At 41.9% G+C, this 118,849-nt stretch overlaps 4 protein-coding genes across 5 annotated transcripts; 3 read left to right on the top strand and 1 right to left on the bottom strand.

Moving 5' to 3' along the window:
• The first annotated feature begins 2,189 nt into the window (after positions 1–2,189).
• LOC115207974 (carboxy-terminal domain RNA polymerase II polypeptide A small phosphatase 2) lies at positions 2,190–46,113 on the top strand. Its single transcript, XM_029775635.1, has 7 exons — positions 2,190–2,809; positions 29,203–29,354; positions 32,701–32,802; positions 39,039–39,095; positions 40,078–40,170; positions 41,527–41,712; positions 41,958–46,113. Exons 1-7 carry the CDS (start codon positions 2,749–2,751, stop codon positions 42,081–42,083), a joined length of 777 nt encoding a protein of 258 aa, XP_029631495.1. The 5' UTR covers positions 2,190–2,748; the 3' UTR covers positions 42,084–46,113.
• A 1,338-nt stretch (positions 46,114–47,451) lies between these two features.
• Positions 47,452–79,091, top strand: LOC115207973 (advillin-like). The gene is made up of 20 exons (XM_029775633.1): positions 47,452–47,793; positions 48,226–48,361; positions 48,464–48,538; positions 48,809–49,005; positions 49,324–49,432; positions 49,546–49,656; positions 55,304–55,509; positions 57,353–57,431; positions 57,548–57,646; positions 57,779–57,932; positions 65,275–65,375; positions 65,494–65,631; positions 65,761–65,919; positions 66,579–66,758; positions 66,947–67,098; positions 67,327–67,471; positions 67,609–67,797; positions 67,944–68,012; positions 78,198–78,308; positions 78,569–79,091. The coding sequence occupies exons 2-20, from the start codon at positions 48,302–48,304 to the stop codon at positions 78,680–78,682; spliced, it is 2,448 nt and encodes an 815-aa protein (XP_029631493.1). The 5' UTR covers positions 47,452–47,793; positions 48,226–48,301; the 3' UTR covers positions 78,683–79,091.
• A 1,223-nt stretch (positions 79,092–80,314) lies between these two features.
• LOC115207971 (probable Bax inhibitor 1) lies at positions 80,315–108,683 on the top strand. Of its 2 annotated transcripts, none has more exons than XM_029775631.1 (10): positions 80,315–80,459; positions 86,478–86,576; positions 87,035–87,143; positions 95,283–95,403; positions 101,579–101,627; positions 101,730–101,827; positions 104,831–104,910; positions 105,107–105,207; positions 106,566–106,641; positions 106,886–108,683. In XM_029775631.1, the coding sequence occupies exons 2-10, from the start codon at positions 86,521–86,523 to the stop codon at positions 106,910–106,912; spliced, it is 717 nt and encodes a 238-aa protein (XP_029631491.1). In that variant the 5' UTR covers positions 80,315–80,459; positions 86,478–86,520; the 3' UTR covers positions 106,913–108,683. The 2 variants fall into 2 exon arrangements, with proteins under 2 accessions (XP_029631491.1, XP_029631490.1); XM_029775630.1 differs by having other exon boundaries at positions 106,883–108,683.
• Positions 108,388–111,655, bottom strand: LOC115207972 (ly6/PLAUR domain-containing protein 1-like). The gene is made up of 3 exons (XM_029775632.1): positions 111,382–111,655; positions 109,987–110,124; positions 108,388–109,840 (listed from the first exon to the last, which is right to left on the bottom strand). The coding sequence occupies exons 1-3, from the start codon at positions 111,431–111,433 to the stop codon at positions 109,608–109,610; spliced, it is 423 nt and encodes a 140-aa protein (XP_029631492.1). The 5' UTR covers positions 111,434–111,655; the 3' UTR covers positions 108,388–109,607.
• Between the last annotated feature and the right edge of the window lie 7,194 nt (positions 111,656–118,849).

Below are 118,849 nucleotides of genomic sequence, written 5' to 3'. Positions count from 1 at the left end.
CTCCAATTGACTCAAATTATGTCAATTAGCCTATCAGAAGCTTCTAAAGCCATGACATCATTTTCTGGAATTTTCCAAGCTGTTTAAAGGCACAGTCAATTTAGTGTATGTAAACTTCTGACCCACTGGAATTGTGATACAGTGAATTATACGTGAAATAATCTGTCTGTAAACAATTGTTGGAAAAATTACTTGTGTCATGCACAAACTAGATGTCCTAACCGACTTGCCAAAACTAGTTTGTTAACAAGAAATTTGTGGAGTGGTTGAAAAATGAGTTTTAATGACTCCAACCTAAGTGTATGTAAACTTCTGACTTCAACTGTACATGTGAAGGTTAACTCAATGACATTAGTCCTCAGAGGCCATGATAAAACATTAGAAGCAACATATAGAAAACAGATATCATTGTGATGTCTACCATAAGCCTATTCATCATTGGCCGCAGTGCATTTTTTTAAATGTATATCACAATGACATTAATGTAATTCATTTATCCAATCTGCAGCCTAGTCACACTGCTGTTTTTAATGAGCTTTGTCTCTTATAAAAACACTTCCTGTGTTCTTTGCTTGGTGTTTGTTAGAACTTATTCCTGACATTTTTGTTATGCATGTTCACCTGTTGTATTCTGTTTTTAGTTAATTCATTTATTTTCCAGCTGTGTTGAAAACTTTCGATTTCTATATGTTGTCATCTCTTAAAAACGAATTCAACAAACCCTTATACAAACATACCATCATTGTAGATTAATTACATTTCTGCCTGGTATTGCATTGTTATGCAGACGGTGTTGCAGATATTCTATATTTCCAAACAACAATCAAACTCTCTCTGTCTCTCTCTGCATAATGGAGAGAAAAATCTTATAATTGACTTTGAGGTGTTATTACATGCATGATTAAGAGGATATGTAGGTTAATCAGACAAGTATGTACCTAATAATGTTTATAAGCAGTTTATAAGCAGTTTACAATCATACTCTGTATGACAATATAGAACAGGGGTCCCAATTTCATTCAGCCATTGGCCAATTTTTTTCTTGAGCGGATGGTCGGGTGTCCAGAACCATGTAAATTAACCACAAAAAACCTCACAGACAAAAACTGAATTTCAAAACTTGATTACATTGGGATACGATCACTCTCTGTTTATACGTGGGAATACTTGAACAGATTTCCTGAATTAAATTTACCTTGAGCTGATTTCCTGGTATTTTATTGGTCTTTTATGTCCAAAAAAACGATTGAAAACGTTTTTTGGGGAAACCCTGATATAGAATATCAATCAAAAGCCAAATAACTAGGTGATGAAAAGGGAAAAATGAAAATGGTCCTATAAATGCCATTCTAAACGGGTTGAGCTAGGCTAATTTTAGCCTATGATGAAATTATAAAATGTGGATTGTAATCAAACGATTAGTGCTGCCACAAGGTCAAAACAAAAAAGTCTGCAGACTTTACAGTCTTCAGTTCAAATATTTCACATGGCAGTAATTTATTTTGTCCTCCATTGCCGCAGATAGATGATCATTTTGGCAATAGGCCTTTGCATAGGCTTCAACCACATAGGTCTACTACTTAATGTATATATAAATAGTATTCGGCATTGAAATATGCAATTTATTAAATGTATATTAAATGTCAAACTAGTCTAAATAAGCATAGTCTACGGATATTAAACAAACAAATTGATCGTGAGCCATATGCTATATCGATAATGGGCGCATGCCTCTGCCCAGGCGTTGCTGACGCCAGCCAGATTTTACAACGTCTGGATAGGTAGGCCTACTTCATGTATCAGCTAACCAAATTATATGTTATAGTAATCTGTCAATCGATGACACCGTCGCTGACGTAGCACGCAACCATTGGTTGATGCATGCAACATCTGAGCAGGGGAACGCTACCAAACATGGTCATTGCTAGGAGGGAAATTAACTTCAAAAGTCCCCCCCCCCTTTTCCTAACCTTAACCTAATTATCCTAAACTACTGCGTAACATTCTACGAATAGTCAAATCTGATGTTAATTTGACATAAGATGGATCCCTTCTAGCCATGACTATCAAATCCGGCCATATACCCTGCGACTACTGGCGAACACAGGAATGTGCTCAGAACGAACTCCGAAGCGAGTTGAGAAGAATGCCTGTGGTACTCCCACTTCTACGTGATCCAATCCGCGACGATGAGTGGTTTCAAGGCGCCCCCAAAATCCCCAGAAGAGCAAAAACAAAGCGTCATCCGATAAACTAAAACAATAATTTATTAATCAGACATATACACATTGTTCATTTGGACCAAGATAAGGAATTATTTTACCAACATATTTTCAGTTTTGGTATAGTGGATTATGATCACTCAAGGTTGTTTATCAGTATTAAGGGGAACTTGAAACCGCACCCTGCCCCATTTCCTCGGTTGTTTTGCTTTTTTCGCCTGGATTCTCCATGTTGGAGTATTAGCGAGGTCTTTCCTAGTGTTAGCTAGCTATCAGAGGGGACCGCAGCGTTACACTAATACACTTCGTGTTGAACGCATGAAACACATTGGCTAGCTTGAACTAGGAACGATAGCGGAAGCTATAATTGATACGAGAAAAACCAAGAAGCTGTTTTTATTGGAATATTTTCGGATACCAAACGCAACGGGTTGGTAAACGTGATTGCTAACCAGCTAGCTGAATGTTGAAAGTACCTGCAAATTGGGGTAACGGATTGGACTTTGAGGGGCTGTGCATTTGTTAGATGGAAAGTTCTATTATCACTCAAGTGCAGAAAGAAGATAGTCAACTGCCGTCCAAAACAGGTAAGTCCTCGTGTTTATCCGCTCAGTGAGATCACTTTCGCAATGTATAATATTGTTTGTTGAAGCGGAAGAAGCCAGCCAACTGTCGTGGGAGCTAACTGGTAGGAGCTGCTAGCATGCTAATAGCTACACGCAATCATTGGCTTGCGCCCATCTAATTAATGAATGTCAGGTTTGAGTGAGTTTTGTCATGTGAACAAGTTATTGGTAAATGTGTCTGACATTACATGTATGGCATGAAGATATTCCAAATGCTGGTTGTACTGAATCAGGCTTGCCACTGTGTGGGTGTCCATTTTACATTCAGAATGCGAGTCAAATGTAACTCGTTAGTTCGTTACGGGTAGCCAAACGACCATCTCGCAGACGATAGCGTCAGTCAGGGATAGGGAACCTCTGGATAAAGTTATTTTAACAGCAAACTAACTAGCGAACTACGTTGTTGGAAACCCATCGATTGTAGCCTATATTGTGAGCCACGTAGTAAAGAACTATATACATTTAATTATTTGTACTTTCAATTACGTTTGACATTGTTTCACAGCTTTTCAATTGAGACAGACAAGTGTTGAAAGTTTAGAAGTAGCTAGTTGTCTGGAGTATGCCTGGTCAGTTTATTTTTCCAGACAGTAACAGAATACTTTTGTTTGCAATTTGTCATATCAGTTTGTATATATTCATTTGTTTGGCTTGGATGTAGCTACTTTACTCCTATATTTGGATTACAGTTCATATCTGTCAAAGTAGATGCTCTTTTAATAAAGCAGAAAAACATTGGTAAACTTTTGATCTACTTAATTATACATGGACATTAATACCTAAGCAATACAGACAGTCAACATAAGATGTGGTTAATGCCACAGGCGACACAGATAGTTACGATGTATGTATGTTGAACATGTTTGCGAGTTTGATGTCACCCCTACCCAGTACTCTACCCACATGTAAAAATGTGACCAACAGGCTTGATTCGGTCTTATGTAGCAACATTTGAAATTGTTTTTTTACATTGCGTAAAAGTAGACTCAGAGCTAGAAAATGGTATATCATACACTACAGTTGAGGAACAATAGAGAATTAATTCTGCTTTGAAAGTTGATTTAACTTGTAACCTCACTTATGAGAAAATGGCCTTTGAATGTTTTGATACACCTACTGGAGAGCTCTTCTTGGTCCCATTCAGCATGGTTCACACCCTCTAAAGCCTTATCCCACCCATCTCTTTAAGGATTCGCATGTGAGGCCATGTACTAAACAACCAAAGATTTCAAGACTAAAGGCTGGTTTATACTACGGGTGTGTTAGTAAATTTAATCTGGAGTGCCAGAGTGCGCTCTGGTCATTCGTAAACTCAGCATTGTCAGATTGTCTGTTTGTAAAATCAGAGTGTTTCGCTCTCGGAGCGTTCAGAGCGCATACTGGACGCTCTGGCCGAGGAGTAGGGTTGATCTGAGCATTCTGACCTAACAGCTGTCAAGCACCCAAGCTAACATTGGCTAGCTTGCTAGCTACTTCCAGACACAAATGAGAGAACAGCTCACTGACCATTTTACTCGCCCTAGCAGAGCTGGTTAGGATGTTTTTATCTTATCCAGAGTGTTGGTTACTGCAACTGTGCTGCTGACAACAATTTTAAATTTTTTTTGCCAACCTTTCCTGACACCGGCCATATTCTACGGGTGTTGCCCATTTGAAAAGTTATTCTGCGCTCTGGCACACCCAGACGAGAGTGCTCTGAAATCGGAGTGGATAGCCAGAGCGTATTTACCAGCTACGCCTATCGACAGTTGTTGCAGTGACATCATGAAATTCTATTGATATGGTTACTTGCATAGTAGTTGAGTCTTTTGTTTAGACATGTAGCTAGCTAGCTAAACAATTAACCATAATCGCAATTTATAACATTACTACCCTCCAGGTAGCTAACCAACCAGGTTCAATGTTAGCTAGCTAACATTAGGCTATAACTAACAATGGAAGTGGGTCTGAGATACGAGTAATATAACTACACACAGATCATACACGTAACAATAGCTTGCGAGCCAACCAGCTAACGTTAGCTAGCTAACAGTGCACTTTAACTTGAAATTAAAAAAACTTTGACAAAATTAGAAATGTGTAATGTGAAAATGTAGCTAGCTAGACTATTTTACCCAAATACATGGGTTGACGCTTCTCCCTCTCTGTCATGAATGACATGGTTGCCCTTAGTTTGAAGATGTAATACGAAGACTGGTGTTTTATATAACAGCCTTTGGTGTGTTCTCTTTTCTACTGTGTCTGCATATTTGCTCAAATTTTTTCCATCTCCTTAGCTATCATATTCTAGTTTCACTAATTTCAAAACTCAGTCCTCCTGAAAGTGGAGAGCAACACTTATCTAGTTCTATGTTATATCTTTCATAAAAGCCGCGTTGGAAAGGATGACCTACACATACTGACCAGCTCATGTTATAGACAGAAGCGTGCTACATGGCAGACCAATCCGAACTCATCTCTCAGCATGTCCAGCCCAATCATTATCTCAGCCAATCATGGCTAGCGGGAGGTTGCAGACTTTTTCTTTGGCTAAACCAACTAGGCTTGTAGTTTAACAATTTTACTCATATTTACAGATGGCATGCAAGTTTGTTATTAAGGCACACGAACGTTCACATGTTCTAGAAGCCATTTCTGCCAAAAAATGCATTTTGGTAAATAAAAAAAAAGGTTTGCGTTCAAATGGCTGTCCTGTGAAGTAGTGACGCGCGACATATGCCCAGTTTCCTGAAACATGTCGCTTATGGTAATAGGATGTTGCAGCTCATATGAAGGCACTATGTGGTGTTTATGCTCCTTCTCTGATCAGGATTAAAGGCCCTGCTGGGACCAGATTTTTATTTAACTAGGCAAGTCAGTTAAGAACATTCTTATTTACAATGATGGCCTACCCCAGCCAAACTAGAACCCGGACGACGCTTGGCCAACTGTGCGCTGCCCTATGGGACTCCCAATCACTGCCGGTTGTGATATAGCCTGGAATCGAACCAGGGTCTGTAGTGACGCCTCTAGCACTGAAATGCAGTGCCTAAGACCGCTGCGCCACTCGGGAGCCCAGATGGGAGACTCCATAGTTGTTTTTCAGATTGACTTGAACTCCGGTGAGTGGGTGGATGTTATTTATTGCACGTCAACTGTCCTTTGTTGTCCTGCACAGGTAGTCCTACATCATGTCTGACAGGCAAACAGAAAGCAGTTTGTTTTTCAGTAATGTAGGCTAGAGGTCTACCGATTTTATGATTTTTCAACGCCATTACCGATTATTGGAGGACCAAAAAAGCCGATGCCGATTTTTTTTGAAATTATGTTTTTTGTAATAATGACAATTACAACAATACTCAATGAACACTTATTTTAACTTAATATAATACATCAATAAAATCAATTTAGCCTCAAATAAATAATGAAACATGTTCAATTTGGTTTAAATCATGCGAAAACAAAGTGTTGGCGAAGAAAGTAAAAGTGCAATATGTAAAAAAAGCTACTGTTTAAGTTCCTTGCTCAGAACATGAGAACATATGAAAGCTGGTGGTTCCTTTGAACATGAGTCTTCAATATTCCCAGGTAAGAAGTTTTAGGTTATAGTTATTATAGGACTATTTCTCTCTATACCATTTGTATTTCATATACCTTTGACTATTGGATGTTCTTATAGGCACTTTAGTATTGCCAGTGTAACAGTATAGGTTCCGTCCCTCTCCTCGCTCGAACCAGGAACACATCGACAACAGCCACCCTCGAGGCAGCGTTACCCATGTAGAGCAAGGGGAACAACCACTCCCAATTCTCAGAGCGAGTGATGTTTGAAACGCTATTAGCACGCACCCCGCTAACTAGCTAGCCATTTCACATCGGTTACACCAGCCTAATCTCGGGGGTTGAAGGCATAAACAGCGCAATGCTTGAAGAATTGCAAAGAGCAGCTGGCAAACGCACAACGTTGCTGTTTGAATGAATGCTTACGAGCCTGCTGCTGCCTACCATCGCTCAGTCAGACTGCTTTATCAAATATCCAATCATATACTTAATTATAACATAATAACACACAGAAATACGAGCCTTAGGTCATTAATATGGTCGAATCCGGAAACGATCATTTCGAAAACGAAACATTTATTATTTCAGTGAAATACGGAACCGTTCCGTATTTTATCTAACGGGTGGCATCCCCAAGTCTAAATATTCCTGTTACATTGCACAACCTTCAATGTTATGTCATAATTATGTACAATTCTGGCAAATTAATTACAGCCTTTGTTAGGACTAAATGGACTTCACACAGTCCGCAATGAGCCAGGCGGCCCAAACTGCTGTATATACCCTGACTGCTTGCACGGAACGCAAGAGAAGTGACACGTCACTTCCCTAGTTATAAGAAATTCATGTTAGCAGGCAATATTAACTAAATATGCAGGTTTAAAAATATATACTTATGTATCGATTTTTTTAAAAAAAAGGCATTGATGTTTATGGTTAGGTACATTGGTGCAACGACTGTGCTTTTTTTGCAAATGCGCTTGTTAAATCATCACCCGTTTGTCGAAGTAGGCTGTGATTCGATGAGAAATTAACAGGCACCGCATCAATTATATGCAACGCAGGACACGTTAGATAACTACACATGGTTGATGATATTACTAGTTTAACTAGTGATTATGTTAGTTTTTTATAAGATAAGTTTAATGCTAGCTAGCAACTTACCTTGGCTTCTTGCTGCCCTCGCATAACAGGTAGTCAGCCTGCCATGCAGGTTCCTCGTGGAGTGCAATGTAAGGCAGGTGGTTAGAGCGTTGGACTAGTAACCGGAAGGTTGCAAAAACGAATCCCCGAATCCCCCCTGAACAAGGCAGTTAACCCCCGTTCCTAGGCCGTCATTGAAAATAAGAATGTGGTCTTAATCTGACTTGCCTAGTTAAATAAAGGTGTAAAAAAAAAAAAACGATGGCCAAAAATACCGATTTGTTATGAAAACTTGAAATCGGCCCTAATTAATCGGCCATTCGGATTAATCGGTCGACCTCTAATGTAGGCCTACCACTTTAGTTGGGAGTACAATGCTACGTTGGAGGATGGCATGTTGTGCAGGGGGATAAGAAATGACAAAGTTAATTCCATGACTAATTTTATTGGGGTAGGGATAGTTATACTTCAAGATAGGCTGTGTGCATTCATTCCTCTGGTTCAGACAGACTTAAAGGAGAACGTGCCAGACCGATTGTCGGTCTGTGTTATAGGGACCACCCGCCGGACTGACTGCTCTCATGGTTTGCAAATTACGGCAGGCACTCTGTTCAGAGGTGCTAAGTAGGGGTGTGCCGACATGGCCATTCTCGTATTCGTGGTTGTATCTGTAAATTGACAGTTGATAGTCAGATCGGATGATACTTGTGATTGGGGGAAAAAACAGGCATATTAAAACATTTCAATCTCTCTGCATGCTTATAAACCAAACAAGCTGCAGGTTAGGAGTTGCGGAGGGGGGTGTGTGTGTGTCTGTCCTCAATTTGCAGTTGGCAGACAACTGATCAGTGACTTATGAAGGGAGTGGACAATCAGAGCTGCAGGATCAATGTACAGCCTGTCCTTCTCTTTACACACAGGCAAACTAGCCAACTGAGTTATTTAGACCAGTAGCACCTCACTTGACTGACATGAGAAAGTTGTTTGCTGGCACCCGGAAATGTTTTTCCGATCACAAATCATTTATTTAAAAAAATACTCTGATCACAATGGTATCCAGAAAATTGAGGATTTCGTACTGAGGAAAGCCATATTGCATGCTCAAGAATGTGCTGGTTCTCATACCGCTGCTGCCATTTCAATTGCATTTGAGAACATGTTTGATACATGAACACATTCCAAGCTCCATTCGAACAACTGACAAGAGAAATAAGCTCATAAACTGTCTGCAGCAGACATGATACCCTCTGTCATGGCATTGAAACGCCTGCTCAACAAAACTGCCGACACAGACCGTCGGCTTAAAAATTGCAAAAGTACTCCTCTAGAGGCTGTGATCAAGCGATTACGTGGCATTCTCTCTGAGCCTCATTACTGTATCGCCTCGATGCTAGGTACAAGGACCGGTACTTCGATGCAGACAAGAAACGGGGTTTACATGAAAAGTTAGACACAGCTGGACAAGATGGAAACGGACATAGTGACAGTGCGCACCGAGGAAGAGGACCCACGGCAGAAGAGACCACGGACAGACAGAGCTGAAACTTCACTGCTTGACATGTATGATGAAATCCTGGTTGAGAATGAAACGACTGAACAAATGAACAACGAAACAGCACAGCAAGTAAGTGAAAGAAATAGGTTTTGGTTGTTTTACTGGTAATGGGGACATACGTAAATGACAGCAAAATAACTTTTTGGTCAGTGTGTGTGTGTTTCAGCTGTTTAACTGTACTAAAATGTGTAAGGCCGCAAAAATGTTAATTGGTTATCGGTTTAGTTTTTTTTGGCAAGGAATATATTGGATATCGGTATCGGCAAAAAAGGTAATCGGTGCATCCTTAGTGCTAAGTACTCAACCAGTAGACGCTCGAGAATCCTACCATTCTGTCCGTGCCGTAGGTTAGCTAAGAACTTGCCTTTGTTTTCAGTTTGCACGTTTCTGTGATACTCAAACTTCTCATATTTGGTATGAGGTAATCATGATCATTACATTCTTCAACTGTTTTTGTTGGTATTGCATTTACTGGCCGAGGCTGAGAAGAAGAATCCTGGTTAGGCTATTTGAATTACGTTTAACAACCTTCAGACCTCATAGGTAAGGTTGACAGCTTGGTCACTCATGGCTGTAAAAGTATCAATTCAACATTCTCATACTCTAGACCGACTGTTATGAAAAGACAAGATTTGTGACACAACATGCTTATGACAGCATTGCGTAAGGTTGCCTGTCAGGTGTTATGTGCACTGTGCAATGGTAGCCGCCTTACAGATTCCTGACCAATTCGGCTGTTTTGTGTGTGTGATTTTTACGCTGAGCTTAACTTTTTTTGTACATAATGTCTCCGCCATTTCCTATGACCGAAAACAGCTCCTGGACACCAGAGCAGTGATCACTAACCTCGATTTGGATGAAAATGTGTATTTCAACGAGTATGCAGATCTGGCATTCTGCTTACTCTGGACCAGGCCCTAATCCCCGGGACTCGAAAGAGGTAGGCTAGGCAGCATCCTGACAAGACTACATCAGCAAGCAAATAGACCGCCATTGCCTTCTGTTCTATTGGCTAATGTGCAGTCACTGGCGAACATACCGGATGAGTTCTGTTCAAGACTATCCTATCAATGGTACCTGAAACTGTAATATTCAATGTTTCTCAGTGGTGTCTGAACGAGGACATGGATAATATACATCTCACTAGTTTTTCTATGCAACATCAAGACCGGATCGCAGACTCGGGTAAGACTAAGGTAGGAGGGGTGTGTCTTTGTTAACAGCAGCTGGTGCACGATCTCCAATATTAAGGAAGTCTCACGTTTTTGCTCGGCTGAGTTAGTATGGTCTGTAGCTTATCATGAAGTATTCTATTTACCAAGAGTTTTCATCTATATTTTTAGTAGCCATCTACTTACGAACACAAACCCATGATGGCACGACTACCGCACTCAACAGGCTCTATAGATCCATAAGCAAACAAAAAAATGCACACCCGGGGGTGGTGTTTCCAGTTATTTTAATACAGGGAAATTTGAAATCTGTTTTACCTCATTTTTACCAGCATGTCACCTGTCTAACTAGAGGCGACAGAACTCTAGATCACTTCAACTCCTCACACAGAAACGCATACAAGGCCCTCCCTCACCTGACATTTGGCAAATCGGACCATAACTCTATTCTCCTGCTTCCAGCAAAAGCTAAATCAGGAATTACCAGTGACGCACTCAATACGGAAGTTGTCCTGCAGTTTAGCATCTGCTTCACTGGACCGACTGGAATATGTTCTGGGATTCATCTGATAACATTAATTTACCACGTCAGTCACCAGCTTCATTAAGTGCATCGACAATGAGGTCACCGCCGTGAGCGTATGTACATACCCCAACCAGAAGCCATGGATTGCAGGCAACATCCACACTGCGCTAAAGGTTAAAGCTGCCACTTTCAAGGAGTGGAACACTAATCAGAATGCTTATAAGAAATCCTGCTACGAGCCATCAAACGGGCATAGTGTCCATACAGGACTAAGATTGAATCCTACTAAGCCACATCTGACACTCGACAGATGTGGCAGGACTTGTAAACTATCACAGATTACAAAGGGAAACCCAGCTGTGAGCTGCCCAGCGACGTAGGCCTTCCAGATGAGCTAAATGCCTTCCGTGCTCGCTTCGAGGCGAGCGACACTGAAGCATGCATGAGAACACCAGCTCTTACGGAAGACTGTGATCTCGCTCTTCGTAGCCGAGGTGAGTAAGACCTTTTGAACAAGTTAACATTCGCAAGGAAGCGGGGCCAGACGGAATACCAGAACGCATACTCGGAGCATGGCCTGACCAGCTGGCAAGTGTCTTCACTGACATTTTCAACCTATCCCTGACCCGGTCGATAATACCAACTTGTTTCAAGCAGACCATCATAGTCCCTCTGCCCAAGTAGGCCAAGGTAACCTGCCTTAATGACTGGCCCTGAATCACTAGCATCTATAACCATGAAATGCTTTGAAAGGCTGGTTATGGCTCACATCGACAGCATCATCCCAGACACTCTGGATCCACTCCAATACGCATAGGGGCCGATTCAGACATTTCCTATGCACGCCTTTCCAATGCACTTCTCAGTATTTTGGTATTCACACTTACCTTATTCAGTCGCATAACGTGCTCTGCAGGTGTGGTTAACTTGCACGCTCTGAAATTTAATTCAACCCCTGAACCCTCCCACTTGCTGACCAACAGATTTTCTCGTGGCGTTTTCATTCTGCAGGTTTTTCAGTACAAATATCTTAAGCCATCCCTTTAAATACGATTTCCCTTTTTTAGTTTAAATTTGTCGACAGATTCACTAGGGTTCAGAATATTAGGGATCAACGAAAGAAATCCATCGAAATATCTGCATATTCGTCTGTTTCAGCACCAATTGGTAGATCAAAAAAATACTCTGATCTTGTAGATTATTTAGTTTTCGGAAGTATTTATGACTCATGAACAGGTTGGAGAGCCTTTATGCACAAAATAGTGGTTTCATTCAGAAATTTGCCACATTCAGTTCTTCAACCCATGGTAATGTAAGATTGGTGTAAATATAATTATAATAGAGAAGTGTACAATAATAGGCTATAACCTCATCTATTGCCTGCATTAATCATGGAATTGTGTGATAACACGATAATTGGCCGTGTCATGCGTCACTTTCAAACGGTTACGTCTTGGTCTGTGCTCCGCTCCATATCCGTATAATTAGCATACATGTCTTATATTATCAACTGTTACTACTGACCCTAAGCAGCAACCACACGGCCGTGACTGCGTTTACAAAGGAAGCAAATGAAGGTAAATGGAATGATAATGTAGGTTATACCACCTGAAGGGAACTATCCGTAAATTGGCATTTGAATATGAGTTTATTAGGTCCACTGACGGTAGACAATGATAGTGGCTAATATTTAACATGATTGAAATAGGAAACCGAAAAAGTCAGCGTAGCGTATAATTAAGACATTCGAGAGTGCCCATCCCTGCAAGTACACATTTAAATTCTGCATAATGACACAGCATTTCATAAACTTTACTGTGGAAAAGTTGATATGCTACAGTTTGCTGCCATTATGACTGGTTTCACATTTGTCTCCAGCAATTATAAGAGAAAATGGATCTAAAACAAGTGATTTATATTTACAATTCTGTTATTCAAACAGTAGACCTTCGCTAGACCTTATTCATTGTTTCCTCACGTGTAAAAGGGGTGTAATTATTAGATAACTAAGTCGAGGTCAGAATATGGAATATCTGTAGACGCACCTCCGCAACACCTTCATTTGTTCAAACTCCACCCCAAATAAATAGCGGGAAAATAGCATGTTATTGTCATGTCAAGTTCAAGGTCAGAATATGCATAGAGAGAAAAAAGGGGAATTGCATTCCATTTACTCAAGTTTCTCTGGTCGGAATTCCCCACATACTGCCCTAATAGACCCACAGATGACGCGTTCTCTATTGCACTCCACACTGTCCTCACCCACCTGGACAAAAGGAATACATATGTAAGAATGCTGTTCATTGACTACAGCTCAGCATTCAAAACCATAGTCCGCTCAGGACCCTGGGACTGAACACCTCCCTTAACTGGATCCTGTACATACTGACTGGCCATCCCCCAGGCGGTGAGGCAATAACACATCTGCCATGCTGATCATCAATACGGGCCCTTTAGTGGTGTGTGCTTAGTCCCCTCTTGTACTCCCTGTTCAACCATGAATGTGTGGCCTCACACGACTCCAACACCACCATCAAGCTTGCTGACAACACAACGGTTGTAGGACTGATGGACGTTGAGGTCGTCAGAGACCTAGCAGTGTGGTGCCTGGACAACAACTTCTTCGCAGTCAGCGTTGAAAATAAGCTGATCGTGGACTACAGGTAACAGAGGGGCGAGCACATCCAATCCACATCTTTTGGACTGTAATGGAGAGGGGTCGGGAGCTTCAAGTTCCCCAGTGTCCACATCACTTACTGATTTTAAAGGTCCTGAGCAAGTTGGATGATATTTGGATGAAACCAGTTCAAAGTAGGGTGACCCAAGTATGGAAAATGACTGTAGCTGATACATTGATAAAGTTTGATCATAAAGTTACTGGTCCCCTCCGCCCGTGTCAAACTCTTGGATTCAGGAGGCAGGCACTACCAAGGATTTACTTCATGCTTTATGTAACATCGCATAAAGCTGGGAATGTTATACACCAATGGTAGCGTCTTGAATATGTACTGCCTTAACCGTCATTACATGTGCGCGCCTATGCCATGCTTTGGCCTTGTTTACAAACTACTAGTAGCTAGCTCAAGCAGAATGTGTAGACAATCACAGACTACAAAAAAACAACAGCTATGTCACGGACAAGCTTCTGGACAAGCTAAACACGTTTTTTTTGCCTGCTTTGAAGATAACACAGTGCCACTGACGCGGCCAGCTACCAAGGACTGCGGGCTGTCCTCCTCCGTGGCGGACGTGAGTGAGACATTTCAACGTGTTAACCCTCGCAAGGCTGTCGGCACAGACGGCATCCATAGCCACGTTCTCAGAGCATGCGCAGACCAGCTGGCTGGTGTGTTTACGGACATATTCAATCTCTCCCTATCCCAGTCTGATGTCCCCACATGCTTCAAGATGCCACCATTGTACCCAATAATGCAAAGGTAACTGAACTAAATGACTATTGCCCCGTAGCACTGTCATCATGAAGTTCTTTGAGAGACTAGTCAAGGATCATATCACCTCCACCCTACCTGATACCCTAGACCCACTCCAATTTGCTAACTGCCCCCAATAGGTCCACTGATGATGCAATCACCATCACACTGCACACTGCCCTATCCCATCTGGACAAGAGGAATACCTATGTAAGAATGCTGTTCGTTGACTATAGCTCAGCATTCAACACCATAGTACCCTCCAAGCTCATCATTATGCTCGAGGCACTGGGTCTGAACCCTGCCCTGTGCAATTGGGTCCTGGACTTCCTTAAAAGCCGCCCCCCAGGTAGGAAGATGGGAAACAACACCTCCACTTCGCTGATCCTCAACACTGGGACCCCACAAGGGTGTGTGCTCAGCCCCCTCCTGTACTCCCTGTTCACCCATGACTGTGTGGTTATGCACACCTCCAACTCAATCATAATGTTTGCAGATTCCACAACAGTAGTAGGCTTGATTACCAACAATGACGAGACAGCCTACAGGGAAGAGGTGAGTGCTCTGGGAATGTGGTGTCAGGAAAATAACCTTTCACGCAACGTCAACAAAACAAAGGAGATGAGCACCCCCCCATCGACGGGACAGCAGTGGAGAAGGTGGAAAGTTAAGTTCCTCGGCATACACATCACGGACAAACTGAAATGGTACACCCACTCAGTGTGGTGAAGATGGTGCAACAGCGCCTCTTCAAGCTCAGGAGGCTGAAGGAATGTGGCTTGTTACCAAAAACCCTCACACTTTTACAGATGCACAATTGAGAGCATCCTGTCAGGCTGTATCACCTCCTGGTACAGCAACTGCACCACCCTCACCAGAGGGTGGTGCGGTCTGCACAACGCATCACCGAGGGCAAACTACCTGCCCTCCAGGACACCAACAGCACCCGATGTCACAGGAAGGCTAAAAAGATCAAGTACAACAACCACCTGAGCCACGGCCTGTTCACCCCTCAATCATCCGGAAGGCGAGGTCAGTACAGGTGCATCAAAGCAGGGACCGAGGCCATCAGACTGTTAAACAGCCATCACTAACATAGAGGCTGCTGCCTACCTACAGACTTGAAATCATTGGCCACTTTAATGTTTACATAGCTTGGATTACTCATCTCCATATGTGTATATACTGTATTCTATCTACTGTATTGTAGTCTTTGCCACTCTGACATTCCTCGTCCATATATTTATAGATTTCTTAATTCCTTTTCAAAAACGTTACAGGCTACATAGACCGGCTGCTGAATCTCCTCTTCGAGGTCATCCTTGATTCAGCACAACATGTGGGGAAGCTGTGTGAGCTGTCCATCCCAGGACCCCTGTCTGCTCAGTGTGAGAGGCCTGATGAGGCGGCCATAGCTGCATTTGCCTTCCGCTACAGTCTTGGGTGACTGAAGTCAAGTGGATGATGGAAGCAGGGTACATGAGTCGTCCTCTCCTGCTCCCCTCCCCATCAATCTCTGTAGTTGGTTGTAATTCACTTTTACATGATATCACATTTTGTTACTTAGTCTTTTTTTTCATTGGATGGGAGATGAGTGCTACAAATTGTACAAATCAATGTGTCCTGCACACTGTAGGGCAGCCAGGTGCCTATATTAGGCTTATGGCTCTAAGATTTTAAAAATGTTTTTGTGAAATGTCTCACCATTATTTCTCAACTTCATTTCTAATGAGTGTTCATGTTGATTGTTTCAGCTATGCTGGCCAGTTGTAAATTATCAAATAAATGTCTGATTAATGTGTACAATTCTGAACATATTGTCATAATGCTAATGCAGATGCACCGATAATTTGTCTAGTACACTTATTGTATGCTGTTTTCATGTACATTCCCTTATGTCTAAGCTTCTAAGGGGACTCGGGCTTTCCTAATTCTTGTGAAGTGCATCAGTGAACTATTCTGTAATTGGTTACAAAGCAATAGAAATGCAATTGTGTATTCCTGTTTGTCTGATATCCAACAGTCCATGATCAACTCTGTCAACCATGAGAGCATTTTGCTGAGAGAATGGTTTGAGGCGTACTATTTAGGCGTGGAATGACAAGTGCCCCATTGTTTACCTTGTTACCTGGCAATGACCTCAAGGGCAAGCATGAATATAAGCTCCTCACCAAGAGAGCATCTTGACTGGCTGCATCACCGCTTGGTACAGCAACCCAACCTCAAAGGTCTACAGAGAGTGGTGAGTACGGCCCAGTACATCACTGGGGCCCGAGATCCCTGCCATCCAGGACCTCTATACCAGGCAGTGTCAGAGGAAGACCCCAAAAATTGTCAGACTCCAGCCACCCAAGTCATACACTGTTCTCTCGGCTACCGCACAGCAAGCGCTACCAGTGCACCAAGTTTGGAACCAACAGGACCCTGGACAGCTTCTACCTACAAGCCACAAGAATGCTAAATAGCTAATGAAATGGCTTCCCGGACTACCTGCATTGACCCTTTTTTGCACTCACTCTGTGCACACATACTGGGGGCACACTCACCACATATGCTGCTGCTACTGTCTTCTTTTGCCTAATCGCTTTTACTCCTACGATATGTACATAGCTACTTCAATTACCTCATACCCCTGCACATCGACTCAGTACTGGTACACCCTGTATATGGCCATGTTATTTTTAATTGTTATAAGCTATTTACTGTTCAGTTATTCCTCATGTCACTATATTAAAATATATCTTTAACCAATGCATTGTTGGAAAAGGATCCATAAGTAAGCATTCCAATGTTAGTCTACACCAGTTGTTTATGAAATGTGACAAATAAAATGTTATTGATTTGAGGATGCGTTTTGGTTGTGAAGTTGAACCCAGTCCCAGTTTAGAACAGGGAATGTACTTTGTTGCAGCTTCATACCTGTAGTTGAGAATATGACCTATAAAACTTGGTTGGTCATCAACTTGGTTTTAGTTAGAAAATCCAAATCCCCTGACACAGCAGACCTAGAGTCAAAAAGTTTTATTTAAGTTACAGCGAGGGGAACCTGAGTCTGAAGTAGATTTAGGCCTTAACCTGAACAGGGCAGAGGGAACAGGAAATAAAGGGAACACTAAAATAACACATCCTAGATCTGAATGAATGAAATAATCTTATTAAATACTTTTTTCTTTACATAGTTGAATGTGCTGACAACAAAATCACACAAAATAATCAATGGAAATCCAATTTATCAACCCATGGAGGTCTGGATTTGGAGTCACACTCAAAATTAAAGTGGAAAACCACACTACAGGCTGATCCAACTTTGATGTAATGTCCTTAAAACAAGTCAAAATGAGGCTCAGTAGTGTGTGTGGCCTCCACATGCCTGTATGACCTCCCTACAATGCCTGGGCATGCTCCTGATGAGGTGGCAGATGGTCTCCTGAGGGATCTCCTTCCAGACCTGGACTAAAGCATCCGCCAACTCCTGGACAGTCTGTTGTGCAACGTGGCGTTGGTGGATGGAGCGAGACATGATGTCCCAGATGTGCTCCATTGGATTCAGGTCTGGGGAACGGGCGGGCCAGTCCATAGCATCAATGCCTTCCTCTTGCTGGAACTGCTGACACACTCCAGCCACATGAGGTCTAGCATTGTCTTGCATTAGGAGGAACCCAGGGCCAACCACACCAGCATATGGTCTCACAAGGGGTCTGAGGATCTCATCTCGGTACCTAATGGCAGTCAGGCTACCTCTGGCGAGCACATGGAGGGCTGTGCGGCCCCCCAAAGAAATGCCACCCCAAACCATGACTGACCCACCGCCAAACCGGTCATGCTGGAGGATGTTGCAGGCAGCAGAACGTTCTCCACGGCGTCTCCAGACTCTGTCACGTCTGTCACATGTGCTCAGTGTGAACCTGCTTCATCTGTGAAGAGCACAGAGCGCCAGTGGCGAATTTTCCAATCTTGGTGTTCTCTGGCTAATGCCAAACGTCCTGCACGGTGTTGGGCTGTAAGCACAACCCCCACCTGTGGACGTCGGGCCCTCATACCACCCTCATGGAGTCTGTTTCTGACCGTTTGAGCAGACACATGCACATTTGTGGCCTGCTGGAGGTCATTTTGCAGGGTTCTGGCAGTGCTCCTCCTGCTCCTCCTTGCACAAAGGCGGAGGTAGCGGTCCTGCTGCTGGGTTGTTGCCCTCCTACGGCCTCCTCCACATCTCCTGATGTACTGGCCTGTCTCCTGGTAGCGCCTCCATGCTCTGGACACTACGCTGACAGACACAGCAAACCTTCTTGCCACAGCTCGCATTGATGTGCCATCCTGGATGAGCTGCACTCCCTGAGCCACTTGTGTGGGTTGTAGACTCATGCTACCACTAGAGTGAAAGTACCGCCAGCATTCAAAAGGGACCAAAACATCAGCCAGGAAGCATAAGAACTGAGAAGTGGTCTGTGGTCACCACCTGCCGAACCACTCCTTTATTGGGGGTGTCTTGCTAATTGCCTATAATTTCCACCTGTTGTCTATTCCATTTGCACAACAGCATGTGACATTTATTGTCAATCAGTGTTGCTTCCTAAGTGGACAGTTTGATTTCACAGAAGTGTGATTGACTTGGAGTTACATTGTGTTGTTTAAGTGTTCCCTTTATTTTTTTGAGCAGTGTACTTACAATAAAGGATGGTAGAAAAGTATTGACAAATGTACTGTGTCATGTTAAGGCTATGTTTCCATGCTTTGTGTTTACTATGTATAAGTGGATACATTTTTCAAGGAGCAAGTTTTTTTGTAGTAGTAATGGTGCAAGATGACTGTCAAGAATCTGTGGTCAGTGTATTCTCCATGGCATTCAGGGGCTGCAGTACAGTGAAGTAATCATTGCAACAATTATCAGTTTTGTTTTTGTACTTGAAAAATATATATATTACAGGTCGCACGGCTACATATTTTGTCGCTAATGCGAGTAAAATGGTCGCGTTGAAGAGCCCTGTAAGCATTTAGTTCTGATAAGTGAGAGGCCCACTCTTGCACCCCTTCGCATTCACATCAAAGTGTGTGTGTTCACCTTATCCAGGAGGGAGCATGTTGAGTAAGGTCATTTCCATTTAAAAGGACTCATGAGCACCAATGTTAAGAGTATATTTTTGAGCAATTGAAGGCATACATTTTTCAACCATTTTGCATCATAAACATTTTTGAAAAATCAAAAGCTTTGATTTCTGGTCAAAAAGATGGAAAGGGGATCTTAGAAAACGTCTACCAGAATAAGTCTTAAAATGTTGTTAGAAATGCATCAAAACACAGTAAAGGCCCCTGCCAACTAATATCAAAACTTGTATGTAAGTTTAAGAAACATTGTCTTGAGCCTTGAAATTCCATTACCAAAGACCCATATCTTTAAGATCTTTTCAAATTTTTCTCCTTCATGAGGAACGATAGTTCACAGAATTAACAAGTAAAGGCAGACCTATTAATTACTTGTCGTGTGTTTACGGTTATCAATTTTGTTCATGAATCATTAAGTAATTAAAACTCATCTGTTACCTAATCGGTTATGTAAATTCAGAACAATTGTACATGGAATTTATGCAATTGAATTGGCTACATTGGGAAATCATAGTACCGTAATTTCCGGACTATTGAGCGCACCTGAATATATGCCGCACCCACTGAATTTAAAAAAGATATATATTATTTTGAACATAAATAAGCCGCACATGTCTATAAGCCGCAGGTGCCTACCGGTACATTGAAACAAATGAACTTTACACAGGCTTTAACAAAACACGGCTTGTAACAAAAATAAATAGGCTTTAACGAAGCACGGCTTGTAACAAAAAGAAATAGGCTTTAACGAAACACGGCTTGTAACAAAAAAAAATAAAAAATAGCAGTAAACAGTAGCCTACCAAGAAAGTCATTGGTCACTATCTTCCTCCTCCTGTGCACTGAAACCACTGAAGTCATCTCCTTCGGTGTCGGAGTTGAATAGCCTCAGAATTGCTTCATCCGATATTGGATCGTTTTCATTGTCGCTCTCGTCACTGTTTGACCTTAACCCGTTCGGCAATTTCATTGGTCTAATGAAAGCTTCATGCCGCCAAAAAACTGAGCACGTCACAGAATGTGTTTTTTGGGAGAGAGAAAAAATTGAAAGTGGGAAAAATAAATTAGCCGCGTCATTGTTTAAGCCGCGAGTTTCAAAGTGTGGGAAAAAAGTTGCGGCTTATAGTCCGGAATTTACGGTAGTCACAAACCACAGTTGTATTCATAAGTTTGGACAGTAAAGAAAACTAGAGTAAATCAAATTTAATTTGTCACATGCTTCATAAACAACAGCTGTAGACTAACAGTGAAATGCATCAATGCCGAGAGAAAAAGGGGAAATAATATAAAAAAATAACATGAAGAATAAATACACAATTACTAATGTTAACTTGGCTATATACACAGGGTACGAGGTCATTTATATTATTTACCACATTTCTTTAAACTAATCTAACGAATTGAGGTAGATATGCACATGTATGAAGGAAATAAGGGACATAGTACAGTGGAGTTCAGTTTGGGGGCAGAGTTCATTAAAATAATAGCCATTGTGTAGAATAATATCCAAATATGCAAAGGAGATATTGCATATTTATACCTTTTTGTGTACCTATTTAGGATACATCACCATGAAGAGAATGACATTCATATCCATAATTATGCATTTCCGTGTAGTTCAGATCAGGGACCCATGATGAAATTCCGTTACTGCAATTCCATTACCTGGTGTAAATCCGCTTCACTTACTGCAGTTCAATAACCAAAATATTTTTTCAAAGTAAATATGTCATGCATAGCTGATACCCCATTCTTTCTGTAGACATCATTGAATCTTAATTCAGAGCAGATATTTAACAAAGTTTTTGGAAAATGTGGTCACGTTTACTGAAATTCTGTTACCAAACTTTGCATCTGCACAGTTCTACCAGTAAATGTGTTTTTGTAAAATATTCAGTGTAAATTCTTAAAAGTAGGCCTTTTTCATAGTTGTATGGTTGGTTAAACTTTGAAATCAGTGGCTTTTGTTTGGAATACATTTAAAGTGAAAAATCAGTGTCTCGCCACTAGTTCCGTGACTGTGGAAATTACCCGTAATTCAATTGGATTTTTCTCTCCTTTTCTAATCCTAACCAGAGTACCTGAGTACCAGAGAGCTGGCGTACTCCAACAGACTCTTCAACTCTAGCCTGTTATTTTTGTTGCTAAAATGTTTTTGGTGCCGAGTCACTATTAATAGCAATGCTGGCATTTGTCTAATAATAGACATTTACTGTCATTAAATGTTTGTCAGCGCTTGTTGGTTGTAGCCTTCTCTTGAGTCGGCGAATGTGTCCCAAACGGCCCCCTATTCCCTATGTAGTGCAGTACTTTTGACTAGGGCTAAGACGACACCAGTATCTCAATATTTTTTTCCATGGTAAAACTGAAAACACGAAGCAGACCAAACTCTGGTCCTTTAAAAACCTGCTGTATCTACATTTGTATGTGCTATAGCTTGGGAAATAAATACAACATAATAGGGTTGAATAGAGGGAACCGAGTTACTGAGATTTTCCTGGGGCGGCAGGTAGCCTAGTGGTTAGAGCGTTGGTTGCTAGACCGAAAGGTTGCTAGATCAAATCCCCGAGCTGACAAGGTAAAAATCTGTCGCTCTGCCCCTGAACAAGTACCCCACTGTTCCTAGGCCGTCATTGTAAATAACAATTTGTTCTTAACTGACTTGCCTAGTTTAACAAACCCACTCCCTTTTTCCGGGATAACAGCGCAAACTGTCAAATATAATACATAATTTCTATGAACACCATGGCGTGAAATGGAACTTAAATTATATGAAATGTCTAAATATGTCTTCTCTACAGCCTCTGCTATCCGCATCAATCATCTAGCTGCATGATCAATCATCAAGTTCCGAATGCATGTATCATCACATCATGTTACTTATTTTCTTGTGACAGGTAGGCCTATATTTGCTGCAACATAGCCTATGCTACAGTAATATAAGGACTGAATGCATGTCTAATTTACACATATGTCTGGCTGGAACCATGAAAAACAGCCCCAGATCATTATTCCTCCTCCACCAGACTTTACAGTTGGCACAATGCATTGGGGCAGGTAGCGTTCTCCTGGCATCCACCAAAACCAGATTCCTCCGTCGGACTGCCATTCATCACTCCAGAGAGTGTTTCCACTGCTCTAGAGTACAATGGCGGCGAGCTTTACACCACTCCCGCGGACGCTTGGCATTGCGCATGGTGATCTTATGCATGTGTGCTGCTGCTCGTCCATGGAAACCCATTTCATGAAGCTCTCGAGGAACAGTTATTGTGCTGACGTTGCTTCTAGAGGCAGTTAGTGAGTGCTATGTGCTTCAGCACTCAGCACTCTGTGGTCCCATTCGGTGGGCTTGTGTGGCCAACAACTTTGCGGCTGAGGTGTTGTTGCTCCTAGATGTTTCCACTTCACAATAACAGCAATTACAGTTGACCGGGGCAGCTCTAGCAGGCAGAAATTTCACGAACTAGCTTGTTGGAAAGGTGGCATCCTATGAGGGTGCCACGTTGAAAGTCACTGAGCTCTTCAGTAAGGCCATTCTACTGCCAATGTTTGTCTATGGAGATTGCATGGTTGTGTGCTCGATTTTATACACCTGTCAGCAACGGGTGTGTCTGAAATAGCCGAATCCACTCATTTGAAGGGGTGCCCATATACTTTTGTGTGTGTCTGTATATATATCCTACCTCTTTCATGTAATAAATGATATACAAATTAGCCTTATTTAGCTATGAAGGATGGGTTATGCATAAGCTAACTTATAACTTTTGTCTCTAGTGCAATATCCCCCTGTACTCCGCTGTCCTCTCATTAAAACATTTTTTTAACTCTTTGATTCCCAGGAAAAGCTAGGCTAGAATAGCTTGCTGGCCATTTTTTGTTGCATTTCTTATACTAATAGACTTCGTTGAGGGATGCGAGTTCTTGTTTGCTGAATGTTAAATACAGCTGCCAAGAGGAGTTTGAAAGAGGAGAGAACGGGCGATGGCAGTAGGCTATAGCAGTTATTTATTCAGACCCATAACCATTCAATCTTTGTGAAGAGAAGTGAAGGCCGTCTGCAACTTCTATTCTATATTATTCAAGGATATCATTACAATGATGAAGATACGGACAACAAAACTAATTTCATGTACAGTGCATTCGGAAAGTATTCAGACCCCTTGACTTTTTCCACGTTACGTTACAGCCTTATTTTAAATGTATTGAATTGTTTACACACAATACACCATATGACAAAGCAAAAACAGGTTTTTAGAAACATTTCCAAATTCAAAAAAAAACTAAAAAACAACTGTATTTTTCAGACCCTTTACTCAGTACTTTGTTGAAGCACCTTTGGCAGAGATTACAGCCTCGAGTCTTCCTGGGTATGATGCTACAAGCTTGGCACACCTGTATTTGGGGAGTTTCTCCCATTCTTCTCTGCAGATCCTCTCAAGCTCTGTCAGGTTGGATGGGGAGTGTTACTGCACAGCTATTTTCAGGTCTCTCCAGAGATGTTCGATAGGGTTAAATCCGGGCTCTGGCTGGGCCACTCATGGATATTCAGAGACTTGTTCCGAAGCCACTCCTGCGTGGTCTTGGCTGTGTGCTTATGGTCGTTGTCCTGCTGAAAGGTGAACCTTCGCTCCAGTCTGAGGTCCTGAGCGCTCTGGAGCAGGTTTTCATCAAGGATATCTTTGTACTTTGCTCTGTTCATCTTTCTCTCGATCCTGACTAGTCTTCCAGATCCTGCCGCTAAAAAACATCCCCACAGCATGATGCTGCCACCACCATGCTTAACCGTAGGGATGGTACCAGGTTTCCTCCAGACGTGATGCTTGGCATTCAGGCCAAAGAGTTCAATCCTGGTTTCATCAGACCAAAGCATCCTTTTTATCATGGTCTGAGAGTCCTTTAGGTGCCTTTTGGCAAACTCCGAGCGGGCTGTCATGTGCCTTTTACTGAGGAGTGGCTTCTGTCTGGCCACTCTACCATAAAGGCTTGATTGGTGGTGCTGCAGAGAGGGTTGTCCTTCTAGAAGGTTCTCCCATCTCCACAGAGGAACTCTGGAGCTCTGTCAGAGTGAGCATTGGGTTCTTGGTCACTTCCCTGACCAAGGCCCTTCTCCCCCAATTGCTCAGTTTGGCCGGGCGGCCAGCTCTAGGAAGAGTCTTGGTGGTTCCAAGCTTCTTCCATTTAAGAATGATGGAGGCCACTGTGTTCTTGGGGACCTTCAATACTGCATTATTTTTTAGGTACCCTTCCCCAGATCTGTACCTCAACACAATCTTGTCTTGGACCTCTACAGACAATTCCTTCAACCTCATGGCTTGGTTTTTTCTCTTTAAAAAGAAAATGAGAGGCGCACACTCTAGGAGGTCAGATGCAATAATTGAATAACCTAATATCCAACGTTTTGACAGACAAGCGGTCTATAATGACAGACAAGCGGGTATAATGACACACTGCGAGTCACTAGTTTATGTAGTGTCAAAGAACACACACAGGTGTCTGTAATCATTGCTGGGTGTGGCCTGATATTGGTTAATTCTCAAATATAAAAAGAACATATAAAAAAACATGAATGATAGCATACGATCATAGATACAATTTGGCTACATAGGCCTACAAACATTTACAATGAAATCACAAGAATGTTCAAATCAAAGTCTACGTTGAGACCGAAGGGAGCGAGGGTCTTTAAATTAAAGATCCAGGCAGCCTCTCGTTTTAATAGTAAATTGTTCAGGTCACCCCCTCTCCTAGGGAGGGTGACTTGTTTGATGACGGTATAACGTAGGGACAAAATTGATAGGTTCGCTTCCAAAAAGTCGGCCGCAACTGGGTAAGTGGAGTTTTTGCACCTAATGGTGCTACGATGCTCCGAGATTCGTACTTTTATTTAGCGTTTTCTTCTACCCACAATTTTTACCACAAGGACAAGTTATAAGATAAATAACTGCCTTAGTGGAGCACGTGATAATACCTTTAATTGGGATCTGTTTACCTGTTTAGGGTTATTTTGAAGGATCTACATTTGTAAGTGCCATCGCATTGAGCGCAGCCATTACACTTATCGTTTCCATCCGGTAGAGGCACAAATAGATGTTGTGCAGGGATATTTTGGGGTGATAAATCAGAGTTTACCAATTGCTCTCTGAGAATTCTGCCCCCGCGAGAATACGATCAAGGGAGGGTCCAAAAACACATTACCAATACTGTCATAGGATCTTAGAATGTGCCAATGTTTGAACAATTCCCTTAATTTGTTCAGGGCACTGGTTTTTGCTCTAACATGCACTGTCAAGTGTGGGACCTTTATATAGACAGGTGTGTGTGCCTTTCCAAATCATGTCCAATCAATTGAATTTACCACAGGTGATTTTATTTTATTTTATTAGGATATCTTTAAATACAGTGACGTTTTCACATATAACACACTGTTACAGACAAAATGCACTGACATATTGACCAGATAAATACTCTGTCTAAAAGATGGATTGATTCTTCATCTTCCATAGTCCAGCACAACTTTCCTATGTGTTATATTTAAATGGTTTTAAAGTATTGTTTGAATTTATATATTGAAAGGTTTCTGGTTTGCTCAGATAAGTTATTACATTTCTTTATTGCTCTAAATCGAAATGTTATTTTGCCTATTTCTCTTCTCTGTCTGGATAACACATAGATGGTGGACAAGCTATTCCTAGTATTTACCGAATATATGTCTTATTACGAACTGAATACTGTTGTGAATAGAGTTTGGCCGTTTTAAATGGTCTATATTTTTTCAATTATCTTGTTGATTTATGACCAACCAAGAACATTGTGCATGACTACAACAGAAGAACCATATCTCCACCTTAAAACAATCCTTGCTGCTTTGTTCTGTGCAATCTGCAGCCTCCTAATTTCACTTGCTGATGCATTTCCCCAGACCACAGAACAGTAGTTCACCTGACTCTTAATTAATGCTTGGGTTATTTGCTTAAGAATCTTTCCCTGTAAATATTTAGCTATCCTTCTGATCATGCATTTTTTTTAACAGTAGTTTGGTTTCTGCCACTTCCTGAATTTGTACTCCCCCATACTTAATTTAATCCCATGCTGTGTTGGCCTTTTCCTGGGGGAACAGGCCAACATAACCTTGGTTTTCTTGGTGTTCAAAAGAAGTTGTAACAGCAAACCCACTCCCTGATATTTCTCAGATCTACTTGTAGAGCTTGCTGTACCTGTTGAACCGATTTTGTCTTACTGTATAAATTGTAGTATCATCTGAAAATATAGTAGCTTGAGTTTCAGATAAGACATAAGGAAGGTCATTGGTATATATTAAGTAAAGAAGTGGTCCAAGGCAGCTGCCTTGCGGTATTCCACAGTTTAAAGCATGAGGGGAAGAAAAATAATCATTGATATAGGTGGGCTGTTTCTTGTCAGTTAGATATGACTGTACCCAATCCAATGCTACCTTCTTAAAACCATAATGCAATCATTTTGTAAATTGTTTAATGATCCACTAAATCAAATGCTACTCTAAAATCTAAAAATAGTACAGCCACAAACCTGCCATTATCCATAGCATTGAGCCACTGGTCAGTCATGTCAACCAATGTAGTAGTAGTGGAATGGTTTTTGCGATAAGCTTGCTGATTGGCTGTAATCAGATCATACTTTTCCATGTACTCCCATATTTGTCTACTCACAATACCCTCCAATATCTTACTTAATGAAGGGAGTAGACTAATTGGTAGACTATTGGCAGGAGTAATGGGTTCTTTGCTGTCTTTCGGGTTAGGACACAGTTTAGCATGATTCCATACATTTGCAAATGTCCCCTTTTCCAGTGACCAATTAAATGTGTGTTTCAGTGGAGCTGCAATCTGGGGAGCAGCAAAGTTGTAGAAACATCAAAAGGATGATCAATGGAAACAGGATGTACCTGAGCTCAATTTCGAGTCTCATAGTAAAGGGTATGAATACTTATCTAGATAAGATATTTCCGTTTTTGAATATATTTGCAATCATTTCTGAACTTGTTTTCGCTTTGTTATTATGAGGTATTGTGTGTAGATAGATTTTTTTTTTTTTAAATCAATTTTAGAATAAGGCTGAAATGTAACAAAGTGTGGATAAAGTCAACGGGTCCGAATACATTCCGAATGCACTGTAACTGTTGAAAGTGAGGAAGGATGAAGCAACAATAGAGAGAGAGTAATACGCACATTGCACAACATTAGGGGAAATATTATAAAATATATATGTGTCAGCCTACTAAATATAAAAATGTACATTTCTAAATTGAAATCAAATTTACTAGCTTATAATTGTAACGTTGTAGGACGCATGTCCTGCACCAGTATTGTATGTTCTCTTCCATCCTCATGGTTTGATCGAGATGCGTAATTCTACTTTAATACAGTACTGTAGGCATAATACAGTCCACACTCAAAAAGATTAGCCTACTGGAGCTTTTTCCATTTATCTATGGGCTTTTATGTTTTTCTGTAGTGTGTAATGTGCTATCCATGTGCTGAATAACAGCATAATCCTTTTGGGCTCGGGCTCATGAAATGTCTTAAGCTCGTAAAATATCTTTACTGTATGGTTCAGTGTGCATCAGGCTTGAATTTTCATTCTTACAAAATTTGGAATCAAATCCAGACATATTTATATGCTTTAGAATGACACTTCCGGTTTTGGTTGGAAATACTGGGTTACCCAGGAGAAAAGTGATCTTTCTCGGGATGGAACATTTTGTAAAATAACTGGAAAATATTCAACCCTACAGCATGTTTCTTTCCAACATTAGTGCTGTTTTCCTAAAGTTAAATGCGCTTGGTGTTTTGTTTTCTTGCCACGATACTAACGAGTGTTGAGATACTGGTAGCGTCCTGACCCTACTTTTGACCAAGGCTCATAGTCCACTACATAGGGTATAGGGTGCTTTTTGTGACTCTGACCAGTCAGTCAGTCAGTGGCTTTTTATACTTCCTCCTCTCGTGCCTCCCAGATGCCTGAGTGTGTAAATGGAGCCGACTCCCTCTGACCCTGTGAACTGAGCTTATGCAGAAATAGACCCACACAGAGAGCAGGATCGGTTTCCTGCCTGCTCTGATCTGTCAGCCCTGGTAAAGACTAGGGAGGGAGGCCTGAAGAATATATTCTAGTGACAACAGGATTCTCCTCTAGAGAGGGATATGGAAGGCATATAATGGCCGTCGGAGATTAAGCCTAGTCCTGGAATAAAAAACAAGCCCAATGGAGAATCTCCGTTACTCCAGGACCAGGATTAATTGGTGTCTGGAAAACCGGCCTTAAGGGTGTACATAAGCAATAAGGCCCGAGGGAGTGTGGTATATGGCCAATATACCATGGCTAAGGGCTGTTTTTTAAGCACGACACAACACGGAGTGCCTGTATACAGCCCTTAGCTGTGGTATATTGGCTATATACCACAAACAGCAGAGGGGCCATATTGCTATTATAAACCTCTTACCAGTGTAATTAGAGTAGTAAAAATACATGTTTTGTCATACCCATGGTATACGGTATGATATACCATGGCTTTCAGCCAATCAGCATTCAGGGCTCGAACCACCCAGTTTATAATGGTTATCAGAGAGGGTGACATCATAAATGTTTGGTGCCAATTAGGGTGTCAGTTATTGTAGGTCTACTTGTTGTGGGTGTTAGTTAGTGATTGAGATTGACTGGAAGACTCATGATTGCAAATGAAAGTAGTCCCAGAGAAGTCTGTTTAGGGGTAATTTTTCTGTCTTCTCTTTATCCCATATTAAAACACTCAGTAACTTATATTCTAGGTGTGGGTATACCCATATGGGTTTCACCTGCTGTGAGTTTATTTACACATTTGTTGATATTGTTTTTGTTCCTTCTCTCCCTAGGCCAGGTGAACAAATCTTCCCCAAAGAAGCCTCGGAGCCGAAATATCTTCAAAGCGCTCTTCTGTTGCCTCCGAGCACAGGATGCCCCTCAGCCTCCACCCCCTGCCCAGGATATCTTACTTCCTCCTGAGGACAATGGGACGATCGCCAAGGTAACACAAACAGCTGCCCGCCCCCCCGACAAACTGAAAGTTGGGCTGGTTGAGTACACTGATGAGTAGCTTATAGGAAAACCTAGCATTAGTGTAGTAGACCAACTTCTGTCCAAGAGGCTATGGCAAGTAGTGATGCAATTTACATCAGAATTGGTCTTAAAAAGTGGCAAATTTGATGAAATGTCATGTTAGATAAATCAGAGTAAATGGAGAATAAAGGCTAGATGGAGATTTTATAACTTCTCCCTGACAGATAAATTGGTCTTCATGCTCTACATTCTTATTTCCTCAGATTCAGTATTATTCTGTCTGTTTTCACACTGTTCAGTACTCTAGATAAACCATGTAATTACTATATTAAATGGCTAATGTGGCCTAATATGAATCACTATGGCTCTATTAATGTAATTTACCAACTAAAGTAGAGCTGGGCTGATCCATACAGTACAACACTTGTATTTGGGTCAGTGGGTAAGCATAACTTCGTTCCAAATGGCACTCTGTTTTCTGTGTAGTGCACTACTTTGGCTCTGGTCAAAATTAAGGCACTTTTTAGGGTGTAGCTAAATATAATGAAATTATTCAAATGCCACAGTTGAAACTACCACGCTTCCCAGATCTTCCCCCTGTATTTATTTATTTATTAGAACTACTATATATTGTAGGGTATCCAAACAAAACGCATATTTTGACCATGGGTAAAATGTTAATTATATAGATAATCCTCTAAGAAAACCAATGGTCCAAACCTCATATTTCTATCATAATCGGTTCAAAAGTTAGTTTTTGCCCTTGTAAGATGGACAAATAAATGGAGGCCAGAGAAAGAGTGGTCAGAAGTAAAGAAAAATGCACAGCACCATGTCAGCTAGGCTGGATGCTGTGCGAGAGCGATTGAACTCATCATCTTTCATCTCCAATCTGCAGGATATGAAACAATTTAGAGGTAACAGAGATCGATTTTGAGACATGTAGTATTTTCAACCGAGCACTGAGTTTACCGCAAGCTTTTTATTTTCAAAACCTTTTACATTTAATTCATCCCGTGCCATACTTATTTAGATTTTTGCAACCCACGGAAACAACTTGAAGACTACCATCACAACATGTAAAATCCACAAATGGAGCTTCGGTGCTTATTATCGGATGTAATAGGTTACGAAATCCGACTTTTTGGATATTGTTAATGAAATGTTCGATAAATACTCCACTGAACGATTCAGAAACATGAATAATCATATTTGTCATGTTAAATGTATTTTATAACATAAGGAAGTGAAATTTCCTCTCACGTGTGTTTTCACCCACTCTGGGCATAGTTGGTGGACACCCTATATATTGATGACACTGGTTTAATTAACATGTTGGTCAATGGGCTTTTTAAATGTGAGCTGTTTAGACTAAGGCTAACACCTTAAACTCTCCCCCCTGTGCTAACTAAGGCTAACACCTTAAACTCTCCCTTGTGCTAACTAAGGCTAACACCTTAAACTTTCCCTTGTGCTAACTAAGGCTAACACCTTAAACTCTCCCCTGTGCTAAGGCTAACACCTTAAACTCTCCCCTGTGCTAAGGCTAACACCTTAAACTCTCCCTTGTGCTAACTAAGGCTAACACCTTAAACTCTCCGCTGCGCTAACTAAGCACCCTCTTCGACTGATGACGCTTCAACTGTTTACCAAACACATTAGTCAGTAAAAAAAAAAAAAACACCTATCTGTTATGTTTGACTTTATAACATAGATTGCGGAAATTAAGCTACTTTTCTCCCAACGCTAGGCTGTATTAGCCCTGTCCTCAAGCCAATAAAATACTTTGTTGCTGATATGTAGCCTAATGCTTGTTTGTCTTCTACTAGGCACAGTTCAGAACTGTCATGGATATAGGCCTAGAATAGATGTTTGTGTTGAGCCCTGTTGGTGGGTTTGGGATAGATGAGTGGGAGTTGACTCTAGAACATAGTTAATGGTCTTTCATCTCTCTATTCATCTTGATCTACTTCAAAACCTTCGCTACCAGTTTCAAGTACGTAAAGGATAATATCACTGTGGTTTTTGTGGAAGTTAGAACTATACTCAATGGGGTTAAATTAAACTGTCACATTGGGGATGATGCTCAGGCAAATGTTTTGACAGTTTTTTTGTTATTTTGATCCATTATCTTCAGTCATGTTATACACAGCTGTTAAATGCTATTGTATTTGGGATGGAAAAGGAAATTAATTCAGTTTTGCAGGACAGTGCATTGTGCAATAGGATACGTGTCTTCAATTTCTATTGTAGATGGGCCATAGGTTATTTTTCTGAAACTCACATTGAACGTGATTCCTGTATGGAATTGTACCAGAGTCCCAGGTTATTAGATGATGGATTCCCTCTGGAACCTGTCATCAAGTGTGGGGTGTCATGGGTATTCAGGTATTGCAAGGGGTCTGAGAAAATGTTTGTTTTTTAAAATTATTGTTATTTCAATGTTTTTATGAATATTGCTAACAGAATAAACAAATGTTTAAATACATACCTACAGTAGAATAGAGTATAGTAGAATAGAATATATCTTCTTTCTAATAACGCCCACTTTATTTCTTAACTCCTAATATTGAGCATGTTACACTCATTGAAACCAATTACACTCACAGGAGTATCTGCCCTAGGCTTTGAAAAAGCACCCGTGAATAGGCTACCACACAGCTGGTAAGCTTTCTTGACTTGGACATACATTTTTGCCAACACATTGCTTACCTTTGTTTTACCAGCTAAACAGCTTATTTTAGCAAAAATGTTTCTACTTCCTCTTCCAATTATAATGTGGGGAGATCAAAATAATAAAAAAACTATTCACAATCTATTAATTTTAAAATGTTAATTACTTCTCCTTGCCATTCACCTGATAAGACAAGAAAAACTGTTTTGCAAATGTTTGATGGTGTCCCTGACATGCCGGTTTGCCTGGGAGAGGGTCCCTGGGCAAGAAAAGGTTCAACACCTGGTTTGACACAGGGAAAAGTGTAACCTGGTGGACAAACATGTTACTACAGTGCACTCTGAATATAAGAATCCTAGATATAAGAATTAACCTCTTACAGTGGTTTTAACGGTGGGACGGAAGTATTTCTAAACTGTAATCAACAATGTCCACTTTCTTACTGGGTCTTATGTGATTTTTATAGCCAATGTGATTCTTACAAGGCTGGTGCACTGTAATGTGAAAAAGAGAGGAGGATGAGTGCAACATGTAGTGGTGCAGGGTGGGTAATGTGGTTCCTTTTTGACCTTCACAACTTTACCCTGCCTCTACCCGCCTACTCTTCTCCTTACCCTTCTCCCTGTCCCGCCCCTTTCAGGTCCCAGAGACCAGTCTACTGCCAGAGGTAACCCCTGAGGATGAGGGCAAGATATGTGTGGTCATTGACCTGGACGAAACGCTGGTGCACAGCTCCTTCAAGGTAACACACACACACTTAATAAGAAACGGTGCTATTGGAAAACTTTGACCTATTATCTCACCACATATGAAGAATTCCGAGAGATGTTGTTTTGATCCTGTGCAGGCCAGGGCAGATGATCATGCAGTATATACAGTTGAAGCCGGAAGTTTACATACACTTAGGTTGGAGTCATTAAAACTAATTTTTCAACCACTCCACAAATTTCTTGAAAGTAAACTATAGTTTTGGCAAGTCGGTTAGGACATCTACTTTGTGCATGACAGAAGTAATTTTCCAACGATTGTTTACAGACAGATTATTTCATTTATAATTCACTGTATCATAATTCCAGTGGGTCAGAAATGAACATACACTAAATTGACTGTGCCTTTAATTTTAAACAGCTTGGAAAATTCCCAAAAATGATCTCTTGGCTTTAGAAGCTTCTGATAGGCTAATTGACATAATTTGAGTCAATTGGTGGTGTACCTGTGGATGTATTTTAAGGCCTACCTTCAAACTCAGTGCCTCTGTTTGACATCATGGGAAAATCAAAAGAAATCAGCCAAGACCGCAGAAAAACAATTGTAGACCTCCACAAGTCTGGTTCATCCTTGGGAGCAATTTCCAAATGCCTGAAGGTCCCACGTTCATCTGTACAACAATAGTACGCAAGTATAAACACCATGGGACCACGCAGCCGTCATACCGCTCAGGAAGGAGATGTGTTCTGTCTCCTAGAGATGAACAGACTTTGGTGCGAAAAATGCAAATCAATCCCAAAACAACAGCAAAGGACCTTGTGAAGATTCTGGAGGAAACCGATACAAAAGTATCTATATCCACAGTAAAACGAGTCCTACATTGACATAACCTGAAAAGCCACTCAGTAAGAAGAAGCCACTGCTCCAAAACCGCCATAAAAAAGCCAGACTACGGTTTGCAACTGCACATGGGGACAAAGATCGTACTTTTTGGAGAAATGTCCTCTGGTCTGATGAAACAAAAATAGAACTGTTTAGCCATAATGACCATTGTTATGTTTGGAGGAAAAAGGGAGGCTTGCAAGCCGAAGAACACCATCCCAACCGTGAAGCACGGGGGGTGGCAGCATCATGTTGTGTGGGTGCTTTGCTGCAGGAGGGACTGGTGCACTTCACAAAATAGATGGCATCATGAGGTAGGAAAATGATGTGGCTATATTGAAGCAACATCTCAAGACATCAGTCAGGAAGTTAAAGCTTGGTTGCAAATGGGTCTTCTAAATGGACAATGACCCCAAGCATACTTCCAAAGTTGTGGCAAAATGGCCACAAAGTCAAGGTATTGGAGTGGCCATCACTGAGCCCTGACCTCAATCCTATAGAACATTTGTGGGCAGAACTGAAAAAATGTGTGCGAGCAAGGAGGCCTACAAACCTGACTCAGTTATACCAGCTCTGTCAGGAGGAATGGGCCAAATTTCACCCAACTTATTGTGGGAAGCTTGTGGAAGGCTACCCGAAACGTTTGACCCAAGTTAAACAATTTAAAGGTAATGCTACCAAACACTAATTGAGTGTATGTAAACTTCTGACCCACTGGGAATGTGATGAACGGAATGAAAGCTGAAATAAATTATTCTCTCTACTATTATTCTGACATTTCACATTCTTAAAATAAAGTGGTGATCCTAACTGACGTAAGATAGGGAATTTTTTCTAGGATAAAATTTCAGGAGTTGTGAAAAACTGAGTTTAAATGTATTTGGCTAAGGTGTATGTAAACTTCCAACTTCAACTGTAACTCATACTTCTTGTTTGCAACAACAGGTTGTATTCTCGTGGCTCAGTTGGTAGAGCATTGCGCTTGTAACGCCAACGTTGTGAGTTCGATTCCCACGGCGGGCCTGTACGAAAATGTGTGCTCTCACTACTAGTGATGCACCGATATGACATTTTTGGCCAATACCGATATCCAATATTTTCCTTGCCAAAAAAACGATGCTGATAACCGATATTTAACATTTTAGCAGCCTTTCAGGCATTCTAGTGCAGTTAAATATACTGCTCAAGAAAATAAAGGTAACACTTAAACAACACATCCTAGATCTGAATGAAAGAAATAATCTTATTAAATACATTTTTCTTTACATAGTTGAATGTGCTGACAACAAAATCACACAAAAATAATCAATGGAAATCCAATTTATCCAACCCATGGAGGCCTGGATTTGGAGTCACACTCAAAATTAAAGTGGAAAACCACACTACAGGCTGATCCAACTTTGATGTAATGTCCTTAAAACAAGTCAAAATGAGGCTCAGTAGTGTGTGTGGCCTCCACGTGCCTGTATGACCCCCCTACAACGCCTGGGCATGCTCCTGATGAGGTGGCGGATGGTCTCCTGAGGGATCTCCTCCCAGACCTGGACTAAAGCATCCGCCAACTCCTGGACAGTCTGTGGTGCAACGTGGCGTAGGTGGATGGAGCGAGACATGATGTCCCAGATGTGCTCAATTGGATTCAGGTCTGGGGAACGGACGGGCCAGTCCATAGCATCAATGCCTTCCTCTTGCAGGAACTGCTGAACACTCCAGCCACATGAGGTCTAGCATTGTCTTTCATTAGGAGGAACCCAGGGCCAACCGCACCAGCATATGGTCTCACAAGGGGTCTGAGGATCTCATCTCGGTACCTAATGGCAGTCAGGCTACCTCTGGCGAGCACATGGGGGGCTGTGCGGCCCCCCAAAGAAATGCCAACCCACACCATGACTGACCCACCGCCAAACCGGTCATGCTGGAGGATGTTGCAGGCAGCAGAACGTTCTCCACGGCGTCTCCAGACTCTGTCACGTCTGTCACATGTGCTCAGTGTGAACCTGCTTTCATCTGTGAAGAGCACAGGGCGCCAGTGGCGAATTTGCCAATCTTGGTGTTCTCTGGCAAATGCCAAACGTCCTGCACGGTGTTAGGCTGTAAGCCCAACCCCCACATGTGGACGTCGGGCCCTCATACCACCCTCATGGAGTCTGTTTCTGACCGTTTGAGCAGACACATGCACATTTGTGGCCTGCTGGAGGTCATTTTGCAGGGCTCTGGCAGTGCTCCTCCTTGCACAAAGGCGGAGGTAGCGGTCCTGCTGCTGGGTTGTTGCCCTCCTACGGCCTCCTCCACATCTTCTGATGTACTGGCCTGTCTCCTGGTAGCGCCTCCATGCTCTGGACACTACGCTGACAGACACAGCAAACCTTCTTGCCACAGCTCGCATTGATGTGCCATCCTGGATGAGCTGCACTACCTGAGCCACTTGTGTGGGTTGTAGACTTCGTCTCATGGTACCACTAGAGTAAAAGCACCGCCAGCATTCAAAAGGGACCAAAACATCAGCCAGGAAGCATAGGAACTGAGAAGTGGTCTGTGGTCCCCACCTGCAGAACCACTCCTTTATTGGGGGTGTCTTGCTAATTGCCTATAATTTCCACCTGTTGTCTATTCCATTTGCACAACAGCATGTGAAATTTATTGTCAGTGTTGCTTCCTAAGTGGACAGTTTGATTTCACAGAAGTGTGATTGACTTGGAGTTACATTGTGTTGTTTAAGTGTTCCCTTTATTTTTTTGAGCAGTGTAGTTAACAGACATGGACGCAGAGGTCTAAGGCACTGCATCTCAGTGCCAGAGGCGTCACTCCAGTCCCTGGTTCGAATCCAGGCTGTATCACATTGTAAGTCCTTGCATCCATAACTGTTTATGAATTTGAGTGGTTACATTTCTCCAGCCTCATCCCTCATTTTTTTACCTAAACGGGTGTGTGGAAAGCGCTTTGTTATTGTTTTTTGCTGCTGACAGGTGGCCTAGTGGTTAGAGCGTTGGGCCAGTATCCGAAAGGTTGCTAGCTCGAATCCCCGAGTGGACAAGGTAAAAATCTGTCGTTCTGCCCCTGAACAAAGCAATTAACCAACTGTTCCTAGGCCGTCATTGTAAATAAGAATTTGTTCTTAACTGACTTGCCTAGTTAAGTTAAATAAAATGTTAAAATCCGCCCGTGATTGGGAGTCGGCTCACAATTGGCGGCTCACAATTGGCGGCTCACAATTGGCCCAGCGTCGTCCGGGCCGTCATTGTGAAAAATAATTTGTTCTTAACTGACTTGCCTAGTTAAATAAAGGTTACGCACACCATACTGACCAATAATGTATTTTGTTGGCATTTACGTATGTTCCCATTACCAGAAAAACATAATCAAAACCTATTTCTTTCACTTACTTGATGTGCTGTTTCGTTGTTCATTTGTTCAGTCGTTTCATTCTCAACCAGGATTTCTATGGAATGCCGTTTGGGTCTTTGCGTGTCTTATTTGATTCTTATTTGATTAATGGTGGTCGGACCATCTATGTGAAGCTAGCCACAATAAGGATTAGCCACATCAGTGGACTTTGAGGTTAGCCTTCAAAATAAAAGTATGGCATAATTCTACTATTTGTATTCATTTGCATCACTGTCAATGACATACTTTTATTTTGAAGGCAAACCGCAAATTCCACTATTGTGCCTAATCCTTACTGTGGCTAGCTTCACAACACAGAACCCGGTCCAGTTGAGCCTCACTAGCCAGATGAAGCTAGCTGACTGCTTATAACGTTAGCTTTGGGCAACAGGGTTAAGTAGCTGGCTAGCTATTTATTTTCATGAACTGAAGTTCAATTTCAATAGGCAAACAACAAGTGGCAACCTTGCTAATACTTATAAGGTTTCCTAAATCATTGCTAAGAATAATGAAAATGACTGCAGTTTCTACTGGTCATTGTTTTCAGGCTGGTTGTATTGGTGCTAGCTAGGTACCAAGCTAAAGCTAGCTACCCTAGAAGTTTCAGTCGAACAAATTATGCTTTATTACCAACGCGGTATTGTAAACACATCGTTTGTGTCCGCTGTTTGCTTGTTTGTAGACTTTTTTGTACAGCTTAGACAGTGCTACTGTATCTTTTTTGACACGCAAAGACTCAAACGGCGTTCCATAGTATGTATGTTGTGAAGCTAATAGCAGTGACGCTATTACTGTGTAACTCCGGTAGGGCAACATCTGAAAAATAGCACACTTAGTAGTGTGTACAAATGCTCGACCAGTCAGCAAAAGCCAACATCACCCACGACAGAGAACGGTTGATTATCAAGGGCAATGAATTCCATTATCTTAGCTTTAATGGATTTCACCTTTGAGTTGTCTTGCTGAAATGTTCTTACTCTTTCAAATGACTGCTCGTCTTGTTGACTGCTCGATCCACACAGCAGACATTCTGTGGGCTAGGTTAGGAATGCTGTTTTGCACGTGGAGCGCAAAATTTTACGTTGCATTATTACATCATGTACCTATATAGGTATGCACGGTAGCTTTGACATCGGTTTTTGACATCGGGCCGATACCGATTTTTGGCATTTTTGGCTAATATCGGCCGATTCCGATATGTTCACCGATATATTGTGCATCCCTACTCACTACTGTAAGTTGCTCTGTATAAGAGTGTCTACTAAATGACTAAAATGTAATCATTTGATTTAGACCTCTTGTTTGTGGTCATCTCACTTGTAGATCCCCCTATAAGTCTGTGTGTCATATGTAGTAATGGACAGCTGTTAGCTGGATCAGGTAGCTCATTACACTGGCTGGGAGAGTGAAAGAGGAGATGGTGATGCTGTAAACACATTCATCAACAAAACATTGGTCACTGGCAAAGAGACCACTGTTGCACATATCCCCCCTAGTTTACATGTTTCTCTTGATTGGGCATGATTTCAACTGCTTTTGGTGGGGGGGAGTGCTTTGTTTTTTTCCTCATTTAAAACTTGACTATGATTTTAGATGCGTTTTTATCAGACTATATCATCTCTGTTAGCCCGGAATTAAAACCTTGTGTTAGTTGGTCAGCTGTGTGATTTAACTTTTGTGTTTTACTTGTTAGAAATTAAGAGTTCTGACAAAAACAAAGTCTCCACCCTCACAAAAGGAAACTCTCAGTCAAAGCCCCTCCTCTTCTGGTCCGTGTGGGCACACACACAAAGCACTCAAGGCGAAGCTGCTCAGATCTCACGCATCCCATTCAGTCCTGGCAGATTCTCTCGGTCTACACGCAGAATCTGCTCACTGGAGATTACAGAATATCTAACTTTTGTAGTTAATGTATACTTTTGTCTTTTTGCATTTCACTGCAACTGGTTTTATTGGATTTGAAAACTGATTATGGTAAATGGTTGTCCTTTTCTGATCCTGTAGCCCATCAGTAATGCTGACTTCATTGTACCTGTGGAGATTGAAGGAACAACACACCAGGTAACTTACAATGACTATGACATTCAGATCAACACACATGTATTGTGTGTATATACTCCATCGGACAAATTCAAATAATCAGCCTCCCAGTGTTTATGTTTAGCTATTGCAGCCCATTAGAGAAGTACAACTGCTTCGGAAATTGAACACATTTAACGTTAGTACATGAAATCAAATTTGAAATCAAAAGTGTTGTATAAATGTGTTCTTTTCCATGATCAAGATGGATTTACTTTGTAGTTATTGTAGAAGTCATAGCTACATATGTATCAATTGTAAAACTGTTAAAGCTGTATAGTACAGTTAAGCCAGGGGTCAGCGAGGGCTCCCTCACCCCACAATGGCCTCCTCGCCGTGGGACACTAGCCAAAGCTCTCTGGCTTCGGCCTGATTCAAGTAATCCAGGATAGGCTGGTTCCCGCCAGCACGGCCTATTCTCGATTACTTGTTTCAGGAGGCGGCTGCCAACTTCCAACACACCCTCTGGAACGACCACACCGACAGACGCTTGGACGCATTCCCTGACCCACAGACGGAATGAGTAGGAAAAAGCAGGCAGACCAAACAGGGAGGCAGGCCTCCATTGTATTCAGTAAATGTTTAACCCTTTTTTAACCTTCCTGTTCAGTTTTTTTTATATGTTGGCTTTCTTTTCTTTTCTAAAATGTTGAACCAGGTTGTTGAATGGATGAAAGATGGATCCACTTGTGCTCACTAGCCTCTGTTTTCTTTTCACTGTTGCCTTTTCAGTTAGCCAACACATTAAGCTTGTTAAGCCAGGTGAGTCAACTCTGTAGCCAGTGAATAACTTTGATCAGATTGCAGATCAATAGATACTGTGGTCCTTACGGACTGGAGTTGTGTGAAGTTGCTCCAGTCAGTTAGTTAGTCCATAGACTAGTGTTCATAGATGGTCGCTGCTAGATAGCTGTATTTGATTCTCCTAGCCAGATGCTTATAACCGTGCTGTGATGTGTCCCAGGTTTTTGTCCTGAAGAGGCCACATGTAGACGAGTTCCTCCAAAGGATGGGAGAGCTGTTTGAGTGTGTTCTCTTCACTGCAAGTCTTGCAAAGGTAACATTGCTTTTACTGTTTTGGAAAATTAACTGGTGCTTATACCATTTGCTCCACCTGGTGGCGATGAGATATAGCTCTTGAAAACGTAGCAATTCCAGCATTGTTAAAGGGATACTTCTGTTTTTTGGCAATGAGGCCCTTTATCTACTTCCCCAGAGTTGGATGAACTTGTGGATACCAATTTTAAGTCTCTGTCCAGTATGAAGGAAGTTAGAGGTAATGTTGCGAGCCAATGCTAACTAGCGTTAGTTAGTTAGCAATTGCGCTTGTGCTAGTTAGCAATTAACTTCAAACTGCCGCAGAGACATAAAAATGGTATCCTCGAGTTCATCCAACTCTGTGGAAGTAGATAAATGGCCTCATTGCCAAAATCCCAAAGTATCCCTTCAACTCGTCTGTACCACCCAACATACCACTCTCCCCATACATCCTACTCTCTGTCCTACTCTCATACCACTCTCCCCATACATCCTACTCTCTGTCCTACTCTCATACCACTCTCCCCATACATCCTACTCTCTGTCCTACTCTCATACCACTCTCCCCATACATCCTACTCTCTGTCCTACTCTCATACCACTCTCCCCATACATCCTACTCTCTGTCCTACTCTCATACCACTCTCCCCATACATCCTACTCTCTGTCCTACTCTCATACCACTCTCCCCATACATCCTACTCTCTGTCCTACTCTCATACCACTCTCCCCATACATCCTACTCTCTGTCCTACTCTCATACCACTCTCCCCATACATCCTACTCTCTGTCCTACTCTCATACCACTCTCCCCATACATCCTACTCTCTGTCCTACTCTCATACCACTCTCCCCATACATCCTACTCTCTGTCCTACTCTCATACCACTCTCCCCATACATCCTACTCTCTGTCCTACTCTCATACCACTCTCCCCATACATCCTACTCTCTGTCCTACTCTCATACCACTCTCCCCATACATCCTACTCTCTGTCCTACTCTCATACCACTCTCCCCATACATCCTACTCTCTGTCCTACTCTCATACCACTCTCCCCATACATCCTACTCTCTGTCCTACTCTCATACCACTCTCCCCATACATCCTACTCTCTGTCCTACTCTCATACCACTCTCCCCATACATCCTACTCTCTGTCCTACTCTCATACCACTCTCCCCATACATCCTACTCTCTGTCCTACTCTCATACCACTCTCCCCATACATCCTACTCTCTGTCCTACTCTCATACCACTCTCCCCATACATCCTACTCTCTGTCCTACTCTCATACCACTCTCCCCATACATCCTACTCTCTGCCCTCTCTACCTTTCTTTTTCTCTCCATCTCCTTCCCCCGTCTCCCCTGCAGTATGCAGACCCAGTGACCGACCTTCTAGATCAGTGTGGTGTGTTCCGGACGCGTCTCTTTCGGGAGTCCTGTGTGTTCCATCAGGGCTGCTATGTCAAGGACCTGAGCCGCCTGGGCCGCCAGCTCAACAAGACCCTCATCCTGGACAACTCCCCCGCCTCCTACATCTTCCACCCTGAGAATGCTGTGAGTGCTGCTGTCCAGCCTGAGCTTTACTGTCTCACCAAAGGCCTTACAGGCCTGTCCCAATGTAGAATCACTGAGGTGATCTTCTAGTTTAAGCAAGGAGCTATTTGATGCCATCATGCCCGTTTTTTTATTTTCTGAATGTGTGTTTTAAACTGTGGAAATCACTGAAAAGTTTATTTCCTTAATTAATAGCCTAATTTCTCTAAAATGTCAAATGTTTTAATCTATGTGTGTGTCCTCAGGTGCCTGTGGTGTCCTGGTTTGACGACCTGGAGGACACAGAGCTGCTGAGCCTCCTGCCCGTCTTTGAAGAGCTGAGTGAGGCGGAAGACGTCTATGCCAAACTGCAGCAGCTACGGGCCCCCTGACACGACACACCCCCTCTTACAAGCCAGAATCTCCCCCTCCCAGCCAGACCACACCCATCAACCGATGGAAAAAGACCAAACCTTACTTACATACACACACTGTGTGCGGTGTTAGTATCCTAGACACACACTCGGCAGTGTGTTTGTTTGGCCCCTGAACTGTGTGTCTGGACGGCTGTCCACTGTTCCTACTATCCTCCTCCTCAGTATGTTAGCTGGTGCTGCAAAACTGCTGTTCTGGAAAAAATCCAACAAACACAATGCAAAGTGGCTCACTCTTTTCTAATTTTAAATGTACTCAAACACAAAGTAGTACTCCAATCATTTAAACGGACTGGCCAGATCTTTGTTTCTCCAAAAACGAGACTTAGATTTTATAGTACTAATTGCGACACAAAACAATTGACTGTACACACAACCTCTCTGCTTCGACAATAATCTCTGTACAAACACTTTGAAGGGGGACTCTAAAGCATTGCAAGGAAACTACAAAAACCACATAGTGATTTTAATTTCCATTTCTTAGTACAACAGCCTGTATAAAGGCGGTTTTTAAGGAAGTTTCTCCTGAATGGATTGAGTCCTTCAGGAAATTAATTTTAAAAGCTAAACCCAGTGGTCTTTCTGATCCAAGGCCAGCATGACATGACATGACATGACATTACAGTGCATGACATGACATGACATATGTCATGACCTCATTTGAGCAGACCTTACATGGGGAGCAAGGGATCTCCATCTTTGTGCCTTCTGAAAAGAAACATTTATTAAATCTGTTTTGGTTTTGTTTTTAAAGAAAGAAAAAATTGCGTTCCTTCCAGAACATTGTTCTTTTTCAATTGTTAGGTTTTCTATACATTTTTAAGATGTCTTTTAAATGTTTGATATGGTAAGAAGTGTAGATGACTTTTGTAATGTCTTGGATGTTGAGGAAGAACAGCCATACGTTAACAGCCTCTGTGTATGTTGTATTTACATGAAATCCTCCATTCTCATTAGCTGAAGATAACCTAATCCTCGGCCAATAGGGACCATTACAAACCAAGGGTCACACCATCGTGTAAAGGCAGGGCTGTAACATAAACCCTGCCTCTTTATGCAGATTCACCCTGAGATGCTTCAGGTACAGGACACTTGAGCTGGTTTCCCAACATTTTTGGAACCCTCTTTTAAAAAAAATGCCCTTTGAACAGACTAATTTAGACTTTAAAGTTCGGTAGCAAATTTGGAGTGATTCTCTGCTGGTGTTTAGTCTGCTAAGGATGCCATATTGGTTAAACCGAGGCCTTTTTGTTACATTTTGTGTCAAACCTTCTGGGTGCCATATTTGGGTCACGTGAGGGACTTGTGATAAGTAGGCTGCTAAGAGTGAACACAATGCACACTAGTTTACCCCCTACCGGTTGCCCTTTATCCATAATTTGCCAAGTCATTTCCACTCAACTTTTACTATTTTAAAATGTATCCTATTTAAGGTCAGATATTTCGGTTTGTAAAAAAACGACATTACTGAGAAGTAAAAGTATGTGTTTTACAAATTCTCTTTGCGTTATTGCCTGTTCTAGAAGTTCTACAGTACTATCACTGACATCTTAGGTGTTGTACACATTGTGGGGTGGCAGTGGTTTTGTGGTGGCAAAAGCTGGATTGATTTAGCAAGATATGTTCTATTGCTCAAATTGTAACTGTAAGCACACACAGACATGCCCAATCCTGACTAGCCACTGTATCCCAAAGAGATTTGTTTTGTGGTTGTTTTATTCACAAGATAAAGCACCGCCATATACTATTACACTCTATGAAGTGCCTAAGGTTTCTTTCTGCGTTGAAAGCTTTGGAATAAAGCATCAAGGGTCTCCATCATCCCCCTTTTTCATTTTACAATTTTACAACTGATGACCTGTCTCTAGTGTTGGTCTGAAATTGAGTAATCAACAAATCGCTCTTTGCCAAGTGATCCTACTCCGCTGTTTCATTGGGATTCAAAGAAAGGGCAGTGTGTTTTAATGTTGTGGACCCCACATCCATACTGTCAGAGTAATGTATTTACTCCATGTTTGTCATGTGTTCTGTAGATATTTATAAGCGTGTTAATCCCTGGCTGCATTGCAAATGGCACTCTATTCTATATATAGTGCACTACCTTTGACCAGAACTATGGGCTTTGGTCAAAAGTAAAAAAGGTTTTATTGTCACATACACCGGATAGGTACAGTGAAATGTGTTGTTTTACAAGGTCAGCCATAGTTGTACGGTGCTCCTGGAGCAAATTAGGGTTAAGTGCCTTACTCAAAGGCACATCGACAAATTTCTCGCATTGCCGGTTCGGGTATTCGAACCAACAACCTTTCAGTGACTGGCCTAACGCTCTAACCGCTTGGCAGTGCACTATATAGGGAATAGATTGCCTTTTGGGACGCACAAGAATCCTCTTCTTTTGTCAGTTGATTAGGATGTTAAGTTTTGTCTTCTGGTGGTGGGATGTGGTGGAGGGTGCACAAGGTGTGACCTGACTGTGTTATTGTTATGTCTGAAACACGAAAGGTAAAGTGGGGTCATAGACATCAGTATTTACCAAAGCTCAACACTTTTATTTTGTGGAGGTGGGTTGTAGGAGGGGAGGGGTGGGGGCACCAAATATTCACACTACAATTTTAATTAAAGCATTCTTGCGTCAGTTTCCCTTCTTCTAGTCAAAAGAACCAGTCTTGTTGCATTAAACATGCAGCACTTCACTCTCAGTAATGGTGAATAGGTAAAAGAGGCCTACATGATACCTGCTATATTCAGTCAAAATGTCTGCTGACATGAAATTACTAAATGTAGTGAAAGATATTGACATTCAAATCAGAGGTGACATGTCAAACCCTAATTACAGTCATGTTATGGATCATGGTTTCAGGAGAAAGTTTATCGTCTATGATTGTGAGGTAATATGTAACGTCTATGAAATGCATGCTATGGCCCTCAACAAATGCGACTTCAGAAATGTCCTGTGTTTGATTCAAATATAGTTTACTCTTAAGTGAGAAATAAATACAAGATTTCATGATCCCATTGTTCCTATGCATCGGAATGATGCAATTATAATTGAAATCGTACTATTGATTTTATCTTCCACATATACATTTTATTTTCTCAAAGTCCTGGAGAGAAAGAATGTAAAGAACTGGAGTGTTATGTCCATGAAATTAGTTTGTCCTAAACAGTCCAATTGTAAAAAGAATAAAAGTAAATCATTCTTGGTACTTGGTAATTCTTTTCTTTTTTATATGAAATATTACAAACAAATAATGGATTGAAATATAGCTCTAAAAAGCTTTGTGTTCTCTTGTTTTGGACATGAATTATTCCTATTCTGATTATTTTGTCATTTCCAACATATATGGAGATCTTTCTGCAATCTCTTTATTTTAAGTGTTCAGTTGGTTTACTTACTGTGCGGCTTCTTAGATGCCAACCAACGGTCAGAACAAAATGAGGTATGATTCAGAGGGTACAATCTATTGATGCCTGTATGTCTATTGATCAATCTATTGAATAGATTGTCATGGTGACCAATGTAGTATTTTCTGATAAGTGATGAAAACAATTTCAGCAAGTAAGTTCTGTTTGGATCAAATTATTTTCCCATTTTAGATTTTTTTGTTAACTGGACTCTTTAATGGGTTGATTGTGTGGTTGGGTCAGGATTTGTGTACCATGAACAAACTGCTGATTTTACACAGAAACTATGCAGAAGGAGTTACAGAAATACATACAGTATAATGCAAAAATGATCAACCCACTGGGCACAGACGTCAATTCCACATTGGTTCAATGTAATTTTGTTGAAATTACATGGAAACAACGTTGATTCAACCAGTATGTGCCCAGTGGGAACTTTACTCCTGAAAATATGTTTTTTACAGCTATTTTCTGAAAACTTTAACGTAAGATTCCTGCATTATATTTTTTGGGGCTTTTTTGTTAAACTAGCAATTCTGAAAATTGTTTTTCAAAGATGGAATAAAAACATTGATTATAGTGAGTTTGTCTACTGTAGTGTATATATGTCCGCATTTCCAGAGAGCAGTAACACATTCATTCACCTTGCTACACACACACCAAACAAACATACCCAAACCTCAATGCCCAATCACAAAGAGATTTGCATTCCACAAACAATATAGTAGAATCAGAAAGTCAAATTCAGAGTAAGCACCCCAAATGGCACCCTTTTCCCTATATAGTACACTACTTTTGACTAGGGACCATAGTGGTTTGGTCCAAAGTAGTGCACTGTTGGGAATAGGATGGCGTTTGGGATGCAATCAGAGGCTTTAAGGGAGAGTAATTATGTTATGACATAATATGTGATGTTATGTATCGGCTGTCCACTGTGTTCGGACAAAGCCCTGTCCATCAATGGCCACGTAAAAAAAAAATGGAGCCTTAACTAGATTTGGGAAATAGCCAGGGCAGAGGTGGGGCGTACTGAGATTGGATCATTCTGATCACATCCTATCAATCACAGAGGTCAGCATGGGTAGATGTGGCTCCTTCCCTGGGTGTTAACTAATCCTTTCATATTTCACTAATCTTGCCTGGGTGTGTGGTTTGTGCATTATTTCCATTCTGTAGGGTTTTCCCTGAGAACACAACAGACCACTGCTGTAGTTTTTCATGTTCCTCTGAAATTGTTTGCATTAACGGTGAGGTAGCAAACTGTGACTGACACCGTGTCCAAAATATATGGGTGTGTGATGTCCTTAGCATTTTGTACACTTCTTCAACACAAGTCATTTGCCTGTCAAACTTCGCAGGCTGGTAAGGGCCCCCAGTATTTGTGTGATGCGTCCAACAAGGTTGAGAAAGACACTTTTGAGTTCTTGATTAAACCTTTCAGACTCCCTCCGTATGTCTGGCATGAATCATCAGATTTCATGGAAAGGTACTTTTAGAGTGCAGCTAGATTTGTCAGTAAGGACATCCAGTGAGAGCATCCTGATGTTGAAAATCAATAACACCATTCGAAACATAATCAATGTAGAGTGAATGTCACATAGCAATGTGGCATCATGTGAGATTCTCTCCTACAGTATAGGCCTCTACAGGGGGTGGCCGTTAAGACCTTCTAATGCATGATTATTATAGGCAGCAACTGCATTAAAGCATCAGTGGTCCACCCTATGTGCAGTACATAATTTAACTAAAAATCCATAGCTCTGTGGCTTCCTTCCAATACAGCCAGATCCATTTCCTGGCAAAGGGAGGGTTTTAACTACTCCCCCTCCCTCCCTTTCTTTCTCTCCCCCTCCACTCCCCCCTCCCTCACACAGTCCCACCACCACTACCACTAAAGTGTCTTTTCAGCCTGTGGTCTTTTGAATAGGAGTCGTGTCTGCTTTATCTTCATTTGCCTGCTGGTTTGTGTATCTTTCCCTTTCTCTAATCAGCGATTGGACGGAGCGATAGGAGGTCCTGGAACATGCAAACTCAGGCAAATCTCTCAGGGGACGAGGGCCAGGGGGAGGAAGAGGAGAAGGATGCTTTGATGCCCCAGTGACATCCCTAAGTCGTCTGGTTCTCTCCTGAGGGTTGTACTGCTGTGTCCAACCTTGAGTCAACGGAAGAACCATCTAGACACACACAGAGACACTTACTCCTACAAGCAAGCAACTCTCTAGCTGGACACACTTGTCTTCTGTCTCCGCAGCATCAACTCAAGGTACTATTTGACTTGATCATAGCTGCCCTCGTGATTTCAGACAGTGGCTCACTGAGTTTCATGATGGGATTTGAAAGGAGAGATTAAGGATGTTTTGTGGCTGGATCGATGGAGTTAATGGTCAGAGGGCTGAGGCATACACATCTCTGACTATCAGAACAGTAAAATACAGTATGCCGTGAACTTTGTGAGATTGACTGAATCAAACGCATAGTAGTGGGTGTCAACAGCAATGCAGTGCTTTTGAATGCTTCTTTCTCTTCTTCCGACAACACGCAGTCCAACCGGTTTATGATGTAAATACATTAGTTCTGCAGTAAGCCTCCAGTAATCCTGAAATGGATATTGAAGTCCTTTTAATATCCATCTCAATAACCTCCGGTTTTAGATAATTGCAATTTGTTTCAGTGGTTAACGATTTACTCCTTCCAGGGTCCAAAACCAGGAGGTGGGCCAAGGAACTCTTTTCTTTCCAACATCAGATTGAGATTGCCTGAATCTGAGAAACATGGAGTACACATTCAGAGCAGTAACCCACAATCCTGGGATTATAATCTGGCGAATCGAGGTAAAGCGGCTGTCAGTCAGTATATTATTTAAAATTGATCAGGGTGTGTATTCACAGTCGCTGGTGAAAACGACAGACGTCTGCATTTCTTTGTCCTCCTAGAAAATGGAGCTTGTGCAAGTCCCTGAAAAATCCCTTGGCAATTTCTACGAGGGTGACTGCTACATCCTACTCTCTGTGAGTCCTGGGGCCATGATACTTATCAGAGGTGTCATGTCAGCACATTCATTTGTTGAATTAGGGAGTTATGACTTAGCTAAATGCCCTGGAGTGAATCAGTGCGTTTGCTGTATAGATTATGTTTGCTTTGGAGTCTGTGTTACATGATTATCAATGCTCTATGTGATGTTTCCTCTTTCCATCTCTGTCTTTTTGTCTGTCTGCCTCTCCCTCCATGCTTTTTGTCTCCCCCCCATCTCTCTCTCTATCTCCCCCTGTCTGTCTCAGACCCAGAAAGTGGGCAGCTCTCTGATCTATGACATCCACTACTGGATCGGCTCCCAGTCCAGTCAGGATGAACAGGGTGCGGCCGCCGTCTACACCATCCAGCTGGATGAGTTCCTGGGATCAGGGCCTGTCCAGCACCGTGAGGTCCAGAACTATGAGTCTGATGCCTTCCGAGGATACTTCAAACAAGGGGTCATGTAGGTCTATCTGCAGAGCAGCTAGGGAGCCACATTAACCTAATAGGCTTACAGAGAGAGAGAGCAATCTCATCATTACATTCTCTTCAGTATTCTCATTCTGATCTTATTCTGAAGCACTGAGGGTAATTCTTCTGTGGGTGTAGTTTGGGCAAATGAGCATAGTTATCAATGGAGGCCTGCACCTGTTGTATTTAGTGCATGTGCATATTTAGTGCATGTGACAAATAAAATTTGATTTGATATATATATAACCTTGCACTGTAATAAAAGCAAGAGATTGATTGTATAGCCTACTTACCTCTTTGCCCCTTACAGCTATAAGAAGGGCGGGGTGGCGTCAGGAATGAGACACACAGAGACTAACAGTTATGACATCCAGAGACTGCTGCATGTGAAAGGGAAGAAAAGGATAAGCGCCATGGAGGTGAGAAACACATACAGGGGGAAGTCATTCTGTGTAACACAACAGGAAGTGCCTCTGAAAATGCCTGAAATTTTACTTGTAATTTATCTGGCCCAATTTCCTGCATACTGTAGGTAGAGATGAGCTGGGAAAGCTTCAATCTTGGGGATGTCTTTCTGTTGGACTCTGGTAAGACCATCATTCAGTGGAATGGACCAGAGAGCAACAGACAGGAGAGGCTCAAGGTACGGTAATGATCTGTGCAAATGCTGTTCTCAAGGAGTGCACCAACAGTAAAGTCAACCCACACTAGTTGAATCAGTGTTGTTTCAACGTCATTTGTCAACCTATTGTGATGTGGAATCTACGTGGAAAACACATTTGTATTTTGAAAAAGTCATCAATCAGTGAAAAGTCATCCATTTTCATCTCATTTCAACCAGCACTGTAAACATTGAAATTAGAATAAAACCTTTACATAAATACAATGACTTAACCTGGCTAACAGGTTGTTATATCGATTTAGTTTCAACATAATCAACAGAACTATGTATATGTTGAAATTGCATAGAAAAATTAAACAGTACATCATATAACATCATTACACCACTACATACAGTATAATACCACCATGCAACAATATTACAATGTACTGTACAGGTGCGTAGAGTGCGAGTGTTAGCGTGTGTGTTTATGCGTGTTTGCCTGTGTGTGTGTCTCTCTTCACAGTCCGTGTTGTTCCATAAGGTGTAGTTTTACCCGTTTTTTTTATCAGATTTTACTGCTTGCATGAGTTACTTGATGTAGAATAGAATTCCATGTAGTCCTGGCTCTGTGTAGCACTGTGAGTTTCCTGGAGTCTGTTCTGGACTTGGGGACTGTGAAGAGACCCCTGGTGGCATGTCTTGTGGGGTATGCATGGGTGTCTGAGCTGTGTGCTAGTCGTTTGAACAGACAAGTAGTGATGCAGTCAATCTCTCATCTACTTTGAGCCATGAGAGATTGTCGTTGTTGTATGGGGCGGCAGTGTAGCCTAGTGGTTAGAGCGTTGGACTAGTAACCGAAAGGCTGCAGGTTCGAATCCCTGAGCTGGCAAGGTACAAATCTGTCGTTCTGCCCCTGAACAAGGCAGTTAACCCACTGTTCCTAGGCCGTCATTGAAAATAAGAATTTGTTCTTAACTGACTTGCCTAGTTAAATAAAGGTAAAAAAAACAAAACATGTCAGCTCTGTGTGTATATTTAAGGGCCAACTGTAATTTGCCTACGTCCCTCTTTGTGGCACTTGACCATATGACTCGGCAGTAGTCCAGGTGCGACAAAACTAGGGCCTGTAGGACTTGTTTTGTTTATAGCAGAGCAGTGCTTTATTATGGACAGACCGCTCCCCATCATAGCTACCATTGCATCAATATGCTTTGACCATGACAGTTTAGACAATTTAGTCTCCTCAACTTGCTCAATTTCCACATTATTCATTACAAGATTTAGTTGAGGTTTAGGGTTTAGTGAATGGTTTGTCCCAAATACAATGCTTTTAGTTTTTTAAATGTTTAGTGCTAGCTTATTACTTGCTACCCATTCTAAAACTGACTGCAGTTCTTTGTTAAGTGTGGCAGTGATTTCACGAGCTGTGGTAGTTAACGCGTATAATGTTTAGTATTCAGCATACATAGACACACAGGCTTTACTCAGTGCCAGTGGCAGGTCATTAGTAAGGGGCATAGACAACTGCCCTGGGGAATGCCCGACTCTACCTGGATTATGTTGGAGAGGCTTCCACTAAAGAACACCCTCTGTGTTCTGTTAGACAGGTAACTCTCTATCCACGATATAGCAGGGGATATAAAGCCATAATGCATATATTTTCCAGCAGAAGATTATGATCGATAATGTCAAAAGCTGAACTGAAGTCTAGCAAAACAGCTCCCACAGCTTCTTATTGTCAATTTATTTTGTAAGTGTCAGACATGTATTTGTTATTTAACCTTTATTTTATCAGGGAGTCATACTGAGACCAAGGTCTCTTTTACAGATGAGCCCTGAATTACAGAAATTACAAAAAATATACATCAAAATATAAATACAAATTTATATTGAAGATTGTTCCACAAATAAGGTGCAAGAAAATTAGAAGCTGATATACCTAACTCAATAGAGACCAAAGGAATTTCCAGAGTTAGCCATCCCTGAAACCGGGTATGGTAAATCACATGTCTAAAGTTTAGTAAAGATGTTAGGTTTAGTGGGACTTTATGTGAAAGGGAATTATAAATGAAATAGCAATATACAGTGCATTCGGAAAGTATTGAAACCCCTTGACTTTTTCCACATTTTCTTACATTACAGCCTTATTCTTAGATGGATTAAATCAATGTTTTCCTCATCAATCTACACACAATACCCCATAATGACAAAGCGAAACCAGGTTTTTAGAATCTTTTGCAAATGTATATTCAAAAACGAAACTGAAATTCTTTATTTACATAAGTATTCAGACCCTTTGCTATGAGACTCGAAATTGAGCTCAGGTGCATCCTGTGGTAAATTCAATTGATTTGACATGATTTGGAAAGGCACACACGTCTACAGTATAAAAGGTCCCACAGTTGACAGTGCATGTCAGAGCAAAAACCAAGCCATGAGGTAGAAGTAATTGTCCGTAGAGCTCCGAGACAGGATTGTGTCAAGGCACAGATCTGGGGAATGGTACCAAAAAATGTCTGCAGCCTTGAAGGTCCCCAAGAACACAGTGGCCTCCATCATTCTTAAATGGAAGAAGTTTGAAACCACCAAGACTGTTCCTAGAGCTGGCCACCGGACCAAACTGAGCAATCGGGGGAGAAGGGCCTTGGACAGGGAGGAGACTAAGAACCCGATGGTCACTCTGACAGAGCTCCAGACTTCCTCTGTGGAGATGGGAGAACCTTCCAGAAGGTCAACTATCTCTCTAAAGCAATCCAGCAATCAGGCATTTATGGTAGAGTGGCCAGACGGAAGCAACTTCTCGGTAAAAGGCATGACAGCCTGCTTGGAGTTTGCCAAAAGGCAACTAAAGGACTCAGAACATGAGAAACAAGATTCACCGGTCTGATGAAACCAAGATTGAACTCTTTGGCCTGAATGCCAAGCGTCACATCTGGAGGAAACCTGGCACCATCCCTACGGTTAAGCATGGTGGTGGCAGCATCATGCTGTGGGGATGTTTTTCAGCGGCAGGGACTGGGAGTTTAGTCAGGATCGAGAGAAAGATGAGCAAAGTACAGAGAGATCCTTGATGCAAACCTGCTCCAGAGTGCTCAGGACCTCAGACTGGGGCGAAGATTCACCTTCCAACAGGACAATGACCTGAAGCACACAGCCAAGACAACATAGTGTCTTCGAGACAAGTCTTGGAATATCCTTGAGTGGCCCAGGCAGAGCCCGGACTTGAACCTGATCGAACATCTCTGGAAAGACCTGAAAATAGCTGTGCAGCAACGTTCCCCATCCAACCTGACAGAGCTTGAGAGGATCTGCAGAGAAGAATGGGAGAAACTCCCCAAATACAGGGGTGCCAAGCTTGTAGCGTCATACCCAAGAAGACTTGAGGCCTTAAATGCTGCCAAACGTGCTTCAACAAAGTACTGAGTAAAGGGTCTAAATACCTATGTCAATGTTATATATAATTATATACACTGCTCAAAAAAATAAAGGGAACACTTAAACAACACATCCTAGATCTGAATGAAAGAAATAATCTTATTAAATACTTTTTTCTTTACATAGTTGAATGTGCTGACAACAAAATCACACAAAAATAATCAATGGAAATCCAATTTATCAACCCATGGAGGTCTGGATTTGGAGTCACACTCAAAATTAAAGTGGAAAACCACACTACAGGCTGATCCAACTTTGATGTAATGTCCTTAAAACAAGTCAAAATTAGGCTCAGTAGTGTGTGTGGCCTCCACGTGCCTGTATGACCTCCCTACAACGCCTGGGCATGCTCCTGATGAGGTGGCGGATGGTCTCCTGAGGGATCTCCTCCCAGACCTGGACTAAAGCATCCGCCAACTCATGGACAGTCTGTGGTGCAATGTGGCGTTGGTGGATGGAGCGAGACATGATGTCCCAGATGTGCTCAATTGGATTCAGGTCTGGGGAACGGGCGGGCCAGTCCATAGCATCAATGCCTTCCTCTTGCAGGAACTGCTGACACACTCCAGCCACATGAGGTCTAGCATTGTCTTGCATTAGGAGGAACCCAGGGCCAACCGCACCAGCATATGGTCTCACAAGGGGTCTGAGGATCTCATCTCGGTACCAAATGGCAGTCAGGCTACCTCTGGCGAGCACATGGAGGGCTGTGCGGCCCCCCAAAAGAAATGCCACCCCACACCATGACTGACCCACAGCCAAACCGGTCATGCTGGAGGATGTTGCAGGCAGCAGAACGTTCTCCACGGCGTCTCCAGACTCTGTCACGTCTGTCACGTGCTCAGTGTGAACCTGCTTTCATCTGTGAAGAGCACAGGGCGCCAGTGGCGAATTTGCCAATCTTGGTGTTCTCTGGCAAATGCCAAACGTCCTGCACGGTGTTGGGCTGTAAGCACAACCCCCACCTGTGGACGTCGGGCCCTCATACCACCCTCATGGAGTCTGTTTCTGACCGTTTGAGCAGACACATGCACATTTGTGGCCTGCTGGAGGTCATTTTGCAGGGCTCTGGCAGTGCTTCTCCTGCTCCTCCTTGCACAAAGGCGGAGGTAGCAGTCCTGCTGCTGGGTTGTTGCCCTCCTACGGCCTCCTCCACGTCTCCTGATGTACTGGCCTGTCTCCTGGTAGCGCCTCCATGCTCTGGACACTACGCTGACAGACACAGCAAACCTTCTTGCCACAGCTCGCATTGATGTGCCATCCTGGATGAGCTGCACTACCTAAGCCACTTGTGTGGGTTGTAGACTCCATCTCATGCTACCACTAGAGTGAAAGCACCGCCAGCATTCAAAAGTGACCAAAACATCAGCCAGGAAGCATAGGAACTGAGAAGTGGTCTGTGGTCCCCACCTGCAGAACCACTCCTTTATTGGGGGTGTCTTGCTAATTGCCTATAATTTCCACCTGTTGTCTATTCCATTTGCACAACAGCGTGTGAAATTTATTGTCAATCAGTGTTGCTTCCTAAGTGGACAGTTTGATTTCACAGAAGTGTGATTGACTTGGAGTTACATTGTGTTGTTTAAGTGTTCCCTTTATTTTTTTGAGCAGTGTATATATATTTTAATACATTTGCAGAAATGTCTAAAAACAATTTTTTCTTTGTCATTATTGGGTACTGTGTGTAGATTGATGAGGGGGAAAAACAATTTCATCCATTTTAGAATAAGGCTGTAATGTAACAAAATGTGGAAAAAGTCAAGGGGTCTGAATACTTAACTGTAGTTCTGTTGATTATGTTGAAATGAAATTGATGTAACAACCTGTTAATCAGGTTAAGTCATTGTATTTAAGTTTTTAAGTTTTACCCCGATTTAAATGTTTACAACGCTAGTTGAAATTACGTGAAAACAGTACTGGGTGATGACTTTTTGCAAATCCAATTGAGTTTTCCACGTAGATTCCACTTCACAATACGTTGACAAATGACGTTGAAACAAGGTTGACTCAATCAGTGTGTGCCCAATGGGAATGTAATCTTATTGCACCTACCATCCTACCAGTGACACAAGGAAGCTAATTCCACATTGGTAGCTCAATAAATCAAGAGTAGTTGAAGGGAAATCCACTTCACTCCCCTAAAGATTGGCTGAAGAGACCCCTAGTAGAAACACATTAGAATGAACATTTTAGAATCACAGAAAATCAATCCATGTCACGCACCTCTAACTTCACATTCTATGACTCTTAGGGCATGCTGCTGGCTAAAGACATTCGGGACCGGGAGCGAGGGGGTCGGGCGGAGATAGGAGTGATAGAAGGGGACACAGAGGGGAACTCCTCTAAACTGATGGAGATCCTTACTAGTATCCTGGGGCAACGGACCTCCAAGCTTCTCAATGGAATGCCTGATGAAACAGCCGACCAACAACAGAAAGCTCAGCTTACTCTGTACCAGTGAGTGGCTGACGACCATGTCCAGATGTCCTGTCTTTTTCCCTATTTGAATTGTCTCAGGCATTTATTGCAAAGAAAGTGGAACTTAACAAAGTTTTATACTCATTCTATATAATACTTAGCCTAGTCCCAGATCTGTTTGTGCTCATGCCAATTCCATTGCTAGTTTTCAAGCCAAACCATGTTTGCATGATAGCACGACTGGCACTCAGGCTAAATCATACTTACTCATTAGTAAATACAGTGCATTTGGAAAGTATTCAGACCCTTTCACTTTTTCCACATTTTGTTACGTTACATTCTTATTCTCAAATTAATACATATTTTTTTCCCTCATCAATCTACACACAAAACCCCATAATGACAAAGCGAAAACAGGTTTTCTGAAATTTTTGCAAATGTATAAATAATTAAAAACAGAAATACCATATTTGCATAAGTATTCAGACCCTTTGATATGAGACTCAAAATTGAGCTCAGGTGCATCCTGTTTCCTTTGATAATCCAATAGATGTTTCTACAACTTGATTGGAGTCCACCTGTGGTAAATTCAATTGATTTGACATGATTTGGAAAGGCACACACCTGTCTACATAAGGTCCCACAGTTGACAGTGTATGTCAGAGCAAAAACCAAGCCATGAGGTCGAAGGAATTGTCCATAGAGCTCCGAGACAGGATTGTGTGGAGGCACAGAAATGGGGAAGAGTACCAAAAATGTCTGCGGCATTGAAGGTCCCCAAGAACACAGTGGCCTCCATCATTCTTAAATGGAAGAAGTTTGGAACAACCAAGGCTCTTTCTAGAGCTGGCCTCCGGGCCAAACTGAGCAATCATGGGTGAAGGGCCTTGGTCAAGGAGGTGACCAAGAACCCGATGGTCACTCTGACAGAGCTCCAGAGTTCCTTTTTGAAGATGGGAGAATCTTCCAGAAGGACGTCCATCTCTGCAACACTCCACCAATCAGACCGTTATGGTAGAGTGGCCAGACGGAAGCCACTCATCAGTAGAAGGCACATGACAGCCCGCTTGGAGTTTGCCAAAAGGCATCTAAAGGACTCTAAGACCATGAGAAACAAGATTCTCTGGTCTGATGAAACCAAGATTGAACTCTTTGGCCTGAGCGTCATGTCTGGAGGAAACCTGGCACCATCCCTACAGTGAGGCATGGTGGTGGGAGCATCATGCTGTGGGGATGTTTTTCAGCGCCAGGGACTGGGAGACTAGTCAGGATCGAGGGAAAGATGAACTGAGAAAAGTACAGAGAGATTCTTGATGAAAACCTGCTCCAGTGCTCAGGACCTCAGACTGGGGCGAAGGTTCACCTTCCAACAGAACAACGACCCTAAGCACACAACGCAGGAGTGGCTTCGGAAGAAGTCTCTGAATGTCCTTGAGTGGCCCAGCCAGAGCCCGGACTTGAACCTGATCGAACATCTCTGGAGAGACCTGAAAATAGCTATGCAGAGATGCTCCCCTTCCAACCTGACCGAGCTTGAGAGGATCTGCAGAGAAGAATGGGGGAAACTCCCCAAATACATGTGTGCCAAGCTTGCAGTGTCATACCCAAGAAGACTCAAGGCTGTAATCTCTGCCAAAGGTGCTTCAACAAAGTACTGAGTAAAGGGTATGAATACTAATATAAATGTGATATTTCAGTTTATACATTTGCAAAAATGTCTAAAAAACTGTTTTTGTTTTGTCATTACAGGGTATTGCGTGTAGATTGATGGGGAAAAAACGATTTAATCAATTTTAGAATAAGGCTGTAATGTAACAAAATGTGGAAAAAGTCAAGGAGTATGAATAGTTTCCAAATGCACTGTATGTCTTTTCCCCAACAGTGTGTCTGATGCTGAGGGCCAGATGAAAGTCACAGAAGTTGCCACCAGGCCACTGGTTCAGGACCTGTTAAATCATGATGTGAGTCTGCAGAGCAGCAAACTGTAGAAGTCGGACATAATTTGATATTGGCTTTATAAAGAGTTATTGGCTCCCAAAATATACATATCACCTCATGTGACTTCATCTTTCTCCAGGACTGCTACTTCCTAGACCAGGGAGGGGTGAAGATCTTTGTGTGGAAGGGGAAGCGAGCCAACAAGGCCGAGAGACAGGCTGCCTTTTCCAGAGCTTTGGTGGGTACAAGAGATCACACATACTGTATATACTGTAACAAAAAATAAGCCATAGTTGAGTTTTGTGTGTCAAATACCAGTTGCAGTATCTGATGGGAAGACTCTGAAACTGTCTCCTGCCTCTGTGAACAGGAGTTCATTAAGCTGAAGAACTACTCCACCACCACCAACGTGGAGACAGTGAATGACGGGGCCGAGTCGGCCCTCTTTAAGCAGCTGTTCCAGAGCTGGAGTGTGAAGGACCAGACTGTAGGCCTGGGAAAGACACACAATGTGGGGAGAGTGGGTATGTGTTTCTATGTTAGTTAACAGAAGCAAATCAATCACTAGAAAAACTCTAAATGGTTATACCTAGAACCCACTATAAGGGTTCTTCCTACAACCCTCTATAAATGGTTGTGCCAATAACCCTTTTATTATCTAAAGGTTTTTCCTAGAACCCTCTTTGAACAGTTCTGATAAGAACCTCTTCATCTTTAAAAGGTTCTTCTTAGAACCTTCTATGAGGAGCATTTCCACCAGCCTTTACAATTAAACAGTTAATGACAATATATTACATCACACTGGGCACAAACTGGTTGAATCAACGTTGTTTCAACCTAATTTGTCAACTTATTGTGACGTGTAATCTACGTGGAAAATGCATTTGATAAACAAAAGTTATCAATGAGGGTCAAACACGGAATTGTCATCATTGAAACCAATTTTCAACATATACAAACCTTGTATAAAATATGCTGAATTTGTACCTTTGAAACAACGTCAGATCTTCAACTATGAAATAACATATGTGGCCTCCACAATCCCCAACCTCAACCCAATTGAAATGGTTTGGGATGAGTTTGACCGCAGAGTGAAGGAAAAGCAGCCAACAAGTGCTCAGCATATGTGGGAATTCCTTCAAGACTGTTGGAAAAGCATTCCAGGTGAAGCTGGTTGTGAGAATGCCAAGAGTGTGCAAAGCTGTCATCAAGGCGGCTACTTTGAAGAATCTCAAATATAAAATATATTTTTATTTGTTCAACACTTTTTTTGGTTACTACATGATTCCATAATAGAACTGGTTAGGCTGTTTTCATGTTATCCATAGGTAAACAAATCATCTGCCAGAGCATCAAGTGTGCGCTCTGAACTCCCCGATAGCAAACGAGATGGGTGGGGCTAAAGATTAAGAGGGTGTGAACAATGCTGAATGTGTGTAAACAAAGAAGAGCTCTTCACTAGATACCAAAACATTCGAAGGCCATTTTGTCAAAAGTGAGTTTAAAAGTTTATCAACATTCAAAGCAGAATTACTTTCCCATTGTTCCTTAAAAATGCAGTGTATGATGTACCATTTTGTAGCTCTGAGTCTCTACTTTTATCCAATGTAAAAAACACAATTTCAAATTTTGTTACATAAGACCGAATCCAGGTGGTGAGTCACATATGTGTTATTTCATAGTTTTGAAGTCTTCACTATTATTCTACAATGTAGAAAAGTACAAATAAAGAAAAACCCTTGAATGAGTAGGTGTGTCCAAACTTTTGACTGGTACTGTATATGCCTAGGGTTTCAAACTTGATTCAAGTTTGGTAATCTTCAGGTTAATCATTAGTATGTTGGATTCTCCATCTCAACCAAGAATCAAAGTTAAAGAATAGGACTAAATCGAATCAAACTTAAAATGCACTGGGAATGAAAACAATGAAAAGCGTACTGGGAATGAAAACAAAAACAATACTGCCTGAAGTCTGAGGCTATTGAGGGCTAAATAAAGTTGGAGTAATCAAGGTACTGATGAAGTCCAGGTGTGCATAACTATGGGGAGCAGGTGTACGTAATGATGGTTGCCAGGTGTGCGTAATGTGGGTTGCAAGGACCGGTGGTCAGTAGACCAGCGACGTTGAGTGCCAGAGCGGGAGTAAGCATGACAGTAACCCCCTCCTGATGCACAGCTCCAGCCGCAGGACGACGCCATCCAGGGGGACCGCCCCGAGAGCGAGTAGCGGGCTGGTCCGGACGGCGGAGGTGGAAATCCCGGATGATGTTGGGATCCAGGATGTCGTCCACCGGGACCCAACAGCGCTCCTCTGGACCGTACCCATCCCAGTCAACCAGGTACTGGAGCTGACCACCACGACGTCGGGAGTCCAGGAGAGATCTGAAGGCATAGGCAGGGCTCCAATCGATGTCCAGGGGAGGCGGAGGTGTGTCAAGTGGGAAGGCACTAGCCAGGGGACCAGGATCCACCGGCCTGAGGAGGGAAACATGAAAAGAGGGTGAGATCCGGTAGTTAGTGGGGGAGCTGTAATCTATAGGTTAACTCTTTGACCCTCCAGAGGACCTTGAACGGCCCCACAAACCAGGGGCTCAGATTTTTACAGGGCAGGCAGAGTGGGAGGTTCCTGGTGGAGGGCCAGACGCGATCACCAGGATGAAACACGGGAGCGTCACTGTTGTGGCGGTCCACCTACTCCTTCTGGCGGTGGACGGTGTGCTGGAGTCTCACGTGGGCATCGTTACAAACCTCCTCTGCGCGCCTGAACCACTCGTCCACCGCAGGAGCTTCGGTCTGCCTTGGTGTCCACGGAGCAAGGGCTTGCTGATTTCCCAGGACACACCGGAAGGGGGTCAGCCCGGTGGAGGAATGATGCAGTGAATTCTGGGCGTACTCTGCCCAGGGAAGGAACCGGGCCCACTCCCCTTGCTAGTACTAGCAGTGACTTGGAACCTCCCCAGCTCCTGGGTCATCCTCTTCACCTGCCCATTGGACTGAGGCCTGCACCCGGAAGTGAGGCTGACCGTGAACCCCAGCTTCTCCATGAAGGCTTTCCATACCCATGACGTGAATTGGGGGCCATGGTCGGAGATGATGTCCTCCGTAGGCTATAGTGTCGGAAGACCTGCTGGAACAGTGCCTCAGCAACCTGGAGAGCGGTATGGAGACTAGAGAGAGGGATAAATCGGCAGGATTTAGAGAATCTGTCTACAATAACCATAATAGTAGTGAAATCATCTGAAGAGGGGAGATCAGTGATGAAATCAATGGACAGATGAGATATAACCAAGGCGGCTGAGGCACTGGAAGGCAAGGAGCTTCCCTGCTGGAGCGTGCCGGGCAGATTTGGTTTGGGAAAATACGGTGCAGGAGTTGATGTAGCAGGCAACGTCCTGCGCCAAGATGGGCCATCAGTACTTAGTGGAGATGGATTGAATGGTGCGGGTGATACCTGGGTGTCCAGCGGCAAGGGATGTGTGCGCCCTGGTCAATAGTAGCAGGCGCGGGTTCCATCTCCAGAGCCTGTCGGATGTCCACGTCTATGTCCCAAAGCCTGGGGGCAACGATTTGGGAGGGCGGAATGATGGGCGCACTCTGGACAGGAACCTGTCCCGAATCGTGGAGACGGAACGGGCATCGGCTTTGGTGGTACTTCAGGTTCCGATGGTCTTTGAGGATGAGAAATGGGTCCTTGGCGCCCTCCAGCCAGTGTTTCCACTCCTCTAGTGCCAGCTTCACCGCCAGGAGCTCCCGGTCGCTGACGTCATAGTTCCTCTCTGCAGGAGTTTTTGTGGGTTACCTTGGCGTTGTGACTGGACAGCCCACACACCCACTTCTGAGGTGTCAACCTCCACCATGAAGGGCAGCGTAAGATTTCGGTGTTTCAGAAACGCGGCGGAGGTGAAATGCCCCTTCAGTAGGCGGAAGGCCTCATCGGCTGCAGGACTCCATACCAACCTACGGGGGCCACCCTTGAGGAGAGAGGTGAGAGGAGAGGCGATGGAGCGGAAGTTCTTAATGAAGCGGCGGTAGTCCGTTGTAGTCTCTTTATGGTGGTTGGGGACTGGCCATTACCTGACTGCCTCAACCTTCCTTTCATCCATAACTACTCCCTGCGGGCTGATCTGTTATCCCAAGAAGGAGACAGCGGCCTGATGGAACTGGCTGTGACGTATAGGTGGTTCTCCAGGAGGTCGTCCCAGAACACCTCGTTCACGAATTCCTGGAACAACGATGGAGAATTGGCTAATCCACAAGGCATCGCCAAGTACTTGTAGTGCCCAGACATCGTGATAAAGGCTGTTTTCCATTCATGCCCCACCCAGATGCAGATCAGATTGTAGGCACTCCACAGGTCCAGTTTAGTAAAAATACGGGCCCCACGGAACTGTTTGATGGCGGCCGGCACCAACGGGAGAGGGTAGCAGTACTTGGTGGTGAAGGAATTGCGACCTCCTATGTTGATGCACGGACGTAGACCTCCCTCCTTCTTGGCCACGAAGAAAAAGCCCGCCGACGCAGGGGAGGTGGATGGGTGGATGAAACCCTGTGGGAGAGTCTCCTGGATGTATTCCTCCATAGCCTTGGTTTCAGCCATCGACAGGGGGTGGATGCGGCTGCACAGAGGCACAGTATCTGCTAGCAGGTCGATGGCACAGTCCCAGGGACAACGTGGAGAAAGACAGGTGGTGCTGGTCCTGGAGATCCCGGTAAGCCTCTGGGATGTTGGCCTGGAACCACAGGACTCTCAACTGACGTGGAACCACAGCGTAAGGGAAGCAGGTATTCCGACATCTGGGTGCCCAGGCAGTGATCTCCATCCTCAACCAGGTGATGGTGGGGTCGTGACATTGAAGCCACAGAGGCCGAGGATGACTTTGTGTATGGGTGCCTCAATGATGACGAAGGGAAGGCTTTTTCTGATGCAGGGGTCCCACGGTGATGGTGAGTGGTGCTGTAATGTGTGTGATTGTCCCGGATCCAAGTGGTCGACAATCCAGTGATTGAACTGAAAAATGAGAGGAGAGTGGGTATGAGATGATGTTCAAGGAGGAGGCAAGGGCCTTGTCAATGAAATTCCCCGTGGCACCGTAGTTTGCTAGAACAACACATGAGGGACATCCAGCCAGTGAAATTGAAACGAAAGCGTTTGGTGGAAAGTAATGACGGAATACTCATGCCTACCCTGGGAGATCGTTGATCACGGGGCTGTTCCTCTGCCCTCGTGGACCCTCTTGGGACGCACCGGACACTGTTGAAGCTGGTGCCCCTCCTAACCACAGTAGGGACCGTGCCCCAGCTCTGCCGCCGGGAGGTTTGTGGACCCTACCTCCATGGGTTCAGGCTCTGTCTCAGGACGGCCAGAAGAGGGGGGTGAGAGGCGATGTGGGTCCCCACGCTCGCGAAGAAGGTTGTCCAGATGGATGGCCATCGCGGTAAGTGCGTCCAAGGAGTGGTTGTCATTTCGACACGCCAGCTCCGTCTGGAGCTCTTTGCACAGTCCTCTTCTGAATAAGGTGCGGAGCGCGGGCTCATTCAATCCACTGGAGGCTGCCATGGTCCGGAAGGTGAGGGCATACTCCGCAGCGGTCTGGGCACCCTCCTGGAGTTGGAGTAGGCGCTCACCTCCCTCTCCGCCCTCTGGTGGCTGATCGATGACCACCCTGAACAGAGCCATTAACCTCTCATTGGAACCCAGCTCCTCCTCTTCTCTCTCCCAGGTGTCCGTGGCCCACTCCAACGCCCGTCCGGTCAGCAGGGAAATTACATGGCAACCTTGGATCTCTCAGGGGTAGGGTCTCCCGTCTGATGGAAGAAATAGAGGTAGCACTGGAGTAGGAATCCACAGCATTTAGATGGAGTCCCGTCATATTTGTTTGGGAGGGACAACTGGGTATCGCTGACCTGGGCAGACTGCTGGATGGGCTGGGGGACTGGCTAGTTGTAGGTGAAGCCCCTCGGGTGATGTCAAGGCGTTGGAGAACGCAGAGGACCTCATCCATAGCCATACCCAGTTGTGCCAGTTGGTCGCGGTGTTGCCGGATTAGGTGTCCCTGTTCAATGACATTCTGGGAGATGTTTGGATTTTCTGCTGCTTCCGTCGATCACTGGAGCGGGACAACGGGAGTAGGCGTGACACAACCAAACACAATTCAATATTACTTTTGTAATACAGTAAATAGCCTAAACTTTAAGCTATCTTAAACTAATGTAACATTATTTGTTCAACCTTAAAGTAACACATCTATGGCCACATTTTGAGGTTAGCCTAATATAACTATAAATGTCTTCTTATGTAATCATAGAAAGTGTGCATGCAAAGGTCGAAGGTCTGTGGAGGTCATCAAAATTGTTATAATAATCTGCGTACGAATCTCAAACAGCATTGATCACTCTCACTATGATCTTTAAATGAAATTTCAACTGCAATTTAGGTAATTTGGTTGGTTGTGTTATTAGATGAAGCACAGTGATAACACATAACGTTGTTGTATAAATACAAAATATCTGACAATGTACTCCTATTTTAACTGTGTTGTGCTTTTAAAGCGCAGTGATTACACATGTAGATGACAACTAAACCAGAAAATCTGACTGGTTTTCCATTGGAATTTGGTTGTGCTTTTAGGTAGTTGAAAGCATAGTGATAACACATTGGGAATTCAACAAATTTCTGGCTGTCTTTTTGAGTGGGTGAATAAAGGTTGAAATCTCATTGATCAACGTCTCAACCAAATATTACCCACATTTCCACGTTGAAATTACGCGGTGTGCCCAGTGGGACATATCATAAGGCCTTTCTTTGAGGGACTAGTTATACCTTAACACAGTGGTTTTAGAAAACACCTGGTTTACAGGCCACATCAGGCCTGCAAGTCACCTTAAGCGGGTGTGCAAATTGATGTGTAATTCCTATCGGAATCCAGCAAGAGGTAGGATATCCAACAATTGGAACTTTTAATCACCCACGACCTGCATTCAGAATGACTGCCAGGGTAGGAGAGATTGATAATTGAGACTACATAAACCATGTAAACTGAAACAACCATCTCAGTAATTGGTGCAATATGTTAGAGGTTTGCAGAGTAGCTGGACAAAACAAGTATAATAAACGGATATGGGCAATTTACTGGATACGATTATGATCCGAGTATTTTTGTAATTATCCGTGTAATTATCTGAAAGAAATTACTTTTCGGGTGCCAGCACGCATCTTTCTCATGTCAATCAGTCAAGTGAGGTACTACGTGGCCTAAATAACTCAACTGGCTAGTTTGCATGTCTGTAAAGAGAAAGACTAGCTGTAGGACCCTACTGCTCTGATTGGATAGAATGAAGCTGTATTTCTCTGTCCACTCACTTCATAATTTCACACGATCACTTTCACTTCTCTGTTTCAGTGTTTTTCAACTCTAGAGGGTTAAAGTTGATGCACTGAGGTAAACCTTCATGCTCACGGCACTATTAAAAAGAAGAAAGAAACATTTTTTTATTCGGATTCAGAAGGGTTTTATTTAAAACCTTCTTGCCTTCCAAAGAATCCTTCTTGCCCTTCTAAAGAATTATCAAAGAACCCTTTCTTCCAACAATGGTTCTTAAGATGAAAAAGGTTCTTGGTAGAACCCTTTGCCTTACAAAGAACCCTTGTCTTCAAAAAACGGGTTCTTCAAATGAAAATAGTTTTCAGTAGACCCCTATCCCTCTGCAAAGAACCCCTTTGGAACCCTTTTTTCTGAGTGTACCTGTCTTCCTTTTTGATGTATGATTGAGATGTGAGTGCTTGGCAATTACTACCTTTAGTATCTAATTCCTTACCTTGTCTTTGTTTTGTGATTGTACACTGTCTTACCTACATATACACCTTAGCCATTGTGACTCAGGAGAAGTTTGATGCCACACGGATGCATGTGATGCCAGAAGTAGCGGCACAGGAGCGCATGGTGGACGATGGCACTGGTCAGGTGGAGGTAAACTCACCAAAACGTTAACTCGGATTTATGTCATTTGTTCCAAGATATCTCGCCGTCTTTCTACTCACCGTTTGTTACTTGTGGACATTTGTAACACTCTCTGTGACACGTGCAGGTGTGGCGTATCGAGGACCTGGAGCTGGTCCCAGTGGAACCCCAGTGGCATGGCTTCTTCTATGGAGGAGACTGCTACCTGGTGCTCTACACTTATGAGGTCCACAACAAGCTAAACTACCTCCTTTACATGTGGCAAGTAAGGGAGCTCACTGCCATTGTAGAACGCACAAAGTTGAATATTTTTATTTGTAATAACATGGCAACAAAATGGCATACCTTTAGAGCTAAATTCCTCATCATTTTATAAATAAATATTTTGTTTTAGGGGCGCCATGCCTCTCAGGATGAGATAGCAGCATCTGCCTTCCAGGCCGTGGCCCTGGATCAAAAGTATGGCGACCAGCCTGTACAAGTGAGGATCACCATGGGCAAGGAACCCAGACACTTTATGGCCATGTTCAAGGGTAAAATGGTTATCTTTGAGGTGAGACAATTTTGTTTTGATTTAATGGTACAATGATAAAATGCAAATATTGTGAAACTGGTTGTCATTATCTGATAGCAATGGATTGTCTTTGGTTTAACCGTGATTATAGGTTGATATAGGATTTCTAACCATGAAGTCATTTATTACCACATACTGTACATTTAAATCAAACCTGACTTGCTATCACGTTTCACGGTAAGACCCAGATGCAGACAGTGTCAAAGTAAAAATGTTTATTACTAACACATGGGCAGGCAAAAAGACAGGTCAACGGCAGGCAGACGTCATTAATCCAGATAGGGTTCAAAAGGTCCAGAACGGCAGGCAGTCTCAGGGTCAGAGCAGCCAAGGGTCAATAATCCAGTGTTGTGTGGCAAGGTATAGAAAGGCAGGCAGGCTCAGGGTCGGGACAGGCAGAAAAGTCAAAACCGGGAAAAACTAGAAAACAGGAAACTGAACAGACATGAGCAAGGGGGAAAACGCTGGTAGGTTTCACGAAACAAAACGAACAGGCAACAGACAAACAGAGAACACAGGCATATATACACTGGAGATAAGGGGGGAAATTGGCAACACCTGAGGGGGGGAAGACAACACAAAGACAGGTGAAACAGATCAGGGTGTGACACTTGCTTTCCTCATCTTCTGTTCTTCAGGGCGGTACCTCCAGAAAAGGCGTGTCTGACCCAGAGCCATCCGTCAGATTGTTCCAGGTCCGCGGTTCTGACGCCTCCAACACCAAAGCCATCGAGGTGCCTGCCCTGGCAGCTTCGCTCAACTCCAACGATGTCTTTCTGCTGAGGAGCCAGTCAGGGATTCACCTGTGGTGTGGCAAGGTACTGTTGGGAGGGGAATTAGGTATATGAAGTTGTGGATACTACAGATATAGCAGCTTAGAGATACTGTGCGTGTGCCAAATGACCAGGGTCCAATGGTCAAAATAAGTAGGAATAGGTTGCCTTTTTGGACACAGACACAGAGATGGTACAACATTTTGTCTAATAGTCTCTCTCTGATTGGCCAGGGATCAAGTGGGGATGAGAGGGCCATGGCTAAGGAGGTCAGCTCTGTGATTGGACAGCACTCGACTGCTGAAGAGATCATGGCAGAGGGTCAGGAGCACATTGAATTCTGGAATTTACTTGGAGGGAAGGCCCCTTATGCCAACAGCAAGAGGTAATACACAAGTTGCCTTGCCATAATCTGTATTTCAACCAACTATTATCTAATAAAATGTCAATGGGAGCAGCTGTACGAAGTTAGTAAAGTGACTGCGTCCTTAACCATGTACAATTGATGTATTGTAATTCACTGTGCTAGATATTATGCATTTTAAGTAAACAGTGTGGTGTATGTAAAGTTGTATGTGTTCTCTGTGTGTGTCTTGTGTCTTGTGTGTGAAAGACTACAGCAGGCTGCTCTGGATCATCAGCCGCGTCTCTTTGAATGCTCCAATAAGACTGGCCGTTTCATCGTTACCGAGGTGACCCAGTTCACCCAGGATGACCTCAGCGAGGATGATGTCATGCTGCTAGACACATGGGACCAGGTACAGTGTGTATTATTAAAATGTCATTTTAACAGCCTTCTTCAGTGTTTAGGTCCAAACATTAGACTATAATACAATTAGACCACTGCCAAGCACCCATTTGTGGGCCGTCATCAGATATTTGATGTTGCATCCAGGTCTTCCTCTGGGTGGGGAACGAGGCCAATGAGGTGGAGAGGAAGGAAGCGGTGGTCACCAGTCAGGAGTACCTGCGTACCCACCCAGGGTCCCGGGACCCTGACACCCCTATCCTCCTCATCAAGCAGCGGTATGAACCCCCCACCTTCACCGGCTGGTTCACCGCCTGGGACCCCTCCAAATGGAGTGTGAGTGCAAATGATCTCCTTCTCTTACAGATGAACTCTTGGTCTGTTTGCGTGTGTGTGTATTTCTGTGTGTGTGTCAAATAGTGTACACAACTGTTTAAGTTAATATATTCCATAAATAATACTGTACACACGTTTTGTGTTAGGGTGGGAAAACGTACGAAGAGCTGAAGAAAGAGTTGGGTGAGGTGACATCCCTCGTAAGGATCACAAATGTAAGCACAATTGTATTTATCTATATACTCACCAAAACTTGGTATAACGAGTGGGATTGAGACAATGATGAGCTGGATCCAGAAAATCCATTTACCTAACCTTGCTGTGAACTCAACCCAACAGACTCATGGTTACATCCATTTTATTGGCCCCATACACACTTCCCACTGGGAAAAAGCTGGTTGAATCAACGTTGTTCCCACATCATTTCAACAAAAAAACGCAATGTGATGGTGTTGAATCAATGTGGAAAACTCATTGGATTTGCAAAATGTCATCAACATTTCATAAATTTTTCACCAAACTTTTAACCTACGGTAAATCCAATGAAATGGTGAAATGTTTTGTTGATTTCACATTGAATTCACGTTAGTTGACAACTCAACCAAATGTAAATCAAAACTAGACGTTGAACCAGTGGCGAACCGTGACTATAGGACCAAAAACCTTCAGAGGGACCAAAGATATTCCAATACATTGTATCAAAGAAAATAACATCACTTAATGCGCCCGACGTTATATCTTTTGTAGTCGGACCAGAGGAGCAATTATTTTTGATGACATTACGAATGAATAAAATAAGCCTGGCCGCGTTTTGGGCTGCCGCACACACAGAGCCGGAACCTGGCATGGACACAACATGTGACACATAGCATAAAATAATGCGACCAGCAAAACTAAAAACACACTGTTTATACAACCAATAGTAACCTAGCACCACTATCACCAATAGTGACAACGACAGTGTCACATCAAAGGTGACTGGCTCATGGTGCTGAAAGGACAACGACCGTAATACCTCTGCACTCAATGGCGCTGAAGGAGAGACAGTTTTGGTCAAACACATAGACACAGCTGATAGACAACAGTCACACACAGCATCAAATGATGTTAAAGAATAAGCAGCTCATTCACTCCAGCAGGCCCCATGAAATCATAACAATGCAAAATCACAACCATTTAATTTCCAAAATGAAATTAACAAATCAGCTATTACTTCCCATTGCAAATATATTTGATCACGTTCATCACACTAACCCAGGGGTTCCCAAACCTTTTGGGCCCACGACCCCAAATTATCGCGACCCCAATCATGTGAAAAAAAAGTATGTAATTAACAGCCAATGTTTACTTTTTTAATTGGGGCTATGGCAGTTACTTGAAAACATTATAACAGTTTTTCTGATTGTCTTCTCAACTCACCATCATATACTTTTAATGTGGGGCTATGACAGTCAATTGCAAATGAATCTGACATAATGTCCCACCACTAATGAGATTGGTGTGCTTGATGCATGTGGCGTCGGAGCTTCTCAAAGTCACAGGCGTGGTCGACAGTGCACACATAGCCTCTCAGGGAGAGACCGCAGGGTATTTATTCCCTTTGAGTCAAGAACCGGAACTCATCCGTAGTGACCCATGAATGTGTTGTCTGCTGCATTCGGTCACATGAAAGCTCAATCGGCTGTTCGGTTTCACTTACATGCATGTCAACTGAGCCAGGATCACAGTCAAACGGATTGGGAAGTAGGTCTGAAAGTGCTCTTCCAAGCGTTGAAGGTGAACAGTCAACACTCGTGTGGGACACTTACAGAATATGTTTTCTGTTAGAAACATGCACAGCCGAAGGAAGGGCTCTTGGTTCGGTTTTGAAAGTCTCTTTCTCGAATAAGAATTATTTCCTCTGAATCAACTGATTCGGTCACTCATCTGTAGAATGTTTTTGTATTTCTCCTGCATGCTTGCGTTCAGTTCGTTCAGTTGCCTAAATATGTCTGTTACATCAACACAATCTCACACTCAATTTGTGCAAATATGTATTAGAACTATTTCAGCAGATTTCGTGCGTTTTTTGCGTTTTTGTGTGGCTTAATTCGTGTGAAAATACAACAATTTTTTGCGACTTAATTCGTAGAAGAAGGAAACATGTATGACTTCATTCATAGGAAAATACATTTTGTGGGGGAAACTTCAGAACAATCTTATGAAAGTTATTGGAGCAATGCATTTTTGGGCAATGGGGTTCTACACTGCCTTTTTTGAGTCCAACATTTATTTATAAACATTTTTAAAAAGTGTTAACAACCCAATATTAGTAATCAACCAGGTTGTGACCGAAATACTTGTAATACAATAGTAGCCTTACATATATATATTTTTTTATTAATGCCAAGGATGTTTTCTATTTTTGTTTTCGCTTAATACTTTGGGATACTTGTGCTATGTCGGATTTTATGAGGGTTGCCAGATTGTAGTAAAAAGTTGTATTTGTCTGTATTTTTTGTGTGGTATCGATGGAAGGAATTTGATTGGGGATACATTTTCATGATGGGAAATTCATATTTCAATAAATGGGGGGAAACAGAGTACCTGCAAAAAAAATCTGTTTGGTTAAAATTTCCCTGGTGCAATTGCGTGGTATTTGCAACTATAACGAGTCTAGACTATGATCAATTAAGCCATATCAATGCAATTAAATAGGTTAATGTAAAATAACGAATTATGTTGGCTTAAATTTATGGCACTCCAAGGCCGTTTCATGATGATTATTACGGTCATGTCAATCATGTTATATACTTAGGTTATTGTAACAAGGCATATGCCAGCATTGTAGGCCGACTGCCTCTGCCCAGAGGCTTACCAGTGTCGTGGAAATTATCGCCAGGGACACCTGAAGTTAATATTAAGTGAATCATTCTTTCATATCAGCAAGCTGGAGAGGTTCCAACAAACTTATGGCACCATAGTACACGTCGTTCGGGTTCTCCCCCGGGGCAATCCCGTTAGTTCTCTTACAGTGCCTTGCAAAAGTATTCATCCCCATTGGCGTTTTTCCTATTCTTTTGCTTTACAATCTGTCATTTAAATGGATTTTTATTTGGATTTTGTGTAATGGACAGACACAAAATAGTCCAAATTGGTGAAGGGAAACGGAAAAGTGGTGCGAAAAGTGGTGCGTGCTATCCTAAATAAGATCTGGTGCAACCAATTACCTTCAGAAGTGACATAATTAGTTAAATAAAGTCCACCTGTGTGCAATCAAAGTGTCACCTAATCTGTCACATGATCTCAGTATATACAGTTGAAGTCGGAAGTTTACATACACTTAGGTTGGAGTCATTAAAACTCATTTTTCAACCACTCCACAAATTTCTTGTTAACAAACTATAGTTTTGGCAAGTCGGTTAGAAAATCTACTTTGTGCATGACACAAGTCATTTTTCCAACAATTGTTTACAGGCAGATTATTTCACTATATCACAATTCCAGTGGGTCATAAGTTTACACACACTAAGTTGACTGCACCTTTAAACAGCTTGGAAAATTCCAGAAAATTATGTCATGACTTTAGAAGCTTCTGATAGGCTAATTTACATAATTTGAGTCAATTGGAGGTGTATGTGTGGATGTATTTCAAGGCCTACCTTCAAACTCAGTGCCTCTTTGCTTGACATCATGGAAAAATCAAAAGAAATCAGCCAAGACCTCAGAAAAAAAATTGTAGACCTCCACAAGTCTGGTTCATCCTTGGGAGCAATTTCCAAATGCCTGAAGGTACCATGTTCATCTGTACAAACAACAGTATGCAAGTATAAACACAATGGGAACAACAGAAAAGGACCTTGTGAAGATGCTGGAGGAAAAAGGTACAAAAGTATCTATATCCACAGTAAAACGAGTCCTATATCGACATAACCTGAAAGGCTGCTCAGCAAGGAAGAAGCCACTGCTCCAAAACTGCCATAAAAAAGCCAGAGTACGGTTTGCAACTGCACATGGGGACAAAGATTGTACTTTGTGGAGAAATGTCCTCTGGTCTGATGAAACAAAAATAGAACTATTTGGCCATAATGACCATCGTTATGTTTGGAGGAAAAAGGGGGAGGGTTGCAAGCCCGAAGAACACCATCCCAACCGTGAAGCACGGGGGTGGCAGCATCATGTTGTGGGGGTGCTTTGCTGCAGGAGGGACTAGTGCACTTCACAAAATAAATGGCATCATGAGGCAGGAAAAGTATGTGGATATATTGAAGCAACATCTCAAGACATCAGTCAGGAAGTTAAAGCTTGGTCGCAAATGGGTCTTCCAAATGGGCGATGACCCCAAGCATACTTCCAAAGTTGTGGCAAAATGGCTTAAGGACAACAAAGTCAAGGTATTGGAGTGGCCATCACAAAGCCCTGACCTCAATCCTATAGAACATTTGTGGGCAGAACTGAAAAAACCGTGTGCGAGCAAGGAGGCCTACAAACCTGATTCAGTTACACCAGCTCTGTCAGGAGGAATGGGCCAAATTTCACCCAACTTATTGTGGGAAGCTTGTGGAAGGCAACCCGAAACGTTTGACCCACGTTAAACAATTGAAAGGCAATGCTACCAAACACTCATTGAGTGTATGTAAACTTCTGACCCACTGGGAATGTGATGAAAGAAATAAAAGCTGAAATAAATGATTCTCTCTGCTATTATTCTGACATTTCACATTTTTTAAATAAAGTGGTGATCCTAACTGACCTAAGACAGGGAATTTTTACTAGGATTAAATGTCAGGAATTGTGAAAAACTGAGTTTAAATGCATTTGGCTAACGTGTATGTCAACTTCCGACTTCAACTGCATACAACTGTCCTGAAAGGCCCCAGAGTCTGCAACACCACTAAGTAAAGGGGCACCACCAAGCAAGCGGCACCATGAAGACCAAGGAGCTCTCCAAACAGGCCAGGGACAAAGTTGTGGAGAAGAACAGGTCAGGGTTGGGTTCTAAAAAAATATCAGAAACTTTCAAACATCGCACGGAGCACCATTCAATCCATTATTAAAAAATTGAAAGAATATGGCACCACAACAAACCTGCCAAGAGAGGGCCACCCACCAAAACTCACGGACCAGGGCAAGGAGGGCATTAACCAGAGGCAACAAAGAGACCAAAGATAACCCTGAAGGAGCTGCAAAGCTCCACAGCGGAGATTGGAGATTCTGTCCATAGGACCACTTTAGGGTACACTCCACAGAGCTGGGCTTTACGGAAGAGTGGCCAGAAAAAAAGCCATTGATTAAAAAATAAAATAAGCAAACACGTTTGGCATTCATCAAAAGGCATGTGGGAGCTATGTCTGGCGCAAATCCAACACCTCTCATCACCCCGAGAACACCATCATGGTGAAGCATGGTGGTGGCAGCATCATGCTCTGGGGATGTTTTTCATCAGCAGGGACTGTGAAACTGGTCAGAATTGAAGGAATGGTGGATGGTGATAAATACAGGGAAATTCTTGAGGGAAACCTGTTTCAGTCTTCCAGAGATTTGAGACTGGGACAGAGGTTCACTTTCCAGCAGGACAATAACCCTAAACATACTGCTAAAGCAACACTCAAGTGGTTTAAGGGGAAACATTTAAATGTCTTGGAATGGCCTAGTCAAAGCCCATAGTTCAATCCAATTGAGAATCTGGGGTATGACTTAAAGATTGCTGTACACCAGCGGAACCCATCCAACTTGAAGGAGCTGGAGCAGTTTTGCCTTGAAGAATGGGCAAAAAATCCCAGTGGCTAGATGTGTAGAGGCATACCCCAAGAGACTTGCAGCTGTCATTGCTGCAAAAGGTGACTTAGTTATGAACACTCAAGTTTTATTGTCTTATTTCTTGTTTGTTTTTCCAATAAAAAATATTTTGCATCTTCCAAGTGGTAGGCATGTTGTCTAAATCAAATGATACAAACCCCCCCAAAAACCCTTTGCCTTGATGACAGCTTTGCACAGTCTTGGCATTCTCTCAACCAGCTTCACCTGGAATGCTTTTCCAACAGTCTTGAAGGAGTTCCCACATATCCTGAGCACTTGTTGGCTGCTTTTCCTTCACTCTGCGGTCCAACTTATCCCAAAACATCTCAATTGGGTTGAGGTCGGGTGATCTGATGCAGCACTCCATCACTCTCCTTCTTGGTCAAATATGCCTTACACAGCCTGGAGGTACGTTTTGGGTCATTGTCCTGTTGAAAAACAAATGATAGTCCCACTAAGCACAAACCAGATGGGATGGTGTACCGCTGCAGAATGCTGTTGTAGCCATGCTGGTTAAGTGTGCCTTGAATTCTAAATAAATCACTGACAGTGTCACCAGCAAAGCACCATCCCACCTCCTCCTCCATGCTTCACGGTGGGAACCACACATGCGGAGATCATCCGTTCACCTACTCTGCGTCTCACAAAGACACGGTGGTTGGAACCAAAAATCTCAAATCAGACCAAAGGATAGATTTCCACTGGTCTAATGTCCATTGCTCGTGTTTCTTGGCCGAAGCAATTCTCTTCTTATTATTGGTGTCCTTTAGTAGTGGTTTCTTTGCAGCAATTCGACCATGAAGGCCTGATTCATGCAGTCTCCTCTGAACAGTTGATGTTGAGATTTTTCTGTTACTTGAACTCTGTGAAGCATTTATTTTGGCTGCAATCTGAGGTGTAGTTAATTGCCGATTTCTGAGGCTGGTCACTCTAATGAACTTATCCTCTGCAGCAGAGGTAACTCTGGATTTTCCTTTCCTGTGGCGGTCCTCACGAGAGCCAGTTTCATCATAGTGCTTGATGGTTTTTTTGACTGCACTTGAAGAAACTTTCAAAGTTCTTGAAAGTTTTCGCATTGACTGACCTTTATGTCTTAAAGTAATGATGGACTGTTGTTTCTCTTTGCTTATTTGAGCTGTTCTTGCCATAATATGGACTTGGTCTTTTACCAAATAGGGCAATCTTCTGTATACCACCCCTACCTTGTCACAACACAACTGATTGGCTCAAACGCAATAAGAAGGCAAGAAATTCCACAAATATACTTTTAACAAGGCACACCTGTTAATTGAAATGCATTCCAGGTGACTACCTCATGAAGCTGGTTGACAGAATGCCAAGAGTGTGCAAAACTGTCATCAAGGCAAAGGGTGGCTACTTTGAAGAATCTCAAATATAAAATATATTTTGATTTGAGTAACAGTTTTTTGGTTACTACATGATTCCATGTGTTATTTCATGGTTTTGATGTCTTCACTATTATTATACAATGTAGAAATAGTAAAAATAAAGAAAACCCCTTGAATGAGTATGTGTGTTTCAAACTTTTGATTGGTACTATATATATTCTTTCCTCAGGATTTTGGAAATTCTCCCGTGACCCCATTTGGGACCGACCGGCTCGATTCGGTCTTATGTCCCAACATTTTAAATTGTGTTTTTTTACATTGGATAAAAGTAGAGACTCAGAGCTAGAAAATGGTATATCATACACTACAGTTGAGGAGCAATGGGAATGTAATTCTGCTTCAAAAGTGAATAAACTTGTAACCCCACTTTTGAAATAAATGGCCCTTAAATGTTTTGATACACCTACTGGAGAGCTCTTCTTTGTCTACACCCATTCATCAACGTTCACACCCTCTTAAGCCTTTGCCCCTCCCATATCTTTAAGGATTCACGTGAGGCCATGTGCTAAACAGACTGAGTACGGTAGTGTACTAAACAATCAAAGATTTCAAGTCTAAAGGCTGATTTATACTAGTAGACAGTTTTCGCAGTGACATCAAACATTCTATTGTCGTCCGACATCAAACTTGCCGTTGTTGTTATGAAAAATTATAAACACAAAAACGACAGGCTGCATGACATCAGCAGCCTGGTGGTCCAAAACAGCATAACTGTGTATTTTAACGCCAATAAACCCATCCATTTAAAAATGAATTCAGTATGTGCCAATCTAGCAAACCAGGCATCTAAAAGCAACTTTCTAAACAATGTTTTGGTTAATTTCTAGTTTGTTAGCTAGCTAACGTTAACTTAGCTGGCTAGCCAGTTCAAATAATGACCATATCATGGCTGACAAAGTCTTAATGTTAGCAATTTTTTTGAAATTATTACAGTTAATAGCGAGCTAATTACAAAAAAATAGCTTATGGTTGTGAGTGTCACAAAATAAAAGCAGGGCATTCTACTGGAGAATTTTAGAACTTGGACACTGTCTCGTTGGCCTAACGTTATATCCTAATTTTACTTTGGTGCAGCTCATGTTGTTCTTCACATTGCCATCCTTGGTAAATTTTGTAAAAAAAAAATAAAAAAAAATAGGTTGTATTTCTTTATTTAACTAGGCAAGCCAGTTAAGAGCAAATTCTTATTTACAATGATGACCTACCAGGGAACAGTGGGTTAACTGCCTTGTTCAGGGGCAGACCAACAGATTTGTACCTTGCCAGCTCGGGGATTCGATCCAGCAACCTTTCGGTTACTGGCCTAATGCTCTAACCACTAGGCTACCTGCCACCCCCAAACACTATATCAAATAAAATCTGTTTATTTGTCACATGCACAAAATACAGAAGGTTTAAACGGTACCTTGAAATGGTTACTTGCATAGTGGAGTCTTTCGTTTAGCTAGCTAGCTAAACAATGAACCATAATCCCAACTCATAACGTTACTACCATGCATGAATATGCAGGTAGCTAACCAACTAGGTTCAATGTTAGCTAACTAACTAGCTAACATTAGGCTATAACTAGCAATGCAAATGGCTTTCTGAGATAAGAATATTACTCCACAGATCGTACATGTAACGTTAGCTAGCGAGCCAGCCAGCTGACGTAATCTAGCTATCTAACAGTACGCTTTAACTTGCAATTAAAACAACTTTCTGACCAAATTAGATATAATAACTGAAATTTTAGCTAGCTAGACTCATCCATATACATGGATGAACGCTTCTCCCTCTCTGTCACGGATGCCATTGTAACCCTTAGTTTGCAGATGTAATCCGGAGACAGGTGTTTTATAGAACAGCCTTCTGTATTCTCTCTTATACTCCCTCCGCATATTTGCAATCAAAAGCCAGAATTTTCTCCATCTCCTTAGCTATCATACTCTGCTTTTACCGGGCATTCCACTGATTTCAAAACTCGATCAACTTCTTCCATGGCAACAAAACTGTTGATCGCTGTTTCTTCCCCATCACTGTCATCAGAAGACTCGACAATGTCTGGTTCAATGAAAATGTTTTTACCTAAATCAGGTATTTTCTCATTGTCAGATTTTTTTCAGAGTCAGAGTCAGCAAGGCATGATCGTCCTCCAGAAAGTGGAAAGCATTTGCAACACTTTTGCAGTTCTTTGTGATATCTTTAAAAAATATGTGTTAGAAAGAATTACCTACACATACCGAGCAGCTCATATTATATACAGAAGCACGCTACATGGCAAACCAATCTGAACTCATCTCTTGGCAAAATTCTGCTCTGATACAGTTGAACCACAGAGTTTCTAAACCCAGAGGCACAACATTGCGAGACTTCTGGGAACGCTTGTGAACCAGACCAAGCAGACCAGGCTGGGGTTAGAGAAGTCAATGAAAGAAGTTAAACATTTTTCCTGAGTTGTTAATTTTAGCGGAATCTAAAGGCACAACCTAGATTTGAGCCAATGTCTTAAGTAGTTGAACATGTTATTGCTCCAACCCAATGAAAATTGCAAACTGAGACGCTTTCAATTTTGTCAAAAAGAACTTTATATTAAAGGGGTGCCTTTGATTTGATGGCTGCACATGCGCAGTTCGGAGCACAAGCATTGCTAGCCAATGTTGCCATGACATTGCCTACAAGTGTGATCAGGGATTTCTATTAGAGAAGCAGTTTTAGTCTTTGGTTGAATGGCAGAGGACTTCTGTCCAGATTTTGAAGGCCAATGGCTGGCAGGACTAGCTAGATTTTTCTACCAATGGACCACCAAATAAAATCCTGATTGGATATTGTTTTCTCTTTCGTATTAATGAAATCAGAAGATCATAAAAAATGATTCTAAAGATGAAATAGAAATCAAAACGAAATGTAATAAAAAACATGTATACATTGAGACCAGTGTCTCTTTTACATGAGAGCTCTACATATACAATTTCATAAAATACATCAAAAAACAAATACAACGTGAACTCATGGTTCCCCACTGCGTTGAACTGATGTTTGTGGACAGTGGGTAAGGTTGTACAACACATTTATAAGCCATTTTGGTTGTGATACAACTGCTAGTTTTGTGATAGGCTACAACAGAGAGCTTGTATGAAGAAAAATGATTACACAACTATTATGTAGTAACTCGACAACCATTGTGTTAACATTTTTGTGCAGACAAACCTGAATAAAATTATTTTCTCTCAGGGGCAGAATGGTGTAGAGACCAGGAAAAGCTTCCAGTCTTACCCATCAGTGGACCTGATCAACAAACTAGCCAATGAGCTGCCTGAGGGTGTCGACCCCACCCAGAAGGAGGTCGGTGTTCTGAGCTGCTATAATGAAGTGACTAGTGTTCAAAGTACTGCCACACTGATACACTCAGACGCAATATTGCTCGGTAGTTTTTTAAGTGTGAAAAGTAGATTCCTTCATACACTACCATGAGCTACGGTGTATTATAGCTGGTTTTAAATAAATTGTCTTGACAAATGTATTCTTTACACTTGAATGTTGCCTTGAAAAATAACAATGGTCTCCTTCTCTCTCGGTCTCTCTCTCTTTCCTCCGTCTTCCAGAAACATCTCTCAGACTCAGACTTCAGTGCCATATTTGGAATGTCTAAAGACCACTTTGCCAGCCTGCCTCAATGGAAGCAGCTGAGCATTAAAAAAGGCAAAGGCTTATTTTAAGGGGAATTCATCTCTCATCATGTTGTACCAATTTCCAGATGTTTAAATTTGCCAAGCATACTAATTGTACTTTGTTCAAAATTCATTTAAATTGATGTCTTATTATTTCAATCTAATGACAGTTGGTCAACAACAAAAAAAAACCTGCACTTGTCTGTTCCTAATTGTGCATTTAAAAAAGATGTCCCTATATTGTACTATATACTGTATGTCTGCCTCTCAATTAAGCATATAGATGTCCATGTTGAATACGATCAACCTAATCCAAAAGTCAATGTGTATTCTGAATGATTGTTTTATTGACTCTTCTGAGTTCCGACCACACACTACTACCATATCTCCTGTAGTTTTGTTGAATGTAATATGGTATGGAGTAACTTAATATACAAATAAAAAAGGGGAAATGTTATGTGTATCTCATCTTGTAGTGCATAAGTCCTGAGTTAGAGTACACCTCCCCATCCAGCTTCAATCAATTGTTGTTAATAATGTCAAAGTCAAACACTCATTCATATGTATGATTTAATTGTTTGGAATATATATTTTATGCCCCAAAAAAATTATAACAGAAATGTACAGTGCTGTGAAAAGGTATTTGCCCCCTTTCTGATTTTCTCTACTTTTGCATATTTTTTTATACTGAATGTTATCAGATCTTCAACCAGAACCTAATATTAGATAAAGGGAACCTGAGTGAACAAATAACACAACAATTACATAAGTATTTCATAAACAAAGTTATACAACACCCAACGCCCCTGTGTGAAAAAGTAATTGTTCCCTTACAATCAATAACTGGTGGTGCCACCCTTAGCTGCAATGACTCCAACTAAATCTTTCCTGTAGTTGAAGAATTTTGTCCCACTCTTCCATGCAGAAGTGCTTTAATTCAGCGACATCTGTGTGTTTTCAAGCATGAACTACTCGTTTCAAGTCCTGCCACAACACCTCAATTGGGATTAGGTCTGGACTTTGACTAGGCCATTCCAAAACTTCGCATTTGTTGCTTTTTAGCCATTTTCATGTAGACTTGATTGTGTGTTTTGGATCATTGCTGCATGACCCAGCTGCGCTTCAGCTTCAGCTCACAGATGGATGGCCTGACATTCTCCTGTAGAATGCTCTGATACAGAGCACAATTCATGTTTCCTTCTATTAAGGCAAGTCGTCCAGGTCCTGAGGCAGCAAAGCATCCCCAAACCATCACACTACCACCAACATTCTTGACAGTTGGTACAAGGTTCTTACTGTGTAATGCAGTGTTTGGTTTTCGCCAGGCATAATGGGGCACACGCAACATTTGCGGCTAAAGCTGGCATAACTAGTTATTGAGTGTAAGTGGGCAATTACTTTTTCACACAGGGGAATTGGGTGTTGCATAACTTTGTTAATTAAATAAATAAAATTTTTTTTTTTTTTTTTTGTTATATTTATTTTTGTTATTTGTAAACTAAGGTTCCCTTTAACTACTACTAGATTTTGGTTGAAGATCTGATAACATGCAGTATCAAAATATGCAAAAATAGAGAAAATCAGAAAGGAGGCAATACTTTTCACGGCACTGTATAAAGGTTTATTCAATGCAATTCATGCAACTGTTGCACTTTTGTTGCACTATATTCGGGGCGTGTCTATCTAGCTCCTACGATGTCACGCCATACCCTATAACTTTCATACGTACGCTTTGAAACAACGACAGCATCAAAAGGCTGAAGTGTGGAAAGAAATAGCTTGCAAATCAATCTGTTGCTCACCGTTGTGGAAATATTGACATCAGGTATGTTAATTAAAGTATATTTAATGCAGCCAACCAGTAAATTGTAAACGATACCTGAGGTTATTGTCGTTTTGACGTGATACTGAAGAGCCAGGAAAGACCGAGAAGTAAAACGTCGTTAGCCAGCAATGTCAATGGCAGCTACTGGTAACGTAGCTAGCTAGCTAAATGGCTGACATTCGACTCACATTTTGTTGTCGATGAATATAAACAAACTGTCCTGATACAATGTTTTATTTGTAGACTTGTGCTTATATTATTGTTGGCAATTGGAATTTAGCGAGTGAACGTTAGCTAGCTCGCTCACTGTTTCGTATAATCACCATTCGCTTGATTGGGGGAGGGGGCCTTCGTTAGCCAAATTGGCTGGCTAGCTAGGATAGTTTGACGTCAAGTTACGTTATGTCTGGCTATCATGCCAACGCCCCCTTCAGCTAGCCGAATCATGGTTTGGGAGCATTATGTTACACTACCCAAATATCTAGCTAGGTAGAATTGACTAACTCAAATTGCCAATGACATATAGGTTGTAGCCTGAAATTAGCTACCTACTGTAGCTTCCTAGTTACACTTTGTCCTCTCACAGCTAAGTAGCTAACGTTACTGTCATGTTGAATCCATTGCGTAGGTGGCCTGATGTAACTGGGCAATTGTTAACTCGTGTGCGATTACGATAATGTTTCATCACATTAGACAGAGCTGTTAAATATTTTTCGGTAGTTAGCCGTAATAGTTTATAGTTACTGGGGGTGGGGTGATTTAGGCCTAGATCTATTTACATTAGTTGTGTGTTTGGGTTAAGCAACTGTCGCGAGCTAGCTAAGTAAATCTGAACATTTGAGACTCAGAATTGAGGTTTGAACCCAGGAAGGCCATAACTGAGCTGCACTTGGTCAAAACACGATTACGGTTAGGGACAGATCGACATTTACTGTGGGGGACGGTTGTCAAGTTATTCTTTTTTTTCCCTTTGAGTTGTGTATTTAATTTTTGGGGGGCACAGGGTAGGGTATTGAGTTTTTTCCCTCCTGGTTTACATTCGCTCCTCTGCTCATTTTCCCAATAAACAATGTCTCAACTTTTTGATATTACCCTAATAAAGTTTAGAAACGTTTGGTATGGCGTGGCTATTAGTATGCTTTAGCTAATGCAGGCCTATGATATGAAGGCAGTGTGCCCCGGTGCTCCAACTGACTCCACTAGAGGTGAGGAAGACTGTTTCTGGCCTACCAGAGTTACTTCTATAATCTAACACGGAACCCAAACCGCGTGCGCTGTCGTACATAAATGTATTTTGTGCCCCTACACCAAACGCAATCACGACAAGCAGGTTAAAATATCAAAACAAACTCTGAACCAATGACATTAATTTGGGGACAGGTCAAAAAGCATTAAACATGTATGGAAATGTATCAAGTTAGCTTCCACTTGCTAGCTAATTTGTCCTATTTAGCTAGCTTGCTGTTGCTAGCTGATTTGTCCTGGGATATAAACATTGAGTTGTTATTTTACCTGAAATGCACAAGGTCCTCTACTCAGACAATTAATCCACACACAAAACGGCCAACCGAATCGTTTCTAGTCATCTCTCCTACTTCCAGGCTTTTTCATATTTGAACTTATATGGTGATTGGCATCTACACTTTCATAGTATTACCACGACAACCAGCAAAACATTTTGTTTTCAATTACCCACGTGGGTATAACCAATGAGGAGATGGCATGTGGGTACCTGCTTCTATAAACCAATGAGGAGATGGGAGAGGCAGGACTTGCAGCGTGATCTGCGTCAGAAATAGGAGTGACTTCTATTTTAGCCCTTGGCAACGCGTTGGTGCGCGCAATAATTGAATAACATGGATTTCTACATTTATTTTGCGACAAACGCGGCATGTCTGGTTAGCATATAACAATATGTTTATCTTTCTAGAAAATATTATGTTTCAAAATTAACAAATTAGCCTCTATGTTTATATGCTGGTATTTATGCATGAACCGGTTTGGGTTTTTACTTTACCTTCTATAACGGTATTTGAATGTTTGGTTTGTTAAATATGATACGTGTAACGTCCATTTTTATATTTTACTCCGCTACTTGAGTCATATCTCTCTCGCTACAAAGTACTGAGTCAGAGCAAACGTAGCTAGCTAATACAGCCTGATACCAGTACTGGTGTAGGCTTTAATCAGCATGTTTGTGCAACAGTATCTTCTAAGTCAGAGGAATAGGCGAAGCATGAAAATGTTGGCTATATGAATAAAGATTTAATGTAGCCAAAGATTATAGGGTCCCCTAGGAAACACTGAACATCACTTTGCTTCCTACCCTGTCACAATAACTAGTCCATGGCAAACAACACTCTATACAAAGTGCCTACTGTTATTTATATTATAATAAACATTCTATTTCCATTTTTCCAAAAGTTCACCCAAGTGTTTTCATCTAAATTGCAATTGCAACATTTGGTTAAAAATAAGGCCTAGTATTTTTGCACATATCGTGGCAGTGTGGAAATGATCTCAAATGAGTGCAGGAAATGCATGAAATTATTTTAGGTTGAAGTTGAATTGAACAGTATAAAACAATCTGAATGGAGAAAGACCCATTGAAAAAAATTGTTGCCACCCTAGGGTCACGCACTACTCATAAAGCAAATGTAGAACTTTTATTAATCAAAAACACAGAATTGTTTTATTTTTTTAAATAAATAAAAAAATAAACCATTATTTTACCAGGTAAGTTGACTGAGAACACATTCTCATTTACAGCAACGACCTGGGGAATAATTTCAGGGGATGAATGAGCCAATTGTAAACTGGGGATGATTAGGTAGCCGTGATGGTATGAGGGCCAGATTGGGAATTTAGCCAGGACACCGGGGTTAACGCCGCTACTCTTACAATAAGTGCAATGGGATCTTTAATGACCTCAGAGAGTCAGGACACCCGTTTAACGTCCCATCCAAAAGACCGCACCCTACACAGGGCAGTGTCCCCAATCACAGCCCTGGGGCATTGGGATATTTTTTAGACCAGAGGCAAGAGTGCCTCCTACTGGCCCTCCAACACCACTTCCAGCAGCATCTGGTCTCCCATCCAGGGACTGACCAGGACCAACCCTGCTTAGCTTTAGAATCAAGCCAGCAGTGGGATGCAGGGTGGTATGCTGCTGGCGCATAGAATACCATCATACTGTGAAAAATACCATATGATATTTTGCCCATTTTCGCCTAGCCGTAGCCATCTAACAAAAAGAAATGCATCTGTGTCACAACATGCCACCAGCATATCTCTCTGTGGTTATCTGTCTCACTATATGGCCAAAAGTATATGGACATCCAAATTTGTGGATTTGGTTAATGCAGCCACACCTGTTGCTGCAGTGTATAAAATCCAGCACACAGCAATGCATTCTCCATAGACAAACATTGGCAGTAGAATGGTCAGTACTGAAGAGCTCAGTGACTTTAAACGGGGCACCGTCATAGGATGCCACCTTTCCAACAAGTCAGTTCGTCAACATTTCTACCCTGCTTGAGCTGCCCCGGTAAACTTAGACTGCTGCACCACTCGGGAGCCCCTAAGGCACTGCAACTCAGTTCTAGAGGTGTCAATACAGAGCCTGGTTCGATTCCAGGCTGTATCACAACCGGCCATGATTAGTCCAATAGGGTGGTGCACAATTGGCCCAGCGTGTTCCGGGTTAGAGTTTGGCCGGGTTAGGCTGTCATTGTAAATAAGAACTTGTAATTCACTGACTTGCCTAGTTAAATAAAATAAACTAAGTTCTGTTAATATGAAGTGGAAATGTGTAGGAGCAACAACGGCTCAGCTGCAAATTGGTAGGCCATACAAGCTCACAGAACAGGACCGCTGAGTGCAGTAGCGTATAAAAATCATCTGTCCTCGGTTGCAACACTCACTACATAGTTCTGGATGCAACGTCAGTGCAAGAACTGTTCGTTGGGAGCTTCATGAAATGAGTTTCCATGGCCAAGCAGCTGCAAACAAGCCTGAGAACACCATGTGAAATTCCAAACGTCTGCTGGAGTGGTGTAAAGCTGGCCGCCATTGGACTGTAGCAGTGGAAACAAGTTCTCTGGAGTCCGACAGACGAATCTGGGTATGGCAGATGCCAGGAGAACACTACCTGCCACAACTATGAAGTTTGGTGGAGGAGGAATAATGTTCTGGGATATTTTTCATGGTTCGGGCTAGACCCCTTAGTTCCAGTGAACGGAAATCTTAACGCTACAGCATACAATGACAATATAGACTATTCTGTGCTTCCAACTTTGTGGCAACTGTTTGGAAAAGGCCCTTTTCTGTTTCAGCATGACAATGCCCCATTGCACAAAACGAGGTCCATACAGAAATGGTTTGTCGAGATCAGTGTGGAAGAACTTGACTGGCATGCACGGCCTCACTAATGCTCTTGTGGCTGAATGGAAGCAAGTCCCCACAGTAATGTTAAACATCTTGTGGAAAGCCTTCCCCAAAGAGTGGAGGCTCTAGAATATTCACATGAAAATCTATTTATGTAAAAAAAAAATGGGGACCACAATGGAAATAAGTCCCCGACTTTGTGCAATCCCGGTCACTTAAAGTTGTTGTGTATTTTTTATTTTTTTAACTGACAAAATCAATCCAAACTGTGCAGCGGCCAATTGATGAATGGAAAGAGACATCTGTTACAAAACACCAAAAAGTTTAATGACATTCGGAGATTGCCAAGCCTTCGATACTGGGAAAGCCTACAAAGGTAGGGAGGGCTGTATTTTCTGTTTGTGGAGTTGGATATAGTCTATTTATTGTGGTGTTGAAAACCATGATGTTGAAGTGCCTGATGTCAGTATGCTTTGTTGTGTGGTGCATTGGCACAGAAACCTGTTGGTGGAAATTGCATTGCATATATTTTATATAAATATGGCATCAAAATGTAAAATCAGATTTACCTCTAGCTGAGCATTGTCTGCAGCCGGCTCTGATCGCAGTGTAATGAGACAGGCAGGGAGATTGAGCAAGTCTCTGGTGGTCAGCGAAACGTCAACCTTCTGGCCCGTAGCCCTGCGTGGCATTGACTGTGCCACAAGCATGCTGAAGTGGCAGTCGTTATCCACATTTAACCATAATTGCGTTCCTACCCCAGTGCAGCTCAATGTAAATAAGCGTGACTGTAGGGTCGGTATCTTTTTGGCAAAGCCCCCATGCAAGACCTAAGTAATGAATGCAATGTAACTTAGGCTAATCAAAACAATTAATTCCTTGCATAAGTGGAGGAGGCTACAGTTGTTCATTTTCAGACAACAGCTAACGTTAACTCTCTATCTATTTGATCTACCAAAGCATGCGATCCAGAATAGATAGGAAGTGACAATGTACTTTTGGTGCTGGTGATGCAGACACGTTTTCAGTTCTACCATTCCAGGACATGTAGACTAGTTCAAGTTTCTAAATTAAGAAGGCTGTATTTGGGCCTCCCGGGTTGCGCAGTGGTCTAAGGCACTGCATCGCAGTGCTAGCTGTGCCACCAGAGATTCTGGGTTCGAGCCCAGGCTCTGTTGCAGCCGGCTGCGACCGGGAGGCCCATGGGGCGGCGCGCAATTGGCCCAGCGTCGTCCGGGTTAGGGAGGGTTTGGCCGGCAGGGATATCCTTGTCTCGTCGCGCACTAGCGACTCCTGTGTCGGGCCGGGCGCAGTGCACGCTGACCAGGTCGCCAGGTGTACGGTGTTTCCTCCGACACATTTGTGCGGCTGGCTTCCGGGTTGGATTTGCATTGTGTCAAGAAGCAGTGTGGCTAGGTTGGGTTGTGTTTCTGAGGACGCGTGGCTCTCGACCTTTGCCTCTCCTGATTCCGTACGGGAGTTGCAGCGATGAGACAAGACTGTAACTACTACCAATTGGATACCATGAAATTGGGGAGAAAAAAGGGGGTAAAAAAGAAAGCTGTATTTATTCCATTACTGTACTAATCAACAGCAATGTCTAATGTCCATCTCATATCTGTTTTGTTTCAGGAAATTTTACTCCTGTGACAGGGTCCAACCAAATCCAGACAAGATGAACGTGTTCGATCGAAGTATAAATTTTGATTCCCTTTTTAAATTTTCCCAAATGTAAGTATCTTGGTTTACTGTTTCGACACAATGTCTGATAACTGTAAGGAGACTCACTGTCACCATGACTGTATCATCATCATGAGTCATTCATTGAACAGAAGCAGTCTGTACTGGTCACAAACTGGTTTTGCTACAGACAGTGATGTGTTACCAAATTAGAATATGACTAGATAGGCCTAACTGATAAGGAGGCGGACATTTTTTGTTAGTGTATTTTCTGTAGAGCTAAACCTGTTCCTCATACAATTAAAAACTCTCCCCTTTATCTTAGCTCCCGCTCCACTCAGGCTACAAACCTAGCTAATGTGGGGTAGGGTAGTGATGCATCAATTAATCTGTGGATGTTAGGCTTTGTGGGTGTTGTATGTGGAAGAGTGTGTCAATATAGTTTTCTCTTGTCTTGCAACTTAATGAAGAAAAGTAAAATCTATCCATCTATTCCTTATACAATACAGCTCCCACTCCACTCAGCTGCACCTGAAGAATGTCTACTCCAGCCTGGCCCTGTGCATGTTTGTGGCTGCAGCAGGAGCCTACGTCCACGTCATCACCAGGTTCTTCCAGGTAAGCAGAGGCAGTGGGAACAAGTACATCCAAACTGAAGCGCTTTTATTAGTGTGCTGTGATATTTAAGGGCCAATGCAGCGTTTTTATTTTATTTATCTCAATATCAGATAATTCCTGGGTAACAATTAAGTACCTTACTGGGATTGTTTTCAATTAAAATAGCTCAAATCACAAATGGCTCAAATGAAACTTGGTTTGTCACATGCTTCGTAAATAAAAGGTGTAGACTGTGAAATGCTTACTTACTGGTCCCTTTTCAACAATGTAGATACTTTTTCACAAAAAAATTGACGCATGGCTATATACAGGGAGTACCAGTACTGAGTCGATGTGCAGAGGTATGAGGTTGTTGAGGTAGCTATCAAGTTTTATTGGTCACATGCAGATGTTATTGCGAGTTTAGCTAAATGCTTGTAAGGACTAGAAGCGAGGCAGCCCTCTATCGGCACCATCGTTTTCTATGTTAGCTATGTGCATATAGGTAGGGTTAAAGTAACTAGGCAACAGGATAGATCATAGACAGTAGCAGCAGTGGGTAACCATTTAATTAGCTGTTTAGCAGTCTATTGGCTTGGGGGTAGAAGCTATCGAAAAGAGAACCAAAGCACACTTCATTTAATGAATTAAAATGCCTTTATTTGTATGGCATGTTTTAATGGAACAAAGATTGAAATACTCTGACGTGTTTCGGCTGCATGGCCTTCATCGGGGGAGTACAAATATACAATGTCGTCTTTTGAACAAACCATTTTCCAATCAACCCTAATTGAAGAGGGAGTGGTCACAGCTTATAGTCCAAATTAATTGGACAACACCTAGTAAACAACACTATGCATTCATCTTTGAAATAGATATGCTATCAAAATGCACATCAAGGTCAGAAGTATTAGAACCACTAGAAAACAAAGTCATTCTAGCCTTGAATAGGAGTGGGAAACATTGAGAATAGGAGAGTCATACATTTATAGTACACTAGATGATGGCTAACATGGACCAACACAGTCCAAACATAGCATAGGGCATTATGTCCACTAGATGACAGCAAAGGGACCACTAAGACCCTACAGGAATTGTGAAAAATCCATATCTTCCTTTTTAACCAGGGTACTTAGTGGGCTGTTGTTTGTAAATCCACAAACTTTCCCTTTGGGTTAGCAGTCCCCCTTTCTTCTAATTTAGGCCTGAACATGATCAATACCCATAGCTTGTAGGGAGGCAGGGTTGCCATGGTGTAAGTACTTGTAGTCCCTTGCCACGGTGTCTTTTTATTTTATTATTATAAAAATGAGGGTGTAGATTGGAAATGATGCAGGCAATTACATTGATGGAAGTTACAATCTATGGGGTAGTCTTTGTTGCCTACCTGTGTGGCGTACGTGTGTCCCGTTAAGGTGGGGCGAAGTACGGGCCGTATCCCGCCCGCTTCAATCCAACCTGCTAGACATTATTATAATTACATTTTCTTTACCCCTTTTTCTCCCCAATTTTGTTGTATGTAATTGGCAGTTAGTCTTGTCCCTTCGCTGTTACTCCCGTATGGACTCGGGAGAGGCGACGGTCGAGAACCGCGTGTCCTCCGAAACACGACCCAGCCAAGCAGCACTGCTTCTTGACACAATGCCCGCTTAACCCGGAAGCCAGCCGCACCAATGTGTTGGAGGGAACACTGCACACCTGGCGACCGTGTCAGCGTGCATGCAGTATCCAGTATCTCTAGAGGCATAGCTAGCACTGATGCAGTGCCTTAGACCACTGCGCCACTCAGGAGGCCCCGCGAGACATTTAAAAAAAGAAGAAAAAAATATTATATTTGAGTTACAATCTTTTGGCCTAAAATTACTCATTCCATGATATACAAACAACCTCCAATAGATGGCGCTGTAGCCTGGCAGGGTGCTCTGTATTTAGGCCTACAGTCAGAACATTTTTATTTTTCAAGCAAGCATACTAACTACGCTAGACATCTGTCCTCTCAGGAAAAGGCAAGGAAGGCCTCAACTTGCCACAAACTTAAAAGCCCAACAAAAGACGTTTACTAAACGGTGCTCTACTCAAGACTCTGTAACTAAGGCAAGCTACACAGTGTCACATAAAATCGCAAAGCATAGCAAGCCTTTTGCTGAAGGGGAGTTTGTGAAAGACTGCATGGTGGAGACTGCTGGTGTACTTTGTCCTGAGAGTAAAAGCCAATTCGAGACAATCTCCAGGCGCATGGAAGTGATAGGTGATGGGCTAATCTCCGAGTTGAAGAAAAAGCGGATGGCTTTGATCTTTTTTGTTTGTTTCTATAGCACTGGATGATAGTACTGACATCAGAGACACTGCTCAACTTTACATTTTTGTCAGAGGAATAAATGAGAACTTCTTGCGTTGGACTCAATGATGGGAACAACCAGGGGCTCTGACTTGTATGACAGGGTGTCTGCCCGCTTAGGCTGTGGTAATTGGATAACTGTAAATATGGCTTGCAATTGAGATGAGAATTGTTCCTTAATCTGCTTTCAAAAACAAACCATTCCAAATGAAACCGATGCTCTTAACATATGTTTCACTCAAATTTTAGAATATTTTTTTTTTTTTTACATCTACTGTTACATTTTGCATGTCTCCAGTCGTTTATAATATCTGTTTTTAAGTTTGCATATTGTGACTAAGTTTGTACTTTACAAAGGTAGAGATGCAGGATCTGTGTGTGTTTTGACTCTGTGATATTATAAATTATATCAATATTGTGAAATTTGTTCATAAAACAAGGGTAGAGATGGTACATGGGTAGAATTGTTCTGCAAGCATATGTATACCTACAGTACACTAGTAGTTGCATGTCGATGTGGAAATGAATGAAGGCTTCACATGTTTTGTCACGCATATAGTATGTGGCCCTTCACTTGGTTTCAAAAACTCAATGTGGCCCTTGAGCCAGAAGGTTTGCCCACCCCTGCACTAAGTGGTCTTGAAGGCGTCTCTTTGTCTGTCCAATGTAGAATACCTTGCACTGTGGACATTCCAATCGGTAGATGACATGAGTGGTTTTACAGTTAATGAAAGGCTTGACTTGATACTGCGTGCTAGTTGCATTCAAAAGAGCCCCTGGGTTTGTGTTCTAGCCAAATCTTTTGAGTTACAATTTTACAATTGTCATTTAGCAGGCGCCCTTATCCAGAGCAACTTACAGGAGCAATTAGGGTTAAGTGCCTTGCTCAAGGGCACGTCGGCTCCGGATTCGAACCAGCAACCTCTTGGTTACTGGCCCAACACTCTTAACCGCTAGGCTACCTGCTGCGAAGGTAGTTGTGGACTAATTTGTTATTCAGGGTAAGACTTCTCTTAAAGCTTATGTCTGGTGGCTCTGGGATGACTTTTTGTAGTAGCGTATCACTTTCATGATTCCCCAATTATTTTTAATGATTCTTTTAATGTTCTCTGCTTCAGTGCTACATTTTAGACCAAAGTACACTCTCTGGTGCATCACGAGGAGCTCCCCTCTACAAAAAGTCCTCTCTGTCAAGACGTCCAGTCCTTGTCCCTGCTTCTTTCAGAACCTGACTGCTGTAACCCTGGCTCAAGAAGCGAGACTCCCAATTCAGCAGATTTGACACTAGTCTGTTTACTGATTGCAAATTCTGCAGACTGTTTGGAAATCTCCATAAGCAATGTTCTCTCTTAGCCTTTTGGGGTGTAAACTGTCTGTTCAGGGTCCTGTTGGTTCCAGACTTGGTGCAAGGGTACAGCTTGCCTTGCGGTAGCGTAGAACTCTATTGCTTTGGTGGCTGGAGTTTTTGACCATTTTTAGGGGCCTTTCTCCGACACTGCCTGGTATAGAGGTCCTGGGTGGCGGGAGCAAGGCCCCAGTGGTGTACTGGTCTGTTCTCACCATTAGAGGTCTTCACAAGTCCAAAAACTTTTGCCACACGGAGTAGGCTCTGACTGTAGCCTATTGCTGCTTTGATGACTTATGACTGGTCAAAAGCAAGCTACATGTGCAACGCTCTACTCGTGAAAAGGAAGAGCAGCAGCATAAATTATAAAATGTTTCCACACAGCAGCAGTCATGTTCAGATCTGTACCAGTCCTTCCAGCCAAGTCAGTTAAAATTGCACATGCTCAAGACCGTAACAATCAGATCTGACTCAGACCCGTGAAATTATTTAGGATTCTGGATCTGGACCCATTTGGGTCCTGGATTGAGTCACGGGTATTCGGGTACATGCGGATCCGGAAAGACCTCTACTCACAACCCTCTGTAGTGGGTGGTGCAACTGTATAACTTTTTGAGGATCTGAAAGCCCATGCCAAATCTTTTCAGCCTGCTGTGGGGGAAGAGGCACTATTATGCCCTCTAAACAACTGTGTGGGTGTTTTTGGACTATTTTTAATTCCTTAGAGATGTGGACACAGAGGAACACAAAGCTCTTGACTCGGTCCACTACGGCCCCATCGATGTAGATGGGGGGGGCTCCTTTTGTCTTGGTGAAGTTGAGGGAGAGTTTGTTGTCCTGGCACCACACTGCCAGGTCTCTGTTCTCCCTATAGGCAGCGTCGTCGGTGATCAGTCCAACCATGTCGTCAGCAAACTTAATGATGGTGTTGGAGTCATGCACAGCCATGCCCTCATGGTTGAACAGGAAGTACAGGAAGTACAGGAGGGGACAAATGCCACGTTCAGAACAACTGGGAACAAACAAAGGCTTCTGTACCAAATATTAAGTACTAATGTCATGCAATAAAATGCAAATTAATTACATAAAAATCATACAATGTGATTTTCTGGATTTTTGTTTTAGATTCCGTCTCTCACAGTTGAAGTGTACCTATGATAAAAATTACAAACCTCTACATGCTTTGTAAGTAGGAAACACTGCCGATTTTGCAGGTTATCAAATACTTGTTCTCCCCACTGTATGCTCGCAGGCCAGGTAGTCTAGGCCTAGTTCTTTCTATGTGTAATCGGGTGTGCGTCTTTACTCAACATAGACAGGAACGCTCCCAAAAAAACTTGGAAATGGAATGAAATAAACTAAAACTTGTTTCTCACAAGTGTAGCATAGGTTGTGAGCTCTTCAAACATCTTGTCCACTCTGACAATGAGAACAGGAAACAACTAGTAATAACCTATTGAATGCATTAACAGATTACCGTCAACAAACAAACATTGGAGATTAGAAATGAAGGTTAAATGTACTACTGGTTATGTATGAAATGGTGAATTGATGGACACTAACAATCAGAGGCAAACAATTCACACAATGAAGCGATAAAATAAATGCGAATGAATTGGGGGGGACTCTTAAGCCACACTCCCCTTGACACATTTTAAAATGTTTACCGAAGACCCATTATTTCACACATACTGTAGGCCTAAGGAATTCTCTCACAAATGGTGTCAGGTCCAAAGCAGTAGCCATTGTATGGGGAACCAATGCAATTTCACTTATTTGATCACTTAAATTGATTGGCGTGCTGAGGAAAATACCCTTGCGGCACAGGTGCCTTACAATGCCAATGCATGTCTTAGAGTGATGACTGTGCCATCCCGCTGCCTCCGCAATGGATTAGTCTGAGACCGGCGCCAACAGACCAGTGTCTCGTGTGCCATGAAATAAGTCATTTGCAACTTCTCAATTCAAAAATCTCAGTTGACTAACTGCCTATCGACCAGTTGAATTAATGGGTTCAGCCCTAATTCAGTCCCAGGTTCCTGAGCTTGGAGAGGGCTATGGTGTTGAATACTGAACTGTAGTCAATGAACAGCATTCTTTAGAGGTATTCCTTTTGGTCAGGTGGGTGAGGGCAGTGAGGAGTGAAATAGAGATTTCATCATCTGTTGGGCCGGTATGCAAATTGGAATAGGTCCAGGGTGTCTGGGATGATGGTGTTGATGTGAGCTGTGATCAGCCTCAAAGCATTTCATGGCTATAGACATGAGTGCTACGGGGTGACAGTCATTTAAGCTGGTGACAACGGCGTTCTTGGGGACGGGGACTATACACGTCCTGGTGTTCCGTCTGGCCCCGCGGCCTTGCAAAAGTTTACTTGTTTAAAGATCTTAGTCACATTGGCTAGGGAGAACAAGATCACCATCTGGAACACATGGTGCTCTCATGGCTCGAGATGCCTGCTTAGAAGCGAGCATGGAAGGCATTTAGTTCGTCAGTTAGGCTTGTGTCACTGGGCAATTTCCCTTTGTAATCAGTGATAGTTTGCAAGCCCTGCCACGTCTGTCGAGAGTCATAGCTGGCATAGTGGGATTCGATCTTAGTCCTGTATTGACGCTTTGCCTGTGTGATGGTTCGTCGCAGGTCATATCGGGATTTCTTGTAAGTGTCCGGATTAGTGTCCTGCTCCTTGAAAGCGGCAGCTTTAGCTCAGTGGGGATGTTACCTATACTCCATGGTTTCTGGTTGGGATATGGTCACTGGGGACGACGTCGTCGTTGCACTTATTAATGTAAATATTGATGACAACTCTCTTGGTAAATAGTATGGTCTGCAGCTTATCATTAGGTATTCTAACTCAGGTGAGCAAAAACTTGAGACTTCCTTATCATTAGAGATTGCGCCACCAGCTGTTAAGACACACCCAATCTCTCATCGTCTTACCCGAATCTGCCATCCAGTCTTGACGATGCATAAAAAAACAGTGAGATGTACAGTACCAGTCAAAAGTTTGGACACCTACTCATTCAAGGGTTTTTCTTTATTTTGACTATTTTCTACATTGTAGAATAATAAGTGAAGACATCAACTATGAAATAACACACATGGAATCCTCTGACCACTGCCTGGCATAGAGGTCCTGGATGGCAGGAAGCTTGGCCCCATTGATGTACTGGGCTGTACCCACTACCCTTTGTAATGCCTTGCGGTCAGATGCCGAGCAGTTGCCATACCAAGCGGTGATGCAACCAGTCAGGATGCTGTCGATGGTGCAGCTGTAGAACGTTTTGATGACCCATGCCAAATCTTTTTATTCTCCTGAGGGGGAATAGGCATTGTCGTGCCCTCTTCATGACTGTCTTTGTGTGTTTGGATCATGGTAGTTAATGATGTGAACACCAAGGAACTTGAAGTTCTTGACCTGCTCCAGTACAGCCACATCGATGTGGGCGTGCTTGGCCCTCCTTTTCCTGTAAGCTGAGTAAGCAGAAAATCCAGAGCTGCCGACTTGTTGAAATATACATTTTTGGCCAAATTGAGGTTAGTGATCGCAGTTCTAATATCCAGATGCTGTTGTCAGTCATAGGAAATTATGGCGGAGACATTATGTACAAGAAAATCTAAGATCAGCGTCACAAAATAGCAGAATTGGTCAGGAGCCTGTAAGACTGCTGCTATCCACTGCAGCGCCATCTTCACAGAGCAATTTCTAAAGCAGGAATTTCACTAGGACTGTCGGAGTGGTCTGAGTGGGGAGGGGAAAACTAGCTGTTATTGTAGGATGGTTGGAACTCTTTTGGACCAGGCAACATTTTTTTTCTATTCCTCAATTGTCCAGTGGTGATCGTGTGCCCATTGAAGCCACTTCTTGTTTTTAGCTGATAAGAGTGGAACTCTAGGTGGTTGTCTGCTGCAATAACTCATCTTAGACAAGGATCGATGACTTGTGATTTCCGAGATGTCGTTCTTCACGCCACTGTTCTACTTCGCCGGTATTTGTCTGTTTTGTGGCGCCCACAGGATTGCCGCTGCCTGAATAATATAATTTTTTGTCGCACCATTCTCTGTAAACCCTAGACACTGTCGTGTGTGAAAATCCCAGGAGGGACGAGGTTTTTGAGATACAAGATCCAGCGTGCCTGACACCGACTGTCATGCCATGCTCAAAGTCGCTTAGGTGACTCGTTTTCCCCATTCAAACTTTAGAGGCATTCAGTTACTGTTCAATGTCTGCCTGCTTTATATAGCAAGCCATGGTCACGTGACTCACTGTTTGTAGGAGCAATATGTTTTCATGAACGGGTGGTGTACCTAAAACTTCAGTGTGTCTGTGTGGGGGGGGTGGTAGATTTCACAAAAGATGGCCATATAACATATGATTGGTAATGCTTTGAAGGTTTTTCATTTAACTGGTGAATGACAATCACCATTGATGTTATTACATTATAATAACTGTTGCTGTGTGTTTTGTGTCCATTAGGGTGGGATGTTGACCATGCTGGGCTCCCTGGCCATGATGGCTTGGCTGGCTATGACTCCCCACAGCCCTCTGACTGAGAAGAAGAGACTGGCCATCCTCTCTGGTTTTGCCTTCTTCACAGGTAACCTCATCTGCCCCATAGCTCTGTCAGAGAAGAGCCTACACAGTGTGTGCACTCATTCAATCACCCTCATGCATTTAAAAGCAGTGGATTGGTGCAAACATGGCTGGAGGGAGTTTTCACCATAGAGATCCTATTAAATTACGAAAGGGACTATTTCATAAACCCTGAGTTCCAGAATGGGGTGAAATTGGCAGCCATAGATGCGGTAAAGAGGTCAATCGAACTTGACCACAACAATGGAATTGCCATGGAAGCTCTTGGTGGAAAGGTCCTGTGTCGCCTCAATGCCCCCTAGCAAAATGAGGTTACATTTTAGGCTATTGTTTAAATGTGTATTAAAAATCGAAGTATAATGCTTGTATGAACGGGAGTTAGCATTTAGCAGTCACTTCATATAAACCTGAAAAGGGACAACTTCTACATGTTTTACAGCAAAACCAGCCAAATATATCGAAATTGTACTTTAGCAACCACATTGTGGGCCTGTTACAATACATAAAACTTGACGGATGACAAATATCCCTTTTGTTTGATCAGATTTGTTGAATGTGGGCCAATCTGGTGACTCTTTTACCGCGTCTATATTGGTTATGGAGAAATCCAAACCAGTCTTATTGGAATGAATGGCAGTTGAGGCGTAATCCTTACCTTTATTTTTAAAGGAACACAGACAATAACAAAAAGCAGCAGGAATGGTCATGCAGTAGGTAAATACAATTAGAATAGACCACATAGCCTATACATCCATACACTGAGTGTACAAAAAGTTAAGGACGCCTTCCCAATATTGAGTTGCACCCCGCCTTTGCCCTCAGAACAGCCTCAATTCGTCGGGTCATGGGCGCTACAAGGTGTCAAAAGCGTTTCACAGGGATGCTGGCTGGCCCATGTTGATGCCAATGCTTCCCACAGTTGTCAAGTTGGCTGAATGTCCTTTGGGTGGTGGACCATTCTTGATACACACAGGGAACTGTTGTGTGAAACACAGCAGCGTTGCAGTTCGTGACACAAACCGTTGCTCCTGGCACCTACTGCCATACCCCGCTCAAAAGCACTTAAATATTTTGTCTTTCCCATTCACCCTCTTAATGGCACACATACACACTCCATGTCTCAATTGTTTCAAGGCTTCAAAATCTTTCTTTAATTAACCTGTCTCTTCCCCTTCAAGTTACATCAATAAGGGATCAGAGCTTTTACCTGGTCAGTTGGTCATGTTTTGTACACTCAATGTATATTGCCCGCCTGTGCTGCATCAACCTACCCTCCTGGTGACCACCCCAACTCACCCAACCTGATCTCCATGACATTAAATACAAAATCAAGCAATTGTGATAAAATCAGCAGGGTACACTTTTGCACATGAGTAACAAGTAAAGAAAATGATAATGAACAGGTAATCTTTTGGGAAATAAAGTCACTACAGTAGTTCTTCAATAACCAGCTGTCAATTGTTTTTGTCAAACCTGACAACGTTATACAGTCTTTACTGTAATGACATAAGTGGTGAATTATCAATATCCTCTACGGGATCGGTGTCCCTAAACCGGGACGGTTGTTGCTAACGTGCACTAATGTGACATAGACATGTCTCATATGGGCAGAAAGCTTAAATTCTTGTTAATCTAACTGCAGTGTCCAATTTACAGTAGCTATTACAGAAAAAAATACCATGCTTTTGTTTGAGTAGAGTGCACAACAACACTTCATGGCAACTGGTTTGATACATTCACCTCTGAAGCTAAGTAATGTACTTACATTCAGTAATCTTGCTCTGATTTGTCATCCTGAGGGTCCCAGAGATAAATATCTAGCATAGTTTGATCAAATCTATTTTTATATTCAAATGTAGGAACTGGGGTCTACAGTTTGACCCCACTGCTGTATCTTGCTCCACACCCACCCTGCCCGGCCATCTAGATGTATATAAGTTAATGATCCATCATGTATGATATTCCTGGGAGTGAGTAAACATATTTTTTTGTTATTACCACAGAACATAGCATTTTTGTATCTAGTTATGTACTTAAATGTATCAATTGACTAATTTGGCACATTTGGGCAAACTCCAAGCAGACTTGATACAAAATATTGTGCAGTAATGTAATTCTTCACTGGATCAGTATGAAATGTTGCACACTGCTGTCATCTGGTGGCCAAAATCTGAATTACACCCCGACTCCTGTCTGAAAGATGATGAAATAAAAATAATAGAAAATGCATGTTTTTTTTGTTTGGGTAAAAGATAGGGTTTACAGTTGTGTGCGTACTTTCACTACAAAGTGTGTACCTAACACTGGGAAAGCTGGCTGCGTAAAATCCCACCATCGCATCCCAACTGTATCCATATTAGGTTACCTGTCTGAGTTAACCTCTCTAGGGGGTGTGGGACGCTACCGTCCCACCTGGCCAACATCCAGTGAAATTGCAGAGCGCCAAATTCAAAAACAGAAATGCTAATAAAAATTCATAAAACATACAGGTGTTATACATCGGTTTAAAGATTAACTTCTTGTTAATCTAACCACGGTGTCAGATTTCAAAAAGACTTTACGGTGAAAGCAAACCATGCGATTATCTGATAACAGCGCCCAGCAGACAAATCATTACAAAAAGTTACCAGCCAAGTAGAGGAGTAACAAAAGTCAGAAATGGCGATAAAATGTATCACTTACCTTTTGATCTTCATATGGTTGCACTCCCAAGACTCCACATTACACAGTAAATGTTTGTTTTGTTCGATAAAGTCCCTCTTTATATTCAGAAACCTCAGTTTTGTTGGTGTGTTTTGTTCAGTAATCCATTTGAACAAAGCGCGGTCACAACAGACATACGAAAAATCAAAGTACCATAAAAGTTTGTAGAAACATGTCAAACGATGTTTATAATCAATCCTCAGGTTGTCTTTGTCATAAATAATCGATCATATTTCAACCGGACAGTAGCTTTGTCAATAGAAAAGGAAAAACAAGAAAGGCACGCTCCCGGTCACGCGCAGGTCTCATGTCTGGAAATTTCCACTGTCCTCTCATTGAAAGTGTTGTTTCTCCCTCATTTTTCAGAGTAAAAGCCTGAAACAATGCCTAAAGACTGGCCACATGTAGTGGAAACCATAGGGATCGTGAACTGCGTCATAAGTCTTTGTATGGTGGATGGGCTTTCAATGGAAAAACAGCCAAAATAATAGCACTTCCTGGATGGATTTTCCTCAGGTTTTCGCCTGCCATATCAGTTCTGTTATACTCAGACATTATTTTAACAGTTTTGGAAGTTTTAGAGTTTTCTATCCAAATCTACCAATTATATGCATATCCTAGCTTCTGGGCCTGAGTAGCAGGCAGTTTACTTTGGGCACGCTTTTCATCCAAAATTCCAAATGCTGCCCCCTACCCTACTTTCAAGGATTTGAATAGAACATACCCTGTCAGTTGTGGTCACAATAAAATCCACTGACAGTCGAGGAATAGCTAATCAGCCTGTACATTATCCGCCTTTAACAATAGTCCAGACCGACTCGTGTCCATCTTCCTGTACTAGCCAGCTCTCGTCGTTGCTGTTTTCAACTCACTCCAGGCTAGTATTGATGTAGTATGTCTTTCTGAACCGTCATACTAGTCAGTTAGTAATCCCGCCAGAGAAGCGTCCTTTTATCCATGCCAAACTTGGGCCAAGAAACAATGCGATCCCTACCTTGCATTTTCCCTAATTTTGATATTTTATTTTATTTGAGTGATTGCAGCCAGACCAGAGAGCCTCGACATCATGGATAGTTGCATTGTTTTTAGAGGTAGGTAAGCTGTGAATTATCACTAGCTTACAACGCCAATTTTTGCCGAAGCTGTCTAGTTGTGTGCGCCGTCTAGCGATAGCTTAGTGTGTTTACGAAAGAACTATTGAGATACTTAGCAACATGACATTTTGTGCTCGTTTACAACTAAAAGAGATGCTGCATAGTTAGCTCTAGCTGAATGGGCAAAGCAAGCGCCCTTGATTCACTATTACTGACAATCACATCATTTTAGCCATCTACAGTTGCTTGACTTTCGTTTAGCTAATTTCAGATGAGGCCGCGAAACTGCGAGTCTCCCATGGTTCGTGGCATGGCAGGCATGGGCATACTCAAAACTCCCTGTTCGTGGGGATTCCCTCTAGCGTTCTTCCTCTCTCACGCGCATTTACTTTGTCAAATTGAATGTCCAAACTCTGACCAATCAGTGTGGCTTTGAATGTTGCTAGGTTACCCGTGGGCGTGGTTTTGCACCAAGTTTGGAGTGGATAAAAAGGACGCTCCAGAGAACAGGTCTGAATGCTGGCCATCATGTAAACTATGCAGCGGTACAGCAATACCCACTGTTGGATTCTGGGTGAAACTTTGAACATTGTTATACTCCGAAGTATAGGAACATTAGTTACAGAAGAGACATGCGTGGTGCCATAATGAAGCTTGGGAGGGGCTGAGTGCAGGGAACACGATTGCATGTTCTCCCCTTATCAGTGGAAGTACTGATAAGGGGAGAAACCGTTGAAGGCTCATATCACTTAGCTCCCTACTTAGCAATAATGATGCAATGTTTAACGATTAGGAGGCTCCCACCCAAAGTGGGGTATGAATACTACCACGGGGGAAGCCATGTCCGAATTACAGCTGTATCGACCCTTTAGAGAAGCTTAACCAAGTTGAATTCTTCCTGGGCTCCGTGAGTTATTTACTCTGAAAATTAGAACCTAACATCGCTAATCCTCGTCAACCGCTCCCAGCAAATTGAGAAAATCCTCCTCCTTTGGACTAGAAAGTTACCATTTCTGTGCCACGTTTGAGTGTGACAGCAGAAATGCTTGGAATCTGCTTTTCTGAGACCAGTCCCTTGCCTGTGAAAAGGACAGATGCTTTGCATTGGTGTAGTTGCTGTAGTCTGCCATGAATTGGATCTCCTGCCCGGCCAGAGTGGGAACGTTCTTCCTAGCTGCCTTCAGAATGCAGTGTCGGTCAGTGAATCTGCGCACCTGGAAAATCAAGGTTCGGGATCCGGCTGAGTTGCCAATGTGCCGGCCTATGCAAAGAGCTCTCATAACTTCCAGTTCGGTACCAGCCAGCTCTGGAAACGACTCTGGAAGTTCTCTTGATGAAAGAGTGCGTTCTGGCCCTATTCTCACATTTTTCTGTTGCATGCCCTCGTGTCGAGCGATTATTCTCCTCCATCGTCCAATTCTGGTTTGGCCCTGAGTCAACTTCTTACATTTGTCAAGTCTATTGTCCAGCTTTGCACTCAGCTCAAAGTTTTTTATATATATTTTTTTACATCAGTAATGTACTTGGAAACGTAATCCTGAATAAAATCCAACTTTGTTTGTACTCCACTGAACTCTGAGGCAATGAACTCTTGTTGGTTTACAATAGCTTAATTTAACATGGTAGCTAGAGCTTTGTTGTCAGGAGATGTCTTTGATTTAGCTTGTAAAGCGTGGCGTGTTATCGTGAGTAAGTTAATAAATACTGTTACAGGTTAGCTGTGTTAAATCAACTGAAATGCTTCCGAAAAAGCAGCCATATTTCTGCAGGTCACGTGACTCCCATCAGTTGGAGGCATAATCCTGATTAGACTTGAGTAGGAAAATTTAAGTGAGGCATGTGATATCAGAAAACGTATAATAGAATTGTCAACCTAAAAATATTGTCATAATTATAAATACAGTTTATTCAGGTTTTAGAAATTCGGAATAAATATCCTCTAAAATATGTAAACAGACAAATGTCTCCCTTTTTTTTGTTTTCTTGGAAAGCTGTGAGTGCTATTATGATACAATATCACTGATTTCAGCCAGTGTGTGGCTGTAGATTGACTCGTTTGAATGGAATGTTTGCGTATTGGCAGTTAATTTCATAAATCATTTTCAAATTATTTCTTTAAGTGGATGGCTAGCTAGTGAACAAACATTAAAATGCATATTCATTCTTCAAACTCATTGTGTAAAATAATCTGATCACAATGGCTGACCTTTATCCCATCATAAGAAGGTTCATGTACATTCCTAATTCTATGGTTTCTCCCATATTCCCATGAGGGGAGGGTACGAGTACACACTTCCAAAGAAGGGTAGAGAATCGGAATGCAGCCTATGTATTTTTAGCTATTGAAGTAGTCATGAGCTGATGTTTTCTTCTTCATTTCAGGTGTTGGTTTGGGCCCAACCATGGATTATGTCATCTCTATTAACCCAAGGTAAGATGACAGTAATAATGTGTATAGTAGCTAGTTCCTTTCGATGTTTCTTTCTCCTGAGGTGACTGAATGAGCCTCACATCTCTCTGCTTCTCCAACCAGCATCATTGTGACAGCCTTCCTGGGGACATCCATCATCTTTTTGTGCTTCACGCTGAGTGCCCTCTACGCCCAGCGCAGGAGCTACCTCTTCCTTGGAGGTAAAGTGCTGAACTTTCTTATTCATGCATAACGGACCAAATAATGAAAGACGAGCACTGTAGTTTTGAGTTCCACGAAGTGGGTGTTGAAGCGGTGACTTATTTTTTTGCTATCAATAAATAAGGATAAACCACCTGGTACCGACAACCTGTATGGTAAATTGCTGAGGTTGGTGGCTGACTGCATTGTGACTCCTATTTGTCACATCTTAAATGTAAGCCTAGAAGACGGTGTGTGTGTGCCCTCAGACATGGAGGCAAAGGTCATTCCGCTACCGAAGAATAGCAGAGCACCCACCACTTTAATGGTTTAAACAGCCGACCAATCAGCCTGTTACAAGTGCTTAGCAAACTTTTTGGGGAAAAAGTTTTTTCAAATGTAGTTATTTTACAGAAAACAAATGAACAACCGACTTCAGCATGCTTATAGGGAAGGGCGCTCCACATACTCGGCACTGACACAAATGACAGATGATTGGCTGAAAGAAATTGATAGTAAGAAGATTGTGGGAGCTGTTCTGTTAGACTTCACTGCAGCTTTTGATGTCATTGATCATAACCTATTGCTGAAAAAATGTAGGTGTTATGGATTTGCATCCTCTGCCTTATTATGGCTTGAGAGTTACCTATCTAATAGAACAGAGGGTTTTTGTTAATGGAAGCCGCATGCAATTTCAGCTGTGTGCATACCGCAGGGCAGCTGGCTAGGGCCATTGTTTTCTGTTTTTACTAAAGACCTTCCACTGACCTTGAATAAAGCCTGTGTGTCTATGCACGCTGACGACTCAACAGTATACACATCGGCTGCCACAGTAAAATAATTAACACCCTTAACAAAATCAAATCAAATTTATTTGTCACATGCGCCGAATAAAACAGGTGTAGACCTTACCGTAAAATGCTTACTTACAAGCCCTTAACCAACAATGCTTTAAGAAGTTTTAATAAAAAAGCATTAAGTAAAAAATGTAAATAAAAGTAACAATTAAACAGCAGCAGTAAAATAACAATAGCGAGGCTATATACAGGGGGTACCGATTTAGTCGAGGTAATATGTACCTGTAGGTAGAGTTAAAGTGACTATGCATAGATAATAAACAGAGTAGCAGCAGTGTAAAAGAGGGGTCTGGGTAGCCCGTTGATTAGCTGTTCAGGAGTCTTATGGCTTGGGGGGTAGAAGCTGTTAAGAAGCCTTTTGGACCTCGACTTGGCGCTCCGGTACCGCTTGACGTGCAGTAGCAGAGAGAACAGTCCATGACTAAGGTGGCAGGAGTCTTTGACAATTTTTAGGGCCTTCTTCTGACACCGCCTGGTATAGAGGTCCTGGAAGGTAGGAAGCTTGGCCCCGTTGATGTACTGGGCTGTACGCACTACCCTCTGTAGTGCCTTGAGGTCAGAGGCCGAGCAGTTGCCATACAAGGCAGTGACGCAACCAGTCAGGATGCGTAGAGCTCCTGTCAGTTTTAGAATGGGTAACTAACAATAGGCTGATTCTAAATATCTCAAACTAAAAGCATCATTGTTTTGGGACAAATCACTCACTCAACGCTAAACCTCATTTAGATATTATTGAATAATGTGATTGAGCAAGTTCAGGAGACTAAACTGCTGGGTGTAACTCTAGATAGCAAGCTGTCATGGTCCAAACCTATAGACTCAATGGTTGCTAAAATGAGAAGAGGTCTGTCCATTATAGGGCGACGCTCTGATTTCAGTTGACCAGAGAGGTCCCACAGGCCCTAGTTTTGTCACACCTGGACTACTGCCCATCTGTGTGGTTGTGTGAGAGGGACATCGGTAAATTGCACTTGGTCCAGAACAAAGCAGCACGTATCGCACTTAGGTGTACAGAGGGCAAGTGTCAGTAACATGCATGTCAATCTCTCCTGGCTCAAAGTTAAGGAGAGATTGACTGCATCACTATTGGTCTTTGTGCGAGGTATTGATGTGTAGAAGGTACTGAACTGTCTGTTCTAGCAGTTGGCACAAAGTTCAGACACTCATTGGTACAACCAGAACCAGGTCCAGAACAGAGGCTTGGAAACACACCGTATTAAATAGAACCTTAACTACATGGAACTCTGCCACACCAGGTATTTAAAAAAATATATAAACTTTATTTAACTAGGTAAGTCAGTTAAGAACAAATTCTTACTTGCTATGACTACCTACCCCGGCCAAACCCGGATGACGCTGGGCCAATGGAGCGCCGTCCTATGGGACTCCCAATCACGGCCGGTTGTGATACTGCCTGGATTCAAAACAGGGTGTCTCTAATGACTCCTCTAGCACTGAGACGCAGTGCCTTAGACCGCTGCGCCACTCGGGAGCCCAAGCTAGCAATAAGAACAGATTTAAAAACCGGATTACTGCACAAAGGGGACTGTGAAGAGACAGTCATTTTATATGTCTTGTTTTGTCATTTGCACTTATGTATTAGACCTAGATATTGTGTGTGTGTGTGTGTGTGTACTGATATGTAGGCTGTGTGACGTTTTTTTTTATGTATGTATTGCGGTCCTTGACTAATAATGTTCTGTATTATGTCATGTTTCATGTGGACCCCAGGCAGAGTGAAGGGGATCCTAATGAATATCAAAGTGTTCTGTGCTGCTAACCAGATATTGTGTCATGTAAAGGAACTGAAACTATAGAAAGTAAACTCGCACACCTTGAAGTGCTACCAGGTGCGTAGAGGAAAAAGTGTACTCATATGGTGAACCAAGAAGCCTTGCGTTGTGTCTTAGGTTGATTTATACGTTTTTTCCATGGTTATACTTAGTGCCTAAATTTAAGTAAGCCCATTTTCCCAACCCTTTTTTTTTCAGTGTGCTGGAGTTTTCCTTTTTTATTAAGGAACTGAAACTTACCACTCTGGATTTAGTGAGACTGTGCTCACTAAATAACTGTTACCAAATGCACATACTCCAAGTCCTTAATAAAGAAGTTTCCAACATTCTATTCTGTTAATTTATTTATCGCAAAAATATTTCTGTCTTTCAGGTACTCTGATGTCCGGACTGTCCATCCTGCTCGTGGTCTCTTTCCTCAACATGTTCCTGGGGTCTGTCATGTTGTTTACGGTAAAGAGGAAAACAACCCAATATTGTCATGTTTGCCGTGTTTTGATCCATTATTATTGCTACACAGTGATGTCCAATGCTTCTCTTCATGGACTTAGCTATTAGTTACAGTATGACTTAGTGCGCTGATCATTTTCACCAAGCATTTCTCGCTCTCGCTCTCTCTCTCTCTCTCTCTCTCCGTGTGTGTGTGTAGGCTCACATGTACCTTGGCCTGGTCATCATGTGTGGATTTGTGCTGTTTGACACTCAACTCATCATTGAGAAGGCTGAGATGGGAGACAAAGACTACATCTGGTAAGGGACACACTCTCTCTGGGTCTGGTGGTGAGGGTGAGTGGTTAAATGTTGAAACACATTTTTTTCCCCATTGTCATCTGGAATTTAGTCTGTCAGCCCGTGACTGTAAATTTAAAATGTTTAATTGGTACCACTCCTAAAGTTAGGAGCACAACATAACATTTAGGGGCACCAGAAAAAAGGATAAACGTATTTTTTTTGAGAAACTTATTGGGCATATATGATTTTGACTTAAAGCAAATGTTGTGCCATAGAAATGAATAGGTAACCCTGTAAATAGATTTGTTAATTTATAAAAAGCTGTTGATCTAAATACCCGTCACTGAAAATGTGTTATTTCTGGAATATTAGATTTCTACATAGTTATGGCCCTATAAAATTTAGCTTTATTTTTGTTAACATAACTTCCTGTTTTTGTTTTGCCCAAATTCCATTTAGTTTTTTCAGGTTTTCACTTTTTTTAAATAGAACATCCAGTTTTGTTTTTCTAAGTCCACAACAATACTTAAACCACATCAGGAGACTGCTTTTCTAAGACATTTACATTTTTTTGTGTAGTTACCCTTTTAATTCAAGTGCACACCATGCAGCTATAGCAATAGACTGTTGTTTGGTTTAAAGTGTTTCTGTAGCGTGCGTGTGTGTGTGCGCAGAGTTTGCAAAACAAATGCCCAATGGATTGATGCAAAGAAGCATTATATCTTTCTGCCAGGTAGGCATAGGCTACTTTGTACTTAACATTTAATTGAGAAGGTTTTTGAGAAAGCCTTTCCATCTACCAGAAGGCAGTTGTCGTTAGCGATGCTAATGATTACACAAAGTGGTAGACATACGCACGAACGGCACCACGCGCACACACAGACGGGACATTCCTGTGCTTTGCATATTCAGAAAGTTGCAGGAAATACGAATCCCTGATCCATTCTGTTCATGTCTCATGATATACTTGGGCAAATTGAATGAATCTTTAAAAATGTTTGGGCTAGAAACAATCCGTTTTGATGTAGCCTAGTATTGGTGCAACCATATTCGCTAACGAATCTGTTGGCTTTTCTCTAAGGCACTCAGAAACAACAGTACAGTGAAACGTAATCATTACAACAATTATTATCTGGTTGCTTTTTTTCTAGGCGCACTGGTGCTCCCAAAGAGAAATTCCAGGTCGCACAAGAAAATATTAAGGAGCGTATTATGGTTGCACTTTAGATTGAGAAGAAAAGATTGCACACACAAAAAAATACAGTAGGGTATACAATACAATTGGTATGCACTTGGTAATTGGGGCTCTTTTACAATGAGCTTGTAAAGTGTTTTGTAAGATATGTGATAACACTTCTCTTTTCACCCTGTTGAAGGCACTCTGTGGATCTCTTCTTAGACTTTGTGACCATCTTCAGGAAGCTCATGGTTATTCTGGCCATGCATGACAAGGTACAATATTGACAGTGTATTGCTTTTTATATAGTATACCGACTATAATACACTTCCACTATCTCTCATACACATTGCTATGTTTTGAACCATAGAAAAACATGAACCTAGGACCAGAAAGCATTCTAAATACAATATGTACGATAAACCAGCATATTGTACATTGTAGTAATGTTGCACTTTGCACTGCTAGGCTAATAATGGTTTAATGTCAGTTAGGTGAAGTGTTCTCTTTATTTAGCAGGACAACAAGAAGAAGGAGAAGAAGTAAATGTGGAGGAATGCAAGCAAATAAAAGATCTGTGACTTGGAATTGTATCAGGAGTGCTTCTGGTGCATTCACATTAACTACTTAATTATTCTAATTATTTAGACCATTTTTGATTTTGTACTTTGATATAGTGTCTTAATTGTTAGGAATCGATTGGTTGGATTTGGAATTTGGCTTTGGCGTAAGGTTTGACGTATTTAAAAGTTGATGTTAAGGTTTTAGACGTCCCTGTGTTTTTTTTAAAGTTTTTTTTTTTAACTCCCGTTTTGAAGGGATGGTGTAGTTAACTAACAGACTTATTTCGATTAGTTATTTTTTTCATTGTCAAGTAACGATTAGAGACAATTTGTTCTTTGCTCTTCCATCTGATTAAGTAGGAAATCAATGCCTCAAATCATTTTAAAAAGGCCACTTTTTATATACCAACTGATTAAAAGTACAGTATCAGTTTGGAGTTGTGCGAGGTTGTTAATTCTGTGAATATTATCTGTCCATTTGGGAATTCTGCCACTTAAATAATCCACACACTATATTACTCTCAATTATGACATCACAGGCTTTTTGTTGCGATGAGTAATGAAGAACATGATGCGTTTGTAAGGTGGTCATTTACATGGGGTATCATTTATTAACAAATTACAAATATTACTACTGCTATTACAGTACAATCCCTTTTTACTGAAGTCATGCATTTGTAACATTTCCCCTTGAATGATCAGAGTAATTTACTGGTTTAATTTAAGGCATTGATTCTCTCTGTGAGGTTGCTTTAACCAGTCTTTTTGTTGTAGTTTGTGCCAATAGGGGATCTTGTCAGTTTCTTTTACTAAGATGCAAATGATAGAGCAGACAGCTTTGCATCTTAGATGTTAAATATCCAGACCTTGCACGGACTCATCTATTGAAACATAAATGACTGCTATAGCAGTTGTATGATATTTTTCATTGTAATTGCTGGTGGTGTCGTCTGCTATGGTGTCAAGAAAGTGATGTTTTATGGATCGACTTGTATTGAGAAGTGTAATATATTTTCCTGATAATTACTTTGTCAAGCTTGTTCTCTTTCCACTACTAACAGACTCATTCAGTGCTTGAAATGGAGGTGATCAGTAGAGAACCTGTGTTTCATGTAATTAGGTGACATGAAAGAAATCCCACTAATCTTCATGTTATTCCCCATGTGCAAGGCTAACAACATTTATTTTCAAGGTGCACTTACAGTTTTATTGAGAAGTAATCTCTTGTGGCAGGGGTTACGGGATTAATTGAGAAGGTATTGCAGTACTGCCAAATTCAAACCATTCTAGTCAATTAACTCACTGAATCACATGGCATAGCATCCAGTTACCAGTCAGAACGCGTCCTCATCTACCCAGTAATACCTTGGCTAAAGGATTAGCCATTACAAATGTTTCAACCTCTCGCTTGATGTTGGTAATCAAGATGAAGTGAAATTGACTTTTTCTGATTTGGGGCGTAGTCCTTAATTTTTTTACCTTTTTAATTGAATGACATTGAACAGATAATCTGGCAGTCAAACATCCTCTGCTATGCAGCTCAAGGCTTTATTTTCTTAGAAGTGCCAATAACAATACAAGTTTACCAAACTAATCACCTGTTGCTTTTCAACTGAGGATTTTACTGTTTCAAAAATGAAATAACTGCATATCTTATACTGTGAAATTTGTTTTGCTTTTACGGGAATTACTGTTGTAATTCTGCTACATTTAATGTAATTTAAATTTGTTAAAATAAAGTTTGATTAAGTCAATGACACTTATGCTCATGTTTTAATAATGGTTGCAAAGTAGCACACATCCATCCCTATGGGGATTTTTAACAGGGCTTAGTCACTTCTATCTGACAATGTACAAAACATTAGGAACAACTGCTCTTTCCATGATACTGACCAGGTGAACGCTATGAACCCTTACTGATGGCATCTGTTAAATCCACTTCAATCAGTGTAGATGAAGGGGAGGAGACATTAAGCTTTGAGACATGGATTGTGTGTGTGTGCCATTCAGAGGGTGAACAGGCAAGACAAAAGTGCCTTTGAACGAGGTATGGTAGGTGCCAGGCACACCGGTTTCTGCCAAGACCTGCAATGCTGCTGGGTTTTTCACGCTCAACTGTTTTCTGTGTGTATCAAAAATGGTAACTTGACACAACTGTGGGAAGCATTGGCATCAACATGGGCCAGCATCCCTGTGGAATGCTTTCGACACCTTGTAGAGTCCATGCCCTGATGAACTGAGGCTGTTCTGAGGGCAAAAGGGGGTGTAACTTAATATTAGAAAGTGTTCCCAATTTTTTTTTTGTGTGTGTGTGTCCTAACCGTAAACATTGTGTGTAGTACTGAATGTACCCTGTCATCTCTGGCATATAAACACTAGTTATTTGATTCGGTGCGGTCTGCAATAATGATTAAAATGTAATCTCCCTATGTGAAAATGTTTAATTTACTATGGATGCAACATATTTTTATAAACTTTTGGGTCAGATTTCATTTACTGCCTAAATTTCTCATGTTTTTCTCACTCCCATCAACAGACCAGTATGTGTCGGTCAGCTCTGTTGCCTTGATTGCAGAATCTCTGTCCACCGTCATCTCTCAGGACAGTGTTCGCTCCAACACCAGGCACCACCACACCTGAGAACATTCAGTCCAATCTAGCCAATACCAGTGTCCATATCAGGGCAGTGTTGCCATGGAAACAGTGACGATGAGGAGGAGCCCAGTGGGGCTGGTAGGAGGATGGCTGGGGGCCAGGGAGATCCTGGGAGGGCGGGGTCCGTTGCACAGGGGGGTGTTACAGCAGCTAATGCAGACAGAGCCCACCCGGCCCGGGACACAGAAAGACTGATACCCTGCTGAAACAATCAGACAGGTGGAGAAGGAGGCACAGGCCTTCCTGTAAGTCACACCTGGAGGGAGAGAAGACAAAGCCTTGGCCAAAAATTACACATGCCAAAGGGTGCACATTTTTAGATCTTGTAAAACAAAAGTTATTTACTATTAACCCACTAGAATAAATTCAGACTTGACGCCAGAAAAAGTCAGCAAGGCTCACCATTTTCACCCACAATCACCTCCTTCTGACAGGCATTCTGGATGTTTGCTGTGCAGTTGACAATGAACTTTGGAGCTGAACAGTCATTGTCCAACAGAGTCTCTTCACAGTGGTAACACTGCATCTGATAAGGCCAGACTGAAACGCATGCACACACACTAATTGTGATGCCTGAAATATATGGAAGGAAATCTCTAGTTACAGTGCACTACAATGGAATTACGTGTTTCCAAGCAACCTCCATGAAGATAATGCAGTGCAGAAACTCCACAAGAGGGAGCCATTTCCTTCTGTTTATGCCTCTTCCTCTAATACATTGATACATCCATTGTCCAGTGCCCTTTTCAATCAGATTGGACAGTAAAACAGCAGAGAGGTTTGAACCCGTTAAAAATGCTATAGCCACTGCTTTTTCAACTACACTGTTACTCATTTTAACACATTATTATTATCATTATGACCACTGTCTCAGGAAAAGGAGATATTCAGATCCACTTTTAAATGTGAAGGCTATCCAGTCACTTGTGGTGAAATCCCAAAAGCCAATATAGAGATAGATAATCATTAGTATGAAGAATCCTTGACTCACTCAACCTTGCTTCCATATTGGTAATCAGTACAGTCACCCAGCTAGTGTTCAACAGAGACGTTTGGAATAGATCTGTTGTGCTTCCTCTGACTATCTGGGCTTGATTTATATGTTATGCCTGCATGATCTGATGGATATTGCTTGCAACACATAAAACACATTATAGCAGCACTTTGTAAAACACATCGCTATATCACTCATTTGACCCCCAAAAAACGGATTACATTCTATATTCATGGTACTGTACTTTGTCTGTCTGTCGGGTCATCAACTATACAATATGAATGCAATGTGGCCAAACATTATTATTGCATTAGCCATAGTTCAAACAAAAATATGAACTTGTCTAACTATAAGGGTGTTGGAGCAGAAATGATTTATGCGTCTGTCTGAATGACAGATTGACAGAATGGCCATTTTAATCATGCTCACTGACTGGTATCATGATTATGACAGGTAGGCTCAGACTCCAAAGGTAAAACAAGTTCAATCATTAATTTCTGTCATTGTGTGTAATTGCGCATGTTTAGCCTACATTTAACTTAAAGCGATTGCATTCATATTTGCATCATTTTAGAACATAATGTATACATTATTAGCATAGAGCCTTTACGCATGGTAGTTGGGGAGGCTAAAAGGCTTCTCAAAAATCTCGTTTTATTCTAGACTATACGCTTTAAATTGAGAGATTTCGGGGCAACGAAACAATAATTAAGAAATTAATTATTACTCGGGATTGCAACTGTTGTAAATAATATAAATAAACCTACACTGACATTTACAAAAGAGAAGCAGTAGTTATGTACCTGAGCAAAGGACGCATCCACACAGAGAAGCGAGGAGAACAAACGATTGCATCGTCCATAAACTCCATCAGGTTACTTTTTCTCCCAAAAAAACATTACACAGTTGTATGGTCAGCCTCAACTTGAATCCACTTCTGATAAAGTAGGAGCAGTAACATCACCAGTAAGCATCCAGTGCCATGCCTAAAAAGGTTTCTAGGGGGCTTGCTTCTCCCAACTTTGAGTGCGCTCTGTTTGGCAAGCGTCACAGAATCAATCTCAATCTGACGCCTCGATCACACCGACTGTGTCATTGCGGAAAATGGGACGCAGCATCATCTGGATGTGTGAAACATAATCATTCTGCTACCATTTCTGTCAAGCCTTCTACGCATACAGTTTGATGCATATTCGATAAATCCAATGTATGTGCCACACACAATGCACTGCAAGAAGGAAAACACAGGGTTCCATTAAAACTTAATGCGTTTTGGGACACCAGAAGTACCTACATTAACACCGTAGGTGTGATCCAGTGGCGGTCAGTGCCGTTTATGATGAGGGAGGACACATTTTTTTGTTCATGAGCATGGCCTTATTTCTATTACAGCATGTTAGATGACTGTCGTTCATATTCCATTCACGCAGTTCAATGTAACATCGATGGGTTTAGGCTACTACATGATATTCACATTTTCATTATACCCATCATGAGGTTGCTGCAACCTAGCCTATGAATGAACGTTTACAACGTAGGTGCACACAGGTCGAGAGAAAAAATTGAGATGACAGACAGTTACACATTCAATACCACCTTGCACACTCTTGCGTGCATCTAGCTTATCTAGGGTGTAATCATTAGCCCAACAGTTGTAAACAAGAGTTTCTGTTGGATAAATTCAGGTATTTTTATCCCTGTGTCTTTTGCTTTCGTAGGGGGTGAGAACCAAGTGCCTCTTAAGTTTTGTATTGAAGTCGTTGTACCCAGAGGAAGACAGAAGCTAGCTGTCCTCCGGCTACACCATGGTGCTACCCTACACAGTGCTGTTTAGTCTACTGTAGACCTTCATTGCAAAACAGTGTGTTTTAATCAAATATTTGGTGATGTGAATATATTTAGTATAGTTTTTCACTGTTTTACCATTTTTATTTTGATGAAATTCACTGTGGAGGATGGTCCTTCCCTTCCTCCTCTGAGAAGCCTCCACTGGTCGAGGTATCAGAGTGCTGTGACATGCTCCGGTTCAGTGGTTTCAGATAAACAACAAATGCTAGAACATATCTCAATAGCAGAAAAGGAGGAAATGTCTGTATAACTCAAATTCAGTGTGACTACTCTAGTCTTTTACCACAACCTTTACCCTATTGCTTCGTATCCCAGCCCAGCAGCAGCAGCGCCACATCCCAGTTCAACCCTAACCCGAGCTTCATGCCCACATCCCAGTTCAACCCTAACCCGAGCTTCATGCCCACATCCCAGTTCAACCCTAACCCGAGCTTCATGCCCACATCCCAGTTCAACCCTAACCCGAGCTTCATGCCCACATCCCAGTTCAACCCTAACCCGAGCTTCATGCCCACATCCCAGTTCAACCCTAACCCGAGCTTCATGCCCACATCCCAGTTCAACCCTAACCACAACCTTAACCTTAACCCGAGCTTTATGCCCACATCCCAGTTCAACCCTAACCCGAGCTTCATGCCCACATCCCAGTTCAACCCTAACCACAACCTTAACCTTAACCCGAGCTTTATGCCCACATCCCAGTTCAACCCTAACCCGAGCTTCATGCCCACATCCCAGTTCAACCCTAACCACAACCTTAACCTTAACCCGAGCTTTATGCCCACATCCCAGTTCAACCCTAAACCTATACGCTCAAAATAAGTGCTAGTTAGTACCACAAAAAACATTCTTCACTTTGACCCTGTAGGGGAAACCTTTTTTTTGGGCTGTGAAGAACCTTTATCTGTTTGAGTAAGCCTTTGTATAGTTCTTCATTAAACTGTTAGAACCAGAGCCCAAACCAGTTTAATAAATGTTGTTTCAATGTAATTTGTCAACATAATGTGAAGTTGAATATATTTATTTTACTAGGCAAGTCAGTTAAGAACAAATTCTCATTTACAATGACAGACTAGGAACAGTGGGTTAAATGCCTTGTTCATATTTTTACCTTACAAGATCGAATCCCGAGCTGACAACTTTTTGGTTACTAGTCTAACGCTCTAACCACTGGGCTACCTGCGGTTGAAAATACATTGGACTTGAAAAGAAATCAACATAAACTTTTGTTTTCGTGGTGGAATTTCAACCACATGATTATGTGATCTTTAACCAGGTTTCCATCCGACCTTTTTATGCTAGTATGTCGGATAAAAAATGTCATGCCAGGTCTGATGACGATAACCAATTTGGCCGTGAACTTTCCGAATGTCGACAAAACAAAATACACTAGAGGTGTGATCTTCGTGTCTGTAAAATGAATTATACGATAAATGGCTGTGGACTTTACACACAAATATCAATATAATATGCATCACATTGTGACTGCTCTTCGTTCGATGCGATTCGGTTCACCAAAAATATATGTTCAACAAAAGCCGTTCGTTCGCGAAGGACCATCACTAACGTAGGCTACCAAATAAAAAATACAAGTTAAATAGGCTTCCATCGCTCCCTGATTTTCTGCAGATAAATTACAAAATAATAATCTAAAGTCAGGGGTCTCCAACCCTGTTCCTGAAGAGCTACTATCCTGTAAGCTTTCATTCCAACCCTAATCTAATGCACCCAGGGGCGAAAATCTGATATCAATTTTGGAGGGGACAATTATATGACATTTTCTCAAGAGCAATTCCTGAGGGGGACACCAAAAGTAGTGCTGTAACACATAGCCTACATTGTAATATGGTAAATGTATATTGAGGAACCAAAGAAATAAGGTGTTTGCCGTACTCCTAACTACCGGTACCCAAAACTACACAACTAATCACAACAGCAATACCATTGCCTTTAACAAATCTTAGTTCAGTCACCAGTTTAAGTTGAGAGTGGGGGTATCCATGGCATTTTCCAATTATGTTCCTATTTTACAAGTAAAAAAAATGGAGAACCTTTCATAATGTTGCCAAACAAAGACTCAACAAACTTACCTGAGACTCCCTGTCTCTGCCAGTCTGTCCCTGCATATCTGTCCCCAACTCTGCTGTCTGTGTGCCATCTGTTGCCTGCTCTGCCTAATGACATCATTGTGAAACATTTCCATTAGAATTTCATTTCTTTCTTATGAACATTTTATCAACTAGTCTTTGAGATATTAGGCTACTAGGGTTCTTACTTTGCGTTTTGGTGTACTGAAAAATACTCTGATGTCCGTCTTTTATTTTTCTGCCATTTTTCTACCTGGCTGGCTGGCTACACACACACACAGTGTGTAGGTTGTTTACAGTAGGAGATGGGCTTCTATCATCTTATCTTTTATCATTCTATTTGGGCTTCGATCTAAAAGGTAGCTAGCAAATGTGAAACGGATTAAAATGACAAGAGTTGACAGCTGTATGAGTTCACCATTTACACAACATATGCTGCAACCTTTTGTAATTTTAATAGTTTGTTTCATATTGGCTGGCTTCCAACAATAGCTGAATTTGCAAAGCTAGCAAGCACCAATTCCGTTTCAGTGGTGTTTGCTATAATCTTTGCTACCCGGGTTAAATAAAGGTGAAATAAAATAAATAAATAAAAGTTCCCTTGCAACAATTTAGCTTTTGCAACGAGACCATTAAATATATTTATGACAATGGTAGAAGAGAGTGTAGTTCTGTTCAGTTTGGACTCCAGTTTATCGCTAACCTTATCACAGGGACTTTGAAGCACTAACTTACATCATCTGCATGCTGATCTTGGAATAAATTGACGATAGCAAAGATTCCATCTTTGACGAGGCCACATAAATGGAATAGGTACTAGCTAGCTTAATAGTTAATATTTGCGCGCTAGCTCTGCATATTCAGCTAGTGTGTGTGCGCGACTAACCAAACGTCAGTTACGTTCATTGAGTGCCTTTCAGACAGTGGATACGACCCCTCTGTTACCTTGCCAACTAAGGAACTGGCAGTGGATCAAACCATTGTGAGGCAAAGGGTGGGGGGGTTGCAATCTTTTGAAACTTAAAAAGGCACTATTAAGTGTCTATAATCAGCACAATTGCTTTCATTGCGTATTATTAATATTATTTAAATTACATAGTTATGTTTCAGTGATATATTGGGGGGGACAATTCATATTTTTCCCAGGATGGGGGGGTCGTGTCCCCCCCGTCACCCCCAGGATTTCCGCCCCTGAATGCACCTGATTCTAATAATTAGCTTGTTTCAGGTTAGTTATAACTGGGGTTCGAGTGAAAACCTACAGGAGGGTAGCTCTGACCCTTTTTTTCAATTTTCAACCTAAAATAACATACCCAAGTCTAACTGCCTGTAGCTCATGACCTGAAGCAAGGATATGCATATTCTTGATGCCATTTGAAAGGAAACACTTTGAAGTTTGTGGGAATGTGAAATTAATGAAGGAGAATAACACACATTAGATCTGGTAAAAGAGATAATACATTTTTTTTTATTCCGTCATCTTTGAAATGCAAGAGAAAGGCCAAAATGTATTATTTCAGCTTAGGCGCAATTTAGATGTTGGCCACTAGATGGCACGAGTGAATGTGCAAAGTTTTAGACTGATTCTATGAACCATTGTATTTCTGTTCAGAATGTTGTATCAAGTCTTCTCAAATGTGCCTAATTGATTTATTAATACATTTTCAAGATCATAACTGAGCACTTTCCTCAAACAGTAGCATGGTCTTTTTTCACTGTAATAGCTGTAAATCGGACAATGCAGTTAGATTAACAAGGGGGGGGGCGATCCTGTAGAGAGTGAATCCTCACTCCAGAAACAATAAATAATGGGGAGAACGCCTCAATCTGGTCCATGCTGATTTTTTCAGTTTGTAAAAAACTTTTTTTGCAGGGCATTTAATAATTTGGCCATGTAAAAATGTATTTGAACGCACATTTCACAATCTGACGTAGGCCTAAATGGTAGCCTACCTTTTGGGCTTTACATTGGAGATTTGCAATTTTTTCACAGTTCTAGGTTGTTCTTTAAGCATTTTGAACAAAGAGCCATTTGGGAGCCAAATGAGCCGGCTCTTTTACGTGAACAGAGCCTAATGAGCCAGCTCAAAGAAAAGACACGGAATGCCCATCACTAACCTACATGGGAATTTAACCACAGATGTTATTTTCATGTGCACTACGTCATCACGCACAGCATTTAACCCACAACAAACCAATATGATAAAAACAGATCTGGTGGGAAAATGCGCATATTGTTTTTTGTGAATTTGAGAATATTCACGTGAAAATCTGTCACTAATTGGATGGAAACCTCGCTATTGTAACAAACTTTCAACATAGACAAACCTTGTATAAAATATGTTGAATTTGTACCTTTGAAACAATGTCAGATTTTCAACATTGTATATCCACTATCAGGAAAAAAATACTATAGGATGGGCAGTACCTCGTACTGAAGAGTTGATCTACCTACAGCTATTCATTTGGACCCCCATTCAGGGTTTTATCCTAGCCCAGCTTAGCTTTGATATTTGCCACTGACTACTACCAATGTGCTATCATGAGAATTATTATTGAGCAATCTATTAATAGATAAATATATTCACTGTTGCTATCGCAGTCCTTCCAAAGGTTAGGTTTACCGAGCAAATGAAAATAACCATACTTTGTAAGTCACATATCCTCAATACAACTATTTTGGCCTATATAGCATTTGCAAAGTTATCAACAGCTATTGTTGTAATTTAACCCAGGGTTCAACTAAAAATAGACAATATATATTAGGCCTAGGGTTTCAAGCTTTGGTTGATTTCAAATGTAATCTTTAAGTTAATCATTATGTAATACCCTTGTTTGAACCAGGTATTGAGTTTATTTGTTATAATTAATTGGTTATATATTTAAAAGATAATTGAATTACTCCTAACCTGTAATGTTGTTAATGCATTATGCTTTTGAAGAAATATTTATTTAATGTATAAGTGAATAGTTTGTTTTACTTTGAATTGTAAGTTTTGACCAATAAGGTTGCTCGTTAAGTTGTGGCCAATGGGATTTGACCTGGTTAACGAGAGGCCTGGGTAAAAAAAAGAGAGGAAAAAGACGTTGATGACAAGGATGGACGTTTTTACCTTAGGACGGTTGGTAAATTAATGATAAAAGAAGACGACAGAACTAGAACAAAACCCATACCTACTAGGATATGAAGGGAAATACATGTTTTATTTTATAAAAGAGTTGTTATAATTTTGTTAAAACTCAGTAAAGACTGAAGCTACCGTCTCGTCGTGGAGGTATTTGTCAGCATTGAGGTTAGCCTAGCATCGTGTGACACTGGGAGATAATTGCTTGGGAAGCTTAACGAGTTCGTGTTCCCATGGGATATCGGTTACGGCTAAGGAGTACGGTCTGCATGGGTAGCTGTGCTTGCCTTGGACTTTGTGAGGAAACCTACATGGAATTGCCATACTTCGCTGAGGGAATATCTACCAAGCAGTGAGTAACCACCACGTGAGGTGCTTCAAGATATTTTTGGGTGTCATCATTTTTTGAGCTCCAACGCGCGCCAACGGTTTATTTAAGCGAACTTGAAATAATTTGGACTCATTGGGGTTTATTATTTTCTATTTCTTTTGTTGTGTCTGAAAATGTATTTGTGTTTGACAATGTTCTAATACACATATGGAACGTTATGTATATTGAGTTGGTGGAGTCATTGATTGTCTCAATTTAATTTAATGCATGGGATGGTCTATCCTGATTCAATAACAAAAACCTATAATCATTTATTCTGAAGTTAATACCCTATTGTCATAACCCTAGATAGTTTACAATAGGAATTCTTATTGGAGATGTCCTTCTCACCTAACATCCTATGCTGCTGAGATACTCTGCATAAGTTAATATTGTGAGAGTCATATTCGAGCCTGGTGAGAGGGTTACAATTAATATGTTGGATTCACATCTCCATCCCAACCAAACATCTAAATTATAGGACTAAATCAAATCCAACTTTATCTAAAGTGCATTTAAAGTTAGATTCGATTTTGTCCTATTCTTTAACTTTGATTTTGGGTTGCAACGGAGATGTGAATCCAACATATAAATTATGAATTTATAGGCAAACTGGATATTGAATTGTCTTTGGTTGTCAACGCAACCAAATATCAACTTTTGAATGAGCTGTATCTTCTGTTTGGATAGTTCCATCTCTGCCACTAGTCTGGCTTTACTTCCAGTTTGTCTGCAAATTAATATTTGATGTGTTGGATTCAAGTCTCCACATAAACCAAAAATCAAGGTTAAAGAATAGGACTAAATCAAATCAAACTTTAAATGCACTTGAAATAAGGTT

This window comes from Salmo trutta, chromosome 14 (assembly GCF_901001165.1).
Source record: "Salmo trutta chromosome 14, fSalTru1.1, whole genome shotgun sequence".
NCBI lineage: Eukaryota > Metazoa > Chordata > Actinopteri > Salmoniformes > Salmonidae > Salmo > Salmo trutta.
This window is presented reverse-complemented; position numbering and strand designations above follow the sequence as displayed.

Bases quoted from the DNA above. Each gene is read 5' to 3' on its own strand.
- LOC115207974 (XM_029775635.1), top strand. From the start codon at position 2,749: ATGGAAAGTTCTATTATCACTCAAGTGCAGAAAGAAGATAGTCAACTG. The intron at 40,171-41,526 runs GTAACATTGCTT...TCTCCCCTGCAG, and splicing joins TCACTGCAAGTCTTGCAAAG to TATGCAGACCCAGTGACCGA. The intron at 41,713-41,957 runs GTGAGTGCTGCT...GTGTGTCCTCAG, and splicing joins TCTTCCACCCTGAGAATGCT to GTGCCTGTGGTGTCCTGGTT.
- LOC115207973 (XM_029775633.1), top strand. From the start codon at position 48,302: ATGGAGTACACATTCAGAGCAGTAACCCACAATCCTGGGATTATAATC. The intron at 49,433-49,545 runs GTGAGAAACACA...TGCATACTGTAG, and splicing joins AAAGGATAAGCGCCATGGAG to GTAGAGATGAGCTGGGAAAG. The intron at 57,432-57,547 runs GTGAGTCTGCAG...ATCTTTCTCCAG, and splicing joins AGGACCTGTTAAATCATGAT to GACTGCTACTTCCTAGACCA.
- LOC115207971 (XM_029775630.1), top strand. From the start codon at position 86,521: ATGAACGTGTTCGATCGAAGTATAAATTTTGATTCCCTTTTTAAATTT. The intron at 87,144-95,282 runs GTAAGCAGAGGC...TGTGTCCATTAG, and splicing joins TCATCACCAGGTTCTTCCAG to GGTGGGATGTTGACCATGCT. The intron at 106,642-106,882 runs GTACAATATTGA...CTCTTTATTTAG, and splicing joins TTCTGGCCATGCATGACAAG to CAGGACAACAAGAAGAAGGA.
- LOC115207972 (XM_029775632.1), bottom strand. From the start codon at position 111,433: ATGCAATCGTTTGTTCTCCTCGCTTCTCTGTGTGGATGCGTCCTTTGC. The intron at 110,125-111,381 runs GTACATAACTAC...CATGCGTTTCAG, and splicing joins TGGATGCGTCCTTTGCTCAG to TCTGGCCTTATCAGATGCAG. The intron at 109,841-109,986 runs GTGAGCCTTGCT...CTCTCCCTCCAG, and splicing joins GGTGATTGTGGGTGAAAATG to GTGTGACTTACAGGAAGGCC.